The sequence below is a fragment of the Neovison vison genome, chromosome 12 (genome assembly GCF_020171115.1).
Source record: "Neovison vison isolate M4711 chromosome 12, ASM_NN_V1, whole genome shotgun sequence".
Taxonomy (NCBI): domain Eukaryota; kingdom Metazoa; phylum Chordata; class Mammalia; order Carnivora; family Mustelidae; genus Neogale; species Neogale vison.
The window spans coordinates 52,225,727-52,362,008 of NC_058102.1; the positions used below are offsets into that span (position 1 = coordinate 52,225,727).

The window sequence follows — 136,282 nt, forward strand, 5'->3', positions numbered from 1 at the left end:
TTTAGAAGTAGAATCCAAGGGCGCCTGGGTGGCTCAGTGGGTTGGGCCGCTGCCTTCGGCTCAGGTCGTGGTCTCAGGGTCCTGGGATCGAGTCCCGCATCGGGCTCTCTGCTCTGCGGGGAGCCTGCTTCCTCCTCTCTCTCTCTGCCTGCCTCTCTGCCTGCTTGTGATCTCTCTCTGTCAAATAAATAAATAAAATTTAAAAAAAAAAAAGATTTTATTTATTCATTTGACAGAGAGAGATTACAAGTAGGCAGAGAGGCAGGCAGAGAGAGAGAGGAGGAAGCAGGCTCCCTGCTGAGCAGAGAGCCCGATGCGGGGCTCGATCCCAGGACCCTGGGATCACGACCCGAGCTGAAGGCAGCGGCTTAACCCACTGAGCCACCCAGGCGCCCCAATAAATAAAATCTTAAAAAAAAAAAAAAAAAAAAGTAGAATCCAAGTTGCTCATCTTGGAAAAAAGGACAATGAAGCCCAGGGTTCCAATTTCTTGCCTTCGTTCTTGACCTTCTCACCACACTTTATTTTTTCCTTCCTCCCCCTTCCAACCATGACCCCCAGTCCACAAAATTATATTCTCCTATATATTTATATTGCATATAAATATAAGTATATAAGTTATATAAATATATAATTATATAGGGCGCCTGGGTGGCTCAGTGGGTTAAGCCACTGCCTTCGGCTCAGGTCATGGTCTCAGGGTCCTGGGATCGAGTCCCGCATCAGACTCTCTGCTCAGCAGGGAGCCTGCTTCCTCCTCTCTTTCTCTGCCTGCCTCTCTGCCTACTTGTGATCTCTCTCTGTCAAATAAATAAATAAAATATTAAAATATATATATAATTATATAAATATAAATATATCTAGTTATATGAATACATTATACTAATAATATGGTATATATATTTATATCTGTAAATATAGTATAAATACATATATTTTATTTTCCCATATTTTAAAAAAATAATCAAAGCCTAACGAAAGTGCTAATTGTTCAGAGTCACATTACAGTATTTAAATGAGATTAACTTTAAGGATCCCCTAAATCTGGGGTCAGGGTGGGATTGTGTTATTGGAACCTCAGGTAACAAACACCAGGCCTTTTCTGAAGGCTGTTGGAAGACCTCTGGCTCTTCTGTAAGGTGGGGCTCACACCTTTTGTAACCTATCTGAAAATAATGTCTCTCAGTCTTGCCTACCAAAAAACTGAAAACAATTTTGAACATAGGTTGTAGTTAAAATGCTACCTTGTTGAGCTTTGGCAGGTTGCTTGGCCTCTTGGAAACTCAGACTTCTCTTCTGTTAACGACCAGCACTCAACGCATCTGCTCTGCGCCAGGTTCTCTGCTAAAGGCTTACTTTATAGGTTGTTGGGAGAAGTAAGGAAAATGGTAGTATTAGCGAACCTTAATTGAATAGTTTTCTCCCAGCCCCTGGATTAGGACTTTCCTATGTGCTGAACAAATCTCCACAAAAATATTAAGAATGAGATAGTACTAGATTTGTTGCATAAATGTGATGGATGAGGTTAAATGACTTAACCAAGGCCACCCAGCTAGTGGCGGGGTTCAGCTTGGATCTGGCCCTCGGGTCACAGCGCGTGGCAGTCTGAGCACGTGCTATAAAGTGCTGTAGGAGGAAGGAGAGCCGCCATCTTTGAGGGCTATGGAAGGTCCTAGCATTGTCTCCAGTCTGCCGTCCGCCCCTCAGAATTTGAATAAGGGTGAAACCAAGATCAATCATTTCTGGCAAGGTTGAAGGGGAAAGGAGTCACAGAAGCAGGAGCCTGAGAAATGTGTGGGACCAGGCATGGGGACAGCCGGTTGCCCTATTGCTTTAGCAGCAGGCAGACAGGGCTGGAGAGTCTGCCAGCGCTAGGGAATGAGCTTCAGCTTTTTAAAATTTTTCTTTTTTTCTTTTTTCTTTTTTTTTTTTTTTTAAGTTTTTATTTATTTATTTGACAGAGAGAGAGAGAGATCACAAGTAGGCCAAGAGGCAAGCAGGGGGTGGGGAGCAGGCTCCCCATTGAGGAGGGAGCCCAAATGTGCGGCTCAAGCCCAGGACCCTGAGATCATGACCCAAGCTGAAGGCAGAGGAGGCTTAACCCACTGAGCCACCCAGGCACCCCAAGCTTTTTTTTTTTAAACAAGGATTTATCTCCTTTGCCTTGTCAGTAGGAACAGAAAAAAAGAGGAAGGGAAGGAAAGAATGCCTTAAGAGAGGGGGCGCCTGGGTGGCTCAGTGGGTTAAGCTACTGCCTTCGGCTCAGGTCATGATCTCGGGGGCCTGGAATCGAGTCCCGCATTGGGCTCTCTGCTCGGCGGGGAGCCTGCTTCCTCCTCTCTCTCTGCCTGCCTCTCTGCCTACTTGTGATCTCTGTCTGTCAAATAAATAAATAAAATCTTTAAAAAAAAAAAAAAGAATGCCTTAAGAGGATTGAGCCTGTGGATAAAATCTGTTTTATTTTTTCTCATTTGCAAAACCATTTGTCCTCTACTTCAATCTCCTCGTCTGTAAAAATAAAAATAGTATTTTGCTGATAGAATTGCGGCAAGCACGAAATAACAGGTGGCAAGCACACGGAAGTTTGGTTCGTGTTAAAAATACAAATAATAATGATATGCTATGTTTACACCCTAGTTTTGCCCATAAATGCGCAGTAAGTACTAGCAAGGACTACATATTTACTCTTTTCCCCTGGAAGCGGGCAAACGTCCGGTAACCGGTGCTACAGCACCCTCTGGTGGCGGAGCTGCCACCAACAGCGCCGACTCCGCCGACCGCGCCCTCCAGCCGGCCGGAAGAGAAGAAGCCTTTGCCCGACTGTTAACCACCGGTCTGCACCTGCCGGGGAAGGGCAGGGCGGAGGCCATGCGACAGGTGCCCCCGTCACAAAATGGTACCATTAACTGAGGATCATGAAGAAGGATTCCCTATTTGAGCCCTATGAAACCAGCTGGGGGTAGTTGGCCATTTCTGACCCATAAAATGGCAAGTTCATAGGGTTGAAGCTTGTCATTGCTGCTGTATGGGGAGCAAGTAAAAACGTTGAGAATGTAAAATGCTAAACCCAGGAAACCAAACAGACAACGACTTAAGAATGACTTTGTGGCCTGTGGGATCTAGAGGTGAAAGAGGAACAGACAACTTCTCACATTTTGTCAAGCTCCTCAGGGATTTTAATATCTGGGGCTGTTTTTCTAATCACCTACATCTCTTTCAACACCCTTCATCCTTACAGTTCCCGCCTTGCCTCAACCAGAAATACAAGTGGTGGTCGTCTTCTGTACCTTCCTTTTCTTTTCTTTTCCTTCCTTTTCTTTTTCCCCCCCTTTTTAAAGATTTTATTTGTGTGTCAGAGAGAGAGAGCGAGAGAGCAAGCACAAGCAAGGAGAATAGCAGGCAGAGGCAGAAGCAGACCCGCCGCTGAGCAAGGATGTGGAACTTGATCCCAGGACCCTGGGATCATGACCTGAGTCGAAGGCAGACGCTTAACCAACTGAGCCACCCAGGCACCCCTGTACTTTCCTTTTCTACGAGCTCACGCAGATCTGCCATTTCCTTCCCTACTTTGGAAGAGATCTGCCCTCAGAAAATCAGGAGGACAAGCAATTGTGAACCTCATATCCTTTGCACAAAAGGTCTTTCTCCTTTCTGAGAAAGACCAGACTGAATCACAAAATCACCAATTTTTCTGGGTCTTAGCTTTACTAATAATCACAATTTTGAAAAATTAGAATAGACCCAACCTCATCCTCCAAATCTTAAGGGAATAAGCCTTTAAACAATTTTTTTTGACATTTTATTTACTTATTTGTGAGAGAGAGAATGAACAGGATTTTGGGGTCGGGGGAGGGAGAGAAGAGACAGAGGGGGAAGCGGACTCCCCACTGAGCAGAGAGTCTGACTCTGGCTTGATCACGAGGCTCCATCTCACAATCCTGAGATCACGCCCTGAGCTGAAATCAAGTCAGACGTTTAACTGACTGAGCCACCCAGGTGTGCCTAAAAAAAAATTTTTTTTAATGGAATACATTATGCAGGAGACTGCAGGTGAATTTATACGGAGATAAGTCGGCTCAGGAATGGCTGGTAAGGGTGTAAACTGACACAAACTTTCTGTTAAAGAATTTGGCAGTTTGTATCAAGAGCCATAAAGCCATTGACCAAATAATTCTTTTTAGATAATCTGTATTAAGGAAATAAATGGAAACATGCAAAAAGATTTGCATACAAATATGTTATGGCAGCTTTTTTCTTTTTTTACAATAGTAAGACAACATTAAAAGAAACAGTTATTAAATCAAGTGTAAAACATTAATAAGATGAAATATTTTATCTTTGAGATCATGTTTTCAGAGAACACAGGGTGGAAAAATGGTCACATTATAATGAAGAGTAAAGCTATATGATATCTATTGATCAAATGCTTCCAATTTTATAAGAAACACATATAGGCAATAGACACTTTAAAAACAGGAAAGAAAGATACTGAAATACTGAGTGATCATTTTTGGGTACATCAGCTCCACACCCAACATGGGGCTCGAATTCTCAATCCTGAGATCAAGAGTTGCACACTACTGACTAAGCCAGGCAGGCACCCCTCTTTCTTTCTTTTCACTTTCTTACGTTCTCCAAAATTTCTATCATTATCATGTATTATTTTCATAATCGCTAAACTATATGGAATATAAAAACAATATGATTTTGGGGCACCTGGGTGGCTCAGTGGGTTAAATCCTCTCCGCCTTCAGCTCAGGTCATGATCCCAGGGTCCTGGGATTGAGTCCCCATTGGGCTCTCTGCTCAGCAGGAAGCCTGATTCTCCACCCCATCCCTCCCCCCGCCTGCCTTTCTGACTACTTGTGATCTGTCAAATAAATAAATAAAATCTTAAAAAAAAAAAATTTGATTTGCAAATCAATAAAATCTTCATAGTATTGAATATAGAAACCAAACAGGTTACATTGAAACCTAAAGATAAATAACTAAATATGTTTTAAAATATGGCTTATAGTGGGATGCCTGGGTGGCTCAGTTGGTTAAGCAGCTGCCTTTGGCTCAGGTCATGATCTCAGCGTCCTGGGATCGAGTCCCACATCGGGCTTTTTGCTCGGCAGGGAGCCTGCTTCCTCCTCTCTCTCTCTGCCTGCCTCTCTGCCTACTTGTGATCTCTGTCTGTCAAATAAATAAATAAAATCTTTAAAAAAAAAAAGGTTAATTTCCTGAGGCTAGAGATATTGCCAACACTCAGAATCCTGTTAATGACTTTGGAACAATTACACATCAGCCAGCAAGAGAAAATCAGAGTATTAAATCCCAGTTCACAGGAGTAGATTGATTAGGTAGAATGTTAAAACGATGTTTTATAACACCACATTTTGGGTGTGCCTTATGAGAAGAAATATTCAAGCTCTAATATGCTTCTCATCACCGCAGGACAGGTCCATGTCACTATCCTGGAAAGGTACATACAGCGAATGATCTACTAGAGTGGCATTCCCAGTTGGAGGTTATTCTTACTCTAATACGGAGGAATTTTATACTCAGCCAGCTGGGAAGACTGTTTTCATAATGTTCTGTGTGATTCCATCTTGCAAACCAAATCTGGGACTCCCCAAAATGTCAACTTCTAAATCTTACATTCTACAATTTGAAATTACAGAACTAAAATAAGTATCAAATTATCATTTTCTAAAACTTTCAGAGAACTCAGTATTACTTTTAAAAAAATCTATACAGGAAAAAAAGATCTATACAAGAAAAGAATGTAAATGATTCAAGCACTTGTAGCTCAGGTAGCTTCTGAGAAACTTCTTAAAGCATTTGTTTAAACCTCGCACTTGAACTCTACAGTTTTTTTTCCTCCAAGCCCAACAAGAATATATTTGTTCTCCCTAGAGCTTCTCATAATACGTCTATTATCTTCTCTGCTCGCTCTAAAGACATCCTATTAAGTTACAAACTGCATCCCTAATCCAAGCTTTTCTTCTTTGAGATGAAGGCATGTTCTGAAGTTAGTTCTAAGGCTGACACAACTTCGCAGGAACTCCAATAGGCTCCAGTTGTAAAATTCACATCAGTCATTACTTAAAATGAAGCTGTCAGTTTGCCAGAAAAGCTAGTCTCCGTGCCCTTTACAGAATCCCCATTTGTGTCCTGTGCCCGTGCCAAGTGTCATGAAGTCCGATGGGAACTCTGCAGATGGGAGCCACACACACTGAACAAACTCTGCACAACAGCAGAGTTAACTGAACAAGAGTTAACTTTGTTACGGAAAAAACCACGGATCCGGTCTTTTGTACTCAGCACTGGTCAGGGAGCAATGAGGAATCAGCCCGGGCGTGGGGGGGTGGTGGGTGGTGCAAATTGAATAGTAGTGTTATTTATTCACATACGAAAGAAAGCAAATCGTTGCCTACTTTCAGGAATCCTATTCAGATACAGCAGTGAGCGCCCAGAAACTGAGGAGAGAATCAGAGATCATCCAAGGCAAGTGTCTGCTCAGTCTTCTGACAAAAAACCAAATGAACAAGCAGAGCAAACAATCTTGATGGGTCAGGAAAGAAGATGCTAGAAATAGTCGGGCTTCTAGAGGAGCCGGCAACAGGGTCAGTTGCACGCCCTTCCTTTGGAAAATCTCAGCAAGGCAGGGGAGGACAGCGGGGTGGAGGGACCGGTAGGGACCTGGCTGGGGATCTACAGGAGTGGATCTCTGCCTCCTAGCTAGCGAGCCTTGTTTGGACGGACCCATGACCGCGGGTGGGTTCCCCAGCAGGACGCTCCTGCGAGGTTCCTCATCAGATGCAGACACAACCGACCCACGTGTTCGCAACAAGACCCCACTCAGAGCTGCAACGAGCCCCAGCTCTCACCCCAGATCTGTGGGATGAACCATCAAGCCATTCTATCAGGTGATTTCTGAAATCACAACCCATAGTCCAGCTTCTGATTGGGCAGGTCCTGAGGCCAGGAGAAACGGCAGATACTGGACACGGGCTATGTGGAGCCTGTGGAGACACTCAGGGAAGCCACGGGGGTAAAAAGACCATCATCTGGCGTGTGCGAGATAGTACTCCTAAACCCAGAACGTCAGCCAACAGCGCCTACCTGAGTGTGCTTTTCGCTTGAGCGTCTTACTTCACAAGCTGACACGCGGCTTGGTAATTTCCCATTTGGGGGATAATCCAGATGAACCAGGTCTCGGCAGTAAGAATGACATATATATTTACCCTCTGAAAGAGAGAGCACATGAGGTTCCTGCTTAGATGCATGTGGCAGAGGGAAATGAAGCCTCCAAAACCAAAAGCCAGCGTCTGACCGGGAGCAATGAACATGTGTTTGTGAGAGGCCTGCTTGTTCACAACAGTGTGCAGAGCCCTTTAAACCTGGACTAACCGGCCTTCACTGAAATCTAAATGTAATATATCGGTGAATATATTTCACAAAGACGGGGGATTAGGCTACTCTGTTTTTCTTTTTTCAATTCTTCGACTGAGATAAAGTTCACATAATGTAAAATTCACCATGTTAAAGAGTCGAGTTGTGCATCCATGATCTAATTCCAGAACACTCATTTACTCCAAGAACAAAACCCTTACCTGTTGCCTGTGAGCAGTCACAGACTATCTCCTTCTTCCTCTAGCCCCTGGCAACCACAAATCTAATTTCTGTGTACTTGCCTTTTTTGGATGTTTCCCATGAATGGAATCATACAATCTGTGGCCTTTTGTGTCTGGCTTTTTTCACCCAGCAGGTGGTGGTATGTGTCAGAATGTCATTCTTTTTTTTTAAAGATTTTATTTATTTATTTGACAGACAGAGATTGCAAGTAGGCAGAGAGGAGGGGAGGGGGAGGGGAGCAGGCTCCCTGCTGAGCAGAGAGCCTGATGTGGGACTCTATCCCAGGACCCTGAGATCATGACCTGAGCCGAAAGCAGAGGCTTAACCACTGAGCCACCCAGGCGCCCCAGAATTTCATTCTTTTTTATTGTTGAGTAATATTTCTTTCTTTCTTTTTTAAAAATAATGTTTCATTGCCTGGAGGGACCACATTTTATCTGCTTATCGGTTAATAGACAATGGGTGGTTTCCATTCCTAGGAATGGAATTGCTGGTCATATGGTAACTCTGTTTAATTTTTTGAGGAACTGCCAAACAGTTTTCCAATGTAAATGTCTTTAAAAGAGCTCTTTCAGCCATTTTACAACACATAGATAAGAAATTCTACAACTCTGTTCACCGGCAATTAGAATTCTCACAATACTAGTCTAGTAATGAATCCTTTATATTATGAAGTCTTTAAGGGACCTTATTATGAACTTCACCCATTAAAGTAGTATTATCCGGGTAAGAAAAACCCTGCAGGAAAATGAAGAGTGGGGATCCACTCATAGTTTTCAATTCTAGCCAAGGATAAAGCAGTCTGTATCATCAAAATGTTTTGTGTGCTGATCCCCTGATCAAACCCATAGGAGGGTAACAGGGCCCTGGCTTACAAAATAGCATCCAGAAGTGACCTAGAAACCAGAATCTCTAGAGTCAAACTCAACTAATTTGCAGAGACTTATTCCTCATGCAGGTATACATTCTTAAATACATGCCAAAAATACTAGTGCCTACGTCATCCCAGGGCTCATTAGACCGTTACCGGAAGGCTCAGCCTCTGCCCTCGGTGGGAGGAATGGGTACAAGAAGCAACCCTCATGACACAGTGTGGCAAATGCACTAACATTGTGCTGGGGACCCAAAGCCAGCATCTGCCCACTTTATGAACCCGAGGCTTTCCCATGCATTCCCAGGCGCACCCCTCTACCTGAGCACCAACTCCCACCAACCATTCTCCCTCCAGCGCTGCAAGCCTGAATGCATTTTTCCATTGCTCCTCAAGAAAGATTTGGGAGCTGCAGACTAAAGCTTAAAAGTCCTTGAGCCCTTTCAGGAAGAATCTGAACTGCAAAACACATGTCTTTGATATTTATAACTGGTCACAATAATGCTGGAGTTACTGTTCCATCTGTTCTGGAAAATTTAACTTACTGAGCTGTCCTGTAATAGAAAGACGCACATGGCTCTGGTGTCTCCATCCTTCATCGGACTTGTGTGAAATTCAAAAGCACATTTGCCTCCAAGAAATAAAGCTGGTTTGTGAACAGGCTGATAAATGAACTCAGATGATGAGGAACTGAAACAGCAGAGCCCCCTGAGGCATTTACCCCAGCCCTGAAGGCTGCCTGGGTCTTTCTAGCACATCAAAGGCAGAGACCATTGAACCCACGTGGAGGCTCCTCGTCCTCCCAGCAGCCCAGATGCCATCGGACTCAGAAGCAAAGGTAACCTACCCGGTCTGTGGGTTTTCTTCACCTGCAAGTTGATTTTGCCAGAGAGCTTGTAAATGGCAGTTCCCATCTGTGAGCCCCGGGCTGGCCGTGCCGCATGAGAGACAGACAGACAAGACAGACAGCTGACGGCGACAGGCCGAGCAGGCCAGCCCAGGCTGACCTGTGTGACTCAGAGCCCACCAGGAGGCCGGGCCTCCCTCCACTCCCTGGCTTCATGTATTTTCCAACTGTCCACCAGCATGCCCGACAGCTCACTCACTGGGGGCTGTCAGACTCTCACAACCATAGCCGTGAGTCACGTGAGAGAGGTCAAGGGAGGGTCTCCAGACCTCAGCCCTGATTGGAGATGCCAGTGATGTGGTTGTTAAGGCCTCTGGACCCAGTGGAGGGGAGCTGGGAGATCTTGAGCAAGTTCTTGAGCCTCTTTGTGCCTTTATTTCTTTTATAAAGTGAAGAAAACCATGGACCCCTCTCACTGAATTCTGACAAGTGCCAGAAGTGCTTCCGATGATGGAGTCATCAGAGTAAACGCTCCAGAGGGTTAGCTGCTGATACCGTGTTGTTGGAAAAAACCTCCTACTTTTCTGGTTAGGAGAGTTTGCATTTGGGGGTGCCTGGCTGTCTCAGCCAGAAAAGCATGTGACTCTTGGCTTGGGACCGTGAGTTCGAGCCCTGAGTTGGGTACAGAGATTACTAAAAAAATGAATAAATCAACTTAAAAGAAGAAAATTTGCATTTGGGGGCAGGGATCATGACCTGGAGTACTGTTTTCTAGCTACTTCCAAGAAACCCCACTTCATATGATAGACCACAATTCTCAGTGTTTTGGGGGAGGTTCCACTGTAATAATGGCCTCACGGATGAGAGGAACCAGGGTGCTCATCTGCATTTTCAGTCGGGTCCATAAACAGGACTCTTTTCTATTTTCCTTAATACTCGTAATCCCGATCCAGCCTGAGAGGAGGAAGAGCTGCCTGGTGTCCTCCTTGCCTCTTGTGAGAACTCTTTTCCTTTCCCTTCTTTTCTTTTTTCTTTTTAAGATTTTGTTTTATGTATTTATTTGACAGAGAGAGACACAGTGAGAGAGGGAACACAAGCAGGGGGAGTGGGAGACCGAGAAGCAGCCTTCCTGCTGAGCAGGGAGGCCGGTGTGGAGCTCGATCCCAGGACCTCCGGGTCATGACCTGAGCCAAAGGCAGATGCTTAATGACTGAGCCACCCAGGCGCCCCTCAAGAACTCTTTCTAAGCATTCTGTCCTCAGTGGCCACTTGCTGGTGGTCAGAAATCCCACAGCTATTCTGTTCCTGACAGCCCCTTGCCTTTTGTTGACTTTAGGGTGATTTTTTCCCTTGGGTGTACTCTCAAGACAGCCATGTGAGGAGCATCGTGCGGCGTCACCTCCCTGGTGTCCTGAGAAGAGAAGGGATCTCACCAAAATCGAGTCTCATGGAAGGGAGGCTCCAGGATTTGGTGCAAACCCCCATAACACAAGAATAGCATTTCTTGTGTTTCAGTTGGCTCTGTCACTCACCAGCATGGGACCCGCGTTCTCGGCTTTCAAGTCTGTAAAATGAAGGGGCTTCAAGGTCATCTCTAAGATCTCTGTGAATTCTTGTTTCCTCTGAGGTTCTGAAATGGGGGTTTGAACAACTTGGGGACAGAGGGCTGTCATGGAATCCACATAAGGCTGGAGGCTAAATATGGTCATCTTTCAGGAGCATTGACATTATTTTTTCATATTAAAACAAAACTAAGGGTGTGATGGAATGCTATGTCAAATTCTCAGGCTTTTTTTTTTTTTTTTTAAGAAAAAAGACTAAAAGAACGTTCATTTTGGAAAAAATCGTGGTAATGATTGAACAGTGTGAATATAATTAATGTCACTGAACTGTATATGTAGGTGTGGTTAAAATCACAAATTTTCAGTTATATATATATTTTTACCACAATAAAACAAATTTAAAAAACAACATTCAGGTAGATGAGAGAGTCCAGACATAACCCATACGTACTTGGTCAATGAATTTTCGACAAAGGTACCAAGGCAATTCAGTGAAGAAAGGATGCTCTTTTTTTTTTTTTTTTTTTTTTTTTAAGGATGCTCTTTTTAACAAATGGTGCTGGGATTGGATATTCATATGCTTTTACATGTTTTATTTTATTTAAATTTTTTTTCGCTTTTGCATATTTTTTTTTTTTTTAAGATTTTATTTATTTATTTGACAGAGAGAGATCACAAGTAAGCAGAGAAGTAGGCAGAGAGAGAGGAAAGCAGGCTCTCCGCCCAGTGGAGAGCCCGATGTGGGGCTCGATCCCAGGACCCTGGGATCATGACCTGAGCCGAAGGCAGCGGCTTAACCCACTGAGCCACCCAGGCGCCCCACGCTTTTGCATATTTTAAAATAAACTGCAATTCGTACTCCTTGCCATATATAAGAATTAATTCAAAAATGGATCATAGGAGCGCCTGGGTGGCTCAGTGGTTAAGCCTCTGCCTTTGGCTCAGGTCATGATCCCAGGGTCCTGTGATGGAGCCCCACATCGGGCTCTGCTCAGCAGGGAGCCTGCTTCCTCCTCTCTGTCAAATAAATAAATTAAAAAAAAAATGGATCATAGAGGGCACCTGGGTGGCTTAGTCAGTTAAGTACTTGCCTTCAGCTCAGGTCATGATCCCGGGGGCCTGAGATTGGGTCCCACATCGGGCTCCCTGTTCAGCGGGAAGTCTGCTTCTCCCTACTCCTTCCTGCTGCTCATGCTCTCTCTTTCACTTGCTCTCAAATAAAAAATCTAAAAGAAAAAAAAAAAAAGGATCGGGGTGCCTGGGTGGCTCAGTGGGTTAAGCCTCTGCCTTCTGCCTAGGTCATGATCTCAGGGTCCTGGGATCAAGCCCCGCATCATCGGGCTCTCTGCTCAGCAGGGAGCCTGCTTCCCCCTCTCTCTCTCTGCCTGCCTCTCTGCCAACTTGTGCTCTCTCTCTCTCTGTCAAATAAGTAAACAAAATCTTTCAAAAAATGGACCATAGATTTAAATGCAAAGCTGAAGCAGGGCGCTTGGGTAGCATGGTTGGTTCAACATCCGACTCTTGGTTTTGGCTCACCTTTGATTGTGATCTCAGGGTCATGAGGTCGAGTCCCATGTCAGGCTCCATGCTCAACCTGAAGTCAGCTTGAGTTTCTCTCTCCTTTTCCCTCTGCTCCTTCCCACTTCACTCTCTCTCTCAAACAAATAACTACATCTTTAAAAAAAAAAAAAAAAAGCAAAACCTAAAGCTATAAAGGTTCTTAGAGGAAATCTTTGTCACTTTGGGTTAGGTAAAAATTTCTTAGAGAATATGTCAAAAGTATAATTAATAAAAGAAAAAATGGATGAGTCAGGACTCATCAAAATTTAGAACTTCTCCAGGGGCGCCTGGGTGGCTCACTGGGTTAAAGCGTCTGCCTTAGGCTCAGGTCATGATCCCAGGGTCCGAGCCCTGCATCGGGTTCTCTGCTCTGCGGGGAGCCTGCTTCCTCTGTCTCTCTGCCTGCCTCTCTGCCTACTTGTGATCTCTGTCAAATAAATAAATAACTAAAATCTTTAAAAAAAAATTTAGAACTTCTCCAAAAGACTGTAACAGAGAATGAAAAGACAAATCACAGGCTGGAAGATTTGCAAATCACATATTTTTTTTTTAAGATTTTATTTATTTATTTGACAGATCACAAGTAGCAGAGAGGCAGGCAGAGAGAGAGAAGGGAGGAAGCAGGCTCTCCGCTGAGCTGAAAGCCTGATGTGGGGCTCGATCCCAGGACCCTGATTTCATGACCTGAGCCAAAGGCAGAGACTTAACCCACTGAGCCACCCAGGCTCCCCACAAATCACATATCTGATACAAGAACAGAGATCAAGCCAGTGCTGGGTGTGGACCCTGTTTAAAATTTTCTCTCTCCCGCTCCCTCTGCCCCTGCACCAATCCCTCTCTCTCTCTCCCTCGATTAAAAAAAAAAAAAAAAAAAAAAAAAAAAGCCTTCCCTGCTGCTCTAGGCACGTTCTCTAGAGAGGACTTAATTTCCCAGCAACCCTGCGGGAGCGGTGCAAATGAGGGGACTGAGGTTCAGAAAGGCGAAGTCAAACTTGTGAGTGGTGACCGGCCTTAGAACCCAGCCCCATCTGACACTGGAGCTTGTGCCCTGAGCTGCTTTTGCCGCAGGCAGACTCCCGCCTGCACCATTACGAGTCACCAGGAGTCACGGTTGCACACGGTGTCCCACGGCACCTCCAGGGCTCAGCACCTTAGTCTTCCTTGTCCTGTGAGCTCAGCACCCGCTCAAGAGCAGACGGGTGGAATGAGGTGAACGTGTGCTTTCAACTTCCTCTTCTGCTTCATGCCGAATGGAGGTTATCTTTGTAGCCAATTTAATCTATAAAAGTTATTTCCAATTTGTTAACATCAGACTAACAAAAGAATGTTCCCTTTTCAGCACATTTCAGGTTTTTTTTTTTTTTTTAATTTCAGTAAGCCCTACACCCGACACGGTGCTTGATCTCACAACCCTGAGATCAAAAGTTGCACGCTCTACTGACTGAGCCAGTCTGGCACCCCTCAGTGTGTCTTTTAAGAACACTGTAAAACCAGCAGTTTTGATGTGGGGTAAAGGGTACTGCCCTAGTTGGGAGACCTGAATTCTTCTACTTCTGGCTTTTCCCACAATTCCCTGTGTGACCCTGGAAAATCCACTTAGCCTCTCTGAGTCTCAGTTTCCTGAAGTTGGATTAGACCAGCGTTTCCCACTGGTGGTAGACATACCATGGCAGTCCCTAAAACAAATGAGTTAGATTTTCGGTAGTTATGTATTAATTTTAATGTGTAAAGAATATAATAGTGCATCAAATCAATTATTTCCCAGGTATCGCTTTTTAGGATGGTGCTAAATAAGAAGGGCAAGTTATTTAGTAACAAATATTTTGCAAAGTCTAGTAGAAGATTTCGCAGGCATAAATCACAAAAATTGTGACAATGGCCTGTGAATGCCTGATGTTTGGGAAGCACTGGACTGGAAAACGAGAGCTGCCATTTATTGAACATTTACTATGTGCCAGGAACCTTGCACTTTATATGGACTCATTTTTTTCTCTTTCTTTTTTAAAAAAAGATTTCATTTATTTATTTGAGAGAGAGAGAGAACACAAGCAGGGGGAGCAGCTGGCCTCCCTTAGAGCAAGGGGCCTGATGTGGGACTTGATCCCAAGGATGACCTGAGTCAAAGGCAGACACTTAACTGACTGAGCCACCTAGGTGTCCCAGGTGTCCCTCATTTTTTCTTTTTTAAGTAGCCTCCTGGAGCAACGTGGGGCTTGAACTCTTGACCTTGAGATTAAGAGCGCAAAAAACAAAAAACAAACCAAAAAAACTTCCCCAAACGAGAGAGAGTTGTGTGGTCTACAGACCAAACCAGCCAGGCACCCCTGCATTAATTTTTTAATTCTTTTATTCTTTAAGTAATCTCTACATCCAGTGTGGGGCTCAAACTCACAACCCTAAGTAAAAGAGTCACATGTTCCCCTGAATGAGCCAGCCAGCTTCCCCTCCTTGTTTTTAAAAAGCAATCCTGGGGCGCCTGGGTGGCTCAGTGGGTTAAGCCTCTACCTTCGGCTCAGGTCATGGTCCCAGGATCCTGGGATCAAGCCCCGCATCGGACTCTCTGCTCAGCGGGGAGCCTGCTTCCTCCTCTCTCTGCCTGCCTCTTTGCCTACTTGCACAGCTTTCTTACTGTCACTTGCCAGTATGTGGCAGAGTCAGGGTCTCAAGCCATGTTCCTAGTCCTTGTGCTCCACTGGCAGTCTGGATGGACTGCAGAGAACTCACCGAGACACAAAGATGGGAATCGGGCTCGACCGGTCTCCGCCAAGGCCAGCAAGAGCAGTATTTGGGAAGTGTGTTAAAACTGCAGGTTCTCAGCCCTTCCTTCAGAAGTCCTGGACATCAGATTGGAGGGGTGTGGGAATGCTGGGCTTTACCGCTCAGCTCAGGTAGTTTTGGAGCAGGTGAACCTACAGTCTCAGGTTGGGAGACGCAGCAGCCCGAGGAATAATTACAAGAATGAGTCACCATTGGGATGTGAGCTCACTTGGCTCTCCCCTCACACTTGAGGCTTTTCTCAGCCTGAGGGACAAAAGTAATGCCTGGACCTCGTGTCTCCTTCAGCTGCTCCTATCATGCCCATCACAGCAGTCACGAGGGAACCAGCTGATCTTTATTCTCAAGGCTGTTCTGACAGCAGATCTGTTGTCTCTGGTCACCTACCAGTAATAAAAGAAACTCCAACGCGGAGAACCGGAGGAAAGTTGACTTTGAAAAACTTCAGTGTGGGGGCGCCTGGGTGGCTCAGTGGATTAAGCCACTGCCTTCAGCTCAGGTCATGATCCCAGGGTCCTGGGATCGAGCCCCGCATCGGGCTCTCTGCTCTGTGGGAAGCCTGCTTCCTCCTCTCTCTCTGCCTGCCTCTCGCCAACTTCTGATCTCTGTCTGTCAAATAAATAAATAAAATAAATCTTAAAAAAAAACAAAAAAAAAAACTTCAGTGTGGAGCCAACATATGAAGGAGTAGCAGGATCTCACCCGAGCTCCCCGCCGCCAGCTGCCAGCACCTTCTCCCTGCTTCTGCACCCCCCACAACCCCTGCCGAAGCCAGGCTCATTAGTAGCCCAAGTGGGCTAAGGGTAAGGGGCTTACAAAGGCTGAAAACGAAGGGAAAGAATCTGTGTGTGTGTGTTTTTTTTTTTCCCAAAGAGGCAATGAGGGAAAGAGTTTCTCATGCTCCAGGCATAGCTTTGCTAGTCAGACGTGCTAAAAGAATGGCCTGGAAGTAGAACAACAGTTGGAACCAAAGCTGTAGGGAATAGGGAGCCAGAGAACGGAGTGTAGCTCTGTATTTTAGGAACATCACTCTGGGGGAAGCTTGGTGCCTGAAGGAAGGAAAGAAGGATGATTTAGAGCAAGAAGACCAGCTAGCAAATGACAACGTCATGTCTCTGTCAACATCTGGTGGGACTTGGGACCTCCTTCCCCACCACCAACCCTCCAGTCCTCCCGAACGGGTCCCCTGCAGGAACTGGGGTGTGGCACGGGACAGAACCCTTGTCCTTGTTGAGGCTGGTTTGGCTTCTCCTTCCTGAAGCCATCCCAGAGTTCAGTGGCTTTGGTCTTAGTCTACAAGTCAAGTCTACAAGTGACTCTGATCATTCGTAAATTTGGGGAGCTGGTCCTCACAGAAAGCTCCTGCCACAGGCTGGTGGGTTTGTGGGGCAAGGAGGGAGCTCTTTGGAGCCTTAGGGAACCTCTTTATCCGTGAGGCAATGCCTGTAAAGGAAGCCCTTTCTTTAGAGCAAATAAAAAGCAAATGGAATTTTAGAAAAAGAACAGAGTGGCAGTTTTAAAAATTTGGCCATCCTCCTTTGCCCAGAAATCAATTAGCACTGCACTCCCCTCCCCAATCTCATTACCCTGGATTTGGGGAATGTAGAGTCTACCCTTCTAGGGTCTAGAAGCAACAATCTATTTCTGGATTCCCAGAGGGGATCGGCAGCTGGAGAAGTGGGAGGGAGGGAATGGGGGGGGATATATCTCCCTCCCCTTTACCAGGGAACCGGATTTTCAGGTGGTACGCTTTGTTACATCTTAAACCCCTGCCAGGACAGAGAAACTTCTGTATCCTTGGCCTCTTCAGCTGAAACTGAGTAGGTGGATGGCTCTTGAGATCCCAGCCAAGAGTATATAACTTTGGGGGTGAAATGGGGGAGACTTGCAGTCTCTTAATGCCTTGGGTTGGCACTCCTGGGACCCAGCTTGCACTGCCTTCTCAACAGCGAGATCGAAGCTCTCTCGGCATAAAGTCTAAGAGGGCAGTTCAACCAACCATCGGAGGGTGGCCAATCCTAAAAGTGCTTTTGACAAGAGACTTAATTAAATGCTGTATGAGTGCAAGCTGGGCTCAATGGGAGGAAGATGAGGTAGGGCAAGGGATGAAAAAATGTTAACTGCAGGGGTACCTGGGTGGCTCAGTCGGTTAAACGTCATGATCTCAGGGTCCTGGGATAGAGTCCAGCTTCACGCTCCCTGCTCAGTGGGGAGCCTGCTTCTCCCTCTCCTCTGCCCCTACCCCCACTCCTGCTCCCTCTCCCTCCCTCTCGCTCTCAAATAAATAAAATTTAAAAAGATAAATAAGTAAAATAAATAGATTTATCTATTTATTATTAAAAAAAAATGCTAACCGTGTATTTCACCTACAGTACTGAGCACATCCTACTGGGGGCCTACCACGGGGACTAAAAGAAGCTGAAGACAGGTCACTGCCAATTTCTCCCTGCGCTCTCCCCTGCAGGGGCTGAGATGAAAATAATAGACTTGACATCTGGAGAACAGAAGTTCTGTTGCAATTTCTGTTTTCATTTTATATGCTCTCAAAAAAAGAAAAGAAAAGAAAAGAAACAGAGAAAAAAAGAATAGTTTGGGGCCTGCGAAAGCTCCATCCTGTCACTTAGGGTTTTGGTATTTTCAAAGGTGTTCTACTTTGACTGCACCTCCCAGAGGCGTCTGGAAAATCGTGTCACCAGAAACACGGTACATGGCCAAAGGCATTTGCTTTCATGCCTCCTGGTGTTCCAAAAAAGCTTGCTGTTTCCAAAGAACTTCCAAGTGTGAAATTAAAATTTTGAAGCTTCACAAGTTGAACTTTGTATAATTTCACAGACTCCTCTTCTCTCCTGGAGATGAATCAAGCCAGCAAGGAGAAGGGCTGTGTTTCCACTGTTGGGGGCAAGGGACTCAAGGAAGTGGGGGGAGTGCTCCCAAGTCAGGCGCGGCTGAGACTACCAATCCTTTCCCTGGCCTCTGACTCTTTTCAGCTGTGGGATCTGGGTGAGACTCTTTTGAGGCTTTGAGCTTCTCTGATTCCTTCTTTGGTCAAAATAAAATGGGGAGGGGAGTCAGGAGACCAGCAGGGTTGCAGCAGAGGCCAAGGGCACAGAGTCATCATTCCAAAAATGGCAATGACCTTGGGACGCCTGGGTGGCTTAGTTGGTTGGACGACTGCCTTTGGCTCAGGTCATGATCCCGGAGTCCCGGGATCGAGTCCCACATCGGGCTCCCAGCTCCATGGGGAGTCTGCTTCTCCCTCTGACCTTCTCCTCGCTCATGCTCTCTCTCACTGTCTCGCTCTCAAATAATTAAATAAAATCTTTTAAAAAAAAATGGCAATGACCATGATGAAACTTTGGAAAACAGGACCATATAAGGCACATGGAAGGAAGAAAACTATTACCTACCATCCCAATGCCCATGGACACGATCCTTTCTTCCTTTGTGCATGTTCTAGGACCCACATGTAATTTGCCTGCATGACTTTACCAGGTGAGGACTTTCAAAATTAAGACTTCTCTGACTTTAATTTTGGCCTAGGAAGATGTACATAGTTTCAGAGTCTTTGTCTTCTTAGTACAGCCCTCTGACACTGAGGACAGATCAAGGGCAGTTGTGGGCCAGTGGGGAGGTGGGAAAAAGCCAGAAATGTCATCATCTGATCAGGATCCCACTCTAAGCCGCACAGGAGGGATGTTGGTTTCCTGACTCTGTCCAAGCAGTGGGGGACGGATTTCTCTCTCAAAGAGCATTCCTCAACTCCCTGTCTGTCATATCCTGCCTGTCTGAGTGGCACAGCTGGCACAGGGCGTGGTTGAGCATGACGGCGGGGAATGGAAGGTGGGGGCTGGTCGCGAACATTGGAGGCAACAAGGATGTGCTACTGGGTCCAGTTCTTGGGTGAGCTGGGAGGCTAAGTCTCTGCACCATTTCCAGCCATAACTGGGGAGCTCCACACACTTCCACCGATGACCCTGAAAGCCATTTCTAGCTGAGTGCCATAAATGTGGCTCAGGCCACTCACCTGCTCCCTATTTGTGGATGGACTTCTTTCATCAGCAAGCTACAACTGGGAGCCCTAAATTTAGTCAGTTGACAGCACCTCCACTTATTCTAAAGAATGGCTGACTCTAGCTCCTTTGGGCTCTTAAAACATTAAAAACATTTTTATAGGGTGCCTGGGTGGTATAGTCAGTTGGGCACCAGCTCTTGGTTTCGGCTCAGGTCATGATCTCAGGGCCCCTAGTTGGGCTCCCGGCTTAGCATGGACTGTGCTTGAAGATTTACTTTCTTTCTCTCTCCCTCTGCCCCTCCAGAGGGAGCAAGGGAGAGCACCAGTGGAGGGAGAGGCAGAGGGAAGGGGGAGAAGCAGGCTCCCCACTGAGCAGGGAGCCTGACACAGGGCTCTCAATCCCAGGACCCTGGGATCATGACCTGAGCTGAAGGCAGATTCTTAACCGCCACCCAGGCATCCCAGTAAATAAATCTTAAAAACTTTTTTGGGGGCTTCCCGGGTGAATCAGTCAGTTGAGCATCTGACTTTTGGTTTCAGCTCCGGTCATGATCTCAGAGTCCTGGCACTGAGCCCTGTGTCAGGCTGCATGATCCCTGTCGAGTCTGCTTATCCCTCTCCCTCCCTGTCTGTTCCTCTTTCTCTCAGATAAATAAATAAAACCTTAAACAATACATTAAAAATTTTTGTTTAAAAAAATTTTTTTTTGTTTAGGTGTGCTTGGCTGGCTCAGTCAGTAAAGCATGTGACTCTTGATATTGGGGTTGTGAGTTCAAGCCCCATGTTGGGGTCAATTACTTAATAAGAAAACCTAAAAATTTTTTGCTTCTTGTGGTAAGTAAAAACATTTAACATGAGATCTATCCTCTTAATAGATTTTAAGTGTACAGGATTATTTCCTACAGGGACAATGTACAGCAGATGTCTAGAATTTATTCATCTTGCATAACTGAAATTTTATGCCCATCGACTAGCAATTCCTCCTTTTCTCTCTTCCAAGCTCCTGGCAACCATCTTTCTGTTCTTTGCTTCTATGAGTTTGACTATTTTAGATACCTCACAGAAATGGAATCATGAATTAGTTATCCTTCTGTGACTGGTTTATTTCACTTAGTACAATATACTTAAGATTCATCCATATTGTTACATATTGCCATTCCTTCTTTTTAAAGGCTAGATAATATTCCATCCTATGTATACACTACATGTGTTTTTTACCCATTCATCTGTCAGTGGACACTTGGGTTGTTTCCATATCTTGGCTGTTGTGAATAGTTCTGTAATGACTGGGGGAGTGTCAAAATCTCTTTGAGATGCTGATTTCACTTTTGGAGGGGATAAATACTGAGACTTGGGATGCTACAACATATGCTAGTTCTATTTTAATTTTTTGAGAAACCTCCATACTATTTTCCTATTTTTTGGGGGGGGGTAAGGATTTATTTATTTGAGACAGAAAGAGAGAGAGTGTGTGTGAGTGTGGGGGTGGGGAGGAAACACAGAAGGAGAAAATCTCCAGCAGACTCCCCACTGACTGTGGAGCCTGATGTGGCGCTCGACCCTGAGATCATGACCTGAACCAAAACCAAGAGTCAAATGGAGGCTCAGTTGCCTGAGCCACCCAGGCGCCCCTTCCTACTGTTTTCTATGTGCACTTGTGTCCCCAATTGAGTAAAAGGATGCCAATTTCTCCACACCCTCACCGACACTTTTTTTTTTAAAAGATTTTATTTATTTATTTGACAGAGAGAGATCACAAGTAGGCAGAGAGGCAGGCAGAGAGAGAGAGAGGAGGAAGCAGGCTCCCTGCTGAGCAGAGAGCCCGATGCGGGACTCGATCCCAGGACCCTGAGATCATGACCTGAGCCGAAGGCAGAGGCCCAACCCACTGAACCACCCAGGCACCCTGTTTTTTTTTTTTAATTAAAGATTTAATTTATTTGTTAGAGAGATCACAGATAGGCAGAGAGGAAGGCAGAGAAGTAGGGGAAGCAGGCTCCCGGCTGAGCAGAGAGCCCGATGTGGGGCTCGATCCCAGCACCCTGAGATCGTGACCTGAGCCGAAAGAAGAAGCTTAACCCATTGAGCCAGTCAGGCGCCCCAACACTTTTTTTTTTCTTTTTAATCTCTTTGATAATGCCTATCCTAACATATGGGAGGTATCTCATTGTGGTTTTGATTTGCTTTTTCCTGATGATGAATGATATCAAGTTCCTTTACATGTACCTGTTGGCCATCTGTACGTCTTCTTTGGAGAAATGTTTATTCAAATCCTTTGGCCATCCCAAAACTGGGTTATTAGTTTTTTTGCTATTGTGTTGTAGGAGTTCCTTATATATTTTGGAAATTTTCTTCTTATGGAGTATATGGTGTGCAAATGTTTTCTCCTATTCCACAGACTGCCTTTTTACTCTACTGATTGTTTGCTGTGCAGAAACTTTTTACTTTGATGTAGTCCCACTTGTCTATTTTGGCGTTTGTTGCTGGGCTCACAGACGTTTGAAATCCATCTATTTTAAGACTTTAATGTAGACTCTCCAGAAACTATATAACACCCCTATCGCAATCAGTTATTTCGTTTCTCTCTCTCTCTCTTTTTTTTTTCCGGTGTCCCCTTTTCAGTAATGACCTCAATATTCTTTTAGCTGGCAGGAATAGTAACAGAACACCAGAGAACTGAAACACCACATTCATATTTAACACATGTATCTAGGCTTCCAGTCTGGAAACCTACAACACACTTTCCTTTTTTCTTTAAGGGATCAAAAATTAGCAGCTTTTCTAAATGCACCATATATACTTATAACAAGAAGTAGAAACTAACATCTATTGAGTACTTTTGTGCCAGTTTCTGATATAAATATATTATTTCTATCAACTCACTCAGTCCTCACAAATAATCCTCCAAGGGAGGTACTATTACGCTACCCATTTTAGAGACAGACTGAGGAACTTGACCAAGGTCACATGTGGAAGATGGTGGGGTGGGATTATGAACCCAGCCGGTTTGGTTCTAACACTGGCGCTCTTCATCACAATGCTGCTCTGATCTAAAAATCTCTTCTGAGTTAACCTTCTTGTGGTGGAGTTTACATACAAGGAAACGCACAGGTGTTCAGTTGGCCACGTTCTGAGGTACACACCTGTGTAACCACTACCCCAGGGAGGATCTAACACATTTCCGTCAACTCTCATGGTCCTTTCCAGTCAATCTTCCTCACCTCTTGCCAGGTGAATGCTGGTCAAATTACTACTGGCCTAAGTACTAACATATATATATTTTTAAAGATTTTATTTATTTATTTGACAGATGGAGATCACAAGTAGGCAGAGAGGCAGGCAGAGAGAGAGGAGGAAGCAGGATCCCTGCTGAGCAGAGAGCCCGATGCGGGGCTTGATCCCAGGACCCTCGATCCCAGGAGCCTGGGATCATGACCTGAGCCGAAGGCAGAGGCTTTAACCCACTGAGCCACCCAGGCGCCCCAGAACTAACATATTTTTGAAGATAACGTGAAGAACACAGGAGAGAGGTCTTCAAATCATGTACCCACTTAGAATCAATCTTGTGACTTGTAGAAGTTTCAAGCTTCTAGTTATAGAAGAAAAGTCAGAATCTGCAAGCATTTTCCAACATGTGCCCCCTCTAGATGATGTTTGGCGATAGAAGTGTCTGGGTCACACTATGCCATTTCTGTTCCCTTCACGACCCACACCCTGCACCACATCTCCTTTTGACTATGTTCTTGGTGTTTACTGGGTATTCTATTAAGAAAAAGACAATAGGGGTACCTGGCTGGTTCAGTCAGAAGAGCATGCAACTCTTCATCCCAGAGTCAAGAGTTCAAATTGGGTCTAGAGATTACTTAAATAAAAATAAAACTTAAGAAAGAAGGAAGGAAGGAGGGAAGGAAAGAAGGGAGGAAGGGAGGGAGGGAGGGGAGAGAGAAAGACAGACAAAAGTAAATACACTGAAGCCAAAATTAAATGAAAAAGTGTTTTGAAAAAGTATTTCAGGGGCGCCTGGGTGGCTCAGTGGGTTAAGCCGCTGCCTTCGGCTCAGGTCATGATCTCAGAGTCCTGGGATCAAGTCCCGCATCGGGCTCTCTGCTCAGCAGGGAGCCTGCTTCCCTCTCTCTCTCTCTGCCTGCCTCTCTGCCTACTTGTGATTTCTCTCTGTCAAATAAATAAATAAAATCTTTAAAAAAAAAAAAAAAGAAAAAGTAGTTCAATAAAGTTAAGTAGTTTACTGCAGAACTTAAACATGCTAATTTATGTTGGGTGTCCCCAAGGAGATCATGGTGTGTAGTGCTTCTAAACTCACTGACCACAGAATCTTTCATGGTGGACTACATCAAAGGCTAGTGAGTGTGCTGACAACCGTAGAATGTGCTGAATTGAAATCCATCCTGCAAAAGATTTTGACTTCCTAATTAGCTTTTTTGTTCTCATTAGCTATGGATAATTAATCTTTTTTAGGGTTGCCTGGGTGACTCAGTTGGTTAGGCATCCAACTCTTGATTTTGGCTCAGGTCATGATTTTGGAGCTGTGGGATGGAGCCCCTAGTGGCTCTCCCCATTCAGGGGGGACTCTGCTTGTCTCTCTCTCCACCCCCACCATCATATGCATGTGCACTCTTTCTCAAATAAATCAATTAATCTTTTAAAAAACTCCCTCCTTATTTTAAAAAAAAAAAACCCATAGGGAGTAAAAAGAAAAGTTCCTCATTTTTCCCTGTTTCAACTTCTAATCTCACTCCCCAGGAGTAGCAATATTTAGAAATCTGATATAAGCTTTATACCTATATTATATATGTGTGGATGTGTGTGTGTGTGTGTGTGTGTTCGTATGTATACTCACACTTTTTTGTGTGCATTATATAATGTCAGTTTGAATTAATAAGTCTGAATTTCAGATTGTTTAATAAATTTGGTTTCTTACTTTTATTTTTTTTTTAAAGATTTTATTTATTTATTTGACAGACAGAGATCACAAGCAGGCAGACAGGCAGGCAGAGAGAGAGAGAGGAGGAAGCAGGCTCCCTGCAGAGCAGAGAGCCTGATGCGGGACTCGATTCCAGGACCCTGAGATCATGACCTGAGCCGAAGGCAGCGGCTTAACCCACTGAGCCACCCAGGCGCCCTGGTTTCTTACTTTTACATACATTTGTCTACATTCTACAAACAAAATTAAAACTAATTTCCTGGAAAAAAGAGAAAGAAAAGAAAAAAGAACTAATTTTCTGGTGACCAACTTTACAAAATAGGTGAGACTTCAGTTCCAAGATTTATTGATTTTTTTGGAGAGAGAGAAAGTGCGGGGAGGAGGCTGTGGGTTGAGGAAGAGGGAGAGAGAAACTCAAGCAGACTTTGTGCTGAGCAAGGAATCTGACACTGGGCCCGATCTCATGATCCTGAGAGTTCCTTTTTTTTTTTTTTTTAAGATTTTATTTTATTTATTTTCTTTTTAATTTTCTTTTCTTTTAAAAAAGATTTTATTTATTTATTCGACAGAGAGAGAGAGCACAAGCAGGCAGAGGGGCAGGCAGAGGGAGAGAGAGAAGCTGGCTCCCGCCAAGCAAGGAGCCGGATGCGGGGCTCAATCCCAGGACCCTGGGACCATGACCTGAGCCAAAGGCAGCCATATAACCAACAGAGCCACCCAGATGTCCCCTAAAGATTTTATTTTTGATGGCATGCCTGGGAGGCTCAGTTCTTGGGCATCTGCCTTTGGCTCTGGTCATGATCCCAGGATCCTGAAATCAAACCCCGCATCGGGCTCCTTGCTCAGAGGGGAGCCTGCTTCTCCCTCTCCCACTCCCCCTGCTTGTGTTCCCTCTGTTGCTGTGTCTCTCTCTGTCAAATGAATGGATACACTGTTAAAAAAATTTTTTTTAAAAGTAATCTCTACACCCAGTGTGGAGCTTGATTTTATAACTCCCAAGATTAAGAATCACATGCTCCAGGGGCGCCTGCGTGGCTCAGTGGGTTAAGCCTCTGCCTTCAGCTCAGGTCATGATCCCAGGGTGCTGGGATCGAGCTTGCTCAGCAGGGAGCCTGCTTCCTCCTCTCTCTCCGCCTGCCTCTCTGCATACTTGTGATCTCTCTCTCTGTCAAATAATAAAACCTTAAAAAAAAAAAAAAAAAGAATCACGTGCTCCACTGACTGAGCCAGCCAGATGCCCCTCAGTTCCTTTTAATGAAATTGATGAACACTTAATTTTATAATCTGCAATGGTCTTTGTTAAAAATAATTTAGTGAAATACTTACAAAAAAAATCTGCTCTCTTAACCAGCTTAACATCCCACTACTTCTCAAATAATGTTTCACCAGGTCTTTCTTCACAGCATGCACAAAAATAAACCGCAGGGATGCCTGGGTGGCTCAGATGGTTAAGTGTCTGCCTTCAGCGCAGGTGTTGATCTCAGGGTCCTCAGATCAAGTCCTGCATTGGGGTCCCTGCTCAGTAGGGAGCCTGCTTCTCCCTCTCCCTCTGCTACTCCCCCTGCTTGTTTTCTATCTCTTTCAAATAGAAAAGAATAAATAAATACAAATAAATGAAAAGCAAACAGCAGTCCAGCCCAGGTGCTATGAGTCAGAAGAGGCTACAGTAAATTGTTCATTACTTTTCAGTCTCTTTATTTCCTGATATTTCTGTTTTTCTTAAGTAATTACATAACTAAGGCTTCCAAAACTGAAAAAAAGCAATTTTGGTCCCTCTAGAGTTTCTTAGGTTTATAGGTAATTTCCCAGAACTTGTTTGGTCCTGGGAAGGGGACTGGGGGTAACGAGTAAAACATGTTTTTATCCCCATGGAGCCCACAACCAGCTGCTAGGATAATGCAGGATGAAAAGTCAAAGAGGTGGCCCAGGAGAGAAACTGCTAGAGGATCAATCTAAGAGGCTGATAACCTTAAAGAGAATAGAAAACTCAGAGGGTAGGGAATTCTCAAAGAAATAATGCAAGAAATCTTCCCAGAACTGAAAGACATGTGTTTCCAGTTTGAAAGGGACCAGTGAGTGTCTAGTTAAATAAATAATCTTAAATATTTATTTATTTGAGAGAGAGAGAGAGAGAACACTTATGTGCACCAGGAGGGGAAGGGGTGAAAGGGAGGGGTGAAGGGTAGCGGGAGAGGGAGATAGAGTCCCAAGCAGACTCTGCACTGAGTTCAAGGCCAGGCTTGGGCCTGATCTCATGACCCTGAGACCACCACCCTGAGACCACAATCCCGGCCAAAACCTGACTGCGCCACACAGGCGCCCCAAATAAATAATACTACTATTATTTTTAAAGATTTTTTCTATTTGTGAGAGAGAGAAAAAGAGAGAACAGGGGGAGCAGGCAGAGGGACAAGCAGACCCCTCGCTAAGCAGGGAGCTTGATGTGGGACTCGATCTGAAAACCTTGGGATCATGACATGATCTGAAGGGAGACGCTTAACTGAATGAGCCACCCAAGCACCCCCAAATAAATAATCTTAAAAAGACCAATTTCAAAGCACTTCCTTGGGGAATTTCTGAAGATGAAACATGAAATGCCTTTCATGAGCCCTTATTACAGAAAGCTACTAGATGTCCATATAGGGAAGGAGTAAACAAAATAAACAATAAATAGGATTCCTGAACTACCGCAAGGGAATTCCCATGATAAAGGGTCAACCGGAGTTGAGCACATATCCAAATGGGAACGGGAGTGGCTCTGGGGTTGGGGGAAGTGTGGAAAGTGGAAGTGACAGGTTATCTGAAATGTTCCATTATATGTAAAATTGTATTGGGAGGCTACTGAAAAATAGAGGAAGAATTTCTAACGAGATAGTACAAAGTCGCTTGGACTGGGAAAGTTAAACTCTCTCCTATGATTCATCAGTCTGGGAAGATAAACAGATAATTGCTAATGTTTCTCCCACACTGCCATTAATAACGTGTCATAATGCCCCCAGAAAAATCCCTCAAGCTAGGCAGCGTAGGAAATTTTGCTGATAAGAAATAAGACCGGTAAGAACGAAACATCACACTTCTGCCTAGAAGGTCTAAGTCACTTTGACACAACAAGGTAACTTTAGCTTCCAGTCCAGGTGCACAACTTGAGATAAGGATGTTCCTGCCATGATATTCCACAGTCACCTTAACTTTGTGGTTTCCAGGGACATAGGAGCCTGGGACCACTTTGCAGTCCAGACCCAATGCTGATCCCTCTACACATAGCCCTGCTTTGTGCCTATCAGAACGCTGCTTCATCTCCATGTGCCCTAACCACCAGTCTTCTCCCCCTCCAGTCCTGTACAACCTACCATTTCTTTGGGGAGACATCCCACGATTGCTCTGGTGTGAGGAATCCTTTATTGTATGGTCTACAGGTCTGTCTACACAATGCTGAGGGTGAATGAACAGGGACAATTTGGAGGTCTTTGAGATTTGCCCAAGACCCTGGCTGCTTCTCCTGGGCCCCCTGCCTCAGTAATAACACGCATATCTAAGACCCCGGAGCTTTAACCTGCTAAAGGCCTCTCTGTCTCTGATGGCATCAATTCTGTACTCCATCTGGACTCTGATGATCTCAGGCCCTTCAGAGCTGGGTTTATTATTTATCTCCTGAGTCTGAGAATTCTAATCAGACTTTGGTACCGTCAGTGAAATCTGGCTTTTAACACCCTTTCCTGTCTTCTGTCTCCTTGTCCAGTATATTTTTCTTTCTTTTAGATTTTATTTGTCAGAGAAAGAGAGAGAGCGCGTGTGCACGCGTGAGCAGGGGGTGTGGCAGGCAGAGGGAAGACGAGCAGCCTTTGACAATGATAGTAGTGTCAGACGGGTCTTGAGCTTGCTCCCCTCGCTTAGAATCACAGAGAGTTTGCTTCTCGTAGACCACCGAGTACAGGATAGGCCTTATAGATTTTGTGATGTCATCTTGTCCGTCAGCCCGCCTGTTCCCTCACTGATGGCAGAAGGTAAATGCTACCTGGAGATCACAGCCTACTCTCTATTCTTCACCTGCAAGCCGGGTGCGGTGTCCTCATTAGGGCTCCTCCTCTAGGGCTGCCCATGAGGACGTTAGGGAACACTGGGCACAAATGGGGTGCTGTCTGGTGAGCAGCTCTCCCCTTTGTCTTCTTCGCCATGGGAGGCCGGTGGTTTTCTGGGTATTCCAGATGTGCTCACATCTGCCTCCTTATAGGAAGCAAGAGATTTTCATTCAGCCACCAAATTTCACTGAGCTGCCTGCTACAACCTGGGGCAAAAAGGTGAGAGGGAGGACCAGAGGAGATCTTTGGTATGAAAGAGCCCCCTGGTACCCATCCTTCCCTGAGACTCATCTCAAAACAAGGCCAATTTCAACATGTAGGAGCCTAAAGGCTGGGACTCATCTTTACGTATGGAGAGTCTGGATCTTGTGTTTGTTTCAAAAAAGAGCTTGTATACATTTGATATGTAAGCTCCTTAAACAGGATTTCACCTAAGTTCTCAGATATACGGACGATTCCTGATGCAGTCCTGTTTCTGTAGATGAGTGACATGGGGACATGCTGTTTGACTTCCAGAAAACTTCTCCTTTTTCTGCTCTCTTCAGCAACTCTGTAGCTGCTTTATCTATATTCCTGTATCTCAGGGTCATGGCATTTACAAAGCTGGAAGGAATCTTTCAGATCAAGTCCAATCCGTTCACTTTACAGATGAGAAATCCCAGCGGCTTGCTCAGGGCCATGGAGCTCTCCGCCGCAGAAGCAAAGTCTGACACCACAGTTCTGTGCTCTCCCCTTCGGATGCCCAGGCTTCTGAGCTCTGTGGTTTTCACACATTGCTTAGGCTTCTCGACTTGATCAGAAAGGGCTCCAGGCCACTGAATGTGGACTTTCTCATACACATCTCCCCATTCTTTCCCTTCAAGACCAGAGATTAATGAAGTGCTTAAAATTTGTACTGAATTCATATTTGTGACTGTCTTTGTATATTTCTTCCTAGCTTATGCTTTGGTACAACTTACTACTTTCTAAGGTGGGGAAATAGAGAAGAAATAAAGGAGAGTGAGCTAAAGTTACACATACTTACTTAGTATTAAAATATCAACCCCAGGTCCTGCCTTGAGACCATTTAAGTTTTCATTTGGGGTTGGTTGGGATAGAGGTACCCTTGACAAATTTCTGTGGCACCTTTACACCATAAGATATTGATGAGTGACAGAAAGAGTTTAATCCTGAAGAGGTGACCTGATGTTGAGCTTTCTTCTGTAGGTGGCCACAATGCTTTGATCTACATGAAAGGCTGGAGCAAGGGATTAGCTGATTTCTAAAAGTCAATCCATTCTTATTTCATCCAATTCAGTTCCCATATGGATGTCTTTGTAAGTCAGTTCAGTGAGAAAAATAGCTATTAACTGCCGACTATACAAAATATTGTGTTAAACATTGGAGACAAGATGAGAGAGAGTTTTTGTTTTTGAGGGATAGGATTCTGTAAGGCACATATTTATTTATTTTAAAGAGAAAGAGAGGGGCGCTTGGGTGGCTCAGTGGGTTGGGGCCTCTGCCTTCGGCTCTGGTTATGGTCCTGGGGTCCTGGAATTGGGCCCTGCGTCAGGCTTTCTGCTTAGTAGGGAGCCTGCTTCCCTTCCTCTCTCTCTGCCTGCCTCTCTGCCTACTTGTGATCTCTCTCTCTGTCAAATAAATATATGGAATCTTTGAAAAAAAAATGAGAAAGAGAGAGCCAGCCTGCAAGCAATGAGCAGGGGGAGGGACTGAGAGAGAGGGAGAGAATCCTCAAGGAGACTTCCCACTGAGTGCAGAGCCTGATATGGGGCTCTATCCAAGAACACTGAGATCATGACCTGAGCCCCAAATCAAGAGTAGGCCCTCAACCGACTGAACCAGCCAGGAGCCCCTGTGAGGCAAATATTTAAATAATCTCCTTAGAATGGGGTAGTATCTTATTAAAAGATTTTATTTTATCATACTGTGAGTAAAAAGATTTCTGGAAACAGGCTATTAATCTCCAAACTAATAATACTAGAAAGCTCTGCTTTGGAAGAATAAATCACCACACTTTCTAGGGATAGATTCCCCACTGATGAAGGCTCTGTGTGAAATATTCTGTGAGGGTTTATATGTTCACATTCTCCAATGTGCACGCACCACACTTAGCACTGTGGTGCCATAACAAAGGCACTGGATCAACAATCACAGTGTAGGATAAACTTCTGTTTCCTTCCATGTAATTATTTTGGAAGGCTACATTATTTAACCGTTTGGAGGCAATTTACTCATCTTTAAAATGAAACCACTGGAGGGGTGTGTGGTTGGCTTGGTCAGAAGAGCATGTTACTTTTGATCTCAGGGTTTTGAGTTTGAATATCATGTTTAGTGTAGAGATCACTTAAAATAAAGAAAGAAAATTTAAAAAATAAAATGAAAGGGATTAGAGAAGATGGTTTTTCTACATTTTCTTGGGGCTTCTGACATCCAAATTATGCTATCCCATATCTGAAAGATGATATATATGAACAGAGGGACTTTGAAACCTAGATTCCCCATATTTTGACAGTGAAAAAAGCATAAAATAAAATATTAAAGGAACAATAGATGCTTGAATTATATAGGCCTCACATTTTGTAGATTTCTTTATCAGATATCTTCCTTAGTGTTTATAGATCATAGTCATTTCTGTTTTAGAATTTTTTTTTTTTAAAAGATTTCATTTATTTGAGAGAGAGACAGTGAGAGAGAGCATGAGCAAGGAGAAGGTCAGAGGGAGAAGCCAACTTCCCATGAAGCTGGGAGCCTGATGTGGGACTTGATCCTGGGACTCTGGGATTATGACCTGAGCCAAAGGCAGTTGTCCAACAAATTGAGCCACCCAGGAGTCCCATAAATAAAAGAGGATCTGGGGGCACCTGGCTGGCTCAGTTGGTAGAGCATGTGACTCTTGATTTAGGGGATGTGAGTTCAAGCCTCATACTGGGCCTAGAGCTTACTTTGCAGAGGGGCAGGAGAGGATCTGGTTTTGGATCATCTATCATATCAACAGATGATGTTTGATAATCTACAAGACAAGGGGAAAACGTTAAGCACTTACATAAAACGCATACCTGTATGGGTGTCAAAAACACACGACTATAATTTTAATCCCGCTTCAGGCGGGCGGGATTATAAAGAGAATTTGCTCACCTTGCTCCAGGTGCTATACCCAACCTCCTCCTGCAGGAGGCGCTCCAGACACCAGCCCTGCATTTACTCCATCCATTCCCCCCTCCTCTGACCCTTCTACACTCCCATCAGGCAGGACTAGGTAGAAAATGCACGGCTTTATGTGGTAGTGTATTTAAGGTGTTTAAAAATCCCACATCAATACCTGACTGAACCGCCCCCAAAACAAAACAAAAATCCCAACTAAAATATGCTGCATAAACTGACCCCAACCAAAGATATGTAAGGTCCATTGACCTTTTTAGTTTTCTAGGAGGAGAAACTTACTGTCATTAGTTCTTTTCCATGTGTTCTGAGGTATTTTAATTGTATAAGCAAATTAAGGCTCACTGAAAATAAAAGCTATTTTTTTAAAGCTAAAGATTCTCCATCTTTCTCTAGAAAACTTCTTTGAACCTAAATGACTATGAAGCATAAAATTTGAATTACAGAAATGTTCATGGCTTTTAATATCTCACCTTCAAATTGCTTTCATTTTCTCAGTTTTTCCTCAGTCATTTTAAATAATGCCTTATGAGCTTTATTTTTTCTCCATACTTGAGGGAGGCTCCATATTAATAATGGGAAAAAAAGTATCTGAAATGAAGAATTAGCTTGAGATAACTTACCTCTACCTTGGCTCCCTTGGCTCCACACCAACTTGGATTTCCGATTCTTTGAGCAGGTCAGTGATTTGGGGAACCAGTAAAAGAGACGGGCTATTCTTCTGAAGGTCCTGTTGAAGTCACTTCTAATGGCCATAGCTAAAACTATGAATGTTCCAGAATGACTCCCTACAGAAAATATGGATGAGGAAAACACAGTAACACCCACATATGACACTTTAGCTGTGAACTCTCTTCCAGCCAATATGTCTGGGGACCACCTGTTAGCCCTAAATCCCCTTCCCCTGTCATTCCTTTGGTTTGTCCTTTAGACCTTAGCCCTCATAACTAGAAACTGTATTAATAGATGCTCTTTCTAAAGAAAGCGTTTTAAGCTTCAGAAACTCTAACCTATTATAACACTTGATAATTTTTAAGCTAGACCGCCCCTCCCCCTTTCAGAAAAACACAGTTACTTTCATGGAGGAGCAAAGTTACCAGTATCCACTAAAGTTCAGCATCCAGCAGAATTTCAATGCAATTTGTAGGACTTGGTGATTAACAAGCTACCTCCCAAAGCCATAGCCTTGAGTGCAGTTGTTTTGTACAAATTAAAAATGTTTTATATTGTACAAACTGAAAACTTTTCCAGTGAAAACATCATACGTGTGTGTGTTTTTTTTTTTTTTAAGATTTTATTTATTTGTCAGAGAGGGAGAGAGCGAGCAAGCACAGGCAGACAGAGAGGCAGGCAGAAGCAGAGAGAGAAGCAGGTTCCCCGTCGAGCAAGGAGCCCGATGTGGGACTTGATCCCAGGACCCTGGGATCATGACCTGAGCCGAAGGCAGCCGCTTAACCAACTGAGCCACCCAGGCGTCCCCATCATATGTGTTTTAAACTCTGTCAGGAATTTATCCTGGAAAAAAAATTTGATTCTTAGAAGCCAAGAAGTGTGTAAAAGAACAAAGAGTCTTGCTAGGATTCCATTTTGGAATTTGACCTTTAGCTGAATATTTTTCTAGACCTTTAACATTATTGTGAACTATTTCAGCAGACACCAATGTTTAGCTCTCTACTAAACAACTGCGGCTGAGGTTCTGGTCATCCCACCTGAAGCTATGTTTAACCACTAGTCCTTGTGCTTTTTGTCAAAAGAAACTTAGGATAGCTTGCTTAGTCCCTCAACATCCTGATGTAGTATCTTAGTTGTGTTTTTATACACCACACTAAATCTTTGATGCTGATTTGTATGCTAAAAAACACAAACTGTATTATTACCAGTTTTTATTTCCACACCGCTGTCTTTGTTTTCTATTCCATTTTTGGTATTCCTTAGGATTTGGACTTTGAGTCTTCCTGTAAGTGACAACTGGGGAGGAAGTCCAAATAAAACAACAGTGTAAGACTTTTGAAGATACTTAGGTCTTTACGTTTATTTATTTTTAGTAATCTCTATCCCCAATATAGGGCTTGAACTCGACCCCAAGATCAAGTGCTGCATACTCTTCTGAGACAGCCAGTAGCCCCAACTTTAGTGTTCTTAAAAATGGGATGTGGGGGCACCTGGGTGGCTCAGTTGCTTAAGTGTCTGCCCTCAGCTCAGGTCATGATCCCAGGACCCTCGGATCAAGTCCTGAGTTAGGCTCCCTGATCAGTAGGGAGTCTGCTTCTTGCTCTGCCCCTCAACCTGCTCATACCCTCTTCTTTCTCTCTTGCTCTCTCTCAAATAAATAAAATCTTTAAAAAAGGGACATGAATGATATATCCAGCTAAAACAATAGTGTTATAACTCCCTTATATTTTCAACACTTTGTATTTTCAGCACTTCTGAGGTTTTTTTTTTTTTTTTTTAAAGATTTTATTTATTTGACAGACAGAGATCGTAAGTAGGCAGAGAGGCAGGCAGAGGAGGTGGGTAGGAAGCAGGTTCCCTGCCGAGCAGAGAGCGCAATGTCGGGCTCTGGGGCTTGATCCCAGGACCTTGGGATCATGACCTGAGCCAAAGGCAGAGGCTTTAACCCAGTGAGTCACCCAGGCACTCCACTACTTCAGAGTTTTAAACATTGGAGTAAATTTCCTACAGCATTTCTGAAAGTCAAAGCACAATGTGTAACAGACGTTTCTGAGTGGGGTGAAATCAGAAATAGCAGGCTTACCCTGGTTGTGACTGTGATTCTTAAGGAAGAATAAATTTTTGATATATCAGTTGAGATTGCTTATTCCTACTGATAGTGGTTTTTAAAATTTTTATATTATTTATTTGTTAAAAAGATTTTATTTGATAGAGATCACAAGTAGGCAGAGAGTCAGGCAGAGAGAGTGGGGGAGGCAGGCTCCCCACTGAGCAGATGTGGGGCTCAATCCTAGGACCCTGGGATCATGACCTGAGCCAAAGGCAGAGGCTTTAACCCACCGAGCTACCCAAGTGCCCTGGTTTTTTGTTTTTTAATATTTTATTTATTTATTTGACAGAGAGATAGAGAGCACAAGCAGGCAGAGCAGCAGGCAGAGGGAGAGAAAGAAGCAGGCTCCTGAGTCCAAGGCAGGGCTCAGCACCTGAGCCGAAGGCAGACGCTTAACCTGAGCTACCCAGGCACCCCCAATAGTGACTTTCTTAATTCCCAACAACTTACCTCTTATTTTTAGCACAGAACACCATAAAAGTGAAATTACTGCTCAAAAAAATAACAGGAAAGCAAGACAAACCCAAGTTTATTATAATTCCTTTCTGGATAATTTATGGATAAATATATTCTAGAATAAATATTTTGAGAAGATCTTTCACATCTAAGAAGAGCTACCCTGCTTGACAAAGTGTAGAGGTCTGTAAGGCAATCATATAGTATTTGGTCATTTCCAAAACCACAGAACCTGGAACTTCAGAAGATATTATGGGATTATTTTTCACCTTTCTTCCGTAACCTCTAATTCCTTTTTATTTGCTCAAAAAGATTGCTTTTTTCCCATATGCTTTATGTTCACTTGAGTTTTTATTTCTTCTGCTGTTAGAACTATAGCTTATGTAAAGAGTTAAATCCACCAAGTATATACCATTTTTATATCATTAATCCCTACCTTTTGAAAACATATCACAATATTGAAAAAAAGGCTACTAAACTGATATAACCTATTAGGTTATTATTAGGTAAGCACACTAGTATGTATCACCATGTATTCATTAACTTAAAATGTTCTGAATGAGGACTGTATTTTTGAAGGTAAAATTTAAAAGCAAGAATACTAGGGACGTCTGGAGGGCTCAGTCCGTTAAGCATCTTCCTTTGGCTCAGGTCATGCATGATTCCAGGGGCCTGGGATTGAGAGCAGGGGGCCTGCTTCTCCCTCTCTCTGTCTGTCATTCCCCCTGCTTGTGTTTCTCTCTGTCAAATAAATAAATAAATAAATAAATAAATAAATAAATAAGCAAGAATGCCTGGCCTGCTTCTCCCTCTCTCTGTCTGTCATTCCCCCTGCTTGTGTTTCTCTCTGTCAAATAAATAAATAAATAAATAAATAAATAAGCAAGAATGCCTGGTTTCCATGTTGCTGTTATGGGGAATAAAACATTAAATCTTTTTTTTTTTTTTTTTAAAGATTTTATTTATTTATTTGACGGACAGAGACCACAAGTAGGCAGAGAGGTAGGCCACGAGAGGAAGGTAACAATGCTTCCTGCCAAGCAGAGAGCCCGATGCAGGGCTTGAATCCCAGGACCCTGGGATCATGACCTGAGCCAAAGGCAGAGGCTTTAACCCACTGAGCCACTCTGGTGCCCCTAAAACATTAAATCTTAACTAATATTCACGTGGAATGGATTTGTTCTTGTCAATACAACTCATAAAAATTCAATCCCCGGGACGCCTGGGTGGCTCAGTTGGTTAAGCGGCTGCCTTCGGCTCAGGTCATGATCCCAGCGTCCTGGGATCGAGTCCCGCATCGGGCTCCTTGCTCTGCGGGGAGCCTGCTTCTCCCTCTGCCTCTGCCTGCCTCTCTGTCTGCCTGTGCTTGCTCTCTCGCCCTCTCTCTCTGATGAATAAATAAATAAAATCTTAAAAAAAAAAAAAATTCAATCCCCACAGCATGGGTTTATTTATTGGTAATCCTTCTAGAGCTGCTGAAAACTAATCTGCAAATATGTGAACTGATCCCATAATAAAAAATAGGTATTCTTGACAGGGACCATTCACCCACACATTTCTTTCTTTTCCTTTTTTTTAAGATTTTATTATTTATTTGAGATGGAGAGAGAGAGAGAAAGACAGCACAAGACAGGGGAGGGTCAGAGGGAGCAGCACACTCCCTGCTGAGCCAGGAGCCTGATGTGGGACTCAGTCCCTGGACTCCAGGACTGTGACCTGAGCTGAAGACAGTTGCTAAACCGACTGAGTCACCCAGGTGCCCCATGCATGTATTTCTACAGTATGTATAGGTGATACTTAAAAATTCTCTACTACAATAATACATTGATTTGAGATTTCAAATTAAAACCTAATCCATTTTCAGGGGCAGCTTGGTCGCTCAGCTGTTAACGTCTACCTTTGGCTCAGGTCATGATCCCAGGGTCTTGGGATGTAGCCCCGTGTTGGGCTCCTTGCTCAGCGGGAAGCCTGCTTCCCCGTCTCTCACTCCTTCTGCTTGTGTTCCCTCTCTCCCGGTCTCTCTGTCAAATAAATAAATAAATAATATCTTTAGATAAAAAAAAGAAAACAAAACCTAATCCATTTTCAGTTTCCCAATGTTCATGTTACTCAAATTTATTTACTCTTTGGGACATGCTATCTTTATGATATGCAGGTTGTGCATAATCACACTTCAATAATCTGGTAAGTCAGAAACCAAGACCGAAATCAGAACCACAACCTTGTTGGATGAAATAACTTCTTGCTGAGTCCATCCTTTAATATACGACTCTCGATGGATGTTTCGAAGAGAATGTTCCCTTTGGATTTGGATAGCATAAATTTATTGTAGAACTTACACTAAACTAGAATCAGATTTAGAAGAGAAACAAAACTGTCCTTGTATCCAGTAGTCTGAGAATGATTTACGATCACCACAGATATTTCTTTCAAAAGACAACTTTTGTTTCTCAAACTGCTATAACACAGAAAAACACAAACTTTTACATTAAAATTGAGAAATTTATTGATACTTTTTCATGATGGAGTAAGCAGAAATTAAACAAAAAATATACAGCTTCAAACAGTGGAAATAATCCTAAAATTCTTATGACAGTTACACACTTATGGCCAAAATAAAATGAACAGTTTTTAATAATTAAATCACTTTAAAAATTCTGCTCAATAATTTATCTGAAATTAAACACATGTGATGATAACTGGGTTCTGGGCACCTTGTAAAATGAAATGTCACTTTACCCTTCCCCCAAAATTGTGATCCTAGTAAAATAGTGGTTCAGTTTGGCTCCTCACCCAAAGAAGCCACTTCTCCATACTATCACTTATAAGCAAGTCAATTATCAGTCTTTTCTGATCTGTAAGGATGACAATTTTGGTTCCACTTAAAAAATGTTTCCAGTAGGCAGTCAGAGATGTAGAACTCAGCCTCACTCAGAAGAGTAGAGGATCAGTATTTCAACATATCAGTCATGGCTTTCTTCTAGGGCTCACTGAGGTCAAATATCCTCATTTAATTATAAATGTTAAAAGGTAAAATTACATCTTAACAGCAGCCAAAAATTTATATCTTTTTTTATGTATTTACAATATTGTACATATTTACATGACCACATCAAATACTGAATTGTAGAAATAAGAGACCATTTACAGAGGCATTCATTTAATGCCCCAGCATTATTTTCTTGTGCAAACTAAAGCTGTTCTCGAACTTCCCAGAAAGCTAAAGACAGTCAACATTGCGAAGGCCGCCATCCATGGTTAAAGAGCCAAACCTAAAACACAAAAGAAAAAAGGAAATTAGATGATTCCTTTATTTGGCCCTAACACTTTAAAAGAAAAATATAGGAGACTTTTCACATGAGTAAGCTATTAAAGAGTTTAAGCAACTATGATTTGCTCTATTTCTTACTGAAACACAGTGGTATTATTATAGATATGTGAAAAAAAAAAACCCAATCAGTGGCTTGGAAGGACTTAAAAAAAAAAAAAAAGATATTTATTTATTTATTAGACAGAGAGAGAGTGAGCAAGCACACAAACAGGGGGAGGAGCAGAGGGAGAGGGAGAAGCAGGCTCCATACTGAGCAGGGAGCCGATGTAGGACTTGATACCAGACCCATCCCAGATCATGACCTGAGTCAATGGTAGATACTTTTTTTTTTTTAAAGATTTTATTTATTTATTTGATCACAAGTAGGCAGAGAGGCAGGAAAAAAGAGAAGTGGGGGAAGCAGGCTCCTTGCTGAGCAAAGAGCCTGATGCGGGGCTCAATCCCAGGACCCTGAAATCATGATCTGAGCTGAAGGCAGAGGCTCAATCTACTGAGCCAACCAGGCGTCCCTCAATGGTAGATGCTTAACCAACCGAGCCACACAGGAATCTAATCCAGAAAATGGATTAGGTTTTAATATGGAATCTCAAATCAATGGGAGGACTTCTTAAGAGAAAAGGATGAGGGATGTGATCTAGGAAGTATTAGGAAAAACTGGGTAAATTTTTTTTGGTGGGGTGGGATTTAGAAAACCAAAGGTAAGAAGTTGGGAGTAAGTGTGACATCTCAACGGAGAGTAAGGAATGCAACTTTGCTGTTCTAGAGTTATTTTAGGGGCCAGCAGGAAGTAAAGTTGAGTGAATGAGCTGGGCCAGAGTATTCTATTCTTTGAATTCAAGTGTGAATTTAGATTTGACCTTTTAGGTAACAGGAGTTTAGAAATTTCTGAGCTGAAGGAGTATGTCAGTAGATAGTGTTTGGGAAGATTGTTTTGGCTATAATAGCCATGACAGATGGGAAAAGCCTAGTCTTAGGAAGATAGGTGGTAGGTTATCACCACAGCTCCTATGTGAAGAGGAAGGAGGTTTGATGAGGTCAAGAGGGGGAATATGGAAACCTTCTCAAGGAAGATCACCAAACTTGATGAAAGGCAGCAAAAGGGTTAGTATCTAAAATAACCTATGTTCAAGGGATCAGGAAAAAGGTGGCTCCACTGAAGAGACTGAGGAAATTGGAGGGGAAACTGAGTTGGAAGAGTGGTATGATGTGATTTTAGATACAAAAGAAATGAAGTGATAATGAGACAGCCACATGGAGACAGTGGTCAAGACCTGGAGTCCATTAATAGTTCTGGCGAAAATCCTTAAGCGGTCATTTAACATTTAAGCTGTGGCAATGCCATGTTATATCACCCATATATTGTCAAATAAATTTGCAAATAAGACAGGGAAAAGTGACTTATGGGACATGAGTTAATAAGTGGGATTTTACGTCACAAGGCAGAAGAGATTCAATATAAGTTTGTGAAAGCGTATCTTTTTTTTTTTTTTTTTTTAGGATTTTATTTATTTATTTTTTTTACAGACAGAGATCACAAGTAGGCAGAGAGACAGGCAGAGAGAGAAGAAGGGAAACAGGCTCCCAGCCAAGCAGAGAGCCCGATGCGGGGCTCGATCCCAGGACCCTGGGATCATGACCTGAGCCGAAGGCAGAGGCTTTAACCTACTGAGCCACCCAGGTGCCCCTGTGAAAGCATATCTTAATAGTCTTTTCTTGCTAATATTTAGCTCAAGTTGTGAAAAAACTAAGTTGGGTACTATAAAAAGTTTAGATAATTACTATGTAATTGCTATAAACCAACAGAAAAAAAGATTTTAAAACCAAAAGGCAATTCACACATACAAATCTGAATAAACCATAAAAAGATGCTTTCATATCACTATTAACCAAAGAAATGCAAATTAAAACAAGGTATCAGTTTTAACCAACTAAATCAGCATACATTAAAAATGGTCACATTAAAAAAAAAAGGTAACATTTGGGGTGCCTGAGTGGCTTAGTCGATTAAGCCTCTGTCTCTTGATTTTGGCTCAGGTCATGATCTCAGGTTTGGGAGCTCAAGCCCCGCCTCAGGCTCTGAGCTCACCAGGGCATCTGCTTGAGATTCTCTCTCTCCCTCTCATTTTGCCCACCTCTCACTTGGTGCATGTGCACTCTCTCAAATAAATATTTTAAAAATAATGATTTTAAATTTGTTTAAAGAGTGAACAAGCATGGGGACCGGCAGGGGGAGAGAAATCTTCAAGCATATTCCCTGCCAAGCACAGAGTCCGAGGCAGGGCTCAATCTCCTGAACCTGAGATCATGACCTGAGCCCAAATTGAGTGGTATGCTTAACCCACTGAGCCACCCAGGAACCCCAATAAATTACAATTCTAATGAGAAGATGAAAAATAATGTGCAAAGGATTTTCAGTTTCACAAATGGATTCAAATTAGCAAATAATTCTATTAACCAGTGCTACTATATAATGGAATCAATCACAGTTGACTTGTCTTTATCCAAGCAACCCCAAACACATTAAAAGGCACCATGGAAATCACAAAACAAAAGGGTTCTGACTTTATATCCTTTCCCCACTACTTTAACCTAATGATACAGGAAGACAGACAGGTACAAATATAGATCTATATGTATTTCACTGCATATAAAATCACAGGGCAGAGTAAATATTTACATTACTTACCTTTCTAAGATATGATTATTTTCAGCAAGTTCTTTAACCACCCCTTCCATTTCTTCCTTTAATTTCTTCATACTATACAAACAAAACAAGTATCAATGTCTCTGCTCAATAAAGTATACAAATGTTTTAGAATTCTATTAATATGTTTTAGTTCTCTAGATTGGACTAAGCCATTAAATACCATTAACAAATTTATTCACAACAAATACCAAAAATTTCAAAATAAAAGAGCAAGATTGCAAACTGAAATAAAAATGAATGAAAACATCATAGTTACCAAATAATAAATCTCTTACCCAAGAGTCATTTCCACTAATGTATTAGAACATGGATAAATTGGGGTCATGGTATGTTTGATTCCACTGGAGGCTGCAAACATTTTCTGGGGCAAAGTTTCTTGTAACTGAAACATCAAAAATACCTACATCAATCACTGAACAAAGTATAAACTACAGATCTTACATTAAAGGTTACACCTTTTTTTGCTTTTGTTTTTTTAAAGATTTGATTTATTTATCTGACAGAGAGAAAGCACAAGCAGGGGGAATGGCAAGCCCAGAGACAAAGGGAGAGGAAGAAGTAGGCTCCCTGCTGAGATCCCAAGACCATGGGATCAGGACCGGAGCTGAAGGTAGATGGTTATTAACTAACTGGAGCCACCCAGGTGCCCCAAATGTTACACAATTTAGTAAGCCCTTATGGCTTTAAATTTTAATATCAAATCTGTGAATGATACAGTACTTAAACCAACACTTTAAAAAAGGTTATTTTTATAGATGATTAAAAAGAATGGTCTGTCAGATGCTCTTAAAAATAATTTTAAAATTTTTTATTTTATCAGATGCTTTTAAGTATAAAATACCTAAGTTCTGAAAATTTGGTTCAAAACACATATTACAAATGGGCAAACAGAACTGAATATAAGGCGTATTAAATCATATTTCTCTCTTTTCAATCATTTCAAATATAAACTGAGAAGAAATGTATTTTTTCCTAATAGGAAAAAGATTTTTTTCTGGACACTTTTGATGGTTATACCTCATTTGTATAGTCTTGATACTTTGATACTTCTTCTTCAATATCAAAACACTGATTAGTTAGGGATAATAACTGTTTCCTAAGATGAAGCATCTTTCTAAAAACCAAAAAGAATCAATTAGTAAGCAGTCTAATGAAATACTATCTTACTTACAATATACAATGTACACTGAATTGTACTTTGCACAGTCAGCCACTAAAGTTCCTTACCTCATCCATTCTTCTGACTTATCCAAAAATGCCTCATATTTTTTAACACATTCGTCTGTAAAGTGGGTCATAGCTTTTGTTGCATGGTAATACAGTTTTTGCCTATAATTTAGAAATAATCACATGCTTAAACCAATGTGACGGTTTCTATTGCCAATATTAAAAACTTTTTAAATACATAAAATTTATGTTTCTTAATAATGACTATTCTGGCTTTAGAATATGGACAGTAGAATGCCAAAGGTTTCTAAGATAGGCATTATAGCAGCAAGACGTGAAAGAGAAGGTTCATGATGGAGAATGGTCAGAAAATATTTATTTAATGAAGTTAAGATTAAGAAAGTGGTTAATTCTGTCCTTGCCTATGTTCTCTATTATCTATCCTTCTGCAATCAAAGCACATGATGTAGAAGATTCCCTTCTACATCATTCTCCCTTTTCCTTAACCTCTCAACCAGACAAAGTGGGCCTCAAATATGTGCACACAAGGTAACAATTCTGTAAAGCCAAGATTAAAAATGTACTTTTTATCTGAATTAATTTCAACTTTTAAGAGGAACTGCATTAATTACATAACCAGAAATAATTATTAAACATGATAAGGACACTTACTTATCGAATTTGTGGATCTGTTCTTCATTGTAAGCTAATCCTAAAAATAAGAAATATCACTTCTGCAAATATAGAATCACAAAATCATGCACATTTCTTTTTCTTTTGAGAGAATGACTTCGAAAAAGCTAAGAGTTTAGAGTAGATGACACAAATTTACAATCCATGGGTTAGATATATAGCTTACAAACATTTTTAATTGATCTCTACAGTGTTAACATTAAAAAAAAAATTAACTGCCAACATTTAAAAAAATCAGAGTATTTCTTTCTTTTAAAGATTTATTTATTTGTTTAAGTGATCTCTACAACCAATGTGGGGTTCAAACCCATGACCCCGAGATAAAGAGTCGCTTGCTCCACTGACTGAGCCAGCCAGGTATCCACAGGATATTCTAACAAAATCTGTATTTCCAGCTCTCTTAAGGATAGGAAGATTTTGGTGCAATGAATTTCAAGAATCTGAGTAGTGACTCTCCCCTTCATGTGGGTATCTCCTCTCTTATCCTCCTCCTCCTATCTCGTTCCCTTTTGTTACATGACTGGTCTCTAGAGATTTTAGAGTTCAGGACCCTTAATTAAAAATACTCAAAAAACATTGGTTTTAAGAATAATTTTTAGTATATTCAACCTCCTTCCCAACAGAATCAAGTCTCTGAAATAAGGATCCACCCTTAAAAATATACCAAATTTAATTCACCTGAATTACAACTAGTAGAGCTGATTCATTAGATTAATAAAAATTTTACTTACTACGTTCTGCTTTGTCTTTTTTGAATTGATAGTAAATCTCTGTGATGCAATTTAGCAGGACTTGTAGCTTTTCTACACTATATAAGGAAAAAAAAATCCAAATAAATTAATTGAGTCAATGTGAAAAAGGGCATTTAATAATAAGAGCAGACACTACCCATAAAATTATATATAACTTACTGTCTATCTTTTGGATGAGTGCCTTCTTGATGGGCCCACGTATCTGCCAGCAATCCACCTGGAGATAATTTGCTTTCGATATCCTGAAGACTGGTTTCTATTGTTCCCTGAGAACTGGAAAGCTAAATAAAACCAGTGGGTTCAGATCCAGATTAGCAAAATACAGAAATGATGCACTGCCAATGGAGTCTACAGTCTGAATTGTTTTTTTTTTTTTGTAGATTATGGCAATTCAAAGTCAAAAAAATTATTTTTATTTTTAAATGCAAGGACAGTTTCTTGGTTTGATTTTCTACAGAGTATCACATGAAAAATAAGAGATTAACTAGTATTAATACATTTTATAAAGCATTTCTTACTCTAAATATCCTTTCTTAAAAAAACATGGAAAATACTTTCCATCATTCAATTAAGCTTGGTTCTTTACCTGTAAAATATGGTTAATACTCTGTATCTCATAGAGTTGTTGCAAAAGTCAAATAGAACCATTAGCATAGTTAACCATTAGCATAGCAAACCAATGACTGTCATAATTTTGTAAATACTTACTCTCAACAATTTGGTGTGTATGTCTGAAATTTCACCTAATTCTGCTGCTTCTAGGTTGATCTTCATCAACTTTTCATATCTGTATAAAAAACAATTATGGAAAATTAAATTAGCATAATGAATACATAGATTTTAAAAGATGTTTTATAAATTATATCTGAGTTTTTATGACAACTATTTGAGAATAAAATATTAAATGCAAAGCCTACAAGCAAAGATTCCAAAAAAAGTTGATGTCTCTGTAAAGAAGGAATTTTTACAGTCTTATGCCAAGAAAATAGTCAAAATACTAGACTGCAGAATGGCGGTCAACAGTACACACTGATTTCATTTATTATATTTCCTCTGCAATATAAATAATACAGCCCAGGAAAATCTTAAAATATTCTGTTTCAAAAAACAGTCTCAGGGATAAGGTTAATTAATAAGTACTAGTAAACTAAAAGTAACCCCCAAATTCTGTAAATCCTAACAAAACACAGTTCTAGAACACCCCTTCCCACTTCCTTTGTTAACTGCAGTTTTTGTATTTTCCTATTCAGAGTGGCTGCTTTTGCAAGGTTAAAAAATGAGACATTTCTATGTCAGATTACCTTTTCCTTTGCAAAGGGTAGGAGAAAATGTCACCAATGTTCTTTTCTTACCGAGAAGACTCAATTTTGTCTTTGAAAGGAATTAACTTAATCTAAGGTTGTATCTTAATACAAATATTTGCACAGCATACTGTATGATGCAAAGAATAACTAAATAAATGAAAGAGAGATGGGACGATAACATTTTAACCAGTATTAGTATGGAAGTCAGCTACTCACACTTTCACAGTTTTTTCAATGTTTCTGATGCAGAAATCCAATGTGATTACAACTTCTGTCTTTTTGTGAACAGTTTCATTATAATCATCTTTAACTAATTCTCTAAAAAATAATAATATTCTCATTAGTTTATCTAATGAATGATTTTTTTTTTCTAAAAACATTCAATTTATTTGCCAGAGAGACTGACAGCAAGAGAAGGAACACGAACAGGGGGAATGGGAAAGGAAGAAGCAGGCTTCCAGCTGAGCAGGGACTTGATCATAAGACCCTGGGATCATGACCTGAGACAAAGGCAGATGCTTAATGACTGAGCCACCCAGGTGCCCCTGTTTTTTTTTTTTAAAGAATTATTTGTTTTCTCCTATCACTAATTGCACTACTGTTACTATTGTTCAGACAAATTTATTAACAATCTTGTTATATTATGAAAGCCAGTTCATCTACCCAATGCCTTGGGCTGAGTCTTGCCAATTCACTTTTTATTACTGAAAGCATCACTGTGACCCCTATGCTTTTCCAGGACACAAACTATTAATTACTACTTATGCCTTATACCACCAGAATTAATTTTAATTACTATTACGATCTCTCAAGAAGCAGAATGACATAGTAAATGATAAAACTGGAGGGCTTTTGGTTTACATTAAAGGTCAACAAACCAGGGACACCTGGGTGGCTCAGTTGGTTAAGCAGCTGCCTTCGGCTCAGGTCATGATCCCAGCATCCTGGGATCGAGTCCCGCATCGGGCTCCTTGCTTGGCAGGGAGCCTGCTTCTGCCTCTGCCTGCCATTCTGTCTGCCTGTGCTCGCTCTCTCTCCCTCTCTCTCTCTCTGATAAATAAATAAAATCTTTAAAAAAAAAAAAAAAAAAAAAGGTCAACAAACCAAACCTGTTTTTGCTAAGGATGACATTTATATTTTCAAAGGTTATAAAAACAAAGTAAAAACAAAGAATAGAGGAGTGCCTGGGTGGCTCAGTCATTAAGCATCTGCCTTCGGCTCTGGTCATGATCCCAGGTCCTGGGGTTGAGCCCCACATCGGGCTCCTCACCCAGCACAAAGCCTGCTTTCCCCTCTCCCATTTCCCCTGCTTGTGTTCCCTCTCTTGCTGTATCTCCCTCAATCAAATAAATAAATAAGATCTTTAATAAAAAACCAAAAAAAATCCAAAGAGAACTTACAGAGCTCATGGAGTCTAAAATATTCATTAACTGAAAAAGTTTACCAACAGTGATCTATCTTAAAAACTATTAAGAAAAATTAAAAAAAAAAAAACCCAAACCAAAAAACAAAGCAAAAAACTATTTTCTCATGGCTTACTAAACTACAAGTTACGAGGTAAAAGAAATCCAAGCTTTATGGAGCAGTGACTGTGGTAGATAACAACCGCATGAACGTGAGAGAATAAGTAACAATACAAAAGTAAATTTATAGTACAAAATTAAGTAAATTTACTTATAAAAGTAAACAGAATCAACACTTAAAAAAAAAGAGTTTTCTAGAAATCATTTAGTAAAAATGAAGAGGCTTTGGGGCGCCTGGGTGGCTCAGTGGGTTGAGCTGCTGCCTTCGGCTCGGGTCATGGTCTCAGGGTTCTGGGATTGAGTCCCGCATCGGGCTCTCTGCTTAGCAGGGAGCCTGCTTCCTCCTCTCTCTCTCTGCCTGCCTCTCTGCCTACTTGTGATCTCTCTCTGTCAAATAAATAAATAAAATCTTAAAAAAAAAAAAAAAAAAAAAAAACCAGAAAGAAAAAAGCATAGGCTTACAAGCTGGGTATGTGAACACCTAAAAAACCCCATCAATTTATGGATTTAACACAAAGGTGACAGGCAAAAAAAGTGTCATTCTTCTTTCTTCTTAAAGCACCAGCAGAATGAGAATGATGAAACACTTCATACATGTTTTTGCAAGAAAGGATGAATAGGTGTGAGGCAGATATACATAAACTGTCACAAGAATGAAAGCCAAGCGGCATTATGAGCCCAGGGAACATGAGGCCAGTAGTATGTGTATATAAAATTCAAAAGCCTCAAATGATATATAGAGACTGGAGGCACGACGTTCAAGGGAGACTATTTGTTCTCTGGTTCTAGCAGGTGAAAGACTGCATCTACAAATCATGAAAGGTAAAAAAGGTCAAGTCATACTCATCCACAGAACATTACTTAGGATTACTTTCAGGGAAGAGAATACTTAACTAGATGATCAATATTCTGACCTAGAATAACTATATTAAGTGATTTGGTAAAAAAGAAAAAGTTTTTTATTGCTTGTCAAACTGAAGTGTGTATTTCACTGTATAATTTCACTTACATGAACAGTCTAGAACAGGCAAATCTATATAGATAGAAAGCATATTTGTGGTTGCCTGGGGATAAGAGGTTATGGGGGAAATAGGGTGTGGCTGCTCATGGGTATAGGATTTCTTTTTGGGGTGACAAAAATAATTTATAATGAGTGGTGATGGCTGCACAACTCTGTGAATGTACTAAAAACCACTGAATTATACACTTAAAAATGGGTGAACTAAACAGTATGTGAATCGCAGCTCAATAACACTATTAGAAAAATAAAGTTGAATGTACACTTCACTTGGGAAAAAGGCAAGAAAGAAAGGAAGATTCTGAGGGCATAAACTCTAGAACAAGTACAGATTGTACTGCATCATAATAATGTCAAAGCCAGGGCAGCTGGGTAGCTCAGTCAGTTAACTGTCTGCCTTTGGCTCAGGTCATGGTCCTGGGGTCCTAGGGTCCTGGTGTCAAGCCCTGTGATGGGCTCCCCTGCTCAGCAGAGAGCCTGCTTCTCCCTCTCCCTCTTCCCCTTGCTCATGCTCTTTCTCTCTCTCAATTAAATAAATAAAATCTTAAAAAACAAAACAAACACAAAAACAAAAAATGACAAAGCCTACCAAGACAGTGAAATGACAGCCCCAGTCAAGGTGCTTGGAAAAAGATTTCATTTACCATTACATTGTACAGTGTGGCATGTTTTAAAATTCAGATACTATTTGTCCTATCTGTCTCACAAGGTTGTTGTAGGTATCAAATGAAAAAAAAGAGTTGCTAATTTTTTTTTTTAAAAAGATTTTATTTATTTATTTGACATAGAGAGAGAGACATCACAAGTAGTCAGAGAGGCAGGCAGAGGGAGAGGGGGAAGCAGGCTCCCCACCAAGCAGAGAGTCCCAGGACCCTAGACCATGACCTGAACCAAAGGCAGAGGCTTAACCCACTGAGCCACCCAGGCACCCCAGTTGTTAAATGTTTTGTAACCAAATGTGGAACAAATGTATCATCATAAAACCCAAGGGACACCCGCCTGGTTTTGCTGGTAGAGCATGTGACTCTTGATCTCAGGGTCACTGAGTTCAAGCCCCACTACTGCGTGCAGAGATTACTTAAAAACAAAGTCTTTAAAAACAAAACAAAATGAAACAATAAAAAACCCCCAAGAACTTAACCCTACCTAGTCTGAAGAGGTCAAGTATAAATGATGGGGTGGTTACCACTTATTTTCAAATTTCAATTTCTTACTTACATCAACCATCGTATCCCCTTTCGCATTAATTCCTGATAAAGCAGCAAGGTACTGGCAACTTTACAGGCATAACACACAACTCCTGTTATTGCCTAATGAAGAAACACAATATTTGGTACTAACTGTGGTACAGGATAAAAAAAAAAAAAAACTTCTACATAACAACTTTCCAGCTTACATATTTTTATATATAAAATATATAAATATATGTATAAATAAATCATTTAAATGAAAAATTTCCTAGATCACATACACATATGTAAAGATAATACATTTTACTGTTTCCACTATTGATAATTTTAATTCACATGTTTACAGAGTAATTTTTTTTCACAGTAATTTAATTAAATACTAACCTTAGCCATGCTAGCATCCCCATCTAAATCGTAACGTGGATGTACTTTAGGGAGGGAAACTGAAATATGAAGTAAAATAATTAAAATCAGAAATAAATCATTTTGAATAGGTTACTATATCCTTTATATAGCCATTTTCAAAATTAAACATTAACCTCTAAATTAAACATTAGTAGCAAAACTCTTTAAAGTTCTTTTTTTTTTTTAAACTATTTATTTGAGAGGGAGAGAGAGACACTGAGAGAAAGAGAGAGAGAGAGCATGCATACACAGGAGCAGGGGGAGGAGAGAAGGAGACTCCCTGCTCAGCAGGGAGCCTGAAGCAGGGCTTGATCCCAGGACCCTGGGATCATGACCTGAAGGTAAACACTCAACCTACTGAGCCACCCAGGAGCCCCAAAGTTATTTTCCAGGTTAAAAAAAAAAAAAAAAAAAAAAATCACTTGAAACAATTAACACTCAATCCTTAACAATGAAGAAATTACCTGAAATATTTCTTAAGAGTTCAGTTTTTTCTTAAATGTATTTCTACACAATAAGCTCAATGCTTCTCTTTTTAAATCTAAATCAAATCCCAAAGACCCAAACAGAAAAGTAAAAATCTGGGGGCTTTAAAATCTTTAAAAACAACAAAAAGGTAAAAATCTGGGTAAACCAAAAGAATGAACAAGGGAAATAAGCACACAATTCACAAAAGAGAAATATACCTAGTAGATAAACACATGCTAAAATGTTTTTGGGCTTAACAGTGGTTAGAGAACTGTAAAATAAATGTCTGCTAAATTTTAAGAGAATGAAGAAAATAGTAATACATTCTCCTGGTAAGAGTACAACAAAACAGAATCTCTCTGAAAGTATCAGTAAAATGTGAAAAATAAAAAAATTAAAAAAAAAAAAAAGGCAAAAAAAAAAAATCTGGGTAACCCCTCCCCCACCCCCCCGGTAAGATTAATAATTTAAGATCTCAAAATGTAGATCTAATTTTTCTTAGACTCCAAAGCCTGGCAAAATGTCCTAGTCACACTGGACACAATAAACATTGCTCATGTTTATGATATAAAAGGTTATTTTGAGTGTTAGTAAAATACTAAAAGCAGAGAGCTACAGTATAACATACATGGCAAACTATTTTACCATTTTTTTTTTAAGAATTTTATTTGTTTATTTGACAGAGATACAAGTAGGCAGAGACGCAAGTAGAGAGAGAGAGGGGGAAGCAGACTCCCCACTGAGCAGAGAGCCCAATGCAGGGCTCGAACCCAGGACCCTGGGATCATGACCTGAGCTGAAGGCAGAGGTTTTAACCCACTGAGCCACCAAACAGAGATCACAAGTAGGCACAGAGGCAGGCAGAGAGAGAGGGAGGGAAGTAGGCTCCCTGCTAAGTAGAGAGCCTGATGTGGGAGTTGATCCTGACCTGAGCCAAAAGCAGAGGCTTTAACCCACTGAGCCACCCAGGCGCCCATTTTAACATTTTTTTTTTAAAGATTTTATTTATTGATTTGACAGAGAGAGGGGGGGGGCACGTTCCCTGTTAAGCAGAAAGCCTGATGCAGGGCTCAATCCCAGGACCCTGAGATCATGACCTGAGCCAAAGGCAGAGACTTAACCCACTGAGCTGCCCAGGTGCCCCTATTTTACCATTTTTTGAAACAATATTGAAGGTCAAATTCTGTAGTCTACAAAGGCTCTTCAATTTTATTACTAGTCTCATTCAACTAATTTACAAAATATTAGTATTTATGAAAATTCTACATTACTATCATCAAACTTTATGAAGATGCCAATTATTTCTACAGATCATTTTTTTTAATGGCTAGAAGGATCACTAAGAAAATCCCCACTTACTTTTCTCATATATCAATCCTATGGTATTCAGAGGTTCCCGACTTACTACAAAGATGGGATTTTCTTCTGTCGTTTTAGGGAAATGCTGTACCAGTCTTCCAGGTTCGACGACTAAACGTCGTCCCTCATATATAAGTTCTTGATTTGAAGAAATAATTTTGGTTTGTTTATACACCAGTTCATGAAATACAGTAGCACTGTGTGAGAAAAATTCAAAAGGACAACATAATTGGGGTGGAGCAAGAAGTTTTAAAATCTTTTTTTTTTTTTTTTTTGTGCGGAGTACAACATTCATTTCTACATGATACTTCAGATCATGGGCAGTCTACAGAAACACTGCTTTGTTGATGTGGGTACTATGATGTCTATTAAACTGAAAATTCCACATAACGTGTCTAGACAGCTATCAATTCCAAAATACTTTTATGTCTGAATAACCATGTTGGATATGTGTAAGATACAGGATTCTTAATGTTTACTAATGGGAACACGGCAGATCACTTTGGAGCATGGACTCTGGATCAGACTACATGGGTTCAAATTCCAGTTCTACTTACTTGCTGAATTACCTTAAGTTACTTAACTACTTTGTGCTAAGTTTCCTCATTTTTATAAAACACGAGCAGTATCACCCAACTCACAGAATCATGGAAGATTTAATCCCTTTAACAGCTGAGAACAGTCTCTGAGATATGATTGTAGAATATGTTAAATGAATGAATAAAACCAGATTTTTTTCAAAATAGGCAGATTCTCCCTGAACAGACCTATGCAATCAAAGAAACATTTCATCAGCAACGCTGTGATTTGTCTCAGGCTTGGGTGGACTTTTTTATGTTCAAATGTATTCTGAAAATGAAACAATGGCCAGCACATATATTATCTTTAAATCTTTTTAAAAATATATTACTTATTTATTTGAGAGAGAGAGAGCACAAGTCAGGGGAGGAGCAGAGAGAAAGGGACAAGCAGACTCCCTGCTGTGCTCAGAGCTGGACTTGGGAACTCTGGGCTCAATCCCAGGGCCCTGAGATCATCATGACCTGAGCCAAAATCAAGAGTCGGCTGCTTGACTGACTGAACCATCTAGGTGCCCCTATGACACACATTTATTCATGCTACTACATACCAAAATAAAGATGAATACACACCTACCTGTTATATTATTATATTGATGTTATATTTAATGTTTATATTATTATACATGTTACATATTAAAATCTAAAATATTATTTTATCTAATTGATTTTACTCCTTGATAAATTAACTGCCAGTAAAGGTCTCTTTTTGAGTTTTATGAGACATCAAAACTGCTATCTGAATCTCGTCAAAACAGACACTGAGGTACACAGAATGGCTGTAATGTTTTTTTCCCCTTCATTTTATTTATTTATTTTTTAAATAAAAGATTTTATTTATTTGACAGAGAGAGATCACAAGTAGGCAGAGAGGCAGGTAGAGAGGGAGAAAGGGAAGCAGACTGCCCGCTAAGCAGAGAGCTGAGGTAGGGATCGATCCCAGGACCCTGGCATCCTGACCAGAGCTGAAGGATCAACCCACTGAGCCACCCAGGCGCCCCTCCCCTTCATTTTATCTATTTATTTATTTTTATCTTTAAAAAAAGACTTATTTATTTGACAGAGATCACAAGCATGCAGAGAAGCAGCCAGAGAAAGAGGAGGAAGCAGGCTCCCCACTGAGCAGAGAGCCCGATGGCGGGGCTCAATCCCAAAACCCTGGGATCATGACCTGAGCTGAAGGCAAAGGCCCTAACCCCCTGAGCCACCCAGGCACCCTGCTCCCCTTCATTTCAAAAAACATTTGAGATCACTGTAGATTCAAGCAGTTTTTTTTTTTTAATATTTTATCTGACACACAGAGAGAGACAGAAAGTGAGAGAGAACACAAGCAGGGGGAGTGGGAGAGGGAAAAGCAGGGTTCCCACTGAGCAGAGAGCCCGATGTGGGGCTTGATCCTAAGACCCTGGGATCATGACCCGAGCCGAAGTTAGCTGCTTAACGACTGAGCCACCCAGGTGCCCCGATTCATGCAGTTCTAAGGAAAAAATACCCATTGATATTGTATACCCTTTGCCCAGTTTCCCCCAATGGTAACATCTTGCATATATTATAGTGTAATATTATAACCAGGATATTGATTCTTATATAGTCCACCTATGATTTCAGATATCCCTAGTTTTACATGTAAGTGTGTGTGTATTTAGTTATATGCAGTTCTATCAAATTGGTAGATTTTAAAAAATAATATAGGCATAATGTGTGTTTTTTTAAGGTAAAACAAATACTTATTTCTCCAACACCTAATATGCGGTTTATGTCACATATGTAAATGATGACACACTGACTATATTTAAGACATATGCTTTAATGTTTTTTAAGTGACAGGGTAATACTCTTAAGTTTGTTTTTTTTTTAAAGTGGGTTCTTTGCCTAACATGGGGTTTGAAATCAGGAACTGGAGATCAAGAGTCACAGGCTCCTCTGACTGAGCCAGCCAGGCAACCCTGACAGGGCCGCACTCTTAACCCAGCCCATTCACTGGTAGATGTTATCTGTGCTTATGTGATTATGTAAGAGAGAAGGCATAGAAACAAAAACAGTCTTGTAAAACCTGCAGTTTAAGAAGAAACCAAGTTGACTACAAATTTTATAAAAGTAGAAAATTAATCCTTTCACTCTAAAAATAAGTGAAAAAGAATTTACTAAGCACGCAGACTTAATTTCCTAAGTGGGAAGTGGGTGCCTTTAGAGAAGCTGAGACATCTTTTCCATTTCCTCTACTAATTTAGAAAGATAATTATAAAACACAACATTATGATATAGGATGAAAACATAAAGAGGTACTTACGTATTATAGCTATGAATATAAATCTTATGAGCTGTCATTTGTTGCAGTGAAAAAACATGAATTATCATTCGATGAAGTATATCACTAGTTTCTGCAAAAAACTGGTCAAAACCCCAACACTTTTCCTGATCTGCCTCCAGGATGTTTGCAAGAACAGGGGTAAGTAGAACCTGAAGACCCCTAAAATAGTATTGAAAAAGTTACTTGAAAAGTGAATGTTGCATTTTCTCTAGATACAAAAATATTAATATTTACCAACAAATCAAAGTAACTGCTATTGCTTAAGATTGATCTAAAATTTTTTTAAAGATTTTATTTATTTGAGAGAGAGAAAGAGAGAGAGAGAGAGAGACAGCATAAGTGGGGTGAGGGGCAGAGGGAGAGGGAGAAGGAGGCTCCCCAATGAGCAGGGAGCCTGATGTGGGGCTTGATTCTGGGACTCAAGGATCATGACGTGAATGAAAGGCAGACACTTAACTGATTAGACCACCTAGGCGCCCCTGATCTAAAATTTTAAAAAATCTGCCAACTTTTCAGAAAGTCAGGTAGCCTTGGTTTAAAATTACTTGTCAATGAATCAGAGGTTATGGTATATTTAATGTTAACTTATCTTCTACTGATTATTTTATTTGCTCCTTCCCAAGTTTTCTCACTTTTCCAAACACTCCAATGTTATACATCCATGGCCATCAAGACAAGATCAGTGGATTAGAACCAGGCAGTGATGAGGATAAGATAATGGCTTAATTTCAAGGTCTTCAATATTCTTTTAATATTGCTCTCTAATATGTAATTTTTAATGTTGAATTTATGTATTTTTGTAGTATACTTTTTTGGTAGTATATTTCTTTAGGAAGTAAAATTGATATAATCATCTAGAGATCAATGAGTGTCACTTTAACTAGAGATAATCTTTGACTAATAAGCTTAAATTTTTAAAAAATAAAAAAAGAATGTAAAGATTTTTAAAAAATTAACATATAATGTATTATTTGCTTCAGGGGTACAGGTCTGTTAATCAACAGTCAAGACTTATTTTTTCTCATGCTTTCACTGAATTATACAATACACTCAAAAAGACTCTCAATTATGGAATTTCAAACAGTTTTTTATATATTTGTACATATATATATATACATACATATATATTTATTTATTTTTAAATGCAGGCTCCATGCCTAGCATGGGGCCCAACATGGGGTGTGAACTCATAACCCTCAGATCAAGACCTGATGTGAAATCAAGAGTTGGGCGCTTAACTGAGCCACCCAGGTGCCCCTAAAATATATTCTTGACTATGTAACAGACACTGGAATAATTCCTTGGTGGCTTAATAACAATTAGAGGTGGACAAGTGATAGCATGCAAATTAGTTAAATGAGAACCAGAAATCTTTGCTATCGGTCTCTCTTCCTACTGTGCTTTCAAAGCTTTGAGAATGTGAGTCTGAGAATGGCAGCAGCTACCTTGTGGCTGCCAGCAAAGAGCCTGACCTAGAGTAAAGACGAATCAGAGAGAAGGAGATGTGAATGATTTGAAGAGACCAAGTCTTGACGTCACAGTCTGAGTCCAAGGATTCAGCTGGGCTTTGAGTCATATACACAAATGAACTTTCAATTACAAAGTCAATCTACATCCTTTTTCACTTAAACCAGCTGAATTAGGTCTTTCTCAATTGCTACCCAGTCTTGGCAAATATATATAGTGACTGTTATTTTTTTTTTTTAACAGTTGTTCTATTTTTCATAGTTGTTTTCATTGCTGATTTGTAGCACTTAAAGTACTTACTATTTCAAAAAAAGATTATATAACATACTTTCTGGTATGTAAGCAATTTTTATAAAAGAATTTGTAACTTGGTATGCTAAAGACTGATAGGTAACACCTGCATCCTGAAATATACAATCTGTAGTTCAGATTGTCAAATTACTCATTCTGAATTTCAGAAATATAATGATTAGCCAATGCTCACTTCCTGACCCTTTGACATTTTATCAATTTTGCCTGAAATTCCAAAAATGAGTATTTTCTAAAACAAAATTTAAAACAAACCACTATTAAAACGTTCAACTTCTGCTCTCCAATCAAATGAATTTGTCTGGATAATTCTGGCTTCATGACCCAATTTCATTTTGGAGAATTTTTTTAAACACACAAAAATGAAATTGTCAGAATAGTGGTTCTCAAAAACGGATTTTATACCATGTGGTACACCTGAAACTAATATAACACTGTGCGTGCGTAAACTATACTCAAAAAAATTTTTTTTAAGCCCCCCCAAAAAGATTTTAGAAGAACTCTTAATTTAAATGAGTATCACAGACATAAAAAATATAAAACAGGGACGCCTGGGTGGCTCAGTTGGTTAAGCAGCTGCCTTCGGCTCAGGTCATGATCCCAGCGTCCTGGGATCGAGTCCCACATCGGGCTCCTTGCTCGGCAGGAGCCTGCTTCTCCCTCTGCCTCTGCCTGCCTCTCTGTCTACCTGTGCTCTCTCTCTCCATCTCTCTCTGACAAATAAATAAATAAAATCTTTAGAAAAAAAAAATATATAAAACAGTAATAGATGATATTTTATTAGCTTATGATATATATGGTTTTTGGGATATATATGGTTTAAGTGAGTAATATCTAATATTTAAAATATTAAATATTTAAATTTATTTATTTATTTGTAGAAAATCATACAAAAAGCACCCACAAATTACAATGGATGTTAAGCCAGTAAATCATAACCTATGTTACTTGTAGATTATACAACGGCCAGACTCAGGAAAAATGGAAGTCAATTCAGTAATCAGAAATTCTAAATATTGATGAGTGTCTTGGGTTTATTTCCAGAATAAAACCTAAGATAATTTACTCTCTAAATTTCTTTCTCCTTAAATTTTTCTTTGTGGTAACAGAATTCATGTCTGACAATAAAATTTTTTTGAGTTCTGCTAAGTTAAATTAAGACCCACCTGAACATTCGAAACAGTGAAAAAAGTAGTAGAAAAGTATTAATTCTCACCCTTTCAATAATATAAATACTTTTAAAAATGAGGATAATACTAAACTTTTTTTTTTTTTTTTTAAGATTTTATTTATTTATTTGACAGAGAGCAAAAGTAGGCAGAGCAGCAGGCAGTGGGAGAGGGAGAAATAGGCTCTCCACGGGGAAAGGAGCCCAATGCAGGACTCGATCCCAGGATCCTGGGATTATGACCCAAGCTGAAGGGAGCCGCCCAACCGACTGAGCCATCCCTAAACTTCATGACTGTCTTTTAGAACTCTAGTTATTACCATCTGCACCACTATTTGTGGTCTGTCCATATGGCTGATCAGTACAAAATATACCAAGGTCCTAAGCGAAATTTCTACACTGGACAGAATTCTAAGACTAGTAATTAGCAATATCAAAAATGTTTGCCCTGTATCCTAACAGAGATCTGGTAAAACTATTTATATACATTTATAAGTCTTTACATTGCCACAAAGACAAACACCACACTTCAAAGTATGCCTAAAATATAGTAACATCTTAAAAAAAAAACCCAAACCAAACCACACTGAGTATTTGCAATTTTAGTCAACAAAGATCTCAAACATCAAAGTGCAAAAGAGAACTGGATACACCATACTGACCGAGAAAGACTACAAGAAATAGGCATGTCTCCACTCCAGTCGATTGGTCCATTTTCTGCTTTCTGTACGCCAGATATTGCACCAGAAGGCTTTCCGGTAATTATTTTATACCTTGGGAGGAATAAATGCAGAATAAAATAAGTAGTTCATTATTTCATAGCATATCAATGGGCTTTGCAAAAATATTTCCTCAGTTGCACCTACAATTATCTACTAGACGAAACTTTGTGATTGATGTTCACAGGATCCATAAAAACAATCAAAATACTTTGAATCTGACTGACTGAAGTAGAATAGTGGTTGTACGATTATTTTACATATGCCATAATTAATTTTCATTGGGATCTCAGAGTGCCATATAACAGATCTTGATGTTCACAACAAAAATATTAATTTTTCCATCTGAAAAAATCGAGCAAACACAAAAAAAGTTATGTTACAGAATGTTTCTAGGCCATAAAAATCCCTTTTACCCATATTATCCAAAGGCAGTCAACTGGACTATGAAATTACCGCAGAATGAACAGTAGCATTTTTTTCTTTTAAAAGAAGACAACACTATACACAGCACAGTATCACAAACATTCTTTGCAAATTGAAATAATACGTAACACATACAAGAATAGGCGTGTGTACCAAAATTAAAGGGCAAATTTAACTGGATCCTTGAGGTAGGTGATAAAAATAAAGATCGCCTAGAGAAAGAGCTGGAGGGGGAAGCAAAATACCATAAAGATGGGGGAAGTCAATGAGAGCAGCCTGGCAGGTTTCAGCACTTTTCTAAACAAAACCTGAGAGTGGGAGAGAAAGAAGGGTTCCATGCTTTCAAAAATACTTTCCTCCAGATGAAAATGCAAAACACAATACAGAAGTCTTACATGAGTTTATAGACATTATTTCTAGCATATTTTTAAAAAAATACTTTTTTATTTGACGGAGAGAGAGAGAGCACGAGATGGGGGAGGGTCAGAGGGAGAAGCAGACTGCCTGCTGAGCAGGGGAGCCTCGAAGTGGGGCTTGATCCCAGGACCCTGAGATCATGACCTGTGCCAAAGGCAGACACTCAACTGACCGAGCCACCCAGGCACCTTTCTAGCACAATTTTTTATTCGTTTGTTTAATGTGCTCTGAGCGTATCAATATATTCTCTAAAAAAGCATAAGACACCAGGTACCACTGATTTGGACCACTTGCTGCTTCTACAGGAGAGGCAGCAGGAGTTTTGCCTTAACACAGTTTTCACAGAAGGAATTTAATGTGAAAACTAAGTTGCATTCATATGAGAAAGATCTGACTGTGGAAGAATAAGTAGAGATATGTGAGATTAATGCAAAAAAGAAGTGAGGAGAATGATGGCAGAACCCTTAAAATATTTGGAAAAGCTTTACTAATTTTGCTAAGACGCATATGTAAATACACTAATAAAATGTAAATGATAGGCTGAGGGAACAACACTGCTATAATGCGAAACAAAAGCATCCTTCAATAGTAAAACAGTATTTATTACTATTTCAGGCACCTCAGAACATTATCAGTGTTCATGAAAAGCTGTGCATATAAAGAAATAAATTCTTCTGGGGTGCCTGGGTGGCTCAGTGGGTTGAAACCTCTGCCTTCAGCTCGAGTCATGATCCCAGGGTCCTGGGATCGAGCCCCGCGTCGGGCTTTCTGCTCCGCGGGGAGCCTGCTTCCTCCTCTCTCTCTCTCTGCCTACTTGTGATCTGTCTGTCAAATAAATAAATAAAATCTTAAAAAAAAAAGAAAAAGAAAGAAATTCTTCTAATGGTATATCTGTGCACATGATGACAAAATTATCAGGTATTCCTAGCTGCTGATGAGTCACATGTTTCCTTCCTTAGGGAGCATCATGTTTTTATTTAAACCATTTTTAGGGCAGCAAGAAATGTGCAAAAGTGTAGGTGTGACAAAACATGATTAAACTGTTAGGCACAATTTACGTTTAATGAAAAAAATACAAATTGACTCTCAGCCTTCATTAATGAAGAGATTTTATAAAATGGGCACTGCTACAAAGCAGGCTCAAAATAACGTTATACCAAAATCATCAGTACAGTAATGGATGTCTTCCTCCCATGAATATGCAGACTGTTCTTGCTGAAAACATTTAGACAGCCAGCTTTTAGCAAAAGTCATTGCATCATCTGGTTTTACCTCCTCAAATCAACAAACAGAAAAATATCCTTCTCTCTCGATTTCCTGAAGTAGGATTAGATGAAAGATTATATTTTTACAGTTGTGATTACTTAAGTCATGTTTGCTTACAAAATGCAGGGGTAAATATAAAGGTCTGAGAAATGTTAAGATCTAAAGAATGATTGGACACACTGGGATGTCAGTGAGTTACTATCCCAGAACATGCTCTAAACAACATTTATAACCTTATAGTTTTATGTGTACACAGATTAGCTACTTCTCACAACACAGGCTCATTTACTAATTTCTTTTATGATAAAAAGATATATGATTGGTGTACAGATGTTTATAAAAAATTTTACATCTAAGCGTGCCTGGGTGGCTCAGTCAGTTAAACATCTGCCTTCAGCTCGGGTCATCATCTTGGGGTCCTGGGATTGGGAGCCTGCTTCTCCCTCTCCCTTTGCTTGCTGCTCACCCTGCTTGCTTCTCTCTCTCCCTCTGTCAAATAATTAAGATCTTAAAAAAAAATTTCATATCTAGAATTCCATCTCTTTCCTTCTTTTTACTTTTTAAAATTTTATTTATTTGAGAGAGCGAGCTTAAGAGAGAAAGCAGAGAGAGCACAGAGGGTGGAGGTTGGGGTAAAGGGGCAGAGGAAGAGGGAGAAGCAGGCTCTCCGCTGAGCAAGGAGGCCGATGTGGGGCTCGATCCCAGGATCCCAGGATCATGACCTGAGCCAAAGGCAAACACTTAATCCCCTGAGTAGAAGGCCACCTCAGGCACCTCTCTCTTTTCTCCTTTATTTGGTCTACAACAGTGATTTTATACATAGTAACTATTTCCCATTAATTATGGCAATACATAAGGGTATAATGTACTAGTAAAATACATTGTCTTTGACCGAAACCACACTAGAAAAAAACTTATTAAATGTTATATATGTATATTAAATGTTATTTCTGAAATGGTAAAAAAAAAAAAAAAAGATCAGTTCAGGGTAAAAATTTTTTTCTTTCTTTTTAAAAATTTTCTTTTTTAATTTCATTTTTTAAAAGATTTTATTTATTTAGTTGACAGAGAGAGCTAGAGAGGGAACACAAGCAGGGTGAGAGGGAGAGGGAGAAGCAGGCAACCCACTGAGCAGGGAGACTGATGCAAGGCTCGATCCCAGGACCTTGGGATCATGACCTGAGCCAAAGGCAGATGCTTAACGACTGTGCCACCCAGGTGTGCCATTTTTAAAATTTTATTTCTTTTAGATCTGGTTTTAGATCTAATGGTTTTAACAGAAATACTATTTTTTTTTTCAGTTATATAAATGAAAAACCCTGAGAAGTAGTACACAAAGAGAAATAAACAGTGTGCTGAAATAGACTCCAGAAAGCAGGTTATTTTTAATAATGGACCAAAGGCTGATGCCATTTACACTTTGTATATAAGATACTTAAACACAATATGAAAAATTATGCCTATATATTTTATAAAGTTGTATTCTTATTCAAAGCAAAACAGATTAATACATCAGAAATGATGGCTAAAATCAATATTGATTAGTATACACCCCAAAGTATGATGACACAAAGACAGAAATACATTTTTAAAATTGTTTTGAATTTTAGAGAAACCACTTACATCACTTCCTTATTCCTACGTGGCCCTTCAAATGGTCTAAATGGCAGGGATCCAGTAGCTGCATGGTAAAATGTTACCCCAATGCTCCAAAGATCAACTGTTGCTCCATACTTCTTCTGATGATCTTTTCTCAGTACTGCTCTCTCATACATATCAGGATGCTTTAAAAAAAGGATGAAGAAACGAACTTGTGTTCCATAGTAATACATTACACACAAATGGGTAATCAATAACACCTACAAATTCCACCATATTTTCCTTATAATTATAATTTCCTTATAATTTCACTTTCCCAATCTAAAAAAGACTATTTCATGTTTTCTTTTCCCTCCTCAAGCCTCCAAACTATCCTTCTTTGACTCTCAATTTTTTTTTTTTTTAAAGATTTTATTTATTTATTTGACAGAGCGAGATCACAAGCAGGCAGAGAGGCAGGCAGAGAGAGAGGAGGAAGCAGGCTCCCTGCTGAGCAGAGAGCCCGATGTGGGCCTCGATCCCAGGACCCTGAGATCATGACCTGAGCCGAAGGCAGCAGCTTAACCCACTGAGCCACCCAGGCGCCCTGACTCTCAATTTTGAAACCTCACTTCATACTTCAGCGAGGAAATGGGAGCAATCAGAGATCAATTCTCCCTATGCCTTTTATCAAATACCAACCTATCTGAATCTGTGTCCAGACTCCAGGCCTACTTTCCAGTTACGATGGAACTGCTCCTGTTAAGGGCTAACTTTTCCAACTGTGCTGTGGAACCTACCCGATTGAGACTCACCAATTCCAGAAATCAGCTCCTGCAATTAACCCTTTTATTTTAAGTATCAATTTCCCCCTACTGGATCATTCCTTTCAGCTTACATACATGCTTTAAGATCTCCCATTTTCCTTCTCTTTTTGGAAGGGGGTGGCGGTAGAAGGAGTAGGGGAGAGAATCGTAAGCAGGCTCCACACCCAGTGCAGAGCCTGATGCATGACTTGATCTTGCGATCCTGAGATCATGACCTTAGCTGAAATCAAGAGCCACCCAGGCGCCCCTAAGATCTCCCCACCCTTTTCTTTAAAAGCCCTAAACTGACCCTACCACCCTTTCTACATATGACCCAGTTCTCTGCTTCCCATCATAGTAAAACTTCTCAAAATAGCTATTTACATTTATAACTGTCTTATTTCCTCATCTCCTATTTAGGCCTATGGCATTTAATATTATTTATATACTCTAAAGATTTTATTTATTTATTTCAGAGAGAGAGAGAGAGACAGCACAAGTAGGCAGAGTAGAGTGGCAGTCACAAGGAGAAGCAGGCTCCTGCTGAGCATGGAGCCCAATATGGGGGCTTAATCCCAGGACCTCATGACCTGAGCACAAGGCAGATGCTTAACCGACTGAGTCACCCAGGTGCCCCTTATCTAATACTTTAACTCCCAAAACTATCTCCCACCCTGAGCTCCAGATTCATATATTCTCCTGTTTTCTCTAATATCTAAAAAGTAGCTCAAACTTCACATATCTAAAATAGACTCTTGGTCTCACTCTCAAACTGGTTTCCTTCTAATCTTTACCTTCTTAAATAAGCAGTACCACCATCTACCCAGTTGCTTATACCCCAAACCTTTCAGGCAGCCTCGATTCCTTTTCCTCGTCCTGACATGCAGTCCATCAGAGCAAGTCAGATGGACTCTGAGATAAAAATAAAATTTTCTACAATGATTTCACAGACTAGCCTGACTGGGTTGATTGGGATGGAGCAACCCAGACAAGTAGCTGGTCTGATGTTGAACACATGACTTTAAGCCCAGGAGACACTATATGAGAGTTCTGGAGTAGAGACAAATCTTAGAAGACATGGCTTAGGAGCTTAGAGATCCAGACAGAGATTCTGGTGGACATTAAGCCCTGCAGAGTATAACCAGGAGTCACATATGCTTTGCTTCTTGACACTTGCCTTCACAGAAGTGACGCATTAGAACTTTAAGATTCTGGAAAGATAAAGCTACAAGAGTGTATTATTATGGACCAAAGTAGAGCAGAGTTGACGAAAGATCTGATCATCCAAATCAGAACAAATGCCTTATGACACTGTGATATGTGGCTGTGGCCCAAGGGCCTGGGAACCAATGCAAATGGCACTACTAGGTGGGTGTTTCTAAATAACACAATCTATGAATCTGACTCCCAAAGGGTCACAATCCCTGGATTTTGTATGTGGTGTATGGGAGGGGTGGGAGATGGGAATGGGGGATACTCTTTCGGGAAATACCCTTTATTTTTTAAAGATTTTATTTATTTATTTGAGACAGAATGAGAGAGAGAGAGAGAGAGAGCATGAGAGAGGAGATCAGAGCGAGAAGCAGACTTCCTGCCAAGCAGGGAGCCTGATGCGGGACTTGATCATGACCTGAGTGGAAGGAAGTTGCTTAACCAACAGAGCCACCCAGGTGCCTGTGAAATAGATTTTAATGCAAAATCAAAAGAGGTGATAAGCATGAGGGGTTTGAATTGAATGTCCAAACTTATGCCTACCAGACATATGGGGTACATACAAGTGGTTTTGCGGTTTTATGGTGTAGCACATAAACTACTGTCCTTAGAAGTGCTAGCCAGACCTTTGACCTAATAGATGGTACTTAGTGTATAAATGGGCTGTGAACAGAGTACCTGGATATGCCTGATAATCCTCTAGCACACGAGGAGTAGATACAGCGATTCTAAAAGAAGAAAAAGGGGGAATCTCCTCAAAAGGTGCAATAATACACTACCTAACTGGTATAATTCCCTGCAGAGTGACTGAATGATACTGGCTTAATACAGAGTGCTTAGATGTATCTGTGTTCACTGGCTCTCTCCTGAAAGTAAGACTTGTGTTTCTGGAGGGTATGGTATTACTGGGCCTGGCCTTCCACACTTGGAATAGGAACTTAAGAACAAACCTACTATAAAACTCTCAATTTATATTATTAAAATATCCATCATATTAAAAATGGAAGAATGAATGTTGACGTTTTCTTTGGACTTTCGCAAACAAAGCGTGGTGGGAGATTAAACATCTGGCCTGGGAATTCCAGAATGAGAAATTTTTTCATTTAAATATAAGTATTTCTGTGGGGTACCTGGGTGGCTCAGTGGGTTAAGCCTCTGCCTTCAGCTCAGGTCATGACAGGATCCTCTCAGCTCAGCAGGGAACCTGCTTCCCCACCCCTTCTGCCTGCCTGCTCTAATCTCTCTCTGTCAAATAAATACATAAAATATTAAAAAAAAATAATACACACACACACACAAATATTTCTAGACTGCTGAGCTTCAGGCTTTTATTTAACTCTTTTCTTTTTTTAAAGATTTTACTTATGTATTTGACAGACAGAGATCACAAGTAGGCAGAGAGAGAGGAGGAAGCAGGCTCCCCGCTGAGCAGAGAGCCCAATGTGGGGCTCGATCCCAGGACCCTGGGATCATGACACAAGCCGAAGGCAGAGGCTTTAATCCACTGAGCCACCCAGGTGCCCCCTCTTTTCTTTTTTTTAAAGATTTTACTTATTTATTGGACAGACAGAGATCACAAGGAGGCAGAGAGAGGAGGAAGCAAGCTCCCTGCTGAGTAGAGAGCCCGATGCAGGGCTCAATCCCAGGACCTTGGGATCATGCCCTGAGTCAAAGGCAGAGGCCTTAAGCCACTGAGCAACCCAGGCGCCCCTTATTGAACTCTTTTAATAACTTCTGGTATACTGTATTTGAAAACAGGGCTGGGCATAGTATGGAACAGAAAATAGATGAGAGCAAAATTTCAGCCTGGAGTTCAACATGAATTGCAGTTAAGCTAATGGTGTGTTCTTTCCATTTTAAGTTTGTTAAAAAGCAAAAGCTAAACTCTGGTCCTAGAAGGCTATGTGAAAGAGTAACAGTTGGTAATGGGTGGTCAACCTCATAAAGGCTGGTAAGGAATGGCTGTTTGTTTTGCTTTCCATGGTAAATGGGAAGAGGTACTGCTATTGAGTAGGCAGAGATCAGAGATGAAAGACATCCTGCTTAACAGGGAATAGTTCTGAAAAATAAGCTTCTGATATCCAGCATGACTTTTGTCATCTCTATGTCCAACGTGGAGCTCAAACTCACAACCCTGAGATCAAGAGTCCCACCCTGTACTGACTGGGCCAGCCAGGGGCCCCTACAACATGACTTCTGAATATCCCGCCAGGTAACTTGTATAGGTGAGAAGTCTATCATTCTATCTGATATATAAACATAAAATATATTTGTACACAAAGTATTTTTGTAGCTACAAGAATGCAGCTCTATGTCAACCTACTTTGTTTAGTTAGAAACCATGAAGAGTTACTCACTGCTTTGGAAAATCATGCCAGTGCCAACACCACCACTTGTGATGTGTGACTCATTAACAGAACACGCAAGTGATCACTGTACTTGCACTGGAAGTGGTAATGCACACAAGTGCAAGCATCAGATTCTTTAATGTCTGCTCGTGAAGCTGTTCCTAAACTTCCACATATTAAATATGATTTTATTTTCCCATATAATATTATTAAGATATTAGGTCATTTTCTTAATTAGGCATACAGGTTGATTATATCTAAGCATTTCATTTCAAGATACTGAAGGGAACACTGCAAAACATTTATTATAAAAAGGGAGTGATCATACGGAGTTGAAACCACTAGGCTGTATGTTCTGGCTAGCTTCTGCTTATAACTCCAACTCCAACCCAGGAATCTCATGCATCTTGTTCACCATGGAAGCTCCAGGGCCTCCAATAGTGCCTGGCACACAGTAGGCACCCCATACATATTTATTGGATGAATATAATCCATTTTGGGGTATTCTTATTAAAAGATTATCAAAATATAAGTACAGACTAATTTGGGGTTATATACTGTTAACAGAACAGTATTTATTTATTTATTTGACAGAACAATTTAAGACACCTTCATTCACGCTAGACTTAGAATAATCTGAATAAAGCTATGGGGCAGCTATACTTTATTCTTCATGGTATAAGTTTACAACAGCAGAATCCAACTGGAAAGAAGTCAGAATCCAAGACTTTCTTTCTTTCTTTTTTTTTTTTAAAGTAATCCCTATATCCATCTTGGGACTCAAATTCATGACCACGAGATCAAGAGTCAGATGCTCTACCAACCGAGCTACTGCAGTGCCTTTTAAGAGTTTAAAGATAAAGTCCTGAACCAGAAGCAATTAGTGATAGTTTTTTATTATAAACTTCCTGATTACATGTTAAATGTACTTACTTCTTATTTTAAATTTTTGTTAATGAAATATGGTTGACATACAAGTTACACTGGTTTCAGGTATGTAACACAGTGATTAATAATTACAGAGGCGCTTGGGTGGCTCAGTGGATAGAGCATGCAACTCTTGATCTCAGGGTTGTGAATTTGAGCCCCACACTGGGTGGGAAGCCTACTTTAAAAAAATAATTCTAGGGGCGCCAGAGTGGCTCAGTGGGTTGAAGCCTCTGCCTTTGGCTCAGGTTGTGATCCCAGGGTCCTGGGATTGAGTCCCGCATCGGGCTCTCTGCTCAGCAGGGCGCCTGCTTCTGCCTCTCTCTCTGCCTGCCTCTCGACCTACTTGTGATCTCTGTCTATCAAATAAATTTAAAAAATCTTAAAATAAATAAATAAATAAAATAATAGCCTGGGTGGCTCAGTGGGTTAAAGCCTCTGCCTTCAGCTCAGGTCATGGTCTCAGGGTCCTGGAATCGAGCCCCACATCAGGCTCTCTGCTCAGCAGGGAGCCTGCTGCTTCCCTCTCTCTGTCTACTTGTGATCTCTATCAAATAAATAAATATAAAAAAAATTCTAAATTACTTTTTAAAAAACCAACCAACCAATAAACAAACAAACAAAATTCTATACATTACACAAAGCTCAGCACTGTATGTGTAGTTACCACAGGCAAAGAAAATGAAAGCAAAAATAAACTACTGGGACTACACCAAAATGAAAAGCTTTTGCACAGCAAAGGAAACCATCAATGAAACACAAAAGGCAAAAAAGGCAACCTACTAAATGGGTGAAGATATTTGCAAATGATATCTCTGGGAAGGGGTTAATATCCAAGACATATAGGGACACCTGGGTGGCTCAGTTGGTTAAGCGGCTGCCTTTGGCTCAGGTCATGATCCCAGCGTCCTGGGATCGAATCCCACATCGGGCTCCTTTCTCAGCTGGGAGCCTGCTTCTCCCTCTGCCTCTGCCTGCCTCTCTCTCTACCTTTGCTCACTCTCTCTGACAAATAATAAATAAAATCTTAAAAAAAAAAAATCCAAGACGTATAAAGAACTCATACAGGGGCACCTAGCTGGTTTAATCAGTGGAGTCTGCGACTCTTGATCTTGGGGTGTTAGTTCAAGCCGCTTGCTGGGTATAGAGATTACTTAAAAATAAAATCTTAAAAAGAAAAAAAGAAGAACTCATACAACTCATAACCAAAAAACCATAAACCATCTAATTAACAAATGGGCAGAAGACCTGAAAAGACATTTTTCTGAAGACATCCAGATGGCCAGTGGTCACAGGGAAAGATGAACATCACTCATCATCAGGGAAATGCAAATCAAACCTATGAGATACCACCTCACACAGGTCAGGATGGCCAGCATAAAAAGACAAGAAATGACAAGTGCTGGCAAGGATGTAAAGAAAAGGGGATCTTCAGGCACTGTTGGTGGGAATGTAAACTGGCACAGCCACTGTGGAAAACAGTATGGTGGTTCCTTGAAAAATTAAATATACTTACTTTTAAGTATATTTTCTTCAGTGGTTTTTTTTTTAAAGATTTTATTTATTTATTTGACACAGAGAGAGATCACAAGTAGGCAGAGAGCCAGGCAGAGGGGTGGCGGGGTTGGGGGGGGGAAGCAGGCCCCCTGCCGAGCAGAGAGCCTAATGCAGGGCTTGATCCCTTACCCTGAGATCATGACCCAAGCTGAAGGCAGAGACTTAACCCACTGAGCCACCCAGGCGCCCCTTCTTAAGTGTTTCAAATGCTTACTAACTTTATACAAACACACCTTACACAGTTTGGAAACACAGAGCTTTTCTAGCTTTCTAGCATTTCAAGTTAGAGCTTTTCAAAAGCATTTCATTTTTTGTGTTTCTAATAATGTTCCTTTCTGTCTTTCAATAACTAACCTCCCTGAATAGAATCTTCTGCTTCAGAATTATAACGAAATTTGCTCTATAGGGTTATCATTATAACAAACTTGTAATAATATTAACTGCTATGATCCAAAAAGGGGAGCATTTACTAGCTACATTCTTCTAAAACATATATATAGCTTTTTCTCTTAATATAGATCCACAGCATTAGAAAAATTAAAGAACTTGAGTGTTATAAAAGAAAAATAACAGCATCCCTAGATGGTAATATCTAATTCCCTCATTACACACCATATACATGAGAATAAAAGCTTAATTTTTGTCGTAAAAGTTAGTGACACTTTATAGTTGACCAGTCACCCATATTGACAACATATTCAGCTTTAAATAAGTGATACAGGACTTACCAAATATTCTTCTGTGCCATACAGAGAAACAAACTGCTCATCATCTTCTAATTCTCTAGCTGCACCAAAATCTGTGAGTTTGTACACAGACTGTCCATCTTCCCCTATAACACGCATGATATTCCCTGGCTTGATATCACGGTGCACTATGCCATTCTCTCGGAGATGATTCATTCCACCGACTTGATAAAATAAAACAAAGGAAATCATAATGTAGGCATCTATGTACATGTGTATACACATCAAATTCATCCACATTCACTCAGTATGTTTTTCCGTAAGTTGGTCTAAAATCATTTTTACCAAAGAAATAACAGATGGTGTTTACATTTTGTATCTCATGTCTGAGAAACAGAGTTTACGAATAAGGATCAATATGGTTTAGGGAAGACTCCAATCTCTCTTAATTAAATACTATTAGGAAATGGAACAAAATGGTCTTCAGCAAAAAGACTTCCTGAATTACTTCTGGTTATATACATGTGGGTAATGTGCCTAAACTTAAGAAAAATGATTCCTGGGGCGCCTGGGTGGCTCAGTGGGTTAAGCCGCTGCCTTCGGCTCAGGTCATGATCTCAGGGTTCTGGGATCGAGTCCCGCATCGGGCTCTCTGCTCGGCGGGGAGCCTGCTTCCCTCTCTCTCTCTGCCTGCCTCTTCATCTACTTGTGATTTCTCTCTGTCAAATAAATAAATAAAATCTTTAAAAAAAAAAAAAAAAAAAAAAAGAAAAATGATTCCTGAGAAATTGCCAATCTTTCACCACACTTTCCTATTTCTTTAGCTTGGAGAAAAATTCCATAAAATAGTAAACTGGACTCAATACATAAAACAGTAAAAAATTAATTGAGGCAAAGTGTATGACTGGCTTTCATAAGAATATATTTCTTACATGCTTAAAGCTGTTCTTCAAAGGTCATTTTCCTTTTTTCTTTTTTAAGGGCAAAGGGGCTACATTGCTGAAATTAATCTGTTTTGGCTAACTGACAAGCAGTGCCACTGAACACTAGTTTGAAACATTTGACAGCTGATAGATGAATGTCCAAATATAACATACAAAAACAAGCTTATGGGTATCATAATGGGTTTCATATCAATTATGAAAATTCAGGGCTACCTGTACACTTAGGAAGTCATCAATTATCTATAACTTCTACTTGGTTAAAGGGGTTGCAGCATATATGGTTTTTCTCTCATCTTATCCTCACCTAAAGGGTCTCCACACTGCTTCCACTATCAAGTTCAAGAATTCCCACTAACCTTATGCCTTCTTTATCACTGGACTTTTCCCATTCCTCAAATACTGATTCACTTCTCATCAAGAAGATATTATTCCCTTTGGTTGCCATATTCTTTTTTTAAAATAGCTTTGAGATGAAATTCATGTATCATAAAATTCAGACTTCTAAAGTCTACCACTGAGTAGTTTTTAGAAGAGTCAAAGTGTACAACCATCACCACTATTTTCAGAACATTTTCATTATGCCAGAAAGAAACCCCATACCCGTTAGCAGTCACTCCTCATACCTGCCATCCCCTCAAACCCCTGGAAATGACTAATCTGCTTTCTGTTTCTATGGATTTGCCTATTCTGGACATTTTTTTTTTTTTTAAAGATTTTATTTATTTATTTGACAGACAGAGATCACAAGCAGACAGAGAGGCAGGCAGAGAGAGGGAGAGGAGGAAGCAGGCTCCCTGCAGAGCAGAGAGCCCGATGTGGGACTCGATCCCAGGACCTTGAGATCATGACCTGAGCCGAAGGCAGCGGCTTAACCCACTGAGCCACCCAGGCGCCCTATTCTGGACATTTTATATGAGCAAAATAATAAATATTATGACCTTTGTGTCTGGTTTCCTTCACTTAGCATCATTTTTCAAGGTGCATCCATTGTATAGCATGTATCACTACTTTCTCTTTTTTTTTAAGTAAGCTCTAGGCCCAACTCATGACCCCAAGATCAAGAGTCACATGCTCCGCCGACTGCGCGAGTCAAGTGCCCCATTTTTCTTTTTCATGAACGAGTAATATGTCATTGCGTGGATAATGGACATTTTATTTATACATCAGTTGATGGACACTTGGGCTACTTCCATTTTTGGCTATTAGAATACTGGTAGACAAGTTCCTGTGTGGACAAGTTTTTAATTCTTGTAGGGAAATACTTAGCATTGGAATTGCTAAGTCCCATGGTAATTCTTTATTTAATCTTTTGAGGAACTGCTAGACTATTTTCCCAAGTGGCTGTACTTTTTTACGATCCAACACCTATATATTAGGGTCCAACTTTTTCATATCCTTGCCAACACCTTTTTTTGTTGTCTTTTTAAAAAAAAATAATTAAGAGAGACAGAACATTCATGAGTAGAGGGAGGGGCAGAGGGAGAAGACCTTAAGTAGATTTGCTGCTGAGTGAGGAGCCCAAGACCAGGCTCAATCACATGACCCTGAGATCATCATCTGAGCTGAAACCAAGGAATTGGACACTCAATGGAATGAGCCACCCAGGTGCCCATTTTATCTTTTTGATTTGGCCATGCTAGTGAGTATGAAGTGGTATCACTTTGTAGTTCTGATTTGCATTTCCCTAATGACGAATAATCTTGATTCTCTTTTTATGTTCTCATTGGCCACATATGTTCACCTTCTTTGGAGAGATGTTTATCATTTTTATTTATTTATTTTTATTTTTTACTTTTGCCCATTTTAAAATTGCATTGTCTTTTGATTAAGTTGTTAGGATCAAAATTCCTTATTGTATATGTGATTTGCAAGTAACTTCTCTCGTTCTGTGGGTTGTCTTTTCACTTACTTGATATTGTCCTCTGAAACACAAATGTTTTTAATGTTGATGAAGTCCAGCTTATCTATTTTTTCTTTGTGTATGTGCACTCTTGGTGTTGTATCTAAGAAAGTACTGCAAAAAGATCTTTGGTTTTGAATACAAAAATAATATATTTACAATTCTTATGTCGTTAGGAGCACCTAGGTGTCTCAGTTGGTAAGGGTTAGACTCGATTATTGCTTGGGTCTTGATCTTGGGGTCATGAGTTCAAGCCCCGTGTTGGGCTCCATGCTGAGTCTGGAGCCTACTTTAAAAAAAAAAATTCTTGGGGCACGTGGGTGGCTCAGCTGATTAATAATCTGCCTCTGGCTCAAGTCATGATCCCAGGGTACTGGGATGGAGCCCAACATCGGGCTCCCTGCTCAGTGTGGAGTCTGCTCCTCCCCCCACTCCTCCCACCACTCGTGCTCTCTTTCTGTCTCTCAAATAAAATCTTAAAAAAAAAAAACCCTTATGTCATTAAATTATATACACATATAACTATAAAATCACACGTCTATCTATATACACATATATTTATAAAATCATATAAATAAACGTACCCACATCTCGCAAAACAATTAAAAATTCAGACTCTGGTAGTCCATAGGCATTAGATGGCTCTTCTAAAACAGTGTATAAACTTCCGCATGGACAAAATTCCATAATAAGTACTTTATGTCTTGTTGTTGTCTGGAAAAAAAAAAAATCACTGATTGGGACTCAATATAAAAGTTTTTATTATAAGCTAGTGCTTATCTGATTTCACTTAAATGTAGAATATGAACGCACTATGAATGCTTTACCTGGGATTTGTTAACTACCTATTGACTATACTCATATAATGATTAACAGCTTCTAAATTCCTATTGGATTTGTTTTTGAAAGATGATCAAACCACGACGAAAGCTGGCTAAATCTGAAATAGAAAAAAATCACTGCTATACTGTTATAATGGTTCTTTAAAAATTTCTTTAATTTCTAATACATAATAGTACATTTAGGACATTAATGTTTGAACAGATCTCTTAAAACACTTGAAATTCTTCTCATGACAAGTACTTCCATTTCAGGGAATGGAGTGCTAGTTTTTTTTTTTTTAAGATTTTATTTTATTTATTTGACAGAGATCACAGGTAGGCAGAGACGCAGGCAGAGAGAGGAAGGGAAGCAGGCTCCCATCTGAGCAGAGAGCCTGATGTGGGGCTCAATCCCAGGACCCTGGGATCATGACCTGAGCCGAAGGCAGAGGCTTTAGCCCACTGAGCCACCCAGGCGCCCCTGGAGTGCTAGTCTTAAAAACAAATAGATGGCAGAAGAGCCTAGTGGTACCCCTCACAGCAGTCTGAGCTTGCTGATTTGCATATGAGCTGCTGATTTGTTTCAAACCTTTTAATGAATCATTGATTATAAGATACATCACAATTTAATAACAGCTTTTTAGGGAAAAAGAAATACTACCAAATTACATATATACACTGATGATAAGATATGTTCCCATTTTAGGAACTTGAAAATGTGATTATGAGTCTTAAAGTCCAGTATTCATCTCCAATTTTTTTTGTGGTTATTTCCAATTTTTTATCCTTCCTTCCTTTTATAATTTTTCCTGCATATCCCCAAAACACTTTTATTGTTTTTTAGATTTTATTTATTTATTTGCTAGAAAGAGAAACAGCAAGAGAGGGAATACAAGCAGGGGGAGTGGAAGAGGGAGAAGGCTTCCTGCCGAGCATGGAGCCCAACTCAGCTCTGACCTGAGCCCAAGGCAGATGCTTAATGACTGAGCCACCAGGCACCCCAGGATTTTATTTATATGAGAGAGAGACAGCATGAGAGGGTGAGTCAGAGGCAGAAACAGATAGAGAGCACAAGTGGGGGTAAAGTCAAAGGGAGAAGCAGACTTCCTACTGAGCAGGGAGCTGGGAGTCTGATGTGGGACTTGATCCTGGGCCTCCAGGAGTATGACCTGAGCCAAAGGCAGTCACTTAAACAACTGAGCTACTCAGGTGCCCCCGCCAAACACTTTAATAAACTATTTTATTTTTAAAAAGATTTTATTTATTTGATGGGGGTGGCAGGGACACAAGCTGAGGGGAGGGGCAGAGGGAGAAGCAGACTCCCCACTGAGCAGAGAGCCAGAACCGGGACTCGATTCCAGGACCCCCAAGATTATGACCTGAGTTGAAGGCAGCCACTTAACCAACTGAGTCACCCAGATGCCCCCTTTTATAAACTATTTTAAATTTCTCTACTATTGAGTAGTTATAGAAAGAGAGAAATAACTTTAAAAGATTATTTTTATTTTTTTTTAAAGATTTTATTTATTTATTTGACAGAGATCACAAGTAGGCAGAGGAAGGCAGAGAGAGAGGAAGGGAAGCAGGCTCCCCACTGAGCAGAGAGCCTGATGCGGGGCTCAATCCCAGGACCCTGGGATCATGACCTGAGCTGAAGGCAGAGGCTTTAACCCACTGAGCCACCCAGGCGCCCCAAGATTTTTGTTTTTAAATAATGAAGTAATATGTTGATGGTTGAAAATTTGAGAAATACCCATAATTCCATTACCCAGAGATAATTATGCTAATATTTTGGTGCATTTCCTTTCAGTCTATTTCTTATCTATCAAATCACTTAAGAGATATAAAACATGATATTGTATATTCAAGATCACACTGTGTATTTATTTTTAATCCTGTTTTTCTGACATAACATTATACATAAACATGTTTCCAGATAATTAAAACTTTGGTAAATACCTCTTTTCATTACTGCTTTAACTATTGTGTAGTGAAGAATAAATTTCACCCCAAGAGAGGCCAGGTTTTTGTTTGGCTTTGGCTACTAACAGGTGATTACTAGGCATCTGGAGTATCCTGTCTGCGATAAGTCTTTCTCTGAATGCGGGCTCTGGCCATTAGCAGTCTAATGATGTGATTTATGATGGAGGTTTTAGGATGTACAAGTCCATCTTAATTTCCAAAGGAAAACACAACTAAAGGTATTAGCCTGAACTTCTGGAAAGGGCTAAACTAAAAGTCAGCCATGCAGGCAGTATGTGATTGAGTCCTTACACAAACTCTAGACACCAAAGCTTCAGGTGAGTTTCTGAGGCTGGCAATATTTTGTGTATACTGTCATACATCAATACCAGGAGGGTACTGTATCTATGAGGAAAAGGAAGATTCATGTTTGGAATCCTCCTATATTCTGTTCTATGAATTTCTTCCTTTGACTAGTTCTAATTTGTCTTCTTTTGCTAGAATAAAACTGTAACTACATTTCTTTCCTGAGTTCTCTGAGTCATTCAACATTCCATTTTTTTTAAGACCTTATTTATTTATTTAGAAAGCGTGAGCATATGAGCAGGGGGGAGGGGCAGGGGAAAAAGGAGAGAACCGAAAGCAGAGTGCGAGGGCCAATGTGGGGCTCAATCCCAGGACCCTGAGATCATGACCTGAGCGGAAAACAAGAGTTGGACATTCAGGGCACCTGGGTGGCTCAGTTGTTAAGTATCTACTTTTGAAAAAAGTAGTCTGAAAAAGTACAGTCTTCTGGGGACAGTTCTCTTTGTACAGTATGCCAAACTCTTCTGTAGCTGGTATCAGTGATCTTGAACAAACCTGGGAGGTGGAAGGTTACATTCTTTTTTTTTTTTTTTTTAAAGATTTTATTTATTTATTTGACAGAGACACAATGAGAGAGGGAACACAAGCAGAGGGAGTAGGAAAGGGAGAAGCCGACTTCCTGCCAAGCAGGGAGCCCAATGTAGGGCTCGATCCCATGACCCTGGGATCATGACCTTAGCCAAAGGCAGCCATTGAACGACTGCACCACCCAGGTGCTCCTGGATGGCTACATTCTTAACCTTGAGCATAACAAACTGAGTAACTATCCATCACATATTCTAACTTATTTAACCATTCTTTATCATAAACAGGGCAGCAATGAACATCTTTGTGCATAAAACTATATTTAAATTTCTGATTAGTTCCTAAGAAGTACTCACTAAAAATAAAATCACTATTGTAAGGAATATAAAGTGCTATATTATTATTTAAAAAGTGTGATTTGACTGATTACTCGTTCACACCTAGAGGGATTAAACTAAATTTCTATTTCCATTACTTCTAGATAATTTTTCTAATGACATTCTTTTTTCTTCCGAATGACATTCTTCTTTTCAGTTTCTTCCTAAAGTCAATTGTATCTTTTATATACTGTATTAACATATACAGTATGTACTTATACACTGTATTAATTTCTGGATTCCTAGGATTTTTATTCTTTTACAAAGCCTTCTTCGTATTGTTTGACTTGCTCCTTTTATAATTATGTCAATTTAACTTCACTTAGTTTTTATTTCTAGTAAAAATACTGGTAACCACAGCCTAGTATAAGAAATATACTACTTTTTCTGATTCCATGATACTTTATTTCCATTGTTATATCTCTTCAAGAATCTTTGAGGACAAAAAAAAAAAGAATCTTTGAGGACAGGATATTTGGTTATACAAGCTCTAATTTTCATCACTTAAAAAACTTCATTGTTTATAAAACAATTTTTATATTAGGTCATTTCTCCTGGATTGCAATAATTACAATAAATAAGATAAGATTAACTAAAGCTTGACTACTTACCTCCTCTTCAATAGCAAATAATTTGACAATATTTTTGTGATTGAGTTTTTTTAACACTTCAAATTCTCTCATTTGAACATCCACTGGACGAAGGAAGCTTATGTTATTAAATACTTTGATAGCAAATAAGTCACCAGTTTTCTAAAAAAAAGAGAGAAAGATTTTATTTATCTATAGTATTATAAAGAAGATTAAAAGGTACTATTAGAACTATAAAAATTTATTTATCTTACAGAACACCCAAATATTTTTTAAGCATAGGTAACTGTACCAGAGCTCTTGATTTTTTTTAAAGCTAAAATCATTTAGTCAGCTGCTCCAAATTTCTCTCAAATTACATGCTTCGAAATGAAGTAAAGGTTTTCTTTAAAATTAAAAAGCTTCCAGGGGTGCTTGGCTGGCTTAGTCAGTAAAGCATGCAATGGTTGATCTCAGGGTCTTGAGTTCAAGACCCACACTGGACCTACAGCCTACTTAAAAATAAACAAATACATAAAAGATTAAAAAAAAAAAAAAAGCTTCCATTATATGAGGCAAAGACAGTCACATATAAGAAGAGCTCTAGTAATATCCAATGTGAAAGTATATTTTAGATAGGAAAGTAGTATTTTAGAAGGGTTTCTCCAGGGCTTAATAATTTAAACAAAACAGGAAAAGAGAGATTGAAAACTATACTCTATATACAAAATTTCATTAAGCTCAAAACAGGGGCACCTGGGTGGCTCAGAGGGTTAAAGCCTCTGCCTTTGGCTCAGGTCATGGTCCCAGGGTCCTGGGATTGAGCCCCGCATTGGGCTCTCTGCTCTGCGGGGAGTCGGCTTCCTCCTCTCTCTCTCTCTGCCTGCCTCTCTGCCTACTTGTGATCTCTGTCTGTCAAATAAATAAATAAAATCTTAAAAAAAAAAAAAAAAAAAAAAGAAGCTCAAAATAGGGATGCATGGATGGCTCATTCGGTTAAGCATCCACCTTTGGATCAGGTCATCACCCCAGGGTCCTGGGATCCAGTCCTGCATTGGGTTCCCTGCTCAGTGGGGAGCCTGCTTCTCCCTTTACTTGTTCTGCCTGCAGCTCTCCCTGCTCATGTGCTCTCTCTCTCTGACAAATAAAATCTCAAAAAAACAAAAAACTCAAAGTAATTAAATTAACCGTTAAGAAATACTCCAGAGCACCTGGGTGCCTCAGTTAGTTAAGTGCCCTACTCTTGGTTTCAGCTCCAGTCACGACGTCATGGGTCATAGAATTAAGCCCTGAATCAGGCTCCACGCTCAGTGGGGAGTCTGCTTTAAGATTCTCTCTCTGCCCCTCCCCCCAATTGCACACGTGCACTCTCTCTCTCAAAATAAATTAACAAAATCTTAAAAAAAAAAGGAAAAGAAAAGGGTCAAGGGTCAAGGAAAAGAAAAATGGGTGCCTGGGTGGCTCATTCGGTTAAGACTCTGCCTTTGACTCACATGATCCCAGGGTCCTGGGATCGAGACCCATGTTGGGCTCCATGCTTGGTGAGGAGCCTGCTTCTTCCTTTTCCTTGACCCTTCCCCCTGTGCATGTTCTCTCTCTTCCCTCTCTCTCAGTCAGAATAAAAAAAATCTTAAAAAACAAACAAACAAACAAAACACCACTCCCTGGCTGTAATACTGTGTGTGCAGATGTGCATATGGAAGTAGAAGCTGGAATTGGTCAGGTTCAAGTAGCCTATCTTCATTGGACTGCATCACTGCTGCCTTGGAGATCTTTCTGCAACTTCACCTAGATGACTAGAGTAGATTGTTTCTTTCTTTCTTTTTAAAGGTTTTATTTATTTACTTAACAGAGAGAGGGACAGCAAGAGAGGGAACACATGCAGGAGGAGTGGGAGAAAGAGAAGCAGGCTTCTTGCTGAGCCGGGAGCTCGATGTAGGGCTCAATCCCAGGACCCTGGGATCATGACCTGAGCCGAAGGCAGACACTTAACCACTAAGCCACCCAGGTGCCCCAAGACTGTTTCTTTACAGAGCCTTCTCTTAGAGGATCAAAGACATTGCCTTTTCTCTATGGCTGTGCCTGCAGCACCCCACTCTCACTCTCTCCTGGAATACTGAAGTAGATTGCAAAGAAAATCACAATGCACAACTGTAGCTGGGAGGCCCTCTTAGAGGTGCAAATGCTTAATTTCAGGTAAACATCACCTTCTTATATTCTTCATATTAACTTTGCTTTAAGGCTCTCTTCCAGACCCTCCTACCTCCTCCCAGTCATTCTAAGTGGCAAACCTCTCCTTAGTGGTCAGTCCAGATTCTTTGAGTTTAATCTTACTTTTCCCATAATCCAAGGTTGAACTTCCCTGGAGGAAGTGGAAAGATCATTTCCTCTTTGACTTTGGGGTTTAAGCACCACCTGCCTAAAGATATTTCATGGCTGCCTGTCTGTCAGGATCTTCGTGCTATGCCGGCTTTGCTGCCCTCTCCATAGCTTTCCACACAGATTCACTACTCATAGCCAAAATCACCTCAGAAGCTCACAATCTTTTTCTCAGTCAGAATCTCATGATCTTTTCTCTTAAAACCATTTAACTGCCTGGGACACCTGGGTGGCTCAGTTGGTTAAGCCGCTGCCTTCGGCTCAGGTCATGATTCCAGGGTCCTGGGATCGAGTTCTGCATCGCATCGGGCTCCTTGCTCAGCAGGGAGCCTGCTTCACTCTCCACTTCTGCCTGCCGCTCTGCCCGGCTTGTGCGCTTGTTCTCGTTCTCTCTCTCTCTCTCTCTCTCTGACAAATAAATAAATAAATAAAATCTTAAAAAAACCCCAAAAAACAAAAAACAAACAACCCAAAACCCATTTAACTGCTTCACAGCCTCTCATCAAGATCACTATTTGGAGACCACATCTATGTGACATGATCACACCTCCCTCACTCTAGCTTACCACCCATTTTCAGACAATATGAAAACAGAGTAACAACCAAACCACAGTTTAATTACACCGTTTTCCTATTTGTTCAACTAGAGTAAGAACACTGCTAAATCTATCTACTTAAATCTATCTACCAAAATATACCACAAGATTTCTCTTGAGGATACTTATTTTCAACTTAATCTAAAATTAGGAGAATCCTAACAGAGGAGCAACTGGGGAAAATAATACAATATTGCAAAGTGCCTACTGTGATCAAGGCTAGCATTTTTCATACTTTTGTAGTCCAAATCATACCTGTGAGACTATTGGCATATGTGTGGGAATGTACTGTTTTCTCTTTATTCAACTGCACAGTCACCTGTCATTCACTGTCCCTAACTCAAAGCATAGAGGAGGAGTATTTAAAGGATCTCCATGTAGTTAGGATCTACATATAGATGACCCTCGAACAATGAGGATTAAGGGTGCTGACCCTCTGTGCAGTCAAAAATCCATATTTACCTTCGACTCTCCAAAGACTTAACTACCAATAGCTTATTGCTGCAGCCTTACTGAGAATATAAATAATTGATTAGCATATATTTTATATGCTACATGTATCCTTACAATAAAGCCAGAAAACAAAATGTTGTAAGAAATCATAAGGAAAAGAAAATACATTTACAGTACTGTACTGTATGTATTGAAGACAATATTCACATGTAAGTGGACCTATACAGTTCAAACCCATGTTATTTAAGGGTTAAATGTATACATATAGGAAAATCAACACATCCTTCCTTTAACTTCACCATGATTTTTTTTTTTAAGATTTTGTTTATTTATTTGACAGAGATCACAAGTAGGCAGAGAGGCAGGCAGAGAGAGAGGAGGGAGCAGGCTCCCTGCTGAGCAGACAGCCTAATACTGGGCTCAATCCCAGGGCCCTGGGATCATGACCTGGCCAAAGGCAGAGGCTTTAACCCACTGAGCCACCCAGGTGCCCCTAACTTCATCATGATTAACATACATACATATTCATCACATACACTAATAACTAAAAACAGGTCAATGAGAAAGAGACAGATTACAAAAGTAATATACTTTGAAGAGCAAATAGTAAATTTGGAAACTTGGTCATTCCAGGCAGTAATACAAAAAGGTCTAAATAATATCATAGTTAAAAATTCTTTTTTTTTTTTTTTTAAAGATTTTATTTATTTATTTGACAGAGATCACAAGTAGAGAGAGGCAGGCAGAGAGAGAGGAGGAAGCAGGCTCCCTGCTGAGCAGAGAGCCCGATGCGGGGCTCGACCCCAGGACCCTGGGATCACGACCCGAGCCAAAGGCAGAGGCTTTAACCCACTGAGCCACCCAGGTGCCCCTCATAGTTAAAAATTCTTAAATAGGGGCGTCTGGGTGGCTCAGTGGGTTAGGCCTCTGCCTTCGGCTCAGGTCATGATCTCAGGGTCCTGGGATCGAGCCCTCCATCGGGTTCTCTGCTCGGTGGGGAGCCTGCTTCCTCCTCTCTCTCTCTCCCTGCCTCTCTGCCTACTTGTGATCTCTGTCAAATAAATAAATAAATAAATAAATAACCTTTAAAAAAATTCTTAAATAAAATGGTGAGTGCTGTGAAGTGTGTAACCCTGATGATTCACAGACCTGTACCCCGGGGCAAATAATACATTATAAGTTAATAAAAATAATTAATTTTAAAAAGGGTGAGAAGAAAAAAAAAAATTCTTCTTCTTTTTTTTTTTTTTAGAAGTGAAGAGGGAGGGGCTCCTGGGTGGCTCAAGGGTTAAAGCCTCTGCTTTCAGCTCAGGTCATGATCCCAGGGTCCTGGGATCGAGCCCCGCATGGGGCTCTCTGCTCAGTGGGGAGCCTGCTTCCTCCTCTCTCTCTGCCTGCTTCTCTGCCTACTTGTGATCTCTGTCTGTCAAGTAAATAAACAAAATCTTAACAAAAAACAAAAAAAGAGAGAAGAAGTGTAGAGGGAGAGAGAATCTTTTTTTTTTTTTTTTAAGATTTTATTTATTTATTTGACAGAGAGAGAGATCACAGTAGGCAGGCAGAGAGAGAGGGGAAACAGGCTCTCTGCTGAGCCAAAGGCCCAATGCAGGGCTCGATCCCAGGACCCTGAGATCATGACCTGAGCCAAAGGCAGAGGCTTAACCCACTGAGCCACCCAGGTGTCCTGGAAAAAAAAAAATTCTTAAATAGTTAAGGGCAAGCAGGATTTTTCAGGTATAATCCTAAACCTCTGAAATTGATGTCATTGAGAACAAACATGATTTCTGAAAATACATCCGTGGGAAGAATACTAGGGACTGAATACTAAACTGACTCTTCACAGTCTTCTAAGTAAATTCCTATGACTCTCAAATCCTTATTTTAGGTCTTCTGACTATATGGGATAAAATACATTTCCGTTCCCTTTGGAGAACTTTGGGTTATCTTAGGGTGGTCTAATCTGTCCTCATTCTTCATTCTTTTATTCCACAAACATTTGCAGAATGCCTACTATATATAGGAACTTAAATGAAGGACACCAAGTACCTAAGTAAGGAAAGAGGACCAGAACACATGGAATATGCCTCACCTAATTTCTGTCACTACTGTCTACCTATTATTCCATCAGTTTCCAATTTACGTCCTTTCCAACACCAGCTAAACCCAAAACTCTTTATGGGAAGGAACTGCACGTTATTTGCGGTTATGTTCACTAGATCCGTCACAGTGCCTGTCATGTACCAAGTGATTATTAAAGTTTGTTAAGTTAATTTGGGTCACAGGAAGACAGACAGTCAGATGTGGTCTCAACACTAAATCTTGTGTCACCACCCATTTTCTTTTTTTTTTTTTTAAAGATTATTTATTTATTTATTTGACAGAGAGAGATCACAAGTAGGCAGAGAGGCAGGCAGAGAGAGAGATGAGGAAGCAGGCTCCCTGCTGAGCAGAGAGCCCGATGTGGGACTCGATCCCAGAACCCTGAGATCATGACCTGAGCTGAAGGCAGCGGCTTAACCCACTGAGCCACCCAGGCGCCCTCACCATCCATTTTCTTTTCGTCTTGGCACAGGGCATAAAACAAAAACAATTTTAGGGCAGGAAGACAGTCAGTCAGATGTGGTCTCAACACTAAATCTTGTGTCACCACCCATTTTCTTTTCTTCTTGGCACAGGGCATAAAACAAAAACAATTTCTAGGGCAGGAATATCCAAAGTTGACCATATGGACTTGATAAAGAACCCAGAACCTGTGGACAATTCTGGAATCTGAGGGAAAAAGGCTAAAAGCTGTATGACACTTCTGATTCAGCCACTACGAACCAGAGGCTGTTTACAGTCAGCTTCTCTCCTCAGAGGAAACAGCCCCTCCCCTCTGAATGCTTATCTTATTGTTTCTGACAGAACTGACCGGCAATCACACAGCTATAGGAAAACATGAAACTCCTCCTTACTCAAATATTTAAAGCTCTTGTTTCTGAAAACAAGAATTTAAAATTTTCCGAATATCATTTAGTCAAAAAGAGTTCACAGTGCTGAAAAATTAGTGGATTATTTGCATTATAAGAGATTTTTTTCTCTATTATTCTTCCAGCTTCCTTCCCAGAATAGAAACTTTAATGATCTTAAATTTCTTCATTTTAAGTTATTTAATTATCTTTAATTTCATCTTCCAATATAGAATCTGACAGAAAACCTTTTTTAGATTCTCACTTCCACTAACAAGTTCTGTTTACCTCATACCTTTTAAGTGTGGGCTCCTTGCTGATAATCTCTTTTTATTCCAATCTACCTTGTAGGATGTTTACTAGGACATGAAACTGTAATACAGCATATCAGAATCACCTGTGGATTCCCCTCAAACTATACATCTGCCTTTACATACTTCCTTCATCGGTAGCCCACCCCAATGCACTCACTGCCGTAAGGAACTTTTCTGCTAGTGAGGTCATTCACTATGAGGACTAGGTTGGGGAAAGAATCAAAAGGCACAACACCAATCTTCCTAGTCCCTTTTTAAGACGAGATCGGGAGCGTTCAGGGTGGTATGGCCGTAGACTCTAGTCCCTTTTTTAAACCAATCTCTTTTTCTCCACTCCCAACACACAACCTCTGCCACTATCAGGTAGGTATCACACACAAGCTATACTTGAACCACAAAAACAAGAACTCTCTTTAGACAGGGTAAATGAAAACATTGAGTCTCATCAAGTCTCACATTTTAGTACAAGTATGCTTCCCCAAAGAGAAGATATACAGTGATAAAAAGCCTTCACAGTTTTCTCTGAACCAACCTTATGCCTTCCACGAAAGACATTTGCAGTAGCTCCTTGGCCTAAAATATCAGATAAAAGCCACAGATGATTAGAAGTGCTCTGCATTTCGGCTTGGTCAGGAGTTCTTGTTAAACTAAGAGAGAAGAAAAAAAGTGCATGTTGTTTTAAGGGAACAACACATTTAAGGAACAAATGTTAGCTATTTTTAGTCTCCAGTAAGATCATCACTTAGTTATTGCTAAACTGAAAAGTGCAGTCTAATGTAAAAATCTAAGCTTCCAACAATATTAAAGACTAAAATGCCGTGTGGGCTCTGAAAAAAAACATTAACCAATGACATCTTATATACTCACTTTATCCCAAGGCGGCATAAAATATCTATCTCCCTTCAAATTTTACCTTTCTCAGGAGAGTGATACTGACCACTTATCTCCTTCAAATGTTTTGAAAGATTAGTCAGTGATGAATTATAAGGTGTTTTAACGTCATAAAGTCAGGGCGCCTGGGTGGCTCAGTGGGTTAAGCCTCTACCTTCGGCTTGGGTCGTGAAACCAGGGTGCTGGGATCGAGCCCCGCATCGGGCTCTCTGCTCAGCGGGGAGCCTGCTTCCTCCTCTCTCTCTGCCTGCCTCTCTGCCTCCTTGTGATTGCTCTCTCTGTCCAATAATAAAAATAAAAAAATCTTTAAAGTCATAAAGTCACATATAACAGAAGTATAGAAAAGAATTATTTTGCTTCTTTAAGGGCAGAGCTACACTAATGAAAACAACTGTTGCCATGGCATAACATTTCCATAAGGTAAAATTTCATCTGCATGGTGCCTGACAATCATAATGGAAAGATGCAAAAGTTCTTATTCTTGAAAGGTTGCTAACTCTTGTGAAATTAAGGATCATCTGTCCAATCTCCAAGTATATAAATATACACATATTAGGTGTATATTACCAAAGTCTTAAAAAATAAGCAAGTGGATGCTATTATGTATTAAGTAAAATCTCTGTATCTTCTGCTCAATTTTGCTAAATCTAAAACTGCTCTAGAAAATAAAGTTGATTTTTAAAAAAAGCACCACCCCTACCTAGCCTTTTCCTTTAATAACTGGAAAACTACATTACTTCAAGGATATTAAAAATACTTGAGCTCCATGTTGGAATAACAATTAGTAGCATAAACAATATTCTCACCATGCCACATTAAATCTGCTGTAATACCAAATCAAATCAGATCCTGATATCCCTTTGTAGTCCATTAGAACAGACTAGGTATTCAGTGATGAATTAATGACTACCAACATTCCAAGAAGGATTAGGAACATAAAGAATGGTCCATTTTCAATAATCTTATATATTAAGATATATAATCTTTACCATCCATCTAATTTAGATAAGAAACGTTATCTAAACAGCAACTTATTGGAAATAAGCAATAAAAATAAGAAGCACTTTTCACAAGGAATACACATCTGTCAGCTGAGGTTAATAATATCAACTATCTTTTCAGTATTTTCAAATATTTTTCAATAATGAAAAAACTTTCCTAATTACTGTAACTGTGCTGAGGTAATGGTAAATGTAAAATAGTGCAGTCAGGTACCCACACATACCTAGTGAATAATATATAAGCACTTTTATCAGCTAGGATACCTGCTCTCTACATGAAGATTTAAGACTAGTTTCACAATGATGAGGGGAAATGTCTTTTGAAACTATCTTCCAATAAACCCACAATACCAGCATGCTAAAACATGACTCAGCGCATCCACAAGGTGTTTGCTTTTTAAATCTTCCCCAAATTTTGATACATTATAGGCAGGCACTCAACAAGTATGTTACTAGTGCCTGCCTTAAGCCTACTTCCTCATACCGTCCAAAACGAAAGTTACCATCTGTCTATGGATGAAAACAAGTTTGATGACAGGCATCTGGACAAAGTTCAAGGATTTCCAAACTCTACCACTATGTTAATAATCCAGCGTTCTGGAGCGAAAAAAGTGGGTCTTTGGTTATGCACTGGACAGTTAACGGGTAGACCTTGTTTTGAAGCCATCTACTGAAAATACCTGGGAAACGGACTGGAACATAAACCCGTAAGCAATTTCCCAAAGGAAATGTTTGGGAATGTACATTATATGTGTGTATACTAATAGACGTCCTCTGCTTCCAGCTTCCGGTTAGCCAATCCACGACGTTACCATCACTAAAACCCTAACGAAACGTCTCTTGAATCATCGGTAAAATCAAACCCTTTGAACACTGCTGTTCGTGTCAACGCTCATAAAGGAGTAGAAAGCTGTCAAACTCTTTAAAAAAAAGGGGGGGGGGGAATCCGTCTCTCCGGGGCGGCCAGGGCCCTTACCCGGTAATGAGCACCACCTCTTTCTTCGTGCCCAACGTCGCTGAACGCTGACCCGGGAGGGCCCGGGTGCGAGGGGGGCGAGAAGTAGAGGTGGAAGGGACCGGGCCCGCACGACCATTCTACCGGATTTCGGACGCCCCAAACACCGGGGCGGGAGGCGGCCACCCAGCCAAGGTCCCAGCAGGGCTCGGCCTCCGGTGGTGCTGGGCTTCCCGGGTCGCCCGCCCCGCCCCCGCTCTGACTCAGCATCCCAATTTCCCACAGGGGGCGGGAGCGCTCCGCGCCTGCCCCTGCGGGCCTCCCTGCTCGTGCCCCGCGCGGCTCGGCCCCTCTGCCCGCGCCGCCCCACTTACCGCGCCAGGTCTCCGTCGCACCACCTCCAGCGGGCTCCCGCGGCCTCCGTGAGCCTCGGGACACTTCCGGCTTCGCGAGCCCTGGCCGGGGGCCACGTGACCGACGGCCGGCGCGCGCCGTGCGCGTGCGCACGTCCGCAGGACGAGCCTCGGTCTCCGCCGCCTACCCTGCGTCCAGGGCTGGTGGGGCTGCTGGTGTCCGCGTTCTTCGTAGAGAGGGGCGGGGAGACTGGGGGTTGCCTGAAGTCGGAACTGGTCCACACCCTCTGCCTGCCCCTCTCTCACCCTAAGGGTGAAGCTAGGGAGCCCTGCGCAGTGAGCAGTTTCGGTTTCCCAGAACTGCAAGTCCCGCCCCGTCCTCGAGAACCACCGACAGAGCGCGACGTGCGGTGACAGTAGGGAAGACAGACATTGAACTGATTGCAAACATTCTAATAGTCACAGGTGCGCAGAATGCTGGACACGTGCGAGGCTGTCCCTGGGGAGTAACACAGTCTGGACAGATAGATCGGAAAGTGTTTTAAAGGCTGTGTTGGCTGCAGTGGAGTCCCATGATCGCCTCAGAATAATCCAGACGTGAAATTCTTAATGTAAATAAGCTCATTTAATTCCTTATTTACTTTTTTTTTTTTTTTTGCGCGTTGAGTGAGGAAGTCAGGAATGAAAGTTGTCTTAACTCCTTCTTTATACGGTATTTGGAAAATGGAAGTGTTGGAGAACTTGACTGAAATGAGGTCCTGAATACTCGTGCCTCCAGGATCTCAAGCAGCTCTTCCTTAAAGTGATCCCTTCTGTCCACCGACTGCACTGCAGCCTTTCTAAACATAGGGAGAGGTCAGAGACACTCCGGCTGTTTTAGGGCTAAACTTATCAAGACTGACGAGGAAGAATTCTTCCCAGTTGAGAACTACAGCAACCAGGAATGAAATAGGAAACCAGGGGCTTTTGAATGGAACACATCTGGGTTTGCAGTCCCAACTCTCCCCACCAAATACTCTAAGCACGTTCCCTCGCCCCATAACTTAAGTCTGTTATGTTCCTTGCACAATGGAGATAACAAAAGTCCACAGTAATGCGTTGTTACAAAGGAAGTTACTTTATTAGACTTTTAAACAATGTTAAAATAAACCATTTAATTAACCAGTGTTAGATGGAACCATTCTAACAACAAATCTGTTTACTGCTTACAATTCCAACCAATTTCAGTTCTGTATCTAACACCAAGAAGGGGACCTGTCCAGGTTCCTTACAACAGTAAGACCTACAGCTCAAAAGTTTTATGGGAGAAAATGTAATTAGCTGAGCCAAAGGCCTTGATTCACATATTTACCAAAATTATTCATCACTGAAATACCACAGGTATTTTCTTAAAGGTAGAGCTGTTCGTGAACCAATTAACGTTAACATTTAAGACTTTAAATAAACTGTTAGGCACATAACTCAACCAGGCATCTTAAAACCCTTGCTGTTCCATAGTCAAGCCACACAAATCCATCTTTGCTTTTGTGACCTCACCTTTCAAGAGGTGAGATTCACTCTTGTGACAATTATTTGGGGGCTTATTTTTGGAAACTAAATACAAGTAAGTAATTCATGAGGAAACAGAATTTCCTAATTGCTATGGTACTCCCTAAAAAAAAGTGCTCTGGGTAACTTCAGAGAAAGATGGATATTATACATGACTATAGAACATGAAGTTTATCTTCTACTGCAGACTCTTAATTTCCATGTTTTGTTTTCTCTTGATCCGGAACATACACAATCTTTTGAGGCTTTAAACAGGTAAAAAGGAGGCGTCATCTTTACATATATGGAACTAATAGTACAGCGATCATAGGTAATACAAAGCCTTCGTGCGCAGGTAGTATAAGAAGCCATTCATACTTAAATTCTTGGTTGTGAGGTAGCTACCATTATCTCCCCCATTTTACAGATGTGGAAATGTATATGGAGAAGTTATTTAAATTACTTAAACTTTTTAAAACCAGTGACTAGTAGAACTGTTATTTAAACCTACTCAAATCTGCAACCTGCCTTAGCTCTTAAGCACTATGCTGACTTGTTAGTATACTTTGAAAAATTAGTGCTATTGCACTAGATGCCATGATCTTTCTTACAGTACAAGAAAGCTTATCAATGGAACACTTCAAGCTTTCACATACCCATTTTAATTTTGAGAGAGAGAGCACTTGTGAGCGAGTGGGGGTGGGGGGTGAGGGAGGGCAAACAATCTTTTTTTTTTTAAATATTTATTTGACAGACAGAGACCACAAGTAGGCAGAGAGGCAGAGAGAGAGGGGGAAGCAGGCTCCCCGCTGAGCAGAGAGCCCAATGTGGGGCTCGATCCCAGGACCCTGAGATCATGACCTGAGCTGAAGGCAGAGGCCTAACCCCCTGAGCCACCCAGGCACGCCCCAAGGGAGAAAGAATCTTAAGCAGGCTCCACACTTAGCACAGAGCCTGACATGGGACTTGATCCCTGACCCTGAGATCATAACATGAGCCGAAATCAAGAGTAGGATGCTTAAGTGACTGAACCACCCAGGTATCCCCCTTTTTTTTTTTTTAAGAGAAAATTCATTTTTTAAAAGTAAGTTCTATGGGGGTGCCTGGGTGGCTCAGGTCATGATCTCAGGGCTCTGGGATCTGGTCCCATATCAGGCTAGGGCTCAGCAGGGTCTGCTTGTTCCTCTCTTGCTGCCCCTCCTCCTGTTCATGCTCTCTTTTAGATAAATAAAATCTTAAAAAAAGAAAAAAAAAGTGGGCTCTATGCCCAACATGGGGCTTAAACTCATGACCCTGAGATCAAGAGTCCGATGCTTTACCCAACTGAGCCAGTTAGGTCCCCCTCACTTACCTATTCTTAAAAACATTTTTATTTAAGTATAATACACATTTCATCCATCCTTTTTTTAAAAGTTAATTTAGTTTAACAGTTAATTTAGTTTAGTACTTTTATTCGACAATGTAAGGAAAATGTTTAAAATCACTACTGTAATTAACGCCAAGAAAGATTTATGTATATAATTAAAATAGTTTTAGGGAGTTTATAGACCACTGAAGCCATCATGAAAACTTTAGGGAGGGGAACCACATGGGCCAAAGGTTAAAAAAAACAACCAACCCTCACCTAAAATCTTGAGCTTGTAAAATTTAAATTTAAATGACTGTAGTAATCGTTCTTTCTTTGAATTCAGTTAACGTATAATATATTATTTGTTTCAGGAGTACAGGTCTGTGATTCATCAGTCTTATAATATCCAGGGCTCATTACAACACATACCCTCCCCAATGACTGTAGTAATTTAATTCTGCTGCTCAGTTTATCCCTCCTCTCTTAATTTCCTAATACTACTTACTATTATTTTCCTCTTGCTTTCTTGCAGGGTCATGAATAAAAATGGGGAGAAGTACTTCTGTTAACTAAATGGGCACATACTTATAAGTATCATTAACACATAGGTACAGTGTCCCAAGTAAATCCAATAAAAGAGGGGGAAAATTGGATTTTAAATTCTAGCAATGGATTGAAATGGGCTTTTTAAATAATTTTAAAAAGAATCTGAGAGAATTAAGCTCCATGTAACCTTTTGGGAACATAGATAAATCATCTATAAGCTTATATGTGCAATTCTTTAAATGAAAAATCAGAAAGAGATGAAATAAAATTAAAGTACTTATAATAATATCAAAAAAGACTTGGTAGATTTCACTACGTAAAATTTATTTTTATTTTTTTATAAAAAGTGTGTAACACCGGTACCTACTCTTAAATCAGTTAATTTATGAAACCATTCTCTTCTGTAGAACCAACACTGGCATCGAAATAGTTTAAAGAAATGTAATTAATGGCTATCTACGAAAGTTTAGTTTTGGTTTGTTATATTCCCCCCATATTTTGAGACAGCGCACATAAAAGAAAATTAAAATTTTCAAACATTTTATACTTAGCAATTGAAAAAAAAGTACACTGTTTTCCTGCTATGGTCTTTATAAAGGATTTAACGTTTCAAGTAAAAAAAAAAAAAAAAAGGTACTAGAATAACCGTGCTGTATCTTTTAACAGCATTTTTATATAGAACAAATTTGCACTGGCATGCAAGCAACTTCTCTTGTTGTCACATACCTATATTCAGAGAAAATTACACCCATTTTACAGAGAAATCCCAATACATATACTGCAATAAGCTTAACGCAATGTTAAAAAGATCAGTGTGAATGGCACACAAAACTGCTTCCTTATAAATCAACTGGAATTCCTGATCATAAAGTAGGCACAGGGAGATCCAGTCCTTAGGGCTTTGCTCTCTGGAAGAATACCTGTAAATAAAATATTAGTACAATTAGTACTGATGTCAGAAGATGTCACCTTTTACCTGAAGATAGGCTCCAAGTCAGTAAGTGGTAGTCATTCTTTTGTAAAATAAAATCAATATTTAGAACATTTCACATACTGCATAAATCCACACATGGCACAGACCTGTACCCCTGCAGCAAATAACACATTATATGTTAATTAAAAAAAATCCACACATGGTATAAGAACTTCCTTTTTTGGACAATTTGATCAAATCTCGAGATAACTTATGTTGACATTAGTTGGGAAACTAGTGAAAATATGGTTATTAACGCTAATGCAAGAACTCAAGTGGTCAGAGGAAAACATGCTCTTTATACCTTTTGCTGACTGGCACACAGTCACAGCTAATACAGGCCAATTAAATTTTGAGAAAGAAATGAACAAACCAAAGCTAAAGATAGCAGCTGGTATCCTCTAAGGAATTTACTATTTATTTGATTATAAAGATTTTTTAAAAAAATTCATTTGACAGAGATCACAAGTAGGCAGAGACACAGGCAGAGAGAGAGGGAGAAGCAGGCTCCCCGCTGAGCAGAGAGCCCAATTCGGGGCTCGATCCCAGGACCCTGGGATCATAACTCAAGCTGAAGGCAGAGGCTTTAACCCACTGAGCCACCCAGGTGCCCCTATTTATTTGATTATTAAAAAAATACTTGCAATTCAACATTTGAGAGTATGAATGAATAGGCTAGAGGTTGTGCTGGTGACTGGTTCACTATTACATACTACTTTCCATAGTTAGGTACATTTTTTTTGTTTTCAAATACAGATTTTATTTTTAAGTAATCTCTGCACGCATCGTGAGGCACGAACTCATGATCCTGAGAGTAAGCCAGCCAGGAGCCCACATAGTTAGGTATATGTTAAGTGAGCACTAGAAAGACTACTGGTTGTAAACTCACGAAGGACTGTATTCATCATTGTATCCTTAGCATCTAGCAGATCAGGCATTCATTTAACAAATAATCTGTTGACTAAGTGAAGAGAGGAATGATCACTACATGAGCATAACAAAGCCTCACAAAGAGGCCATGCTTGAGGCAAGCCTAAAGAATGGGTAGAATTCATAAAGGAGGAGGGTTGCTAATAAGGCAGAATTTTTGAAGAACAGCAAGAACAGCAAAGACCATTCCAGCAAGAGAAATCAGAAAGGTGGTCTAATACCAGAAACAGGAAACAACAACAACAAAAAACCCTGAATGTCAAACTAAGAAACATGAGTTTATTTTTTAATCAACGGTATAGGTTTATGAAGAGTATAAGGCAAATGAATTTTAGAGGACTATTCAGGGTTTTCCAACAGCTCAGCTTGGCTACAAGGGAAGGGATATCCGCACGAGAGAACCCAACTCCACACCAGAGCAGCAGCAGTGGAGACAGAGAGCAAGTTCAGAGTGAGAAGGAGAGAATAGGCAAGATCTAAGGATCGATCACATCTAAAGAGAGTAGGCACAAAAGATGGAACTTCACTTTCCCAAAAACAAGAATAGTGCTATCCTGGAGATAATGTTCCCACTGAAAAAAAAGTTGGGCTTCGGAGGAAGACTTTATAAATGCAGCTGGATGAATTACTATGTTTGGAGCACAAGCCTGCAACACAGTACCTGGATCAGCTGTTACAGATCCCTTTAATAGAACGTTACAATTTTTGCGAGTCCTTTCACCAGCTGGATCAGTTATATAACAGATATCACCTCCACAGGCACTTCGATTTTATAGGGAAATGGCAGTGGGGAGGGTTCCCGATCTTAAACAGTAACTTCTAATCTTCTTCTCACAAACTCCTATCAGTATAAGCTGACAAACTACTACCAGGGAAAAAATGGACAAGGACAGATGTTACAGAAGCAAAGTTAAGGACAACACACACTTACTTCCTCAGCAAAGGCCCTGACTTAACAATTTTACAGAGTGCCTTAGACAAAAGAACCATGTGGTTATTCATTAAGTCAACTGCTACCAATATATTTAGCATAGTGTTTTGTCCTCAAATTTGTTGAATGAGAGTAATACAAACAAAAAACAGTTCTTCATCTTGTTACACTGCAATTTTATTTCCAAAGCATGAGCTCTTCATTGGCAAGGAAAGTAACTAATACGGTTGTTTGCAGCAGTTAGCGTAGTACCTGTTACATAAAAAGCCATCATGGAGTAATGAAGGACTACCTGGGTTAGAGCAGAATATAAATTGTAAATCTGAATTCCTGGAGAGGTTTTATTTTATTTATTTGCTGATTGATTTTATTTATTTATTTGACAGAGAGCACAAGTAGGCAGAGCAGCAGGCAGAGGGAGATGGAGAAGGAGGCTCTCCACTGAGCAGGGAGCCCAATTCGGGGCTTGATCCAGCACCCTGGGACCATGACCCTCAACCGACTGAGTCACCCAGGCACCCCAACCCGGAGAGTTTTTTTTTTAATTCACTCAATTATGGGATGCCTGGGTAGCTCAGTTGGTTAAGCATCCAACTCTTGGTTTTGGCTCAGGTCATGATCTCATGCTCCTCCCCCATGTGCTCTCTCTCAAATAAATATTTAAAATAAAAAATCTGTCCAATTTATGAATGTAAAAAAGCCTTGATTGCTCAATCTAAGGATTCTTTCTGTCCGTTTTATAATTCAGAAGTTTCAAAAACAGGATATAACGAAGTAACTCATACTTCTGTTTTTATATTTTTGGTTTCTTTCTTTCAACTCAATATGGGCACATGTTCTCTCTCTCTTTTTTAAAAGATTTTATTTATTTATTTGACAGAGATCACAAGTAGGCAGAGAGGCAGGCAGAGAGAGAGGAAGGGAAGCTGAGCAGAGAGCACGACGCAGGGCTCCATCCCAGGACCCCGGGATTATGACCTGAGCCGAAGGCAGAGGAATTAACCCACTGAGCCACGCAGGTGCCCTCTCTCTCTCTCTCTTTTTTTTTTTTTTTAAAGATTTTATTTATTCATTTGATAGACAGGGATCACAAGCAGGCAGGGAAGCAGGCAGAGAGAGAGGAGGAAGCAGGGTCCCCGCTGAGCAGAGAGCCCGACGTAGGGCTTGATCCCAGGACCCTGGGATCATTACCTGAGCCGAAGGCAGAGGCTTTAACCCACTGAACCACCCAGGCGCCCCCCCCCCTTTTTAAAGATTTATATGACACAAAGAGAGAGATCACATGTAAGCAAAGAGGCAGGTAGAGAGAGGGGAAGCAGGCTCCCTGCTGAGCAGAGAGCCCAATGCGGAGCTCTATCCCAGGGCCCTGGCATCATGACCTGAGCCGAAGGCAGACGCTCAATGACTGAGCCACCCAGGCACCCTAGGCACATGTTCTTAAACATTACTTGCTGTCTCAATCCTGTACTTCTTAATTACATTGCAAACTGTAAAAGGAAATTGCCTGGCATTTTCATAGTATGTTCAAGCATGTACACAGTATGCTTACCTCACTTTTTATGATCTCTTCTAAGAACTCAGTTGAAAGGGGCTTTATAGAAAACTCTAACGAATAACATTTAAAACTACAGATTTTTTTTTTTAAGATTTTATTTATTTATTTGACAGAGAGAGATCACAAGTAGGCTGAGAGGCAGGCAGAGAGAGAGAGAGAGAGAAAGGGAAGCAGGCTCCCCGCTGAGCAGAGAGCCTGATGTGGGGCTCAATCCCAGGACCCTGGGATCACGACCTGAGCTGAAAGCAGAGGCTTAATCCACTGAGCCACCCAGGCACCCCAAAACTACAAATTTTTATAAGCAGGTTTTAGAAGACATCCCCAAATAAGTAATGATTGTAAGGCCACAGTATGACACAGTATTGTAATACGTATTCTCTCTCCTCTCTAAAATATTACCTGATGGTATGAAGATATGTAAGTTTTCCAAATACCTACCTTTAAGTAATTTTTAAAAACTTTAGCATCAGGCTGTTGAAGCGCTTGACAAAACTCCTGAGGGGCCGAGATGGGAAAGAAAGAGAATGAATCTAATTGTATTAAATTCACTGTAATTCAAATCCAGTTTTCTTTTTGGAATTGTGTTTAAAAAAAGACAAAAACATGTAACTGAATATCTTAATCACTGTTTTTTTTTAAGGATTTAAAAAAAAAAAAAAGATTCTATTTATTTATTTATTTATTTATTTGACACAGAGAGAGAAATCACAAATAGGCAGAAAGGCAGGCAGAGAGAGAAGGGGAAGCGGGCTCCCTGCTGAGCAGAAAGCCAGATGTGGGGCTCGATCCCAGGATCCTGAGATCATGACCTGAGCCGAAGGCAGAGGCTTAACCCACTGAGCCACCCAGGTGTCCCTTAACCACTGTTTTTGTATATACAGTACACTAGGATTAACTACAATACATAGTGTTGTGCAACAGACCTCTAGAATTTTTCACCTTGTAAAACTAAAGCTATACCCATTGACCATCAATTCCCCCTCCCCCTGCAAACCCCTGGCCACCACCATTCTACTTTATGTTCCTAAGGGTTGGACTACTTCAGATATTCCATTTAGGTAGAATTACACAATATTTCTCTTTCCGTGACTGGCTTATTTCATTTAGCATAATGTCCTCAATGTTCATTCATGCTGTAGCACGTGAGAGCATGTCTTTTAAGGCTGAATATTATTCCATTGTATGTACATACTACATTTTATTTACCCATTCATCTGTCAAAAGGCATTTAAGTTGCTTTAAATCTACAGTAGTAATATGGTAACTTATCAAAGTCAACTAGAACAGCTCCTCACCAAAAAAGGTTCTATGGCATTTTCAAATGTAATACTTGTCAGATATAAGTTGCTTTCCCTTTTGAGAGCATGGCTCTCCTAAACAAGGTTGACTCATGCCTGAGAAGGAAGAATGGAATAAAAACTACATTGCTCTGACTGTTCTCACCTAGTAAGAGTGGTAACTGAGCAGAGCTTGACCAAAAGAAAAAGAGGTTAAGTCTCTCTAATAGAATTCTGCTAACGGTACTGTCAAAAGGCATATGAAAAAAGGAAAACTGGGGATGCTTATTTTTTATAATCAGATTACTAGAGAGAAATAGAATTTTGCTTTACTTAACAATCTGGTGTATTTCTATTTTTGATGGGCATTAAGATCATTGAGTAATTAGCAATTTATTGCTTTCATTAAAACATTACCTTCCTTATGTAATAAATAATAGCTGAGAAAATTCATTAATACCTTCAAAGATGGTATGTCATGAAATAAGAGATCATAAATTCATTAAAAATGAGTTTTATGATGAACCATGAGAGACTATGGACTCTGAAAAACAGTCTGAGGGGTTTGAAGTGGCGGGGGGGTGGGAGGTTGGGGTACCAGGTGGTGGGTATTATAGAGGGCACAGCTTGCATGGAGCACTGGGTGTGGTGAAAAAATAATGAATACTGTTTTTCTGAAAATAAATAAATTGGAAAAAAAAATGAGTTTTATGATCAATCTTATGCAGGATCTATCCATTTTTCAATCAATTTTTTCATTGTCTTTCATAAAATAGCATAAAAACTTTTTAAAAACACTGTTGGTAAAAAAACAATTCTTAGAATCCGATGAAGAGATTTGTAATCAAAACTTTGATACCTTAATTAGATCTATGTGCTGTTGGACAAGTCTAGGTAACTATATGCCAAGAAAATTACTCTGCAATAGTGTAAAAATGTAAGATTGCTTTCCAGATACTTCACAGTACAGTTTCAGTTTTAGAAAGTAAGGACTGATAAGCTTCGCATATGTAAAATAAACTACCTAGCACAAATCTTCACAATAGGTTTGTGTGTTGTAGTGCCCTTTGGCAATCTGGGGAGCCTACTGGACTCTTTATAGCATGCTTTTTAAAATTTATAATTTACAATATATGGGATTAAAAAAGAAGCTTTGGTTATCAAAATGGTTATTAAAAATTTTTGGTATTGGGCGCCTGGGTGGCTCAGTGGGTTAAGCTGCTGCCTTCGGCTCAGGTCATGATCTCGGGGTCCTGGGATCGAGTCCCGCATCGGGCTCTCTGCTCAGCAGGGAGCCTGCTTCCCTCTCTCTCTCTGCCTGCCTCTCCTACTACTTGTGATTTCTCTCTGTCAAATAAATAAATAAAATCTTTAAAAAAAAAAAAAAATTTTGGTATGTGCTGGAATAATACGATTACTGACTGACTTGGATAGCAAGGTCTAGTGGTGTATCTTCAGAACTCATAATTTCAATATACTGAAGTATAAATAGTATTGTGAGATTCCTAGAACAACTAATGTGACACAAAAACAGCTGTGATTTCTATTGGTGACAAAGTCACAGGCAATGTGAATGCTACTGTGATTTGTGATTTGTTACCTACACAATGGTAGGAAATTAAACTTTTGGTTAAAGGTTAGTAAAAATAAAAATATAATTTTCTCCCATTCAATTTCATGTACTCCTGAAGTTTGAACTCTGTGATCCTGTAGTGAAACATCAAGCTGAATGCAATTAAAACTTTCTTTAAAAAAAAAAAAAAAATTTTTAAAGGTTTTATTTATCCATTTCACAGAGACAGAGAACACAAGTAGGCAGAGAGGCAGGCACAGAGATGGGGAAGCAGGCTCCCTGCTGAGAGAGAGCCTGATGCAGGGCTTGATCCCTGGACCCCAAGACTATGACCTGAGCTGAAGGCAGAGGCTCAAACTACTGAGCCACCCAGGTGCCTCGCAGTTTAACTTTCTTGAATCAGTATTTAGGTTGAACTACATAGTCTTATTTCTTTAATTGAATTAAGAGGCATGTCTGCTCTGACAGCTCTTACCTGAATTATTTCTGGAGCTACTTGCAAGGAAGGCAGATATTCTTGTTGAAGATACTGAACACATTCTGGGCCCTGAAAACCAAAAGATAATTATAACTGAATTATCTTGATATTAATGATGCATAAAAAGAAGTTAGAATGATACATGTACATGTCAAAAACAGCATGGTATTGTGATTAAGAATATAGTCTGGGGGTGCCTGGGTGGGTTAAGCGTCTGTATGCCTTTGACTTGGGTTATGCGTCTGTCTGCCTTTGACTTGGGTCATGATCCTGGGATGGAGCCCTCCACTGGGATTCCTGCTCAGAGGGGGCCTGCTTCGCCCTCTCCCTCTGCCGCTCCCCCTGCTTGTGCTGTCAAATAAATAAATAAAATCTTATAAAAGAAGAATACAGTCTGGAGTCAGACTGCTTTGATTTGAGGCTTGACTCTGCAAAATTTCTGGTGACTTGAGGTTACTTAACCTGAGTCTCAGTTTCCCCGTCCGAAAAATGGAGTTATTGTGAAGGGTGGATGAGTTAAGAAATATAAAGCTTTTAGAATAGTGGGACGCCTGGGTGGCTCAGTTGGTTGGACGACTGCCTTCGGCTCAGGGCGTGATCCTGGAGTCCCGGGATCGAGTCCCACATCAGGCTCCCAGCTCCATGGGGAGTCTGCTACGCTCTCTGATCTTCTCCTCGCTCATGCTCTCTCTCACTGTCTCTCTCTCTCAAATAAATAAATAAAAAATCTTTAAAAAAAATGTTAGAATAGTGCTTAGCATTCACTGCATGTTAACGTTATTTAGTATTATATCTATATTCTTTTTTTTTTTTTTTCTGCATTTCACTGCAAAATGCAAGTTATTTCCCCACCCCTGCCCCTTCTCTCTTTTTTAAAGTAAGCCCTACAGCCACTGTGGGGCTTGAACTCACAACCCCAAGATCAAGAGTTGCATGTTCTACCGACTGAGCCAGCCAGGTGCCTTTCATCTTTTTCTTCAGTGTACTCTCCTATATTTAGTACCCATGCATTGCCCATCACCTCATATAACCCCACTGTTCTCACTTAAAAACGAAGTGTTGTTGTTGTTTTTTAAATCAGGAAAAGTAAATGTGTGCCTCAAGAGAAAATCAGTCAAATGAATAAATGAGAAAATAAAACCAAGGGAGACATTTTTTTTTTAAAGATTTTATTTATTTATTTGACAGACAGAGATCACAAGTAGGCAGAGAGGCAGGCAGAGAAAGAGGGGGTAAGCAGGCTCCCCGCTGAGCAGAGAGCCCAATGTGGGGCTCGATCCCAGGACCCCGAGATTATGACCTGAGCCGAAATATTCTGTTTGATTCACTTCTGTGTGTCTAAATTAGAGCTTCAAAAAACTAGACAAATATTTTGGAATTACAAATACCATTCTCACTGTTTCTATTCATTCTTCATCCTCCTTGATTTTCCTTTTTTAAAGGATTTTATTTTTAAATAATCTCTACACCCAACATGGAGCTCAAACTCACAATCTCATGATGAAGAGCTACATGCTTCACCAACTAAGCCAGCCAGGTGCCCCCCTCGACTTTCTAGCATCCTCTCTTATGACTCTTTTCTCTTAACATTCATACCTCTGGTTACACTTTTAGCTTTCTCTTAACTCTTGCTTTAGCCAGGGTTTTTTCTATTCCAGTCTTAAACAGTCTCATTCGTTCCTACCACTTTGCACTGACTATACACTGTGGACTCCAAAATCAGTATTTAGTTCTAACTGCCTCAGACCCATATTCCAAACTGCTCTCTGAATCTGCTTCAAGCTATCCTCAATTATAACCCTAGTGCCCACTGACTTCCCAACTTTTCATATATGACACAAGGGTTTTTACCACCTAGTCCTATTTTACTTTTTAGCTATGACTTTTACCTCCCTATATTAGCTAAACGGGTAATTCTATTATTTTCTATCAAATCTACAAGGCAACGTCTGCACTGTCTTCATATACCTCCTTAACTTTGCTCAGAATGACAGCTCCTCCTCCTGTCAGTCCAATAAATCTCCTCCTCCTGTCAGTCCAATGAATCCTAAAGCCTATCAAAAAATGAAACCAAGGGACGCCTGGGTGGCTCAGCTGGTTAAGCGGCTGCCTTCGGTCCAGGTCATGATCCTAGGGTCCTAGGATTGAGTCCCACATCAGGCTCCTTGCTCAGCAGGGAGCCTGGTTCTCTCTCTGCCTCTGCCTGCTTGTGTGCTCTCTCTCTCTGACAAATAAATAAAATATAAAAAAAAAAAAACCAACAACGAACAAGACTACTTCTATCCTATGGCTTTCTCATACTGCCATCAGAGCCAAATTACTTGCTCATCTTTAGTCTCACAATATTACATTTAATATAGATGTATTAATTTTTCCTATTCAAGTACTTAACCCACTGAGTTATTTACACATTGTGTCCCCTGATTCTAAGTCCTAAAAATATTGGGGGACTTTTAAACTTAATTCATCTTTATACAGCTCCCCTGTTACACCCGCCCTGCACCCAATCCCCACATATTCTTCACCCTAGCATACAGCAGGCCTAGAGAAATTACTGCAGAAATGAAAACCCTCCAAATCTTTATCAGAATCAAAAACTCAAGTACAAATGAGGGAGTGGACTGCGTGGAGACTGATGAATACTTTTTTGAGGGGTTGGAGGAAGCTGCTCTGTGGGAATGCCAGTCCTTTGTTGGCATCCTGGCTTTGAGAAGGTTGGAGACAGGAACTATTCTTTTTAAAATAAGTATCTGATTTTTATTTTTAGAATTTTATTATTTTTTTAAGTAGCCTCCATGCCCAACAGGAGGCTCAAACTCACAATCCTGAAATCAGGAGCTGCATGCTCCACTAAGGGAGCCAGCTGAGCACCTCAGTATTGATTTTTAAATGTTCACAATCTATTCACGTTACTAAAATATATTGCACCAGGTAAACAAGTCACCAACTGGATTTAGCCAGAATCACTTAAAATTTTACAAACAATTAGACTGACAAGAATAAAACATTCTGAAGTAGTGAAGAACTCTAACCATTTATAGTACTTAAGATTTGGAGAAATCTGGCTGTGAAAAGCCAACTAAGTCATGAAACGTGGATCTTTTTATAATTTTTTCACATTATTTGTCAAACCAAAACAAACATATTTTAAACTTCTTGTTATCTAAAACATAAAGGACAGTAACAGATACCGTTACTTCCATTCAACCTCTTCCTCACCTTCAAAAAAGAACTAAATCAACTTTTACGAAAGATATAGTAACAAGACAAGTCAAACACAATTAAAACCATAACAAATCTCCAGGTATGATGAAAACAAAGGGACACAAAACGCAAGGCTTACCCGTTTGAGATGAATTGTTTTCAATGTCACCGCACACTCAGATAAAGCCTATGAAAAACAAGTGTGAGTATTTTAATACACTTCATTTTTGGTTACTGATCCCACTTGTCTCTTTATTTCCCTGGCCACTGCTCATTAACAATTACTCCCAAACAAGGGACAGAGGAAGGAAAGTGACGGGCATATGGAATAAGTGGGTTGGATAGAAAAAGGAAAAAAATTTAAAAATGCTATCTTAATGCACAGCGTATCAAATTATAAAATCTAGGTTTTACTAGGTTTGGGGGAAATGAAGAATTGATTCTGCCTGACATCAGTATTCTGAAAATGAGATCTAGGGAAACTACTGTCTAAGCAAAAGAAAGTTACTCTTAATGGTTAGGAAAAAACGATTGTGCACAAGGTTTAGAATGAAAGTAGTAGAAAACTAGTAACTCAATTAAGTTTTAATAAGTGCTTACATCATGTACACTTTCAAGGTTCTAGAAAAAGAGGAGATGGAGGCTGTTAAAGTTGAAGGAGCTGGATTTGACATATGAAACTTAAGTATCAGGATTCAGTAAGAATATACAAAAGGTTGAGAAAATATCAACCTTTTAAAAATGAATCCTAATTTGAAATTAATTAAAAATAATGGCAATGAGACTAATATAGTCAGCCTGGCATTAAAGAAATTGTGAGTTAGAATACACAAGATGTACACAAGGTAAACAAAGATTCCTAGGTGCTTACCAACACTGTTTGTGCATCTGCCAGGTCAAAGGTTTGTTTTAAAGGTGCTAGGAAACATGCGGGGACAATGTGCTTATAAACAAAATCAGCAAATCCCACTGGTCCATCTTTACCTCCTGTCAAGAGAATTCAAATTTTCATCTTGTATAAAAAGAAAGTCAATTAGTTATCACTGGGCACAGTTAACTCCCAGCTCCTGTCTATGTTAGAGCCAGGGTTCCATTTCATCTCTAAGGGTCTTAAGAAACAGGTTGTGGAATGAAGTTTTTTGTTTTTTCATTTTTTAAAATCCTTACCCCAGAGTTCTACCAACTTGGAGAGGATGATAAAACAGGTTTTCTGTGCAATTGGATCTGGATATTCAACTGCTCCTTGGATAACAGTCACCAGCACTCGTTCTACATTCTCTGCACCTGAAGAGAAATAAAAATTTGAGTTTAATCTTAAAATTTATTTGAGAGAGAAAGAGAGCACGAGTGAGGTTAGAGGAAGAGTCTTCCAGTAGACTCCCCACTGAGCAGGGAACCTGACATGGCGATCCATCCCACAATCCGGACATCATGACCTGAGCTGAAACCAAGAGTCTGACACTTAACGGACTGACTGAGATACACAGGCACCCTAAGTTTAATTTTAAAAAGAACCTAGAAAGGCAACCTGAAGCACTCTGTTGTTTCTTTTCTTGTAAAAGATTTTATTTATTTATTTGAGAGAGAGAGAGAGAAATGGAGCAGGGGCAGAGGAGAGACAGAAGCAGACTCCCTTCTGAGCAGAGAGCCCAAAAGGGGGCTCAACCCCGGGACTCTAGGATCATAGAAGCTTAACTGACTGAGCCACCTGTGCAGCCCTCATTGTTTCTTTTAATTTTTATTTTTGGGTAATTTAATTAGCTTTTATTTTTATTTTTAAATTTTTAAAATTTTTTTTATTTTTATTTTTTTTTAAAGACTTTATTTATTCATTTAGCAGGCAGAGATCACAAGTAGGTAGAAAGGCAGGCAGAGAGAGAGAGAGAGAGAGGAGGAAGCAGGCTCCCTGCCGAGCAGAGAGCCTGATGTGGGGCTCGATCCCAGGATCCTGGGATATGACCTGAGCTGAAGGCAGAGGCTTTAACCCATTGAGCCACCCAGGCGCCCCTAAATTTTTAAATTTTTTAAAATTTACATTTTAGGTGGTTAACACATAGTGCAATACTGGTTTCTGGAGTAGAATACAGTGATTCATAAACACATACATACATACATACATACACCACTGAGTGCTAATAATACCTTCCTTAATACCCATCTCCCATGTAACCCATCCCCTACCCACCTCCCCCAGTCAACTTTGTTTGTAACCTATAGTTGAGTCTCTTACAGCTTGTTTTGCTCTCTCCTTTCTTTTCCCCATTCCCGTATGTTCATATTTTCTTTCTTAAATTCCACCAGAGTAAGATCATACAGTATTTGTCTTTTTCTGACTTACTTCACTTGGCATAACACACTCTAGTTCCCACCCATGTCGCTGCAAAGAGCAAGATTTCATTTTTGATAGCTAATATTCCATTGTATTTATCTGCCACATCTTTATCCCTTCATCAGTCCATGGACATTTGGGTGCTTTCCATAGTTTGGCTACTGTTAATAATGATGCTATAAACATCCAGGTGCACGTATCTCTTCAAATCTGTATTTCTGTATCCTCTAGGTAAATACCTAGTAGTGCAACTGTTGGGTCGTAGGGTAGTTCTATTTTTAACTTGTTGAGGAACTTCCATACTCTTCTCCAGAATGGCTGCATGTTAACATTCCCACTAATAGTGCAAGAGTGTTTCCTTTTCTCCACATCCTTGCCAACATCTGTTGTATCTTGGGTTAATTTTAGCCATCCTGACAGGTGTGAGATGGTATCTCATCTGGTTTTGATTTTCATTTCCCTGATGATGAGAGATGTTGGGCAGCTTTTCATGTGTCCATTAGCCATCTTGATGTCATTTTTAGAACAGTGTCTCTTCATGTCTTCTGCCCACTTCCTAACTGGATTATTTGTTCTGGGTATTGAGTTTGGTAACTTCCTTATAGATTTTGAATACTATCCCTTTATCCAATAAAACATTTGCTAATATCTTCTACTCTGTCAGTTGTCTTTTGGTTTTGTCGACTATTTCGTTTTGCTGTGCAGAAGCTTTTTATCTTGATGAAGATCCTTTTGTTTCCTTGCCTGTGAGAATGTGTCTTGTATGGAGTGGCTATGGCTGAGGTTAAAGAGTCTTCCGCCTGTTTTCCTCTAGGATTTTGATGGTTTCCCATCTCCTATTTGGCTCTTTTATCCATTTTGAATTTATTTGTGTGTATGATGTAGGAAAGTGGTCCAGTTTCCTTCTTCTGCATGTGGCTGTCTGGTTTTCCCAGCACCGTTTGTTGGAGAGACTGTCCTTTTTCCATTGGATATTCTTTTCTGCTTTGTCAAAGATCAGCTGACCATACAGTTATAGGTTCATTTCTGGGGTTTCTATTCTGTTCCATTGATCTAGGTGTCTGTTTTCATGCTAGTACTATACTATCTTGATGACTGCTGTTTTGTAATATAGCTTAAAATCTGGAATCCCGATACCTCCATCCAGGTTTTTCTTTTTCAGAATTGCTTTGGCTATTCAAGGTATTTTGTGGTTCCTTATAAATTTTAGGATTGTTTTTTCTAACTCTGTAGAAAATACTGGTGGTATTTTGATGGAGATTGCATTAAATGTGTAGACTGCTTTGAGCAATATAGACATTTTAACAGTGTTTGTCTTCCAATTCATGAGCATGGAATGCTTTTCCATTTCATTGTGTCCTCTTCAATTTCTTTCATAAGTGTTTTATAGTTTTCAAAGTATAGATCTTTTACTTTAGTTAGATTTATTCCTAGGTATCCTATTGTTTTTGATGAAATTGCAAATGGGATCGACTCCTTGATTTCTTTTTCTGCTGCTTTGTATCGGCGTATAGAAATGCAACAGATTTCTACACATTGGTTTTATATCCTGTGACTTCGCTGAATTCCTGTATAAATTCCAGTAATTATTTGGTGGAGTCTTTTGGGTTTTCTACACAGAGTATCACCTTGTCTGCAAATAGTGTAAATTTGACTTCTTCCTTGCCAATCTACATGCCTTTTACTTATTTATTTTTTTCGTCATATGACTGCTGAGGCTAAGACTTCCAGGACTATGCTAAATGTGGGGAGAGTGGATATCCCTGTCTTGTTCCTGACCATGGGCAAAAGGCTCTGTTTTTCACCACCAAGGATGATATTAGCTGTGGATCTTTCATATATGGCCTTATGATGTTGAGGTATGTTACCTTTATCCCTACTTTGTTGAAGGTTTTGTTTTGTTTTTAAAGATTTTATTTATTCAGGGCACCTGGGTGGCTCAGCTGGTTAAGTGACTGACTTTGGCTTGGGTCATGATTCTGGAGTCCCAGGATCAGGTCCCGCAATGGACTCCCAGCTCCACGTGAGTCTGCTTCTCCCTCTGACCTTCTCCCCCTCTCAGGCTGTCTCTGTCTCTCAAAATAAAATAAATAAAAATCCTTAAAAAAAAAAAAAGAGGGATATCTGGGTGGCTCAGTTGGTTAAGCAGCTGCCTTCGGCTCAGGTTACGATCCCAGTGTCCTGGGATCGAGTCCCACATCGGGCTCCTTGCTCGGCAGGGAGCCTGCTTCTCCCTCTGCCTCTGCTGCCATTCTGCCTGTCTGTGCTCTCTCTCTCTGACAAATAAATAAAATCTTAAAAAAAAAAAAAAAAGATTTAATTTATTTATTTGAGAGAGTACAAGCAGGGGGAGAGACAGAGGGAGAAGCAGATTCCTGCTGAGTTGGGAACCTAACATGGGGCTTGATCCCAAGACCCGCAGATCATGACCCAAGCTAAAGGCAGATGCCCAACCATCTGAGCCAGCCAGGTGCCCCTTGCTGAGGATTTTTATCAGGAAAAGATGCTGTATTTTGTCAAATGCTTTCTCTGCATCTATTGACAGGATCATGTAGTTCCTATCCTTTCTTTTATCAATATCATGTATCATACTGATTGACTTACAAATATTGCAACACCCCTGCAGCCTAGGAAGAAATCCTACTTAATCGTGGTGAATAATTCTTTAAATATACTGTTGGATTCAATTTACTAGTATTTTATTGAGAACTTCTGCATCCATGTTCATCAGGGATACTGGCTCTATAATTCTCCTTTCAGTGGGGTCTTTGGTTTTGGAATCAAGGTAATGCTGGGTTTGTAAAAGTTCTCACTTCATATAGAATAATAAGACAAAACCATTTACAGAATTGATAAGATCCCTCAGTTTTTACTATCTGGATCTTAAATTTTAAGCATAAAACACTGAAAAGTAACTAGTCCCTTGTTATATTGCCCTCTGGATTTCTTACATAGCAAAATTCTCTATGTTGCTCAATACAGTCCCATTTATTTTTCAATTAGCAACAATTGCACCTTGTATAAACCTCATTGGCTACAATACTGCCACTGCACAGAGCTAGTCCCATTTACTTTTAATTTCAAAATGGCAAACTGGGGGCGCCTGGGTGGCTCAGTGGGTTAAAGCCTCTGCCTTCAGCTCAGGTCATGATCCCAGGGTCCTGGGATCAAGCCCCACATCGGGCTCTCTGCTTGGCAGGGAGCCTTCTTTCTCCTCTCTCTCTCTGCCTGCCTCTCTGCCTACTGGTGATCTCTGTCTGTCAAGTAAATAAAAAAATCTTAAAAAAAAAAAAAAAAAAAAAGGGCAAACTGGCCAGTAAGATTCAACTGTCAGGTCAATGCTCACAAGCTGCCACCATACTATTTTTACCACCAAGGAATCAATTAAAGAATCCTGCCCTATGGGCACCTGGGTGGCTCAGTTGGTTAAAGCCTCTGCCTTCCGCTCAGGTCATGGTCTCAGGATCCTGGGATCAAGCCCTGCATTGGGCTCTCTGCTCAGCAGGGGGCCTGCTTCCAACTCCCTCTCTGCCTGCCTCACTGCCTACTTGTGATCTCTGTCTGTCAAATAAATAAATGAACTCTTAAAAAAAAAAAAAAGAATACTGCCCTAGGAAAAAGGGAACTGAATACAAAATATTTTTAAGGTCCTCTATACGAAATTGATTCCCACCTTGATAATAATGAACTGTCACCCCAGGGTCAAATACACAACCACTTTAAAGTTTGGTTTTTACTTCAATTAGCTCTTGCCCCTACTGATGTACAACAGCAACAAGGCTTCAAGCAGATAATCTCAGCGTCCCACCTTGATTTGCTATGACTTCGCTCATTCCACTGCCTGTGACTGTTTGCAGGAAAGCAAAGTAACTCCTTCGCAACATCTGCTTCTCTAAAGCAGCAGACTGGTCATTTTCTTCTGCTGGTCGGAGCAATACCTCAAAAATTGCATGAAGTAGAGGCATAAACATTTGCTGTAAAAATGGAGATACCTGTGTCTGAAGATAAAAACAAAAATTAATATTCAGAAACGTGAAAAATATTAATACAAAACTTAGAAAAACACATTTTACAAAAAGCCTTTACAAAAAGCAGAGTTTCTATTTAGGATACGTATTTACATAATTCTGTTGGCAAATATCAGTACTAGGCCAAAATCTGTGTTAGGCATATACATTATTTAAATCTTCAAAACTGTTAGCTCAACTCTTAAAGAATCAGGTTAAAATAGTAAGGATTCAGGGGCGCCTGGGTGGCTCAGTCATGAAGCGTCTGCCTTTGGCTCAGGTCCTGACCCTAGGGTCCTGGGATGGAGCGCCTCATGAGGTTCCCTGCTTAGCAGGAAGCCTACTTCTCCCTCTCCCCGCCTTGTGTTCGCTTTCTCGCTATCTCTCTGTAAAATAAATAAAATCTAAACAAAACAAAACAAAAAACCAGGGATTCAGATATATTTCACAACTGAATACTGCCATGAATTATCAAGAAATGAATTCTATTGCTAAATTACATGCAGAATTTATAAGACTGGGCTCTCAAGGCTTTATGTGCCTTGATGCAAATTGCTTAACTTCTGTGTCTCAGTTTCTTCGTCTATAAAATACAATGGTTCTCTCTAGGGCTATAAGGAGGATCAAATGAATTAATATACCAAAAAAAGGCTTAGAACGGATTTTGAACAGAAAGCACTACAAGTTAGCCATTTTTATTTGCCAGCTTATACTTGGTTTACATTTCCTTGTACAATAAAACTGACTTTAGCACAATGAATTAACTTCAAACTTCTGCTTGGGCACCCAAGGGCAAGTTTTTATTTACCTCTAGACATTTTAGTACTCAATGGCATTTTCATTTGCTTTGCTAAAACAGCAGACTGTTTCTTCACAACAGAGCAGATAAGGTTTATTTTTATTGAAACATCCATTAAGCATGGCCTATGTGTCAGGTAGTGTGTGAGTCACTGGAGATGACAACAATATTTATGGCTTATGCCCTCAAGTGACTTCTATTAAAAAACAAAACCAAACAAAATGTATCTAAAGATCAATATATCTAATTTGTAAGTCAGGATATTCTCTGAGCTCTAAAAGGTCTGTGGTACCTTAAATTTGGCTGTAATCTGGTTGATAAGAGGAATGAATTCCTGGAGGTCTTTTGCTTCACAATCTTTGAGCATGTGTTCTGAGGCAGACGGGATGAATGGAAGAACTTCTTCCTCTAGGCAAATAATCATGCGATGAAGGAAAGTACGAACTCCACTTCTGAGAATATCCTTTTGCAAGGGACAACTGAGAGCTGGCAAGAATGTCTGTAAACAGTCCAGATAAACTTCGGAACAGCCACACTGTTTCACAGTCTGCTTGTTGCTGAAAGCTTTGCTGGTTCGGCTACACAAGCAAAATCAAGCAACTAGTTTTAACTTTTTGCTTTAATAAAAGTTTTATGGAGTAATGAAAAATAATGCACAGCTAATTACACATTTGACAAAACTAAGAAGCCAATTATTTACATTCTATGTCACAACTGCTTCCATCTTTAACTAATATGGCTATTTGTATTATTATTGCTTCCAGCTGCCATTTCAGAAAGGGTTCAAATTAAATGAATGAGAGGTAATTGATACAAGCCTTCTAATGAGAACCCACCTAAATATTTTACTAAAATCCTACCAATAAAGTACGTAGAAAAAAAGAAAAAAAAATCCACTGCTATGACTAGGCTGTCCTAGACAATCTATAAACTCCTGATTTAAATTTAGTAAACAATCTTTAGAATCAAGTTATTTATAAAACATAACATTAGCTTTTGCACTGAAGTACTCTGTAGAACAATTTCTCTGTGCAGCTTCTAAATAGCAATCACTGCAACTTTCATACTGTTATTGTTTGCCAATAAAATATATGGGCCAAGAGAAAGAAGAGGTAGCTTGGGTAGTCTTCAGGACAAAATGAGAGAGCTAAAAAGAAGCCTCAACATTATCAGTACCAGGGCGCCTGGGTAGCTCAGTGGGTTAAAGCCTCTGCTTTCGGCTCAGGTCATGATCCCAGGGTCCTGGGATCAAGCCCCGCATCAGGCTCTCTGCTTGGCAGGGAGTCTGCTTCCCTTCTTCTCTCTCTGTCTCTCTACCTACTTATGATCTCTGTCTGTCAAATAAATAAATAAAACATCTTAAAAAAAAAAAAAAAAAAAAAAAAAGATTATCAGTACCAGGACTGATCCAAGATGTCCCAGTATGTCATTATTCTTTAAACTCGTTAGCCAGGGACACCTGAGCGGCTCAGTCAGTTAAGCATCTGTCTGCCTTTGGCTCAGGTCATGATCCCAGGGTCCTGGGATTGAGCCCTACATCGGGGTCCTTGCTCAGCAGACAGCCTGCTTCTCCCTCTGCCTGCCGCTCCCCGCTGCTTGTGCTCTCTGACAAATATTCTTTTGAAAAACAAAAACAAAAAACTCTTCGGCTAATACCCTCAAACACATGAACAGTTTATTCTAAAGAAGTCAGAGGAGTTAACGCTTTAGACAGTTGTCAAACCAGAAATGCAGAATGTTATGTGATCTATTCCCTTCTTCAGCTAAATCTTCTAATTCACTGGGTTTAGAGAAGGAAGGTTTAGATAATTCTCTCCACAATTCAGTCTTTGAAATATGGGTGTGTATGCCCAATTCTAACAGATCCACGTAAATGGTTCTTTCTGTGTACAGACACCCAATTTACAATTTTAATTATAATCACACTCACCTGGCAAATCCAACAGCATGGTTCAGACAGTCTGCTAGTGATGCCTGTCTTTCTTCATCTTGTGCCAGCATCAATTTTTCTAACAGAATTTTAAACTTCTCCATCAATGGCGTCAACAGATTTCTCATTAAGGCTTGTTTCCGTTCAGCTGGATATTCACTATTAACAATCAGCACTCCAGCTGTCTCATAAATAAACAGTTGATCATCGCTGCTCAACAAAGACTGGTAACCATTCTCCTAGAAAGAAATTCAGTCCGATTGCAGTTTATCATTGTTCATTCAGTTCTTCTCATTTAAGCACATTAAGTCCCTCTATCAAAGCAGCTAAAGCATTTAAGTACCACTAGGACTATTACTGCTGTAGCAGTTGAGAAAACAAAGATAAAGGAGCTATATAAGGTAGTTAAAAAATTTATACTTAAAACCCTATTAAGCAGGGGCGCCTGGGTGGCTCAGTGGGTTAAGCCACTGCCTTCAGCTCAGGTCATGATCTCAGAGTCCTGGGATTGAGCCCCGCCCGCATCCAGCTCTCTGCTCAGCAGGGAGCCTGCTTCCTCCTCTCTCTCTCTCTCTCTCTGCCTGCCTCTCTGCCTGCTTGTGATCTCCGTCTGTCAAATAAATAAATAAAGTCTTAAGGAAAAAAAAAAACCCTATTAAGCAGACAACACCCGGTAAACACAATTTGAATGAAGTCTTTTTATATACTAAAAAGAGATTACAGGTATAGTACAAGCCCTTGTTTATATGATTGGTATAAAAAACATGAAAAACTTCTAATATTGATAAGATAATATGGCTAACAGGAATTTTTTTTAAAGTAGGCTCCATGCATAGCATGGAGCCCAACACAGGGCTTGAACTCACAACCCTGTGATCAAGATCTGAGCTGACATCAAGAGTCAGATGCTTAAAGGACTGAGCCACCCAGGTGCCTGAGGACTTTCTGAATGCCTAAGTCTTATAAGTCAGTGTGAACTGCCATGGAAAATAGGCATTAATCAAATGAAGTACTTTAATATATAGGGTTCTATAATATGCAAAGATAATTTAACCATATAATTCATTAGTAATCTTTCATTCAGTCTAATTATGTAATCACTATACCCTAAATACTGATATTTACTTAAAAGAATAAAAGTTTCTTTCTTTCTTTCTTTTTTTTTTTTTTTAAGATTTTACTTATTTGACAGAAAGAGACACAGCGAGAGAGGGAACAAAAGCAGGGGGAGTGGGAGAGGGAGAAGCCGGCTTCCTGCTGAGCAGGGAGCCCAATGTGGGTGGGCCTCGAACCCAGGACCCCTGGGATCATGACCTGAGCTGAAGGCGGACGCTGAATGACTGAGCCACGCAGACACCCCAAATAAAAGTATTTTTATGTTTAACATTTCTCAAGTGGCTGCTCCAATAGAAACTTTTATCAAAATGAAAAAAAAAGTCAATGTCAGTATACAAAAACATGTAGAAGTCAAAACATAGTTACAAAGTAGCTCAACTTAAATATTTCTTGTGAAATGAATACCAAAATATTGACCAGCTTTTAAATTTTACCCAAAGCCTTAAGCTACCCCCCAAAACTCAATCTAATGCATTCACTTAGCAGGCTAATCACTAAGTCTGGCAGTCACTTAGAACGGCTAATATGATCTTATACTAAGTAGGAAATAATTTAGAAATTGAATTTTTCCTTCTCCATAAAATACTTCAACATTTAACAGAAGGCAGACCTTATCTCACTCAGACAAATTTATCAGTCAGCTCCTTTCCATTTTTATTCTTTCTTTTTTTAAGATTTATTTATTTATTGGCAGGGGGAACAGAGGGAGAGGGAGAGAGAAACTCAAGCAAACTCTGTGCTGAGTGAAAAACCCAACTGGTGGTGGGGCGGGGGGGGGGGCTTTAATCTATAAACCTGATTTCATGACCCAAGCAAAACCTAAGTGTTGGGGGCACCTGGGTGGCTCAGTGGGTCAAGCCTCTGCCTTCAGTTCAGGTCATGATCTCGGGGTCCTGGGATTGAGCCCGCATCGGGCTCTCTGCTCAGCGCGCAGCCTGCTTCCCTCCCCTCTCTCTGCCTGCCTCTTTGCCTACCCGTGATCTCTGTCAAATAAATAAATAAAATCTTAAAAAAGAAAAACCAAAAAACACCAAGTGTTGGACGCTTAACTGACTGTGCAACCCAGGCGCCCCTCCATTTTTATTAATTCTATTACTATGCTTTGTTTGCTAATATCAACAGAATCTTGGTAAAGAGAACTAATTAATCCGTCAACTGTGATGAGGGAACTAACAGAACTAACACAATCCTCATCTTTGCCATCACCTCCCATTAAGAAAACTGTTTATAAGGCATTAGCATTAAAGGCTAAAGGCAGGTGTGGCATCAATGATACTTGGGGAAAATCTGTAATTTGGAAAGACAGATACTTACAGGTGGAGAAAGCTCTAGTAAATCTTGTATTCTATTCAGAATATCCTCAATGAAAGGATTCATTTGTTTACTGAATAAAGGCAAAAAAGGAAAATCACAATTACATAAACCAGTGTGCTCAAAATACCAAATTTCCTTTTAAAGAGGATGGAACTAAAAAAAAAATGTTCAATTCTAAGCTAGTCAGATGTTATCATTAAAACAAGTTAGGATTTTTAAGAATTATAATCTTATAGGTCTAAGAACAAGTAATTTTCATACCAAGAAAATGGTACTAGTAAAAAACACCACAAAACAGAAAGGTCAAAAAACTTATTTCTAAGAAATATGTTCTTTAGGACTTCAAATAAACCAGAGAGTAATCCACAGCAATAAAACTGTTAGTTAAATAAATAACTAATGTCATTAATGATGACGGGTGTTATATATAAAAGTATGCAAACAAATCATTTCGCAGTGATGAACATGGCTAATGAAAAGTAAAAGAAGTCGTAACATTAGGATACCAAAAAAGTAAACCTGACTGAAAAAACAAAACAAAACAAAAAACCAAATCTATCACAGGCTTTTAGAAAATAACATATAGGTCTTATTTAACAATCTTAAAAACAAAAAGTAAACATAACAGCTGACGTTTAGTACTTACTTCAGAGATTTGACAAATCTGGAAAACAGGTAAGCAGTTCTGCTCCGTACTTTTGCACTAGAATGCCGCAGACCCCTATGATCTAAGAAAGCCATCTAAAGAGAGATACTTTTACTTAAAATTTTTATTGGTATTGTCACAATATATTTTTGTTCACATCAAATTTTACTTCTTAGCTCCTGGAAGACAGGAACCAGGTATATATAGCACATAATCCCTGAGGACACCAAGAAGCCCTTGAGGACTTGTTTTAGATGACTTATTAAGCCAGAAACTGTCCATTTTAAAGAAATAGAGGAGGGGCTGGTTTCAGTATACTCAAGAAGTTTCTCAGAGCTTTTGGCTCTGGGAAAGGTTATAAAGATAGAATCCTATCTGCTCATTAACTGAAATAAATCGAAAAACAAAAAACAAAAAACCCAGAAATGGAGAATAAATGTATACTTACTAATACACATGGAATGTGTTGAGGTTCAACTGTAAAAAACTTTTCATATCTAACAACAGTTTCGAAGAACTCCAATGTCACAGATGTATGCTGATAGGAACTAACTCCTGATGTTACCAACTGGGCAAGAAAAAGTTAAGAAATCTGTTCTTATTCATTGTAACATCAAAATGCCCCAGTATTAACAGATGCTAAATTAAAGAACTCCCACTAGCTTATAGTGAAAACAGAAAATTATGTTCAAAATAAATTATCTGTAGTATACTTACAGTTCGCATCATATCCTGCAAAGCACTAGCTTTTGAAACATCACCTGAGAAGTGAGCACCATGAGACACTGGAAGAGCTTCTGCCAGCATATACAGCAATCTTATTGCTACTTCAACTTCCATAAAACGTGTCGTCTGCCAATTCCTACCATAAGAGAGTATATATGAGATCTGAGGATAAACATTTTCTATAACACTGACAAAAGCCTCTTTAATTAAGAAGTCATAGCAATTATTAATTTTAACAGGCAACAAAATTCACATCACAAAAGTAGAAATAACTGATGTGATCCATTTTTGTTTACATTGCAAAGAGCAGTGTTTCCCCACAAGGAGGATGATAAATGGAGATAATGATATGGATGGAGCTAGACTGTATCATGCTAAGGGAAATAAGCCAGTCAGAGAACAACAAATACACTATGATTTCACTCACATGTGGAATTTAAGAAACAAAACAGATGAACCGAGAAAAAGGAGAGACAAACCGAAAAACAGACCCTACGACAGAGAACAGATGGTATCCACAGGCGAGGTGAGTGGAGCGATGAATCAAATACGTGATGGGGATTAAGAGTACACTTGTCATGATGAGCAATAAACAACGTACAGAATTGTTGAATCACTACAATGCACACATAAAACTAATATAACACTGTGTTCACTATACTCGAATAAAGAAAAGATGAAGACAAATACATTGGTTCAGAGATACAGAAAGATCTTAGTAAGTAACAAAGATTATTTATGTGAATCACTTATTGTAGACCGCATCACAGAGAAAAGGAAGGAGGTAGAATCGTTACAAAAACAGTAACAAACTTACTGCAGCGTAGAACTAAAAACTCGGCGCACAGAAGCCAGCAGTAACTCTGGTGAAACTTGAGCAAGCCTGTCCAACAGTAACTTCAGTTGTTTTCTATACTCTACAAACATGGCTTCATCTTCACCCTAAGATATATTTTAAAATTCTTATTTTAAAACTTAAAAGACCCTAAAATTCATGTAAGTGGTTAGTTCTCATATAGTTTTCTGCATTTCTAAATGTAATATGTATTTTTATTTTTTCATTAACATTTATTTACATAGGAAAACTTACTATGGTCAGTAGCCTTTCCTCTCCTGCCCACAAGGAAGTATTTCTGAACATAGCCCTAGATCTCAAAAGCCTAGAGCCAGGAACAGTATAGATAGGCAGGAGGTTAAGGACAAGAATCTAGAGCCAGAATGGGTTCACACCGGGCTTTATGATAACTTCACCACCTTATTCATACTCCTTGTATCTTGTAATACTCTATGAATGAGGATATATATATATATATATATATACACATACATACACAAGTCTGGTTCTTTGCAAGTGCATAATGCTTTGGTTATCATCACCATTATCTTTTTATAGTCCAAGATTTTTGAAAGCCTCAGGTGGGGAATTAAACACTTAGCATGTTGCAAAACAGTGTAAGTGATGCTTGAGTTGATAGAAAGCTCCTGATGATGATCCTTGTGCATGAGGCTAAATGCCTCACTGGCAATCCTGAATGAGACTTATAAATACAACAAGTCCAGAGAGCTGAGTGACTCATTTGCACTTTCCCACAGATTCTTAACAATCTGAGGCCCACTGACCAGGCCTCAACTCATCACTCTTATAATTACAAAGCGAAATGTGATAAGCAATGATACTGTCAATACTTTACAAAGTTCAATGCTACAAAGTGTTTTAAAAAGGGACACAATACCAAAAAGGTTATTTTTTGAAGGTATTATGAAGGCTTATGAAGCTTCTATTAATTCCACCTAAGGTTGAGGTCAATAATAAACATGTGATTATTAAAATACTTCTTACTTTAAAGCACTCTAAAATAATCAAAACTTAAAATGTTAACTTAAGTAAACAATGACTTAAAAATGGTTTCTCCCCAATGTAAAATCCTTACCTCATTTTCAAAGTTATATTCTTCATCATAAGTCAGTTTTTTCATAACGGCCAACATGATTGCCTAAAATTAAGAATAAAATGTCTTTTGTCAGTTTCCTTTTATCGGATATATTTTGAAATTAAGCTGCATTTCAAGACGGACTGCAGATACAGATTCTGGTATCAGTTTATAAGCAAAAAGAAAGTCAATTACCTCTACGTTAGCTTTTTGCTGATCCGAGAGCACTGGAAGCTGTTAAAAAGTAAGCAATAAGTTTATAAGGTTTCCTAAAGTCATACTTGCTTATCAAAATATTTTAAAGATTTTATTTATTTGAGAAGGAGCACAAGCAGGGTGGGGAGTGGGAGATGGGAGAGTGAGATGCAGACTCCCTGCTGAGCAGGGCTCAATCCCAAGACCCAAGGATCATGACCTGAGCCCAAGGCAGACTCTTAACTACGTGATCCACCCAAGCACCCCTCAAAATATTTTTCTAATCAATCAAGATCTTTTAAAACATGCACACTTCTTTGGAGGGAGGTTTGACAATACCTTTCTATATTTCAAATGCACCTAACATAAGATCTAGCAATTCTATTTCTACTAAATAACTTGACATGTAGATGATTTTAACTTTAAGCATATTTATAATACATTTACCGAAGAAATTTATAGGACAGTAAAGTATGGTCTTCTCTTGTTTTCAAGCAAGGCAAAAAAAAAAGCTAGAGGTCCATTAAGAGACACACAGTGAGATTACCAGGAGTCATTTTAACTATTTTCATATCTTCATGTCTTTCCCATTACCTAAAATTCCTTAAGGTATGTAGGCAGATGTGTGTTTCATTTTTAACAATAATACGAAAGGTAGTATTTCAAGCTTAACTTCATTTAGTTAATCAAATGTAAGTAAAATAGGAATGGTTTTCTCATCTAATGACATAATGGGAAATTACTAATTTTTAAAAGGCTATCAGCCATAATAAGGAGACTATTACCATCTACATTTTAAGTTCTTAGTGGAAGCAATTCTCCAAGAGAAAATTTTTAATTGAAAAAAGCTGCTTGTAAGAAATGCTCTATATGTAATTAAAATAATGAACAATGTTTAACAAGATTTCTACTATATTTAAAACAAACACATGGGGCGCCTGGGTGGCTCAGTTGGTTGGACGACTGCCTTCGGCTCAGGGCGTGATCCTGGAGTCCCGGGATCGAGTCCCACATCAGGCTCCCAGCTCCATGGGGAGTCTGCTTCGCTCTCTGACCTTCTCCTCGCTCATGCTCTCTCTCACTGTCTCTCTCTCTCAAATAAATAAATAAAATCTTTAAAACAAACAAACAAACAAACAAACACAGGGGTGCGTGGGTGGCTTAGTCGGTTAAGTGTCTCTTTTTTTTTCTTTTAAAGATTTTATTTATTTTTTTATTTGACAGACAGACACCACAAGTAGGCAGAGAGGCAGGCAGAGAGAGGAGGAAACAGGCTCCCTGCTGAGCAGAGAGCCCAGCGTGGGGCTCGATCCCAGGACTCTGAGATCATGACCTGAGCCGAAGACAGAGGCTTTAACCCACTGAGCCACCCAGGCGCCCCAAGTGTCTGACTCTTGATGTCAGCTCAAGTCTTGATCTCTGGTTCATGAGTTTAAGGCCTGCTGCCCTGGGCTCCATTCTAGGTGTGAAGCCTACTTAATAAAAAAAGAAGAAAAAAAAAAGGAAAAAAAAAGTAACAAAAATATATTCAAAATGAAAAAATAACCTAAACCTGTAGCTTTTAATTAGTTACCAATTTTTAATTGGTTAAAGCTTAGTGAATTTTAGAACCTGGCTATTCTCATTTTCTGGCTAAGAAGTTGAGTTGGGGGAGAGATGGAAGTACATTACTATTTAACAGTAAATATCATTAGCTAGTAGAATTATGGGTATTTTCTTCTCATTTTTCCTGTATTTTCCAATTCTCTATGGCTTGCTTATATTATCTACTGGGCAAAAAAGAGGAAAACAAGGACTCACCTGTTTCAAAATATGAAGATAATCGTAACAGAATCCAATAATGTTAGAAGAGATGTCATCATCCTCATGAATTAGTAGCTGCAGCATCAGTGCCACTTTTGTTTCAATAGCTTGTAGTGCCTCTTGAGCATTCTTGATATCCCCATTCTTAATTAATTTAGTCCAACTAACTATCAATGACTGTCCCATTCCATTTACCAGCTTAGAAAATCTGGCTAGAAAGTCAACATCTTCTTCCTATTAAGCAATCAAGAGAGACCTCAATTTAAAACCACCCACATAAGCAACAAACAAACAAAAAACACCCACATAAAAGGAAGAAGAAAAACTCTGAACTTCAGTATGAATCAAGTGCAAATTGTAAGATTCAATTTTAAGCTAACATTAGACATTTAACCATTCTACCACCTGGACTGAAAAACTTTTAGAATTTGAATTCTACTATTATTAACCACTTGTACTCTTTCAAGCAACTCTTTTTAATGGTTATAGACCTATAGATAGTGCCAAGTTTATAAAAGCTTAAAAAAAAAGAGAACTGTGGTTTCAAAGCCTTCCTTCTAAACTGTTCAAGTTAGGGGCACCTGGGTGGTTCAGTGGGTTAAAGCCTCTGCCTTCGACTCAGGTCATGATCCCAGAGTCCTGGGATCAAGCCCCGCTGTGGGCTCTTTGCTCAGCGGGGAGCCTGCTTCCTCCTCTCTCTCTGCCTGCCTCTTTGCCTACTTGTAATCTCCATCTGTCAAATGAATAAATAAAATCTTAAAAAAAAAAAAACAAAAAAAAAACCTGCTCAAGTTAGTAAACATGCTGTATAAGTTATGTCATATTACAGTATGTGTAACAATTTATAACAATTTAAGGCTTAACTATGCTGCAAAGTGACAGAACTGCTATTATAACTACCTGCCTAAGGTCATACCAGTGTGTCAGAACTCAAACTTCAGATTGTTATCATTAATTATCCTTCTGATGTTCTCATATAGAAAGAGATGTTACCTTCATCATCTTAGGTCTTTTACCACAGACTAAATAAGACAATTATTAACAATGTAAAAAAATGTTACTTTTCTTCTGTCAGCAAGAACAACACTAAAGCTGACATAACAACAAAACAGATTTCTTACTAATTTTTTTTATCATTGTCACAGTAAAATAGAAATCTTCAAATTCTGTTTCTAAATTACTTACCACACCCAGAGCCTTCATTCTGTTGGGCCTAAATTCCAACGGCTCAAATGAGTAACAATTCAAAAGTATAGTGAAAATGTAATATTTCTAACTAAGTCTAGTTTTGGTCAAAATATATTGGCATATATATAGTATAGTTCTTTGCTACGTAAAGTATAGACCAGTAGTATCAGAATCAACTTGAAGTTTGAAAGAAATCCACAATTGCAGGTACCATCCCAGATTTCAAGTTTAATAACTGGTGTAAGGCCCCCCCTACCATGGGGGCCAATGCTACAGATAACATTATGGCTTTCTGGATACAATGTTTCCTTATAGTCACCAAGAATTTATAACACACAAAAAAAAAAAGAAAAGAAAAGAAAAGAAAAAGAAAGCATGTTTAAATTAGTACCTTTCCTACTTTATTGTAGCAATTCTCAAAACTTCATACATAAATTTACTGACCTGGTCAATGCTGAAAAATCCAGCAGACTGTAATACTTGACACAAAGATTCTACTAGTTTCATTTTATCAACAGGATCCATTCCTTTATTTACAATTTCAAATAAACAGTCACATGCTTCTTCCCGTAGAACTTCTATTGACATATGACCTAGCAGCATATTTATAAACCTGGAAATAGGAGGAAAAAATTGTTAACAGTGTTTTCAAATTCATGAGTTTTACATACTGTATTCTGTAGGTCTATCTTTAAAGTATAGGAATACTTACCTATCATTGGCTATAAGGGATAAGTCTATCCAAGAGACATAAGCCCCAACTACTTCAAGGCACTGACATGTCACTTCTGAATTAGTATACTGATAATTTTGTAAAATTTGGTACCATGATTCCACCAAGTTTGGAATGCACTGTTCCCTCATGGTATCTTTTATTAGAGTATTCCTACGAGCCTCCTAAAAAAACAAAACAAAACACCTTATGTGCACAGATTATCACACAAACTAATTTTTGACATCTGAATACTTGTGCATAGTAGTATCTCACAATTAAACTTCTAGACTTGTTAACACATTCCCTGCCACTATTTCCTACTTATCAACTCTAAAATCGTATCCTGTGATTCTTTTAATTTCCTTTTTCCATTGTATTCCTTAGAGCCAGATTTAAGTCCTTATTAAACACACTACGAATAAGCATTACTTAGAAATCTAAAGCATATGATAAAAGGTACTTCTCAATACTATGCAAACATGATATTTAAACTACTTAAGAGAATGGAAATTTATTTTTAATTAAAAGAATTTTTTTTTAGTATAGTTGACACAAGATGGTACATTAGTTTCAACTGTACAACACAGTGATTATCTCCATAAATTCTGCAAGAATGGCAATAATTATTTTATTTTTATTTTTAAATATTTTTATTTGACCAAGTGAGAGAGAGTAGAAGTAGGCAGAGCAGCAGCCAGTGCGAAAGGGAGAAGCAGGCTTCCCGGTGAGCAGAGAGCCTGATGTGGGGCTCGATTCCAGGACCCCAGGATCATGACCCAAGCCGAAGGCAAAGTCTTATTAACCCACTGAGCCACCCAGGCACCCCTATTTTTTTTTTTTAATTTTTAAAAAAGATTTTAAGTAATCGCTATAACCAACAAGGGTCTCAAACTCACAACTCCGAGATCAAGAGTCACATTTTCCACCGACTAAGCCAGCTAGGTGCCCCAAGAATGGCAGTAATTTTTTTTTTTTTTTTTGAGAAAAGGATAGAGAGCAATGGGTGAGGGCGAGAGGGTAAAGTGAGAGAGAGAGAAAGAAAATCTTTTTTTTTTAAATAAAAAGATTTTATTTGATCTGTTCCATTTCTGACCTGGGCCGGTTCACCCCTCCTTAGGCAACCTGGTGGTCCCCCACTCCAGGGATGTCACCATATTGATGCTGAACTTAGTGTGGACACCCAATCGGCATAGTGCAATACAGCCCATAACTCCTGGGCTCAAGCGATCCTCCTGTCTCAGCCTCTCGAGTAGCTGGGACTATAGGTGCATGCCATCGTGCACAGCAAGTTTTGAGATAGAAAAGAGAGAGCACATGCAAGCAGGGGAGAAGCAAAGGGAGAAACAGATTTCCCCCTGAACAGGGAGCCTGAGACAGGGCTTGATCCCAGGACTCTAGGATCATGACCTGAGCTAGGCAGATGCCTAACCGAATAGGCCACCTAAGCACCCTGAGGCTCTTAAGCAGGCTCCACATCCAGAGTGAAGTCCAACCCAGGGCTCGATCTCATGACCCTGAGATGATGACCTGAGCCGAAATCAAGAGTTTGATGCTGAACCACCCAGGCGCCCCAGGAATGGCAATAATTTAAATGTATGATAATAACCTTTAAAGTTATATGACATAGGGGTGCCTGGGTGGCTCAGTGGGTTAAAGCCTCTGCCTTCAACTCAGATCATGATCCCAGGGTCCTGGGATCAAGCCCCATATCTGGCTCTCTGCTCAGCGGAGACCCTGCTTCCTCCTCTCTCTCTGCCTGCCTCTCTGCCCACTTGTCATCTCTGTAAAATAAATAAAATCTTAAAAAAAAAAAAAAAAAGTTATATGACATATAATGACCTTAAATTATTATATACATTTGAATCAAGCTATTTCCTTTTTTTCTTTCTGATCTTTTCTTTTCTCTTTTTTGAATCAAGCAACTTCTACTGTGTTAACATTAAAGAAAAAGTTATATGGGATAATAAATAGAGAAAGACTACGGTGATGGGCTTTATTACTAAGAATACAGAAGAAACTAGCAGATTTATTAGCAATGATTCCTCCTCACTGAGTAACTATACAGCAGTAGTAAATACAGACTACATTTCTCTAGAAATTCATAATTCATAATACATAAATTCATAATTTGTGTATTTTATTGGAGAAAGTGCTTGCATAGTTAAGAAAATCTAAAGTAATACTCAAATTCCAACATACACTTGGGAAAAAAAAAAGCCCAGTTCAAGCTCCTTTGTAAAACAAAATTTAAAATGCTGGGTGAATTTAGAGGTGCCCAGCTGGCTCAGTAGGTAGAACATGTGACTCTTGATCTCAGGGTTATGAGTGCAAGCCTCACTTAAAAACAAACAAACAGGGCGCCTGGGTGGCTCAGTGGGTTAAGCCACTGCCTTTGGCTCAGGTCATGATCTCAGGGTCCTAGGATCGAGTCCCGCATCGGGCTCTCTGCTCAGCAGGGAGCCTGCTTCCTCCTCTCTCTCTCTGCCTGCCTCTCTGTCTACTTGTGATCTGTCTCTGTCAAATAAATAAATAAAATCTTAAAAACAAACAAACAAACAAAACCCCCCAAACTAGAGAAAATTCAGAATTTTTTTTTAAAGATTTCATCTATTTGACAGAGAGAGAAAACAAGCAGGCAGAGCCAAAGGCAGAGGGAGAGGGAGAAGCAGACTCCGCGCTGAGCAGAATGCTTGATGCAGGGCTCAATCCCAGACCCCAGCATCATGACCTGAGCCAAAGGCACATGACCGACTGAGCCACCCAGGTACCCCTGAATTTAGAATTATTAAGAAAATTTGAGGGTAGCTTAATTGGAAGTGTATGAGATTCTTGATCTCAGAGTTATGAGTTTGAGCCTCATGCTGGGTAGAAGATTACTAAAAAAATAAATATGCTTTTAAAAAAAAAAAGCAGAAAGAACAGAAAATTTGTTTCCAAAGAAAGACTTCCTGCTCTTTTTATTATGTGCCCATCATCTCCTACAAAATCCACATTAAGAACTAACAATTAATGGGAAGTTACTTGCCTCTGATGTATGCACCACATCACGATCCACCAACTCTGAATCAATAGCCATGAGGATTCGGAGGTACAGATCTACTCCCCTTGGATTTAGGTCCACTACTGAGAGAATGTCAAAAAAAAATTTGGGCCATCTAGTGAGATACTCTGTAACAAAAAGTAAGGCGAAGACTTGGGCCGCTTTATTTCGTATAAAGGTCTTCTCTGGTTGGGGATTCAGCATCTGACGAAGAGAAATAGTCCATGAAATTAAATGTAAGCTGTAAAGTCTCAAAAAGTTTTTCTATTTATCATCAACAGGCAAAAACTCACCAAGCCTCAATATGGTCTAGATTAGCTATGCAACAAATATGCTGGAAAATTACCAAAATAATTTAAGTGATTACCCAGATGGAAAATAAACAAAGGTGCTATGTTTACTTCTTATTCTCATACTTTTAAAGTTTCATGTGCAGAATTTTACTAGTTTTTGGTTCTACTAGTTAAATTGTTTTTCTTCTGTTTGCTCTTTAAGAAAAATAGAAATTCTAGCTACCTAACTGCTTCATATGCCAAGATTAAAATTAACAAAAAGAACGTAATGTGAATAAAGAACTCTAATGGCTTTCTTGCAAAGGGCTCTTTGTGAAGAAGCTGTCTAGGAGGGCTCACCTTTAGGAGTGAGCAAAAAAATCTGTTTTTGTCAAGTAGTTAAAACAAAGTAAAACCAAAAACAACAACAAAAACCTACCTTAAAACCAAGGTTTCAACATCGTGTCATGTAAAGCATAAAAGTTTCAGTGATTGATATAAAAATTTTAAATTACTGTTAAGTTTCATATACCCAAGATCTTTGAAATCAGCACTTTCTAAAAAAGCTATGGGGTCAAAGGGAGGATAAATGATGAACATTTCTGAGGCAAAGTTCTAAACTCCTGCAACACTAAAAATTTAAATATCTGGTAACTTAATGTACTGAATGTAATTACTATTTTACCTGAGCTTGAAGCCAAGATATGAGCGTCTCCCTAATTAGTTGTTGTTGAACAGTAGTTAGTTCTGAATATCTGTTCAAAATAGAGAAGAAAAATAATGATGGCTATATTTGATGTCTGTGGTTTAAAAAGTAACAGCCTCATATATCTGAAAGGGAAAATTTGTCTAACACTCAATTACTTAAAATTTCCTAAAAGAAACTGATAATGCTTCTCATCATGGCTTAAAAGAAAAGATAGGGGTGGGCCCAAAAGGTAGTGTCATTGATCTTAGTTTGATTTATGGTCCAGTTCATGTTAAAATAAAATGGCAGCTGTGGAATTTCTCAAATAGAAATACATCTACATTTTGAGGTCTGTGGCTTACAGAATAAATCAATAGGCAAATAAAGGGCCCTCTAAGCAGTGATTAACTGTTTTTGCTTATTTAAAGCAGGGTTCTAAATACAAGTGGCCATTCTGACGCTAACCTCTAACAGAGTTGGCTTACAGAAACAGGTCTGGCATTGCTAGATCTTCTGATTTTTCCAGAGAAACTCGAAATGAATTTTTTCTGTGAAATGTCTGGATTTTTTTTATATGTAATCAATTAACTCTATTTTTAAAACACTTGGATAAATCAAAAACACATCTATAAACTGGATGTGTCTCATACACCCCCATTTACAGCCTGTATTGTGATTTTCCCAAAGAGAGAAAAACTAATTTAGAAAGTGACCTCTCCCCGTATGTTTCAGAGTCAAAACAGTGAGAAGAGCCTTACTTGTATTTAACTTGATGTTCCAGTACTTGAAAGCAGAAAAACTTTATGTGATCATCACTGAAAAAGAAAAAAGGAAAATCAGATAAGCAGAATATAATTTAAAGAAAAAACAAAAGTAAAGTACTAGTGAAACATAGTTGAAAAGTTTCTCAAACAAGACCTCTGGCTTACTTTCTACTTAGTGATCTCATTTATTATACTGTTTAGAACTTAATTATTCCATGCTCAATAGTTCCATTAAATCTCACAAGCAAAACAATGAAAAAAAAATTAAGATGCACCTTAAGTATCCTGCAAACAGAAGGAATTTCCCTAAATTCTAGATGTTAGGATTACTGGAACCGCTCCTACACTTTACAGTAGAAAGGCTAGGTGTAAAATGACAAACGGTCACACAGTCAGGGATTGAGTCAAATCAGAGATGGTAACTCGTCATACCTAAAATTCAATCCTACACAGTTCCACTGCAGCCAAATCCAAAACAAGCAGGGTCACACAGACTGGTAGTTCAGCCCAAAATTTATATAGAAAACCAAGTTACAAATATACTGCCCTTATAGAAAGGGCAGAAATCTACCAATTATCTACTCTCAAGCTCTCTATAGGGTTGATACAGAGTTAGTCATAGTGAGCCAGCTACAATCTCTGACAAAAATCTCTTTAATGAACAACAATCTGTTCATCCAAGATAGCTGGTTTGGGCCGGGCTTAGTCACGGAAGACAATTTTCATAAATAAAGCTAACTGGTCCAAATAAGAATAGGCAATAACTTAGACTACATGAATGAATTAAATAAAGTAATTTCACACACAAGAAGATGAAACAATCTTTAAAAGTTTTAAGTTAGATTTAATCAGCACCTCTTGTAAGTAAGAACTTAAGGTTTCTATTCTTTTTTTTTTTTTAAAGATTTTATTTATTTATTTGACAGACAGAGATCACAAGTAGGCAGAGAGGCCAGTAGAGAGAGAGGAAGGGAAGCAGGCTCCCTGCTGAGTAGAGAGCCCGATGCGGGACTCGATCCCAGGACCCTGAGATCATGACCTGTGCCGAAGGCAGCGGCTTAACACACTGAGCCACCCAGGCGCCCCCGTAGGTCTTTTTTAAATTAAGTAACTGAATTAACTATTATATAAAAGTGAGTGTGAAAGTGCCGATTTTTGGAAAAGTTAAGTTGAAGGCTTTGGAAAGACTTCTATGAAGTCATATTGCAAAAAGGAAAAACCTTAGAACACTAATTCAAAGGGATACAAGCACCCCTATGTTTAAACCAGCATTATTTACAATAGCCAATATATAAAAGTAGCCCAAGTGTCCATTAATTGATGAATAAATAAAGATGTGGTGTATACACACACACACAGGAATATTATTCAGCCATAAAAAGAGTGAAATCTTGACACTTGCAATGACATGGATGGAGTTAGAGTATGTAACGCTAAGTGAAATCAGTCAGAGAAAGACACCCTATGTTTTCACACATATGTGGAATTTAAGAAACAAAAGAACGAACAAAGGGGAAAAAATGAGGGAGAGAGAGAGTGACAAATCAAGAAACAGACTTATATAACTACAGAGTTTAAACTGATGGTTACCAGAGGGGAAGGAGGGTATGGGTGTGAGTTAAGTACATGATGGGGATTAAGGAGGGCAGTTGCTATGAGGAGCACAGGGCGTTGTATGGAAGTGGTGAATCACTACACTGTACACCTAGAACGAACACAACACTGCATGTAAACTAACTAGAATCAACATAAAATTTAAAATTTAAAAAAATTTTTAAAAAGGGAAAAGCCTTGTGTGTATTTGATGTGGGCTAGATAACCAGAAGACTTAGGAGAGGTAGAAGACAATAACCAAAAGTCTAGGAATCTGTACTAATCGTTCCTCAATCCACTAGAGACCGAAAGTAGAAATTATAGAGGATGGATCACTGAGTATGATCTCTGCAAGAAAGATGAAGCGAATGCTAATGGAATATACATAAAGGAAAGACCTTGGCCCAATATAAAAAGATTGCCAACTGAGTGTTTCTATACTTTTAAAAATGCAAGATACATACAATTCATGATTACCTCCTTTGCCAACTTTTTAGAAAACCAACGATCACTTCCCATCTTAAGAAGTTTTTACTGTACTGTATTCCAGCTGGGATCTGCTCTCAGCTACACAGCATAAGGCAAAGTCTAGTTTTGCTGAAAGTTAATCCTGGAATGGCCAAATTACTGGTTTACTATTTTTCTCATTTCTATACTAAATGGTTTTCCAAAACACAAGCCATAAAAATGCTTTTATGAAAACATTTTCTAAATACAGGTCTCACAGAAATTTAAATTCCTCTAAGTCATGTAAATTTTCTTATAATTACCTGTATGTCCTCTGGGCTAGAGCTTCTGCACACACTTGCCAGGCATCTGGGGAAATCTTTAATTGCTCAAAATAGGCCAGGGCCTGTAAGATTACGAATGTATAAATGCATTTGGAATAGCTGATCTCAGTAACCTACTGATATTAAAATATTCTAGGAGTAGCTAATCAATAATAAATCAGTCAACCTGAAGAAAAATAGCTAAAACACTGAATTCTGGCTTCTGTATAAGTGCAACTACTGATCATTCCTAGAAAAAAATTTTAAGTTAAAAAAAAAATTCCATCAGTTAGATACTCAAAACTGTTTCCTTATAGCAAAGGAGACAACATAAAAATGCTCTGCTGACCTCAATGCGTAATTATGAGTATTAAGAGAAAAAATACACAAGTGCTATGCTCAGGTCATGATCCTGGAGACCCAGGATAGAGTTCTTCATTGGGCTCCCTGCTCAATAGGGAGTCTGTTTCTCCCTCTTACCCTCCCCCATCTCGTGCTCTCTCTCTCTCAAATAGATAAAATCTTAAAAGAAAAAAAAAAATTCTTAAAAAAAAAGAAAAACCAGGGGTGCCTGTATGACTCCGTCAGTTAGGCATTCAACTCTTTATTTCAGTTCAAGTCTTGCTCTCAGGGTTCTGAGGTCAAGTCCTGTGTTAGGCACTATACTGGGTGTGGAGCCTAGTTTAAAAAATTAATTAATTAAAAATAAAAGTAGATAAAATAATAAAAATCTTGAAAAAAAATGCACACACACACAAAACAAAATAAAAAACCCAAACCAAAATTAGAGTCCAACTGTATGATACAAATTTTGGAAAAGTATGAATAATTGAAATGCTTTAGGAAATGTATCTCATTTCATGAATTCAGGGCTTTGTTATGAGAGTAGATATACTCTAGGGGCACCTGGTTGGTTAAGCATCAGCCTTCGGCTCAGGTCATGATCCTGGGGTCTTGGGATTGGACCCCGCATTATGCTCCCTGCTCCATGGGGGGGGGCAGCTTGCTTCTCTTCTCCTTCTCCCAATCGCACTATCAAATAACTAAATAAAATCTTAAAAAAAAAAAAAAAGAGTAAGTATACTCTAGAATGGATGCAGCACCAAGTCCATGGGCTCTTTACCAGATTGTTGGGAAAATGAAAATTACTTCTGCTACTCTTTTCCATTAGCATGTTGCAACTGGAATCAATGACAGATGCAGATGTCACATATGACAATGGACAAACAGTAATCCTAACAAGCTGTGAAAAGTATCTCAGTCAAGAAAATCACACAAAAACAGTGCTAGATAATTCTAAAGCAACTGATGTTCTGATCAGATTTCAAAATCATGTAGAAAGAACATTAAGCATTATAGAGGAACCTCTTTTTTTTTTTTTTTAAAGAGAGGGAGAGAGATGGGGTAGGAAGGGGCAGAGGGCAGAGGAAGGAATCCCAAGCAGGCTCCACTCCCAGCACAGAGCCCTCTGTGGGGCTCTATCTCACGACCTTGAAATCATGACCTGAGCCGAAATTGAGGGTTAGACAATTAATGGACTGAGCCACTTAGGCGCCCCTAGAGGGGCCTAATTTTAATTAGTAAATATTCTTTAAAACTGTGGTTTGTGCCCCACTAGTGATGACATCAATTTTATAGGTCTTGATCCACAATAAAAAAATGAAAAACAATATCAGAGTGCATTGCACATAATAAAATAACTTATTTTGATTCACAGACCTGTACCCCTGGGGCTAATAATACATTTTATGTTTATTAAAATTTTTTTAAATTATTAAAAAAAATTAAATGCATTCCAAGGATGGAAAAAAAAAGTAACTTATTTTGTGTAAATTGTTTTAGTTATGTATGCACACATATACTATATACAGTAAAAGTATATATTTAGTTATGTAAGTCTATACAAACACAAAGGAGTCAAGATGTAAAATTTTTTTCCCTTTAGGTTAGAGATTTATTTTTTTTAAAAGTTTTATTTATTTATTTGACAGAGACAGAGGGAACACAAGCAGGGGGAGTGGGAGAGGGAGAAACAGGCTTCCAGCCAAGCAGGGAGCCCAATGCAGGGCTTGATCCTAGGACCCTGGGATCAATGCAGATGCTTAATGACTGAGCCACCCAGGCGCCCCAGGTTAGAGATTTTAAAAGAAATCAAAAAAGCTCTGTTAGAGTTATATAAATGGGGTAATGGGTTTTCATATGTGGTCTCACTCGCTGCTCCCACTGATAAGATCCATGTAAATGAAGGTAAGGAGATGAACATCACCAGTTATCATCCTAAGTATAAATAATGTCTGTCTTTGGAAATAAAGAAAAGAACCCAGGTGCTGCAAAGAACCTAATTCAGTTGTCAACTAACAATATTCCTGAAACCTAGGTTTTCCTTTAGGAACATTTACTGTCCCATTTAAGGACAAGGTGGAAACCACTCAGGTATGCTGCATTACCACCTCATATTTCACTTACCAAAAAAAGAAGGGGGGGGGTTCCAGGGGCTAGAATTATCACTGACATACCATTTTCTTTAAATAATGGCAAGTTTTAAGCCAAAGACAGTGATTCCATTAAAAAAGTGAAAATAGGGACGCCTGGGTGACTCAGTTGGTTAAGCAGCTGCCTTCGGCTCAGGTCATGATCCCAGTGTCCTGGGATGGAGTCCCACATTAGGCTCCTTGCTCGGCAGGGAGCCTGCTTCTCCCTCTGCCTCTGCCTGCCATTCTGTCTGCCTGTGCTCGCTCTCTCTCTCTCTCTCTGATAAATAAGTAAAATCTTTAAAAAAAAAAAAAAAGTGAAAATAATATGAAAGTTTTGTGGGTTTTTTTGTTTGTTTGTTTTTAAAGATTTTATTTATTTATTTGACAGAGAGAGATCACAAGTAGGCAGAGAGGCAGGCAGAGAGAGAGAGGAGGAAGCAGGCTCCCTGCTGAGCAGAGAGCCTGATGCGGGACTCGATCCCAGGACCCTGAGATCATGACCTGAGCTGAAGGTAGCGGCTTAACCCATTGAGCCACCCAGGCACCTGAAAGTTTTCAGTTTTTAATTAAAGTCTTTGCATTCTGAGTGCATGCATTACTAGCATTTTTGGGGTTTTTTTAGAAGATTTATTTATTTGAGGAAGAGCAAGCAAGTGTTGGGGGAGGAGCAGAGGGAAAGAAGAAAGATAATCTTAAGCGGACTCTCAGCTGAGAGCAGAGCCCCAGTGTGGGGCTCGATCTGTCAACCCTGAGATCATGATCTGACCGAGACCAAGAGTCAGATGCTTAACCAACTGTGCTACCCAGATGCCACATTTACTGGCATTTTTAAGTGAAATTCTGTGGCAATTATGAACAAGTCAAAGCTTTTATTATCTTTTCTTCTATTTCATACCTTTTCTCTAATGCTCTCCTGCCTCTAAGTGGCAAGAGTCACTTTAGGTACTGTCCCTGAAAAAAACAGAACTACAGCCAGACAATGGAGAATTGGGGTTGGTAGACAGTTATGATCAAAATTAATTATGTTCCACTACTCTTGATTTCCAACATCAGAACTATCAAAATTCACTTTCCTTTAAGATTCCTTCTTTTTTGGTCCTAATTAAATCTGATACTCAGGCTGGCTTAATGGATATCAAATTAAGCCTGAATTTAGAAGCTTAATTTCAACCTGTAGCTGAAAGAAAAAAAAAACCAAATCTGAGGCTGACAAAACTAATTTTTATTGATAAAAAGCATAATTGTGTATTAAGACCACTAACAATGCACTGGATTTACTTTTCTGAAAAAGAAAATTATTGTGTATTTAAGAAATTTGTTGGATAGTGGTATTTAATTTAAAAAAAAAAAAAAAAAAGATTTCCTGGATGCCTGGGTGGCTCAGTGGGTTAAGCCTCTGCCTTCGGCTCAGGTCAAGATCCCAGCATCTTGGGATCGAGCCCCATTCCAGGCTCCCTGCTTGGCAGGAAGCCAGCTTCTCCCTCTCCCACTCCCCCTGCTTGTATTTCCTCTCTCGCTGGGTCTCCCTCTATTAAATAAATAAATAAAATCTTATAAAACAAAACAAAACAAACAAAAAAAACCACAAATGATTTCCAAAAAGGATCATAAAAAATAACAGAAAAGGCTATTTAATAACTGAACAAAATAGTAAAAGGCTTTTAGTTATAGTCATGCAATACCAAGATAAAGATCTATGCTACTTCAACTATGTGACTAAGGCTTTGTTTTTTCTTTTTTTTTTTTTTTAGATTTTATTTATTTATTTGACAGAGAGAGATCACAAGTAGACAGAGAGGCAGGCAGAGAGAGAGAGGTAGAGGGAAGCAGGCTCCCTGCTGAGCAAAGAGCCCGACGCGGGACTTGATCCCAGGACCCTGAGATCATGATCTGAGCCGAAGGCAGCGGCTTAACCCACTGAGCCACCCAGGCACCCGTGACTAAGGCTTTGAAGGTAGGCAGCTTAAACTCTTAAATAAAGAAATTTATCTACATACAGAAAACATGGCTTTTATTTTATTTATTTTTTAAGATTTTATTTATTTGAGAGAGAGACAGAGATAGTGAGAGAATGAGAGAGAGAGAGAGAGAGCATGCACACAGGAATAGGGAGGAGAAGATGGAAAAGATTCCCCCCGAGCAGGGAGCCTGATATGCAGCTTGATTCCAACACCCTGGGATCATGAACTGGGCCGAAGGCAGAGCCTTAACCAACTGAGCCACCCAATCCAAAAACACGGATTTTATTTTTTAAAATATTTTATTTATTTATTTGAGAGAGAGAATGAGAAAGAGATCATGGAGGGGAGAGGTCAGAGGGAGAAGCAGAGTCCCCATTGAGCAGGGAGCCTGACATGAGACTCAATCCCAGGACTCTAGGATCATGACCTGAGCCGAAGGCAGTTGCTTAACCAACTAAGCCACCCAGGCACTCTGCAAAAACATGGATTTTTAAATGTCTTTTGATGTCTTAACTAGTTTGTTAGGTACCTTGTTACTAGCCAGATTACTTAAATCTCAATCCCTGTTATTTCCCTTTATGTGGATGGCTGGTTACTTATTTAACAGCAGAGGCACAGAACCATGTTAGATATTACTTGAGGGTCTTTTTGTTTTGTTTTACTTAATAAAAGTTCTCTGGGGATGCCTGGGTGGCTCAGTGGGTTAAGCATCTGCCTTCGGCTCAGTTCATGATCCCAGGGTCATCAGGCTCCTTGCTCAGTGCAGGGCCTGCTTCTCCCTCTGCCCCACTCCACACTTGCAGTCTCTCTCTCTCTCTCTGACAAGTAAGTAAATAAAATCCTTAAAAAATAAAAATAAAATTAAGAAAGTTCTTCCAAAAAATTCTTTGGGCACCTGGATGGCCCAGTCGGTTAAGCATCTACCTTTGGCTCAGGTCATGATCCTAGGGTCCTGGGACTGAGTACTGCATTAGGCTCCCTATTCAGTGGCGAGTCTGCCTCTCCCTCCACACCTACTCCTGCTCATGCCTGCTCACTCACATTTTCTCTCTCTCTCTCTTTCAAAAATAAGTAAAATCTTAAAAAAAAAAAAAATTCTCCTTAAAGGCACTAAAAAAACTGCAATAACATTTAGTGAGCCTGTTACCCTCATTAGGTCATTTATAAAAAATATCCTTTGCTATGAGAAGCAGAATGAAAAAATGCTTCTCCTTCCTCTTACCCTGTACTTCAAAACACCCATGTCTTTTAAAAAACTTAATTATAGGCTTATTCTTTAAATTCTTTTTTTATCATTCAGCTATAGCCCTGATTACAGGTATAACCTACAACATGTTTAATTGTTTATTTTTGCTCAAATATCCCAGCACCTCATAATGGATTCCTTGTCATCTAATCATTTTATGTAACCTAAGACATGGCATATATAACCACTAATTTACATGTCTGCCTGGAGTAAATAACAAGGATGCTAAATATCACCAACACGAAGGTTAAACAACTCGTCCAGACCAAGTCAGGAAATATAAAGATAAAATATGCACGTCTGCTATTATGGAGAGTTCCTTGAGCAATCCTTTGCACTGCAACTTTTAAATAATTAGAAATAATGATTGATGTGACATAAAGAGCTGCCCTGAATCACATCAGATTTTAATACCTTTCTTGAGCCAACTAAAAAGAACATCAATCACAATGCTACCATTTCTGTATTCAGAATATATTCAAGTACTTCAAATTTGTCTCTGTTCATTTCTACTCAAGTGAAACCTTTACCATCAAATGTATTTTGTTTTTAAATCCAAGCCCTCTAATGCAAATTTGGGTTAACAACCTTTAAAAACTGATTAAGCTGACTTAACTTACCCTTTGTCTGAAGTCTGAATCAGCATTTGGATTTAGCCCTAAAAGAGCCTGTTCATCCATCCCTGCTGCTATTCTTGGAGTTTTCTGATTACAACAGGCGTGCCCTCTGATCCCACAGAATCCACAAACATCTGCACACACACACAAAAAAGAAGAAAACAATACTTGATAAACAAAACTGATGCTTATCCAGAATATCGTAACAAGTGGATGACATTACGCAAAGAAGTGTAAATGTTGATGAAAGAACTTCTTTTGAAACTATCCCAAATTACAACTAAAGGAACATAAGTCTCAGAAGAATGTGCCTACTAAATACTCCACAATGTGTAATTTCTAAAAATCTAACATATGGAATTAATGTTCTCAAATTTTCTTATTCTTCAGGATCAAGTATAGAAAGAAATTACTTTCTACTTTAAATAGAAGCATCTGATCTGTGTGGCATAATCATCCCCAGTACTTAAAAGTGCAACTCTGCAACTGTATTAAAATACGACACATCTAGATTCTTATACTAATTTGCCTGCTTCCATTTACCAATATCACAAACCTTTAAGAAAAAAAAATAACTTAGAGTGGTTGACTAAATAGTTAACCTTGGAGTTCAATATCCTTACTTGAGAGTCTATCAAGTACTTCAAAATAAGTCAAATGAAAGAGGAAGGAGCAGAAGAGAGAAAAACCAGTCATTTAACTTTTAAACAACAGACACTCTGGATAATTTTAGAAATTTATTTCAAAAACCATTTTTTTAGTCTTCGGAAAGCAATGCACTTTTTCATAGTGTAGGGTCTATCATTCTCAAATAAGAACACGATTAAGCCCCAAAAGGCAACTTAGTTTTTGATAGAACGTATAACTGAGGGACAAATTCTAAATGATGTGAAAATCACATTTATTCTCTCAATGCCTACTCCTCCCATCAAAAGGCTGTAGTGCTTTGTGGCTGTGTGTGTGTGTGTGTGTGTTTTAATGATCATAAACCAAAGAGAAGATCAGAGCCTAAAGAAGCCAGGAGACTGAAAACAGGAGGTGAGGGCGCACAGCATTTTGGAAACGGTGAGGCCAGTATCTGATCCAGGTTAGAGGACGCCAACTACAATATGCTTTTCTGTCTTCCCCTGGGCGTGCCTGAAACAAGTAAGTCAGGGTATGCGCTGAGAACCCTTGGAGAGAAAAGCTCAGCTTTCTCTTGTGATTACTATCATATGTTCAGACTACAGCAAGGCAGGATCCACTGCCCTCAGGGTTAAGATGAAAACTCTTTGGATGACTCCTCACTATTCTGCACCCCAACCCTGCAAGGCCAGTGGTATTCTGCCTTTCATCTTTGCACTCACTGCTTTTCTTGTTACTTGGTTAACCCCTGCATGTCCTTCAAAATTTAGCTTAGAAGTCCTCTCTCAAGAACACTTCTTTGACCCCTATTGTCCAATTCTTCCAAACTGGATTAAATGCCCCTCTTAAGTGCTGCTATGTTGTCACCACCGCCTACTTACCAGTTTTCTCTCTATAATCTTAAAGGGAAAGAGCTGTCTTAAATATTCCTCATTATATCTCTAGGACATAGTACAACATAGGCTTTGGGTTTGGAAATACCTGGGTTTGTACTCCAATCCAGTCATTTTCAAACTGGGCCACATGGACAACTAGGAAATGTGAAAGAGAGAGCCCCACAAAGGGGTCATCATAGAGATAAAGTGGGAAAGACCATCTATCTCAAAAGTTGTAAAGACCTCAGTGAGATAGGTATGTAAAGGATGTCTGGCATATAGTGGGCCCTCAACAGATTATTTATAATTCAGAGCTAGTCACATGGGGAATGGGAACTACTTAGAGCAGTCCAGATTTATCATTTCATACTAATAAAAGGGCATTTGAATAGATGGGAAAATGCAAAAAAAGGCAGTGGTTTTCCTCCCCATCCTTGCCATAAATGACTAGAAAATTTGATGATTCCCTGGAAAAAACGCATACACAAAAAAGAAAATTTGAATTTCTGTGAAATCCCAGGTTAAAAAGTCCTATGGCGGGGCACCTGGGTGGCTCAGTTTGTTAAGCATCTGCCTTTGGCTCAGGTCATGATCCCAGGGTGCTGGGATCAAGCCAAGTAGGGCTCCCTGCTCAGCAAGGAGTCTGCTTCTCCCTCTCCCTCTGCTTTCTGCTCCCCCTGCCTGTGCAGCTGTCAAATAAATAAATAAAATCTTAAAAAAAAAAAAAAGTCCCAAGGGGCTCCTGGGTGGCCTCAACTGGCTGCCTTAGGCTCATGCCCTGATCCCAAGGTCCTGAGATCTCTCTCTCCCTGCTCCCTTCTCAGCAGGGAGTCTGCCTCCCTTTCCTGCTCCCCTCCCCACACTTGTGCTCTCTCAAATAAATAAATCTTTTTAAAAAAGTCTTAGAAAAGATTCCTTTAATTTAGGGAAAATTCCTTAAGCTTGGTCAAGTCACTTTAATTCTATCAAGAGAAACAGGTCTTAAAAAACCTGGCCAATAAATAACCTAAGGAAACATAAACTTGTTACAGTTGTCAGTAGAGAAAGAATCCCCCACAGAGAAGGAATTTGCATAATAACCAATATGCAGTGCAACATATCCATAAAACGGTAAATTACCCACATGTGTGCAAACAACTGAAAAGTTACAACCAGTGCAAAAAAGTTAACAGTTCCCTCAGTTAAAGGTTGTGCATGAACACATAATGTTCTAACGTGGCACAGACGTGCAGGCTTAAACATTTGTTACAATGTGATAAACACTTCAATTATGCATCTAGTAAATGTTTTGGGAGAAGGTAAGCAACGTACTTAAAATATTAAGCCCTAACTTTTCTTTGATAGCCATTAAATAAAAAAATCAAACAATCAGGGGAAACTCCTCCACACCTACTACAGATTGTTCAAAGACCAGGACTGAATCTTTCCAGTCTTTAAACACCACGCTGACAAGTCGCTTTAATAAAACGTAACTTCCCTCAGTAACAACTAATTAGCACTTTCAAAAAGTACTCTGTTTCTTCTGGTTACAGGGAAACATCACGCTTGCCTACCCTACAGAACTGTGAGGAAGGGAAGCGAAGAAATGGCGTGTCTGTGCTGGCAAATTACTACACAGAAATAACATTTTTCTCCTTTTTGTCCCAGGGCGGGGGGGGGGGCGGCGGGTAGGCAAAGCAAGTTTGAGGTCTCTGCAGTTGAAACTGGAGGGACACGCTGTTTTTACAAATGACGCTGGCCACTTTCACTATATTATCGGCCAGAGACGATGCCGACCCTCCTCGGCCGCCCTTGCCCCCTCATCCCCTGTCTGTCCCTCCCCAAAGGAAGCCTCGTGGCAATTCGGGTGATGAAACACCCGGCAACGGGCGGCCACGCACTCGGGACGCGCTCCGCTGCTACGGCCGCAGCTCGTACCCACCCCCACCCAGTCCGCCCAGCCTCGGGGCGCGCCATGGAGAGCCCCCGGCCCGCACCCCTCCCCGGCGGGGGCTCCCCGGGCCAGTCCGCCCGGCCAACTTCCCCGCAGCCTCGCGCGGACCAAGCTAGGTCCGAGTCCCGCCGCCCCCGAGCTCCGAGTCACCTTCCCTATCACTCCATCCCGCCTCCCCGCCTGCACTCCCGAGGGCTGGTCAGCGGAGCGGAGCGGCGCCGCACGCAGGGAGCGGGGAGAGCGGCCCTCGTCCTTGTCGCCGTCGTCCTCCGCCACGGCCGCAGCGCTAACGCCGGAGACCCAGCAGGCTGGGGCCGCGCGCCGCTCTGCGTCCCCTGGCGCCTTCTCTTGCGTGGCGCCGGGCCGGCAAGCTAGCAAGCAGGCGGGCGGGGTCGGCGCCCCAGGAAGGGAAAGAGCGCGAGGGGCCGGCTAACGCCGCCGCCGCCGCCTCCGTCGCCGCTGAGTCAGCGCGAAGCGCGCTCCCCGCGTCGGTGCCGCGCGGGCCAGCGCTAGCAGCCTCATGGAGAGTGCGGACGACAGCCCGCGGGCCCTGACTCGGTGCCTACAACTCCCGGCATGCAACGGGAAGGCGGCGCTTCCGGGCGCTCGCCGGGGCCTGTGGTGCATGCCGGGATGGGGCGTCCGGCACGAGTCCCTCCCACCCCGCTGA

General features: G+C 40.0%; 2 protein-coding genes and 1 pseudogene across 2 annotated transcripts; all 3 read right to left on the reverse strand.

Moving 5' to 3' along the window:
* Positions 1 to 37,149: 37,149 nt before the first annotated feature.
* TBK1 (TANK binding kinase 1) lies at positions 37,150 to 85,842 on the reverse strand. Its single transcript, XM_044226493.1, has 21 exons — positions 85,736 to 85,842; positions 83,047 to 83,161; positions 75,867 to 76,007; positions 71,789 to 71,918; positions 68,403 to 68,584; positions 60,870 to 61,030; positions 57,081 to 57,191; positions 53,454 to 53,633; positions 50,586 to 50,782; positions 48,738 to 48,796; positions 48,382 to 48,473; positions 44,839 to 44,940; positions 44,027 to 44,105; positions 43,478 to 43,599; positions 43,298 to 43,374; positions 42,546 to 42,585; positions 41,934 to 42,035; positions 41,724 to 41,820; positions 40,982 to 41,088; positions 40,686 to 40,757; positions 37,150 to 37,940 (listed from the first exon to the last, which is right to left on the reverse strand). Exons 2-21 carry the CDS (start codon positions 83,131 to 83,133, stop codon positions 37,889 to 37,891), a joined length of 2,190 nt encoding a protein of 729 aa, XP_044082428.1. The 5' UTR covers positions 83,134 to 83,161; positions 85,736 to 85,842; the 3' UTR covers positions 37,150 to 37,888.
* A 3,596-nt stretch (positions 85,843 to 89,438) lies between these two features.
* Positions 89,439 to 136,037, reverse strand: XPOT (exportin for tRNA). Its single transcript, XM_044229182.1, has 25 exons — positions 135,763 to 136,037; positions 132,184 to 132,314; positions 125,883 to 125,965; positions 123,514 to 123,570; positions 122,753 to 122,822; positions 121,781 to 121,999; positions 118,753 to 118,937; positions 118,485 to 118,653; positions 116,850 to 117,086; positions 115,050 to 115,088; positions 114,855 to 114,917; positions 113,741 to 113,865; positions 112,915 to 113,059; positions 112,646 to 112,765; positions 112,198 to 112,292; positions 111,552 to 111,621; positions 109,122 to 109,360; positions 107,484 to 107,769; positions 106,194 to 106,383; positions 101,224 to 101,340; positions 100,928 to 101,043; positions 100,196 to 100,243; positions 96,850 to 96,921; positions 93,963 to 94,019; positions 89,439 to 90,055 (listed from the first exon to the last, which is right to left on the reverse strand). The coding sequence occupies exons 2-25, from the start codon at positions 132,241 to 132,243 to the stop codon at positions 90,029 to 90,031; spliced, it is 2,889 nt and encodes a 962-aa protein (XP_044085117.1). The 5' UTR covers positions 132,244 to 132,314; positions 135,763 to 136,037; the 3' UTR covers positions 89,439 to 90,028.
* On the reverse strand, positions 105,275 to 105,445 carry LOC122892758 (annotated as a pseudogene).
* Positions 136,038 to 136,282: the final 245 nt, after the last annotated feature.

Coding starts and splice junctions, on each gene's coding strand:
- TBK1 (XM_044226493.1), bottom strand. CDS start 83,133: ATGCAGAGCACTTCTAATCATCTGTGGCTTTTATCTGATATTTTAGGC. Junction 48,474..48,737: donor GGGATGCTAGCATGGCTAAG/GTTAGTATTTAA, acceptor TTTCTTCATTAG/GCAATAACAGGAGTTGTGTG. Junction 43,600..44,026: donor TACACACCAAATTGTTGAGA/GTAAGTATTTAC, acceptor GGTTTTATTTAG/CTTTCCAGTTCTCAGGGAAC.
- XPOT (XM_044229182.1), bottom strand. CDS start 132,243: ATGGATGAACAGGCTCTTTTAGGGCTAAATCCAAATGCTGATTCAGAC. Junction 125,966..132,183: donor ATTCAGACTTCAGACAAAGG/GTAAGTTAAGTC, acceptor GTAATCTTACAG/GCCCTGGCCTATTTTGAGCA. Junction 100,244..100,927: donor CAGATGCACAAACAGTGTTG/GTAAGCACCTAG, acceptor TGTTTTTCATAG/GCTTTATCTGAGTGTGCGGT.